Raw genomic sequence first — 129,479 nt, forward strand, 5'->3', positions numbered from 1 at the left:
AAGCGGAGCGTTACTAGAGGCTCCCAGGTGTGTTTTCTTCCCCATAAGATGCGGATTGAAGGCGAAAGAGTCTCCTGTTTTAGGACATCTCTGAAGACGTCCCAGTTCTTTATACTCTTTAAAGGCTACAGCTGACCCTTCAGATTTGTATTTCTTAAAGGCCCTCTTTTTGTCATTTATTGCCCTTTTTACACTATTTGTAAGCCATGTGGGGTTTAATTTTATTCGCTTGTACTTGTTACCTCTAGGAATGTATTTACAAATATATTTATCCAAAGTAAATTTAAAGCACTCCCATTTAGCATTAATGTCATTATGTGACACTAGTTGCTCTCATGTCCTGAAGTGTAGCACTCAACCCTTGGAAATATATATATATATACACACACACATATACAATGTATATATGGAAAATTTTGTCAGGAATAATGATACTTATCCATTACACAATACCATCAGAGAGAATTCTGATTGGCTCCAAATGTATTCTGTAGCAGAACAGGGGACTCCAAACATAATGTCAATATCATTAAGAACTATCTTCAGCGTCAAAAAGAAAAGGGAGTCCAAGAAGTGAGGAAATGGCCTCCACAAAGCTCCTGATTTCAACATCAAATCTGTCTGAGGACAGAAGGATCTGAACAAGCCTAAATCCATAGAAGATCTGCTGTTAGTTCTCCAAGGTGCTTAGAATAAACTCACCGCCAAATTCCTTAAAAAAAAAAAACGTTATTCAAGTGTACCTAGAAGAACTGATGCTGTTTTGAAGGCAGTGTGGTCACACCAAGTATTGATTGGATTTAGATTCCACTTCGTATTTTAATGAAAATAAACTATTTAAACAATTAGATTTTTTTTAATCTTATTCTGCAACATTTTTCACACACCTGCCTAATATTTTTGTACAGTATTGTGCGTGTATATAACATAAACACATATATATATATATATATATACAAAGCTGATAGATAGATACAGTCAGGTCCATAAATATTGGGACATTGACACAATTCTAACATTTTTGGCTCTATACACCACCACAATGGATTTGAAATGAAACAAACAAGATGTGCTTTAACTGCAGACTGTCAGCTTTGATTTGAGGTATTTACATCCAAATCAGTAAACGGTGTAGAAATTTCAACAGTTTGCATATGTGCCTCCCACTTGTTAAGGGGCCAAAAGTAATGGGACAATCGGCTTCTCAGCTGTTCCATGGCCAGGTGTGTGTCATTTTCTCATTATACCAATTACAATGAGTAGATAAAAGGTCTAGAGTTCATTTCAAGTGTGCTATTTGCATTTGGAATCTGTTGCTGTCAACTCTCAAGATGAGATCCAAAGAGCTGTCACTATCAGTGAAGCAAGATATCATTAGGCTGAAAAAACAAAACAAACCCATCAGAGAGATAGCAAAAACATTAGGCGTGGCCAAAACAACTGTTTGGAACATTCTTAAAAAGAAAGAATGCAGCGGTGAGCTCAGCAACACCAAAAGACCCAGAAGACCACGGAAAACAACTGTGTTGGATGACCGAATAATTATTTCCCTGGTGAAGAAAACACCCTTCACAACAGTTGGCCACATCAAGAACACTCTCCAGGAGGTAGGTGTATGTGTGTCATAGTCGACAATCAAGAGAAGACTTAACCAGAGTGAATACAGCGGGTTTTCCACAAGATGTAAACCATTGGTAAGCCTCAAAAACAGGAAGGCCAGATTAGAGTTTGCCAAACAACATCTAAAAAAGCCTTCACAGTTCTGGAACAACATCCTATGGACAGATGAGACCAAGATCAACTTGTACCAGGGTGATGGGAAGAGAAGAGTATGGAGAAGGAAAGAAACTGCTCATGATCCTAAGCACACCACCTCATCAGTGAAGCATGGTGGTGGTAGTGTCATGGCGTGGGCATGAATGGCTGCAAATGGAACTGATTCTCTTGTAGTTATTGAGGATGTGACTGCTGACAAAAGCAGCAGGATGAACTCTGAAGTGTTTCGGGCAATATTATCTGCTCATATTCAGCCAAATGCTTCAGAACTCATTGGACGGCGCTTCACAGTGCAGATGGACAATGATCCAAAGCATAAGGCAAAAGCAACCAAAGAGTTTTTTTAAGGGAAGGAAGTGAAATGTTATGCAATGGCCAAGTCAATCACCTGACCTGAATCCGATTGAGCATGCATTTCACTTGCTGAAGACAAAGCTGAAGGGAAAATGCCCCAAAAACAAGCAGGAACTGAAGACAGTTGCAGTTGAGGCCTGGCAGAGCATCACCAGGGATGAAACCCAGTGTCTGGTAATGTCTATGCGTTCCAGACTTCAGACTGTAATTGACTGCAAAGGATTTGCAACCAAGTATTAAAAAGTGAAAGTTTGATTTATGATTATTATTCTGTCCCATTACTTTTGGTCCCTTAACAAGTGGGAGGCACATATGCAAACTGTTGTAATTCCTACACCATTCACCTGATTTGGATGTAAATAGCCTCAAATTAAAGCTGACAGTCTGCAGTTAAAGCACATCTTGTTCGTTTCATTTCAAATCCATTGTGATGGTGTATAGAGCCAAAAATGTTAGAATTGTGTTGATGTCCCAATATTTATGGACCTGGCTGTATATAGATAGATACACATACATACAGAGAAGGAGAGAAAAAAAAAACAGTCGATGACATCACAATTGCTGGTGACATGTTTAGAAAAGGCACCATATTTGGTTGATGACATCACAAAGGCTGGTGACATCACAGTGGCTACCTAGGCAGCTGCACAGGTAAGAATCTTTGCATTCACTTGCTGCAGCCAGCGGAGACACTTGTGAGCGCCATCCCTTGCGGATTTTATCTTCGATACTTTTGCCTATGCCAAAAAATGAAGGCAAAAAAGAAGAGAAAACATTTAGATGAAGGAGAGAAGAAGGAGGAAGAAAAGAATGGTGGTGATGATGTCCAGGAGAGGCCAGGTAAAGCTGAGAAACCAAGAAAGAACCGGTTCTTAGCGCGCCTGCAGAAAACCTGGGCAAGGATTGCTGGGCATAGGAGGAGAAGAACTTCCATCCAAGAAAAGAGAAGTTTAGAAGAACTCCCAGGACCCAGCCAAATCATTATTGTGGACAGCACAGGTAGGAGGACATCATGTACCTTCTTATATAATACAACGGTATGGTCATTATTACAGTACCCCATGTTACTGACAAAATGATCCCAATGCTATAGATACCAATTTATAGAAATAGTGAGGGAATTATCAAAAGTGGAGAAAAGTGGAGGAGTTGCCTATAGCAACCAACCAGATTCCAGCTGTCATCTCTTACAACCATAAAATAATAATAAAAGCTATCTGACTAGTAGCTGCGAGCAACTTCTTCACTTTTCATCTGTACCACTTTCTAAAGAGCAATGGTGACATGTCATAGTGAATATAGTATGTATGATACCAATATATAAAGCAGCCTTCCAGGCTCTGATGTGACTACTTATTATCTATATATTTGTTTACAGTTGACATTCCACCAAAAGAGAAGGAAAAGATGGACCAAACGGAGGAAAATCAGATCATCATGGCTGATTACAAGGAGACAGAACTGGTGACAGACAATTTAGTGGAACAGGAAATGCTAGCAGAATACCATCAGATTCATGACCTGATCCACAACATGGAAGAACTCTACATCCAGTACTATGGTGGACAGGATAAAGAACAACAATATGAAGCTGAAATGCTAGCAGAATACCATCAGATTCATGACCTGTTCCACAGCATGGAAGAGGTCTACATCCAGTACTATGGTGGACAGGATAAAGAACAACAATATGAAGCTGAAATGCTAGCAGAATACCATCAGATTCATGACCTGATTCACAGGATGGAAGATCTGTACGTCCAGTACTATGGTGGACAGGATGGAGAAGAACTGCAAAATGAGAATGGAAATAACAAGAAAGATGGAGAGGACAGACTAGAGAATGCACAGAGAGCCAAGAAAAGCCCAAAAAGCCTGTTCTTAAACCGCCTACAGAAATCATGGGCGAGGATTGCTGGGTTTAAATGGAAGAGGACAAGTACCATCAAAGAACAAAGTCCTTGTGAAATCCCAGGACCCAGTCACATCAGAGGTAGGAAATCATGAAACATCTGGATTTGGAAATGTTCATGGGAATAGTTCAGAACCTTTAAAGGGTACACAGAGTTAGGGTGCATTCACACAATGCCTGAGGTATAATTTAGTGTATGTTCCAGGTAGCTCATGGCATATACGGGAATGAGATCCAAAGCAACTCTTCGAATAAAAAGAATTATAGCTTTTAGAGTACTTCTACGCGGCGATTTTGAGCAAGACAAGTGTTGCGTGCCGGCGTGGTGCCCAAGAATTGCAGAGAGCAGGGCAACCATGGGAATGAATGGGGTCGTAGTGTGACTCACATGTTTGCTACAACATGTGAATTTCAAAATTCGGTGCATGGTGGTCGCAACAAACGTGCAGTCGTGCTGTGACCACATTTATTCCTAGGGCAGCCCCGCTACAGTGGTATCTTTGGGCTCAAGTCGTACTCTTATTCAAGTCCTTTTAAAACCATCCTCTAATCAGTCTCCAAACATCATAAAGTGGAGTACAGCAGAAGCATTTAGTACAACATTAGTCCTTATTCATGACTAGTGTTGTCCGAAATGCGTCAAATGGGGAGAGATTTTTCCTATTTATACCGTAAATGCTTATGCTGCACCCCTTTTTATAATATTTACACACTGCACACATGTTGCTTTAGGAGATTTGGTGATAATATAATTTAATATTTTATTACAGTGTTTAGCTTATGGCATATCTTGGAGATCTTCATATAACCTGTTCAAACAATAAGGGTGAACAGACATTTTGGGGATCATGTATGACCAAATATACGCCACTTTTTTGTGTATATTTGTCACAAAGGTGATTTGCAGCAAAACTTGTGATTTCTTAACCTACCACGCAACGTACGCCAGTTCTAAGAAAAAAGGGGGGTGGCGCGGGCGTGGAACAGGGAGGCCGACAGGCCCATCTAATTTATTATTTTCTACAGCAGTTTTTGGCGTTGAAAATTATCTAAATCTACGCCAGCATATGCCGGCGCCTTAAATAGAACTTAGCCTTAGGATCAAGCGTAAGTGTAGGGTTATTAAGACTGGTGTCTAAAACGCCAGTCTTGTTAAATTACCCCATTTGTCTCTAATCATAGAAACACATAGGCCTCAGATTGGTATTTCGTTTTTATTTAGGGTTTTATCCTGTACAAAATATAATGTAGGTTTTAGGTTTCATGAATGATTATATATGAACATGTTTTGATATGGGTTTTACTTGTATAAAATTCTACATAAATAGTTTCTTTCTTTTCTGCAAACAGCCAAAGTGTCAGCTAAAGGGAAGAAAAAGGAGGACGATAAAGGGGAAAATAAAAGCATGAAGGTCAGTGATAAGAGAAAAGATGGATCTGAAAAGTCAAGCAGTAATAGCAGCTCTCTAGAACGGGAGAAACCTGAGGAGCTCAGCAGATCTACCAAAACATCTCAGAGCAGCAGTAGCCATCAACAGAAAACTGGCAACTGTCTGGAGGAACCTGACCAGTCTGGCAAGAAAACACCTGCCACAGTACCCCTTTCATTACAGTCCTTCACTTTCCATCAGCAACTGGGAGCAGGAAGCTTTGGTCAAGTCTACTTGGCAAGAGATGTCATCCGCCAGGAATGTGTTGCCATTAAAGTGGCGGATAAACAGGATTTTACGGAGCGTGGATACAGTTTGGTAGAACGCCATATCCTACAACTATCCCACCAGAGTCCTTATCTGATTCATGGCCTGGCCGCCTTCCACACCCGAAACTTTGTCTATTATGTAATGGAATTGGCCACCAGAGGGGACCTATTTGTTTTTATGAGAAAGATCTTTCCTCTTGATACTGCCACTATACGATTCATCTTGGCAGAAGTGGTCTGTGGCACAGAGTTCCTGCACAACAAAGACATTCTACACAGGGACCTAAAGCCACTAAACATCCTTCTTACAGTAGACAGCCATGTCAAAATAACAGACTTTGGCATGGCAGCAATAGGTGTGCATCAGGGTCCCTCAAAGAGGTGCATAGGTACACCAGGATTTGCAGCCCCAGAACTGGTGAACGGCCACTCACATGGACGAGGGGTAGATTATTTTGCAATAGGCGTGATTCTGTACAAACTCTACACAAGAAAGGCTCCTTTTCCTGGAAAACATCAAATAGAAATTGAGCATTCTGTCCTCAACTGTCCTCCAGTCTCCCGAGAGTCTTTGACTCCTGAAGTAGACAACCTCTTACAAGGGCTGCTGTGTAAAAATCAGTTCCAGCGGCTAGGAGTGAAGGGAGACATAAAAAAACATCCATTTCTTGCAGACATCAGTTGGGAAGATGTAGAAGCCAGAAGAATGGCACCACCAGCGACCATGATGGCGGCTCCTATTGACCTTAATATGAACCAAACTCTGGACTATGCTGAATCGCCAAACATAATAAGATCTAAACACCAGAAGATCTTCAATCAGTTTAGCTTTGTATGTCCGGAGTGGTCAAGACAATATCATCCTGTCATCATGCAGAACCAAACTTGGATGGCCAAACTATTTTCTAAGAGGCCATTCAGTAAGAAATAAAAGTAACTGGTCTGTGGATAAAGCTGGTGGATGACTAAGTCAAACCAGAAGAGCCTATGAAATCCATCAATATTCTCCATCTCTGAATTCCACAAGCTACTGTACCTGTCACCATGAAGCAGCTCCTGTAGAAGGCAGCCCTGCCAGCAATAATACCAGTAGATGCTACCATACCAGGTGAGTATGGAGTGAAGAGAAGACATTCCCCTCAAGATTTCATGTCAACTGAGAAGACAATTGTTATATCTCTCATAGATGGTCAATGGACATTAGAAACAAATTGACTCATGCTTTATTTATTTTTTTATAGGGGATTCTGCTTATTACAATGTCTTCATTACGTCCTGTGACCTCCAGCTTACCACCATCATTTCTCATTAGATCTATTTTGCTGTCCAAATAACACAGCGTAAACCACCCACCATTCCAATATGACAATGTAAGTATAACACCTTGTGAGATCCATAGTGTTATTAATGCTGTGTAACTATAGGGGGTAACTATCAAGACGCATGAAGGCTGCGCCAAAGATAAATGTGCAACTTTAGTAAGTAACTAGGGATTGTGTGATCATAGTCGTTTTGTCTTTTAGCCTAATATTTACTTCCATCCATTTAGTGGTTAAAAAGAATTAGGCCAAAGCACACGACCATATTTTTGGTCTGCATCGGATCTAAATTTTGCAGATTGGATGCAGACTCATTCATTGCAATGGGTCCGAAAAAATGTGGACAGCATCCGTATATTTATTTCACAATCCCACAAAAAATATAGAACAAGTCTTATTTTGGTCCGTTTTGTGGACAAGAATAGGCATTATTACAATGTATTTGCAAAAAAAATGATGCAACACGGATCCGTATTTTTTGAGGACCGCGAAATACATACGGTCGTAAGAATGCACACTCAGACTATTTGTATCCAACCAAGCTATAACTATCTTTGAGTGACTAGTAGTGGTGAAACTTGAGGAGCCCCACCAGGTCTACAGAATAAAGGCCCCTATTAGACCCTGCGATTATTGGTTGTAGTCTTCACAGGATAATTAACTTGTATAATCGAGCAGCCAATCAACAAGCATTTGCTTGTTCATCGGTCGATGGGCATCTTTTATCAGGATATAAGACGGTTGATTATCGGCAGCACATCTCTCTGTGTAATCAGGGTTGTGCTGCTAATAATGAATAGCCGGTAGCAGTCGTTCCTACAGCATCCTGTTTGCATTGTCCTGTGTAATCAGGACGGTGTAACCAAGCACCAATTGATATGTTCTCCTCCATCTGCGCTTGCACTGCCCGTACTAATTTCACAGGATCCAGCACAACCTTCCAAATACAACTGTCCCGATGAGGCAGTGTAATAGGACATTTAATGTGAAGATCTAACTGTCCCTGTAAAGATTACATGATGTGGAAAGTTTTTTTTCTATCAGATACTGACCCAGACATGTATATCTGTCTTCTTACAGCAAACACCGGACAAGACAACTCAACCGGACTTTCCCTTTAACCGGATTTGACAAACCTACCGAGTGTCCACCACTAAACATCCACGTAGATTGGAGCAACAACAATCCAGGGTTTTATTCCGATCGCCATATTTGGGGTCAGGGAGGAATTTTTTCCCCTTATATGAGGACAACTAATATTCCTCAGGGGTTTTTCGCCTTCCTCTGGATCATCATAGCAAGTAATTAAAGGTTGAAATTGAAGGACTTCTTTCAGCCATACTTGCTATGTAACCATCTACAATGTGGTGGCAGAGACAGAAGGAACCTGCAAAGATAGAAAGCAGATCCTTCACCTACCGGATGTGACAGAAGGAAGCTGCTATAATATAAAGCAGCTCCTTCACCTACTGGACGTGACAGAAGGAAGCTGCTATAATATAAAGCAGCTCCTTCACCTACTGGACGTGACAGAAGGAAGCTGCTAAGATATAAAGCAGCTCCTTCACTTACCAGACATGCTTGCAAGATCTTTCATGAATTAATAAATATTAAAATCTATAGAGAGTTTGTCTTTATTATATCTATACACAACTACAATAAGTATGGTTTGACTTCACATTATGATGGGCTAAGATCAAGGCCAGATTGGGACAGAAATTCAGCCCTGGCATTTGAAAGCATACAGGCCCACCACAAAATGAAGGCTTCACAGAAACACATGTTGGGGTTGTCACCATCGCAGTAGGAGAGGGCATTTATGTGAATATTTCTTAGCTATTTGTGCATTTCTGGTTATTTTTCTAGTACGTGCTGATTGCAAGTTATATTCTTATACTATTTATTTGGCATCATATCCTTCGCATGTTCACACAGAACAATGGTGGGGGACAAGTCTTTATGCTTCCAAGATGGCTAGATAGGGGATAAACAGATAGATTGGGAATAAAATTTATAAGAACAATGTAGCAATAATATACAACATTACAGTCACATATATTATGGTAGATATGATCGACACTATATTCATATGACTCAATAGTGTCGATAAATTCAATAATATATATCACACCAAAAAACTTCAAGTATATGCTGTTATTTGGGAAGAGGGGGTATTATCTTCTAGCACTCTATCCCAATTTGGAAAACTGAATGTCACTGAAAATGTTGTAGGTGTATTCACTGGGAGCGCAACATGTTCATAAAGTGTCCACAGGAATCCTGATAATGTGAAAAGTCTCTTATAGCATATCCTTTTAAAGTCGATATGAGCTTTGAATTGAAGAAAACTTTAAATCGATATTTGGCTTACCGTCTAGCGTCTGCTGTCTCCCTATTGCTTCAATGGAGCTTTAAATATTTGCCGGCTTATTCAGTCGCTCCATACAGCAAGCTGGTTTCAATTTTGCGGGAGTTCCAAAGATCGCAGGAGTTGCCACTCTGCTCCGCAATTTCCTTTGGTGCAGCTTTCGACGATAAGAATAGTTAATCCTTTACTGTAGAAATTTTCTTCTGTATGGCCATACAGTATTATCGGAGGCTTTTCAATGCAGGTACATCACTTGTTTCACCATACGCGTTACGGGTAGATTCACTCTCCCTTCCTCAGTGGTCAAGTGTCTGCCTGCTCTGCCTCCATTTTTATCCATTCCTTTAATTGCTTCCCATGATCTAACCTGTCAGATGAACATTGTAAATAATAATAAAAAAAGGTGCCAAAACAGCTATTTTTTGGCAAATTTTCCATTTTATTAAATTTTTCCCCGTAACAAAGCAAGGGTTAACAGCCAAACAAAACTCTATATTTATTGCTCTGATTCTGTCGTTTACAGAAATGCCCCATATGTGGTCGTAAACTGCTGTATGGCCACACGGCAGGGCGCAGAAGGAAAGGAACGCCATATGGTTTTTGGAAGGACTGTTTTTTTTACACCATGTCCCATTTGAAGCCCACTCTAATGCACCCCTAGAGTAGAAACTCCAAATAGTGACTCCATTTAAGAAACTACACCCCTCAAGGTATTCAAAACTGATTTTAAAAACTTTGTTAACCCTTTAAGTGTTCCACAAGAGTTAATGGCAAATGGAGATGACATTTCAGAATTTTGATTTTTTTTGTTACTTTGCCTCGCAAAAAGTGTAATATATAGCAACCAGAAATCATATGTACCCTAAAATAGTACCAACAAAAATGCCACCTTATCCTGTAGTTTCCAAAATGGGGTAACTTTTTTGGAGTTTCTACTCTAGGGGTGCATCAGGGGGCTTTAAATGGGACATGGAGTCTAAAAACCAGTACAGCAAAACCTGCCTTCCAAAAACCGTATGGCATTTCTTTCCCTCTGCGCCCTGCCGTGTGCCCGTCCATCGGTTTACGACCACATATGGGGTGTTTCTGTAAACTACAGAATCAAGGCCATAAATATAAAGTTTGCTGTTTGGCTGTTAACCCTTGCTTTGTAACCGGAAAAAAATTATTAAAATGGAAAATCTGCCAAAAAAGTGAAATTTTTGAAATTGTATCTCTATTTTCCAAAGGGTTAACAAAGTTTGTAAAATCAGTTTTGAATACCTTGAGGGGTGTAGTTTATAGAATGGGGTCATTTTTGGGTAGTTTCTATTATGTAAGCCTCGCAAAGTGACTTCAGACCTGAACTGGTCCTTAAAAATTGGGTTTTTGAAAAGATTTGCTTCTAAACTTCTAAGCCTTGTAACATCCCCAAAAAATAAAATATCATTCCCAAAATGATCCAAACATGAAGTAGATATATGGGGAATGTAAAGTAATAACTATTTTTGGAGGTATTACTGTGTATTATAGAAGTAGAGAAATTGAAACTTAGAAATTTGCAATTTTTTCAAATTTTTTCGTAAATTTGATTTTTTTTTTTTATAAAAAAGAATTTTTTTTACTTAATTTTACCAGATGAACATTGTAAATAATAATAAAGAAAGGTGCCAAAACAGCTATTTTTTGGCAAATTTTCCATTTTATTCAATTTTTCCCCGTAACAAAGCAAGGGTTAACAGCCAAACAAAACTCTATATTTTGCTTCTAAACTTCTAAGCCTTGTAACATCCCCAAAAAATAAAATATCATTCCCAAAATGATCCAAACATGAAGTAGATGTTTGGAGGTATTACTATGTATTATAGAAGTAGAGAAATTGAAACTTTTTTCCAATTTTTTCGTAAATTTTATATATTTTTTTAAATAAAAATGAATTTTTTTTACTTCATTTTACCAGTGTCATGAAGTACAATATGTGACGGAAAATAAAAATCTTAGAATGGCCTGGATAAGTCAAAGCGTTTTAAAGTTATCACCACTTAAAGTGACACTGGTCAGATATGCAAAAAAATGGCCTGGTCCTTAAAGGGATTCTGTCACTAGGTTTCACCCCCTCCAGATAAAAATATGGTTATGTTCAGGGAGCTTTAACCATTCCTAATGTGGTCTTATAAATGTAATCTGTAGGCTCATTTTGCTAAAAATACGCTATTACTAACCTGTCAGTCATAAAAATAAAGTGCCCAAGAGGATGTCAATAGCTCCAAGCCGCAGCCCTCAACTGCTGCCGTTCGTGCCCAGCTCCGCCTCATAATCTTCTGTGACGCCTCCAGCTTTCAAAGCGATGTTACAGAGGAAGAGCTGGAGGCGTCACAGAAGATTATGAGGCGGAGCTGGGCACGAACGGCAGCAGGTGAGGGCTGCGGCTTGGAGCTATTGACATCCTCTTGGGCACTTTATTTTTATGACTGACAGGTTAGTAATAGCGTATTTTTAGCAAAATGAGCCTACAGATTACATTTATAAGACCACATTAGGAATGGTTAAAGCTCCCTGAACATAACCATATTTTTATCTGGAGGGGGTAAAACCTGGTGACAGAATCCCTTTAAGGTGAAATAGGGCTGAGTCCTTAAGGGGTTAAAGGCCTAGGCCAAATATTCACCTCCTTCATCTAAATTCTCTCACATTAGTATCCAGTGCTTAACATCAGTTCCACAATGTACTGTCCGACATTGTCCTGTTGTGTATTTTCTGGAGCATTTGAAGCTCATGTACTTTTTGAAACGCTGCTGATAACCAGACATGCCCCGTCATGTTGGACAGGACATTGTTTTGATGCTGTGGATTTTGGCCTGGTGATGTGAGTGTAAGTGGCGTCCATAGTAATCCCTGCTACAAGATGTTGAAAAACATTAGCTGTGTACGTATACAGAGCTAACTCAGACTGGGACATGCGTCTGCTGTGTAGTTATTGTGGGCGGACCATGGACATCTGCGACTGGTACGTAGGCGGTGCTATGCATTGGGGTCATTATTTGATGATGGATTGATGTTGATTTCTATATATGTTATATAATTACTTTAAAAATGTTTGATGCTTCCACAGTAAAAATAAACAAAACCCGATGAAATAGTTGTCGGGATTAGTTCAGTCGGGAATTAAATGACATGGGGCGCAGTGGTGATGGAGGAGCACGAAAAAGGCCGTACCTATACACCCAGCAGTTGAGGCTCCTTCGACCAGTGATGGATTTGTGAGGCCGTACGTTTTTGCATCAAATAAAGAGAGTATTTGGCTACATTCACACGTCAGTATTTTTCTATAATCCGAATTTCGGTCCGTTTTTTGCGGATCCGTTGTTCCTGAAAATGTTTCCGTATGTCATCCGTTTTTTTGCGGATCCGCAAAAAACGGAAACATGTATACATTTCAATAATCAAATAAAGTTGTTTGGAATTTTTTGAAAAAAAAAAATAAATAAATAAAAAAAATTATATTTGCTATGTGTTTCCAGGAACGGATTCCGCAAAAAACGGAAGACATACGGAATGACATCCGAATGTCTTCCGTTTTTTGCGGAACCATTGACTTTGCATTGTACCAGGATCCGATTTTTCAGGAACATAATAGGACATGTTTTATATTTAAACGGACATGCGGAACGGAACAACGGAAACGGACAGCACACATTGTGCTGTCCGATTTTTTCCAGGACCCATTGAAAATGAATGGGTCCTGATCTGGTCCTGATCTGTTCCGCAAAAAACGGAACAGATCAGGAAAGAAAAAACGGACGTGTGAATGGACCCTTTAACTGTATGTCAGTGGGCACTAGGAGAATATTCGCAGACCTTTCTTCAGGGTTTTGTCGGCAATATCTGATGGAAGTGGCCTATCTATCAGACTCTCGAGTATTTTAAAGAGGAATCACTGTTTTGGTCTGTGCTGACTTCTACTTGATGCTTGCTAGTTGTTTTTTAACTTTTGGCTTCAAAGCCGCCTGCGCCAAAATTCAACAAATCTCAGTTTGCAAACTATGGCAAGCAATGCCATTCTCCTTCTCCCTTTTACAGACTGAAAGAATTTGAGAAGTTGGTTAGCTCCTGAATGTGTCTATATAACATGTTTTAGAGTAGGACACCTCTAAAGACCCAGCAACCCACAAAATCTTGTGTTTGTAGGTGAACAATGTTCAAAGCAACAGTCACCCTTTTCTTAGATTATATAAGGTGGCAGCAAATGTTTAGGACGAACATTCGTAAATCTTGTTTGATTGTGTGCAGGCTCACCTTATATTGTGGACATGCACTATGTTTGCCATAATTGCATTGTATTTAGAATGTCATTTTTAAATAATGTAGTAATGTCTGGATGATGCAGAGCGGGAGGAATCCCAGCTTTCTGATGTGGGAGGTGCAGAAACTCCAGCTGTGTTCTCCGCAGTGTCCACTCCCACACAGACCCCGGCTGAAGATCCCAAACAACAGCTAAGGGAAACTTCTAGGCCACAGGAACGGAGCCCTGAACCAGCATGCCGTCCACAGATGTGGCGAAGAAGGGGTGACACTCTGCCTTCCTCTGGGCTACCTACTCGTGAAATTATTCATTCACAATTCATTGACTACCTAGCCCGGAAGAGGGATGACGTGCAGGAGGAAATCATGATAGAGGGATGGCGCCATATTGCGTTGGGTACCTCCAGAGAGGCAGAGTACTTGCATGTCATCAATTGCCCAGGTATTAGAGATATATGCCTCCCTGTACCAAGGGGACATACATTCTCTAATAGATAGAGTCTGATGCCAGGTGATATTGAGCCAAAATCCAAAACCCACCATCTATCCACCTAGGCAGCCCCCAGTCTAGGTGCCATCTGTCCAGCTCCAATGGTTTTCCATGTGCCCAAACCCAAACCCCCCCTTTTGGCCATGAAAATTATCCGGCCCCTTATATATCAGGGGCCCAAGATCAAGGGAATGTTCAGCCTGGACCCTCTTATGGGCCAACCTCCTTTACAAGGGATCTGTTCGATTTGTAATGATGTATTTTTAATTGTTTTTATTTATGTATATTGTAAAATTTGAGACATTGTTTGTCTATAATTTTTTGTTTGGGGGGTTAGGCCTCTTTCACACTTGCGTTTATTCAGATCCGTTGTGTGCTCCACTTGCCCAAATTACATGCTGGATCCGGAAAAACGCAAGTGAACTGAAAGCATTTGAAGACGGATCCGTCTTCAAAATGCGTTCAGTGTTACTATGGCAGCCAGGACGCTATTAAAGTCCTGGTTGCCATAGTGGTAGTGGGGAGCGGGGGAGCGGTATACTTACAGTCTGTGCGGCTCCCGGGGCGCTCCAGAATGACGTCAGAGCGCCCCATGCGCATGGATGACGTGCCATGCGATCACGTCATCCATGCGCGTGGGGCGCCCTGACGTCACTCTGAAGTGCCCAGGGAGCCGCACGGACGGTAAGTATGCTGCTCCCCTGCTCCCCACTACACTTTACCATGGCTGCCAGGACTTTAGCATCCAGGCAGCCATGGTAACCATTCAGAAAAAGCTAAACGGCGGATCCGGCAATGCGCCGAAACGACGTTTAGCTTAAGGCCGGATCCGGATCAATGCCTTTCAATGGGCATTCATTCCGGATCCGGCCTTGCGGCAAGTGTTCAGGATTTTTGGCCGGAGCAAAAAGCGCAGCATGCTGCGGTATTTTCTCCGGCCAAAAAACGTTCCGGTCCTGAACTGAAGACATCCTGATGCATCCTGAACGGATTTCACTCCATTCAGAATGCATTAGGATAATCCTGATCAGGATTCTTCCGGCATAGAGCCCCGGCGACGGAACTCTATGCCGGAAGAAAAGAACGCAAGTGTGAAAGAGCCCTCAGGGTCAGTAAAGAACATAGTTCAAAATTGCTTGGCTTATGTTCTTGCTTGAAAGAATGAATAAAATAACAGTGGCTCACCAGCAGGTGTTATCCTGGAAAGGTGCTCTCTCCAAGGGCAACACCCCAAGCCCTATAAAGTTAGTGCTACAAAATTCTAAATCAAAAGTTGGAGGGCACTCAGGTCGCTTCCAAGGAGTGGTAACGTACATACCAGTATATTCAAGCGCTGCTATATGTGTTCCGAATTGTGAGAGTTTGCGAACCATATTTTTGTACTCAGCCATACTGAGTCTACTGTAATAACTATATACTCAGCTGTATTAAGCTTGCCACATAAGACTCTGTACTTAGCCATACTGAGTCTTTCATACCAACTCTGTACTCAGCTATACGGAAGCTGCCACATCAACCTTATATTCTAGACTGTAGCTAGACTGAATCTGCTACATTTTGTATTCAGCTACATTGTGCCCACCATATTCATCTTTGTACTCAGCTATACTGGGCCTGTTGAAAAAGACTATGGGCCAGATTTATCATTACTCTGACATATGGCTAAAGTCAGTTTTAGCCAAGTCAGATTTATGATCGGCCCTTTAAGACTGTAATAAATGTGGTTTGACGGTAGCAGTTTATCCGTCAGTAAGCAGCTTTACAAAAGTCGCACGTTTTTATGAAAAAGTCGCATGTTCTATTAAAAGGTCTCAGAAGATAAGCATGGTCCTCACTGGAGTGAAATTGCGACTTTTTTGCGACTTTTTAAATAGTTCCAATAGTAAATCTGTCTAGAGATTCATTTACATAAGAAAACACGCCCACTTTCAGAAAACTGGCGAGCATAGTGCAGAGCAGAAAAAAGTCGCAAATTTGTGCGCAGTTTTAGCGTTTGGGACTTTTTGGGGGACTTTTTCACTCCATTATTCTGACCTGAGCTAATGATAAATCTGGCCCTATCAGTCTATCACAGTTTTTGTTGTTGAACCATATGATTGACTATTTGCAGGAAGGACCACAGTGCTGCCGCTGATAGGTTCAAAGGGCTGATCTTATGAGCATTTACATATATGCTTTTATCGTTATGGCTTTTTATCAATTTTAGTGTTACTTACATTGATGTGGATTTGTGAGCCAACATTCAGTAACCTTTTTGGCATATTTAGTCAATAACAGCAGACTTACCATAGTAACCTGGGTGTTTGCTCCTGAATTCAAGATACCGTAATGATACAGTATGTATATATATGAGGCTACTTTCACATTAGCGTTTTTCTTTTCCGGCATAGAGTTCCGTCACAGGGGCTCTATACCGGAAAAAAACTGATCAGGCATATCCCCATGCATTCTGAATAGAGAGTAATCGTTCAGGATGCATCAGGATGTCTTCAGTTCAGTCATTTTGACTGATCAGGCAAAAGAGAAAACCGTAGCTACGGTTTTATCTCTGGCGAAAAAAACTGAAGACTTGCCTGAATGCCGAATCCGGCATTTTTTTCTATAGGAATGTACAGTCGTGGCCAAAAGTTTTGAGAATGACACAAATATTCGTTTTCACAAAGTTTGCTGCTAAACTGCTTTTAGATCTTTGTTTCAGTTGTTTCTGTGATGTAGTGAAATATAATTACACGCACTTCATACGTTTCAAAGGCTTTTATCGACAATTACATGACATTTATGCAAAGAGTCAGTATTTGCAGTGTTGCCCTTCTTTTTCAGGACCTCTGCAATTCGACTGGGCATGCTCTCAATCAACTTCTGGGCCAATTCCTGACTGATAGCAACCCATTCTTTCATAATCACTTCTTGGAGTTTGTCAGAATTAGTGGGTTTTTGTTTGTCCACCTGCCTCTTGAGGATTGACCACAAGTTCTCAATGGGATTAAGATCTGGGGAGTTTCCAGGCCATGAACCCAAAAATTTCAACGTTTTGGTCCCCGAGCCACTTAGTTATCACTTTTGCCTTATGGCACGGTGCTCCATCGTGCTGGAAAACGCATTGTTCTTCACCAAACTGTTGTTGGATTGTTGGAAGAAGTTGCTGTTGGAGGGTGTTTTGGTACCATTCTTTATTCATGGCTGTGTTTTTGGGCAAAATTGTGAGTGAGCCCACTCCCTTGGATGAGAAGCAACCCCACACATGAATGGTCTCAGGATGCTGACACAGGACTGATGGTAGCGCTCACCTTTTCTTCTCCGGACAAGCCTTTTTGATGATGCCCCAAACAATCGGAAAGAGGCTTCATCGGAGAATATGACTTTTCCCCAGTCCTCAGCAGTCCATTCACCATATTTTCTGCAGAAGATCAATCTGTCCCTGATGTTTTTTTTGGAGAGAAGTGGCTTCTTTGCTTCCCTTCTTGACACTAGGCCATCTTCTAAAAGTCTTCGCCTCACTGTGCGTGCAGATGCGCTCACACCTGCCTGCTGCCATTCCTGAGCAAGCTCTGCACTGGTGGCACTCCGATCCTGCAGCTGAATCCTCTTTAGGAGACGATCCTGGCCCTTGCTGCACTTTCTTGGACGCCCTGAAGCCTTCTAAACAAGAATTGAACCTCTTTCCTTGAAGTTCTTGATGATCCTATAAATTGTTGATTGAGGTGCAATCTTAGTAGCCACAATATCCTTGCCTGTGAAGCCATTTTTATGCAACGCAATGATGGCTGCACGCGTTTCTTTGCAGGTCACCATGGTTAACAATGGAAGAACAATGATTTCAAGCATCACCCTCATTTTAACAGGTCAAGTCTGCCATTTTAACCCAATCAGCCTGACATAATGATCTCCAGCCTTGTGCTCATCAACATTCTCACCTGAGTTAACAAGACGATTACTGAAATTATCTCAGCAGGTCCTTTCATGACAACAATGAAATGCAGTGGAAAGTTTTTGGGGGGATTAAGTTAATTTTCATGGCAAAGAAGGACTATGCAATTCATCTGATCACTCTTCATAACATTCTGGAGTATATGCAAATTGCCATTATAAAAACTTAAGCAGCAACTTTTCCAATTTCCAATATTTATGTAATTCTCAAAACTTTTGGCCACGACTGTATTAGTGCCGGATCCGGCATTCAAAATACCGGAATGCCGGATCCGTCCTTCCGGTCTGCGCAGACCTTTAAAAATGAGAAGAAAAAAATACGGATCCATTTCGCCTGATGACAACGGAAAAACAGATCCGGTATTGCAATGCATTTTTCAGACTGATCAGGCATTTTTCAGACTGATCAGGATCCTGATCAGTCTGAAAAATGCCTGACCAGTCAGAAAATATGACATCCGTTTGCATACAGTTTGCCTGATCAGGCAGTCAGTTCAGGCAACGGAACTGCCTGCCAGAATCAAACAACGCGAGTGTGAAAGTACCCTTAGGTAGAATATCCGGATTTACGTTAGTGAGGAATTTGCAACTGTGTATCACTGTGTTTTTAGTTTAATAAATTATGTTTTATTGATATAATTAGTGTCCTGTACACCTACAGATAGTTGAGTGTGCCCCTATTTACATTATTTATCAACCGACAACGGGTATACTGAGTAGTGTGCACTTTCTGCTACAGGAGGAGGCAGGGGGAGCCATTGTTGCTATTTTGCTTGTTGTAACCTTTTGGGAATATACACCCCCAAGTGAACTGTTTAAGTGGAATAGTTGGAACACACCATAGTGTATATCGCTGCACTGATTCCCATAAGGACTATTGAAAGGTAATTAATGTATTTTAATAGGAATATGATGCACTACATCTCCCTATAAAATCTAGAGACCTGAATGCCCTCCAACCTCTGATTTTGAATCATGTTCTTGCTTGATACCAAACTTATGTCATCAATTCTACACTTTCAACATAAAAGATAGACACACACACACACAGTGCTAATAATTGACATACTTTTCATCTTTCAATGAGGTATTAGAAGGTTTTTTGGCCCAGATAGCAAATAGATTTAATGATGTTTTCCAAATTACACTTTGAATTGCATCTTTAGGATTTTTCGTCTGATATTATTTATTGTTTTATGGCCAAAAAACCTCAGCCCACAAGCCCACGTCAAGGGTCCTCATTAGCTTGCGAGTCCCTACACTCAACTACAACATAAATTAAAGAAGCTATCTCTAAAAAATAACAAAAAATAAGAAGCCCAGAAGATATCAAACCCTGCCACGAATAGCATCCAACTGACATGGCACGGCCCCCTTTGGGCTGCTGAAGAAGTCTGCATCGAGTTCACGAACTGCAATGCCTGCAGTACCAGGTGGTCTATGCAGGGTCAGAGCCAAACCCACACCTGATGGTGTAGGAAATTGGTTCTGGTCAACATAAGAGGAAGGATTGTGCACTAAAGATGCAAGCATTTGATGTGCTTCCATATGCCCCAATATCAACCATTATAAACCGGTAGTTACTGTCAGCCAAAGCCAAAAGCACTACCGAAAAATATTGCTTATAATTGAAGTATCGGGTGCCAGAGTGAGGAGGCTTCTTAACACGAATGTGCTTGCCCTCCAGTGCCCCGATGCAGTTTGAAAACTGTGCAGAATCATTGAAGCGCTCAGCGATTCAAACCCAATCCTCCGCCTGTGGCATCACCGCCTCTCGGAGTCTATGCCAGATGACTTGACAATTGTGACGCAAAATCAAAGAAAAATGTATTATTAAATATACCAAGGGATAATTAGTGAACCACGTAGAAAATTAGTTTAAGTATCTGTAGGAAAGCGCAAGGGTCCGTCATTGACGGAAGATATGTGTCACCAAGGTTCCTGGCCTCGGTGAGGTAAGAGCCGGGAATTTTGCAAGGGGGTTCTTTTCGGAGTTGGCCAGTCAAACCCCGGAAATCTCCACTCCAAACCCAGTGGCTGGTGCCAGCCAAACCCGTCCGGGACGTACCCCCTGCAGACCCAGCCCCAATGGTCTGCTGGCGGTGTCACGAGCCTGGACACATAAGAGCCGACTGTCCCCATCGGGATGAACCCATGGGAACCAACTATGGCTACCGCCACTCATTGTATGCCAGGATGCTGTGCGCCACAGGAACCTCCAAGACCGTAGACAATATTCACCTGTGCCAGGTGGAAGTGGGGGACACTCTGGCGGTGGCACTGCTGGATTCAGGGAGCATGGTGTCCCTGGTAAGAGCTGCCCTGGTGCGGCCCGCCGAGTATACTGGCCGAAAAGTCAGCATTGTCTGCATTCATGGGGACTTAAAGGACTATCCCACCGCCCTGGTCTCTCTGTCAATGGTGGCCGGCAGGTGGACGCATGAGGTGGCCGTCGCCACAAAGTTACCATATGAGCTAATAATTGGGAGAGACTTCCCCGGTTTCCCGACACTAGTTACCAATACCCAAGAGACAGATGTAACCCTAGCAGAGTGGCCTGGCTCAGGGGGGAGACCAGAACCCTGGGAACCTGAGTCAGAAGGGCCAGCAGTAGGGGGACCGCCACTTCGGTGGAAGAGGGGGAGACAACCCCGCTAAGTGTGATGGTGGGAGACGTGGAGGACTTGCCGCCGGGTCCTGAGCTGGCAGACCTCAATGTCTCTAGGGATAATTTTGGTACAGCACCAGGACCCGACTCTGTCTCGAGCCTGGGAAAATGTGATAATAGTTGAGGGTAAGCCACAACAACCAGGAACCGAGTCTATGTTCCCCCGTTTTGTGGTTCAACAGGAGATGCTGTACTGGATAAATCAACTACGGGGTGAACATATAGAACAGCTGGTGGTGCCCAAGGTGTATCCCAAGCTCGTGTTGGAGTTAGCCCACCAACATGTTCTTGGGGGACACCTGAGCTAGCAGAAAACGCAGGGTTGGATTCTACAGCGGTTCTACTGGCCCAGTCTGTCCAGAGAGGTGGAATAGTATTGCAAGTCTTGCCCAACCTGACAGATAACCAGCCCCCAGCTCCGTAGTCCCCAGGTCCCTCTCCCGATTATTGAGGCTCCATTTGAGTGGATCGCTATGGATCTCATAGGCCCAGTACCGAAGTCCGCTAGAGGACACCAACACATCTTGGTCATCCTCGACTACGCCACTCGGTACCCGGAGGCGTGCCACTGCGTCATGCATCAGCCAAACTCATAGCTAAGGAGTTAATGGAGATGTTTTCCCGAGTGGGTCTGCCTAAAGAGGTTCTGACTGACCAAGGGACCTCTCTTATGTCCAAGTCATAAGTTGCTCCACATAAAACAGTTGCGGACGTCAGTCTATCACCCACAAACGGCCGGCCTGGTGGAGAGGTTTAATCAAACATTAAAAAATATGTTAAAAAGAGTGGTGTCTAAGGATGGGAGGGACTGGGATCTTATTCTGGGCTATCTCATGTTCGCAGTGTGAGAGGTGCCCCAGGCCTCTACTAGGTTCTCGCCCTTCAAACTGCTATACGGCAGACAACCCACACTGCACAAAAGTGTTGTTATGTCACCCAGATGCAAGGACGGATAACATAGTAACATAGTAACAGTACATAAGGCCGAAAAAATACATTTGTCCATCCAGTTCGGCCTGTCATCCAGCAGGTTGATCCAGAGGAAGGCAAAAAAAAAACTGTGAGGTAGAAACCAATTTTTCCCACTTTAGGGGAATAAAAAATTCCTTCCTGACTGCAATCAGAATAGCTCCCTGGATCAACGACCCATCTCTAGTAGCTATAGCCTGTAATATTATTACACTCCAGAAATACATCCAGGCCCCTCTTGAATTCCTTTATTGTACTCACCATCACCACATCCTCCATAGTCTCACTGCTCTTACCGTAAATAATCCTCTTCTATGTTTGTGTACAAACCTTCTTTCCTCCAGACGCAGAGGATGTCCCCTCGTCACAGTCCTGGGGATAAATAGATGATGGGATAGATCTCTGTACTGACCCCTGATATATTTATACATAGTAATTGTATAGAATACAGTGTTACCTCTGGTTAGGGAGCATATGGAGGCAGCGCAGTGAGCCCAGAGTAGGGTCTATAATTGGCAGGCTCGGGTCCGGAACTTTAACCCGGGTAATCGGGTATTTGTGCTGGTACCAACCGTAGATGATAAGTTCCTAGCTAGGTGGCAGGGGCCCTACGAGGTACTTAAAAAAATTGGAGAGGTAGATTACAAGGTACATCAGCCGGGGAGGCGAAAGCCGGAGCAGGTGTACTATGTGAATCTGATCAAACCCTAGAAAGATAGAGAAACCTGTACAGAAGACAGCCCACGTCCAGGGTTTCTAGGGGAAACGGATTCGGTCACTCTGTCTGAAGCAAGATAAGCGGCTGCCACAGTGAAAATTGCTGACAGCCTCTCCTCTAAACAGGCTCAGGAAGCCAGGGAGTTCGTTAGTCGGAACACAGATGTGTTCTCGCACCTTCCTGGACGCACTTCCAGGAAAAAGTCTGGTTAAAACCATACCAGGTACCCGAGGCTCGGCGACAAGCCATCGCAGAGAAAGTGCAGCTAATGCTACAGCTAGGTGTCATCGACGAGTCAAAAAGTGAATGGGCCAGTCCGATAGTCTTAATACCCAAGCCGGATGGGACATTGCGCTTCTATAACGACTTCCGCAAACTGAATGAGGTTTCCAAGTTTGACGTATATCCCATGCCCTGAGTAGATGAGCTTATTGAGAAGTTAGGCCAAGCCCGGTATTTTTCTGTGTTGGACCTCACCAAAGGGTACTGGCAGGTACCCTTGACAGAGGCTTCCAAGGAAAAAACTGCTTTCATCACGCCAGAGGGGCTGTATCAGTACACGGTATTACCCTTTGGTCTACATGGCGCTCCCGCCACGTTTCAAAGGCTAATGGACATTGTACTCTGTCCACATCGTCAGTAAGCTTCAGCGTACCTGGACGATATCTTTATCCACAGCACCTACTAGGAAAGTCACCTACCTAAACTACAGGCTGTAGTGGACTCCCTTAGGAAGGCTGGCTTAACCGCTAACCCAAAAAAGTGTGCAATAGGGTTAGAAGAGACCAAGTACCTGCGGTATGTAATTGGGCGCGAAATTATTAAACCTCAGGTAAACAAAATTGAGGCAATTCGGAATTGACCACGACCGGTCACTACTCGGCAAGTAAAGATATTACTGGGAATGGTGGAATACTATATGAGGTTTGTCCCCCATTTTGCTACAGTCGCTGCACCATTGACAGGCCTTTTAAAGGGACGCAAGTCAGTGACGGTCCAGTGGAATGAGCAGGCGGAAAAGCCTTTCTCCGCTCTAAAGTCGGCCCTGTGTGGGTCCCCGATGTTGGTTACGCCCGACTTCAAGAGGGAGTTTGTGGTACAGACAGATGCCTATGAAGTAGGCCTCGGAGCTGTACTCTATCAGGACATCAATGGAGAGGAACATCCTGTTGTTTTCCTGAGCTGCAAACTTACCCCAGCCGAGACTAGGTACAGTATAGTGGAGAGAGAGTGCCTGGCCATCAAGTGGGCATTCGAGTCTCTCCGCTATTATATGTTGGGGAGAAAGTTCCGTCTGGTAACGACCACTCAAGTGGATGAGCCAAGCCAAAGAGAGAAATGCTCGGGTCACCAGGTGGTTTTTGTCTCTACAGAACTTTAAGTTTTCCGTGGAACATAGGGCAGGCAGGTTACAGGGAAATGCGGATGCCCTGTCCCGGTACACTGTCTGGCGGGTGTTCACCCCCTCAGGGTTGAACAAAGGGTGGAGGTATGTAGGAAAGTGCAAGGGGCCATCATTGATGGAAGATATGTGTCACGAGGTTCCTGGCCTTGGTGAGGTAAGAGATAGTAATTTTAAGTGTCAGCGGCAGCTAGTGCTAACTGACACTACTGGTTATTTAGTGTGGCTGTAAAGCCAATCCTGGCCGGCTCTTACTGAGAGCAGCCAAAGTGCAGGGTGGGTGGCTGTTCCCTACGTTCCAGGACAGGTTTTGGTTAGGGATATAAAACCCAGCCAGCAGTCTCAGCTGGGTGTGGATTATCCTCTATCTGACAGTGGAGCTTTACCAGTCTCTGTGTTGGGGCTTGAGAGTTTGGGCCGGGATTAAGGCCTGCTATCTGGTTTGGATGAAAGCACGTGGACTTCTGTTTCACCCAAGGACTTATGTGTTGCAGCCTGGTGTGAACAAACACCCGACTCAAGGTGACAGTTTTTTCCTTGAAACTAACTTTTTGTTGTCACTTTCCTTATGTGTGAATACACTGAACTGTTTAAGTTAAAGATGTTGTTGTTTCCTCTATACTGCGTCCACAAGCCTGTCTACCAGAGCATATCTACCCCACATATCTCAGAGTAAGCGTGGTAATTAAAAGCTACCTTATTATAATTCATAAATGAGCAAAAATTGCCCCAGTGATAAGAAATATCAGGGGAGACTCCCACCAAAACGAAAAAAGAAGTAAACATAGGAAGATAAAAATGGTATAGAAATCAGGCGAGGAGAATAAGGGGAAACTATCCATGTCACACCCTAAATGGTCCTATGCCCAGGGACACCCCCTGATGGTAGAGGTCCCTGTCCTTGTACCTAAACCTGATCCTTACCCTGGTTTTTATTATATAAGCCTCACAAAGTGACTTCAGACCTGAACTGGTCCCTAAAAATTGGGTTTTTGAAAAGTTCAGAACAATTTCAAGATTTGCTTCCAAACTTCTAAGCCTTGTAACATCCCCAAAATATAAAATATAATTCCCAAAATGATGCAAACATGAAGTAGACATATGGGGAATGTAAAGTAATAACTATATTTGGAGGTATTACTATGTATTATAGAAGTAAAGAAATTGAAAGTTGGAAATTTGCAATTTTTTACAAATTTTTGGTAAATTTGGTATTTTTTTATAAAGAGAAATTTATTTTTTTAACTTCATTTTACCAGTGTCATGAAGTACAATATGTGCCGAAAAAAACAATCCCAGAATGGCCTGGATAAGTCAAAGCGTTTTAAAGTTATCACCACATAAAGTGACACTGGCCAGATTTGCAAAAAATGGCCTGGTCCTTAAGGTGAAAATGAGCTCGGTCCTTAAGGTGTTAAGACGAAACATGACACATCCTCAACATGAGCGTCACCCACAGTCAAACGGATATTGTGAACTATGCCCTTTAATGATCTTTGAGAAAGTGGAGCGGAATCGATAGCAAAAACGGGTATATCCTTTTACAAAGTGCATATGTGGAAACCATGCGTTATTGCAAATTGATTATCAATAAGATTGACAGCTGCTCCACTATCTACAAAAATCTCACAAACAATGTTCTTACTGTCTAGCTCCACCCTGGCAGGTAGGAGAAAACGGGAACTACAAGTAAACGGCAAACCTTCAATTTCCGCATCAACCTTGCCAATAGTAGCAAATGGAAAGTTTTTAGAGGGTTTTTTTATTTTTGTTTTTCTTTTATTACCCTCAGAAAACTCCATGAATCTCCTAGAGGGGCAAACATTAGCCAAATGATTTATACCCCCACAACAGAAACAAACCCTCCTCTGAGAGCTGAATCCTCTACTATCAGAGGCAAGCAAACCCAGCTGCATGGCCTCCTCCTCAGAGAGGATTGAGAGAGACTGAGACCCCTGCGCACTGAATGAGACAGCCCCACTGTCCTTGGACTGAATATGACAAGAAGTAGTAGTCTCCTCTCTCTCTCTAAGATGCCTGTCAATACGAAAAGCTACAGACATGGCAGATTGTAACGAGGCTGGTCTCTCATGAAAAGCAAATGCATCCTTCAATCTTTCCGAAAGACCGTGGTGAGCCCTATAAAACCCCTAGAGCTCACCTTATGCCCATGCAAAGGTCTTTATGGTAGATGATTGCATGCCCACGTACCTAATACTGTGTGACACCTGAAAACCCTATAATAGCGAGGGGACATGACCACCGGCTCCCTGCACTTAATACGAACGGAGTCAGGGTCACCTAGAATCAAGCCAGCAAGGAAACACAAATAAAGGAAAAAGACTTATCTGAGGAATTAGCAGTAGCAGCCTCCAGCAGTGAACAACTCATCCAGGAAGAAGTATAAACCGCAAAGTGAGGCAGTATGGGAGGGAATATAAAGGGAAACAATTAGTGTAAATAGGTGACAGCTGGGAGAAGGAAAGGAGATGACAAAGTGAAACCAAAACAAAGAACGTCATGCAAGAGGTAGAGAGGAACGTCTAACAGACCTTCTAACAGAACTGGCGGTGACTTAGGGCCTCTACAGGGAAAGTGCTCCCTGCTCGCTGTTCCATATTCACACTTTTAACCCTGTCCCTTTCTTTTTATGAAATTTTGTCATTACACTTGTCATCATTTGGATACATACTATTTGTACTAAAATTTTTTGCCCTGAATAATTACCTATATCTCTGTGGGTTTACAAGGGGATTTTAACTTAATCCTAATAAAGTTGACGTTTTAAGGGTCCTTTTTTAACTTAATCCTAATAAAGTTGACGTTTTAAGGGTCCTTTTTTGCAAATTAAATTCTATTATGAAAGAGCACTGATCGAACAGTTCAAGGCTACCACCAAAAACGTAGTGAAAAAATATTAGGAGAAAATTGATGTATAAGGGACAACAACATATGTATAAAAATATATATACTATAGAAGAGCAAATCTGTTTCAGGTCCGATTTGTTAAACTATTTGAAAAGTTCAATTCAGACCTAAAGCAATTCTGGACTAATCCAATATGCTCCAATTAGCCTAAAAATTTGTATATAACACCTTATAGTCTTCTAATACTCATATTTTTTCTAACAAACACATGCTTGAAGGGGTTGTCCGGGCTACAGATACTTATGACCTATCCTTAAGATGGGTCATCAATTTCAGATTGGTAGTGGCCCGACAAGTGGCTCCAACACCAAAGAGATGTTTCTGGGAGCCCAGCAGCAGAACCTACACATTGTATGATGCAAAAACAGAAGGAGCCATACACTGTTTAATTTCCAGCGCCCTCAGCTGCATGAAAAAACTGAATGATGGGGTCAGTTCGCCATAAGGTCATCAATTCAGCATGACAGTCATACATGCATGGCGGAAGTGCGAGGTTTAAAAATGGTGCTCACTCAAGATCGCAGCAGGTGCCATAGCAGCTGAGTTTCTGCTGTTTTAAACTGCAGATACCCAGGGCTAATATCTGTGGTCAGCCATAATGCCAATCAGGCATTAAACCCCTCAGATGCCATGGTGAATTGTGACAATGGCATTTAGGGTGGCCCCAATGGCTTCCCTGAACTGAGACCTTTGCCCATAATAAAAATAAATATAAGCAATAAAATAGAGATCAATTGCGGAACACCGGAACTATTAAAATCCATTTTTTTCCCAAAGTTTTTATTTTTGTTAAAGCATTACAACACAAAGAAATACAAATGTGGCATCACTGTAATCGTACTGAGCCTTAGAATGAAGGTTACAGGTCAGTTTTACTGCATAGGGAACATTTTTTTTTTTCCCTTTTTTTTCCAATTCCAATTGTTGTATGCAATATTAAATGGTGCCATTAGAAAATACAACCTGTCCCACAAAAATCAAGCCCTCATACGGCTATGAGAATAGAAAATTAAAAATGTTATAGCTACTGGAAGACCGGGAATGAAAATTGCAAAAATGACGAGTCCTGAAAGGGGTAAAGGGGTTGTCCCATTTGGGACATTCATGGCATATCGATAGGATACGCCATAAATGTCCAAGAGACATGGATGACATAGCGCTCAGCTTTTGGAAGTCCCATCTTTGTGATTTTTTGGAATATTGAAAGGATATGCCATATAAGTCTGGTGGCGTTGCATGCACAGCCTGTTTTCCATTCATTTTGACTATCTGTTCTTAACAGATAAGCGGGTATTGGACATTTATGGTATTCTAGCAATATGCTGCTATAAAATGTCTCAGTTGAATGGTGGTCTGGCCATACACCCTACAGAGAAATGTCCTGGTGGCAGCCCAGCGAAGCGGACCAAGTAATCAATGTCGTAGTTTTATTTCGGCCGCCTCTCGGCATGTTTGCTGTGCTGCGGCCGGACCTCCGGCAGCACGGTGCACTAGCGGTAGCACGGATCCGGCAGGCTGTTCCCCCAGCGGAACAGCCTGCCGGAGAAGCTTGCCGCTAGTGTTAAACTAGCCTTAAACAGTTGAACTATCATATGAGATCTCAAATCTGGAAGTGTCAGGGACGAAACTGGCAAGAAAACAGTAATTAGTAAGTGATATAATACTCCTACAGACATGGTGAGCAGTAGTGAGGAAAGAAAGGACTATTCCCTGTAACAAACAGTCCAGAAATCTCAGTCACCAGTTATAAACAGAAACATCTTGTCGGCAGAATATGGAAGTGTTTGACAATGGTGAACCTACCACTCTGGTATATTAGGGGGCTGCATACACTACAATTACCTAATATACTTCTAATTGCTCCTTTTGATAATAAGATCCAACAACAGAGTTGAGTGGAACAAGTCTAATATGTGACAACTGCCCTATAAATAAATTGCAAATGGCAGCCTGGATTCTGCTCATGGCGCAGCAACCAACATAGGCTATGTGTTGTCAGGCTGCAGGTAGTATATTAGAAAATGACACACTAAAGGTGAACTAGATGTCTAATAAAATCTTGTTTTTCCAACCAAGCAGTTAGGCAGTCACACTAAGAAAAGACATAGGAGGCACTGCACACCAAACAGGGGTTCTCTTCCAGAGATCTATCACCCCTACTGATATCTCTCTTTTTGTAAAGACTTGGTCTCTCCATGAAAAAATAATATTCTGGAGCACCTTGTCTTAGTTTCTATTAGAAGCCTTCATTGTTAAAGATGTAAAAAACTGTGCTCATTTTCTCTAGTAAAATTACAGAAAAGGGAAACCTGATGGACCCACATGGACCCTAAGCGCCGCTGTTGTCTGCAATTATTTCTGTTTTTCTGTTCCCACAACCGAACAGAAAAACTGAAATAATAATGCATATGTGTACCAACCCTTAGAATTCTGTTCCTCTACTATTCTTCCTGGAAATGTATGTCTATATATACCATTCTTCTACTCAATAGGGTATTTCTGACACTGTCCAATCAGCGCTGATATATTTGTCTACACTAAGTCATATGCCTTTGATACATTTTATAGACCATGAATGGGTCTGCTCTAGCATGCCTTTGGAAGTAATTGGGAATAGTATTTTAGGAAATTGACTCCTTAACAGCTTTAAAAATGATTATATGATCTTTTTGGAAACTTCAAAAAGTAATGGGCTTTTTACAAGTATACATTGGCCCAGATTTACTAACGTGACTGCGCCAGAAGTCTGTCAAATAAAGTGGCACAAATTGGCTCATCTAAGGTTTCTACACATTATTCCAAGATGTTGAACAGTGAAGGGGCTTAGTGGAAAGGAGTGGAGCTAAATGGAAAGTGGAGGGGCCTAAGATGCCCTATTTTGTGCCAATATTGCGTCGCAATTGTGGTGTACAAATCAGTCTGAAAGTAAACCAACCAATAGTTTGTATAGAATCAGAGAAAAGTGTGTAACCCTCTACGACATGTATCATCCGGCCTGAGCCCCTGTGATAAATCTGATGCAGGAATAGACAGCCGGTCTAAGCTTACACCCTATTTAGGATTAGTAAATCTAGGCCCATGTTTGCATGATGTCCACAATGAAGGTCCCATTTGTCACAGTCATCTGGTTATTGCAGTGAACTGTGCTAAAGTATGTGACACCATTTAAGATGAGGGACTGGAATCAGCCCAACGTACTACAATCAGTAAGAAATAACATAGCTATTAAATCCATAAACTTGGCTGATGTGGAAATCGCATGAGTGTAAAGGCCCCCTTAGCGCTGAATTAGAATGGAAGGGGGCCTTTACACTCATGCGATTTCCACATCAGCCAAGTTTATGGATTTAATAGCTGAGATTTATCCAGATAGCGAAGGATGGCACTTACTGTGTAATGTGCAACTGTTACATATGTATAACCTATACATATAGCATCCAAAGTAACGATTTAAAGGCTATGTACACCTTTGGGTGATTATTATTGCATTGTACTTATTTTGAGCTAAAAATCATCTTTTCACTTGGTCTTTATTAAAAATATAGAATCCTTTTTTCTGTACATAGCTGACATGCTGTAGTAGAAGCCTGTGGTCTTTTCCGTCATTTGGAGAGCAGACGACTCCTTATATCTGCTATCTGACCTCATAAACACTGATAAGAATGTGGCTTAAATACGTGTTTATGAAGACCAATTGAAAATGTTTTTAGCCAAAAATGAGTAAAATGCATAACCAAAAATTGCATCCGAAGCCTTTGAGGTTTTTACTTATTAGTTTTATTTAATTTTGGACACTAAGGTCAATTAGTGTTGCGTCAGGTTTTAAACTTATCTACAAGATTGAGGATAAGTGTCAGAACTACAGGGAGTCTGACTTCTGTACCCCCAGGGATCACAATGATGGGAGTCCTGTGTCTTCCCATATGAATGGAGTAGCAGGTGGAGAATGCGTGATGCCACTAAATTCATTCTCTATGGGACTGCTGAAGAAAGCTTAGTACAGTGCTTGGTTATATCCAACAGCCCCATAGAGATGCATGGAGCGGCAGTGCGCTCCACTTATAAGGGGAAGACATAGGCGGTCATTTACAATCAGAAATACGCCTAGGTTAGGGGTATTTCTGGTGCAGATTGCAGCGCAAAGGTAATTAGCGCCACACTTTGCGCGACTTTTCTCGGCTCAGGCCAGGTCTAAAAACGTGGGCGACGTGTGGGTAGGGAAGGGAACGGGCGGCTGGCGTAGAAAATGGTCTAAATATAAGCCAGCAAGGAAGCACCTCTACAGAACGCCAGCCTTAATAAATAATCCCCCACTTCCTAGTGATAGTACAGGATCACACTTGTCCCCTGTCCATTTCAAAGGAACAAAGTTAGTGAATCAGACATCAGAGTACGGTAATTATATAGAAGTAGTGCCCCTGTCATGGGAAATATTATACAGCACCAGTCAAGTGAATGGGGCTGTGCTGCAATTCCAATACAGTGGTAAAAAGGGAGTGACACAGTTTTGGGAAAAATTGAGAAAATTACCGCAAGGACTATTTGACAGGGCACTGATAGTCTATCTACTCTCTATACCACCAATGCATATTGAGAGAGCATGTCTTTAACTGTTCACTGGTAAACCATACGTGTAGGAACCTACTGATGTCAATGAATAAGTGTATGAGAAGTCACTTTAGATTTCCTGACTAGTAAGAGGCCTCTCCGCATCACCTTTCAAGTTCATATAATTCCCAGGTAACTTTTAATATCTGTAAAATGCACAGCAAATCATTGTTAGCTCATATAAACCCTTTCCTTAGATTCAGAGTCCTTATGCCACATTACGCACCGGCGGCACAGACATACCTGCTTTCTTTCTATGGAGTTACTAATGGTGACAGCTGGGATGCTGAATGTCACTATCAGGAGGTTCAGAAGATGTAGGAAGCTACTACAGCTAATTCTTTTATCATAATTGCTAGTCTACACTATTCCTCCATAATTCTGTGCAAACAGTGCCAGTATAAGTCATCAGGTAGCGCCCGTAATCAAGAGCCAGAGCGGTGGCAGTTATAATGAAGGCGAGTTCACATTTATGAAGATGAGCGCGGTTACAGTAACGGGTTACTCTGTTGATTTTTCACCCTGCTTTTTCTCAGGGGACTTCTTCTCCTCTGTCTTTTTAGGGGAGCTCTTCTCCGTGGCCGCGTCAATGGCTGCATGCTCTTTCTTTATCATTTCTTCCAACTCAGCCTAAAAGAGAAGAAGCACAGTGGGTCAATGTCTGAAGAAGGGATGCACTATCACCTTCACTTTATATACAAGCCAGCAGTAGTGACAATAAATGCTCTTTTTAACACCCGTAGTGACTGAAATTCAGAAAATACCGCAATGAATAAAGTTGATCTTATATACACACATAAGAACTGACATGATTTATTCATTCCAAGAACTGTATAGGACCAGGGGACTTTCCTTACATGTGGAGGAATGAGGATTTAGACATCTATACAGGAAAGGGTTCCTTACAGTTGGAGTGGATCATGGAATTCCATACCCCCCAGAAATTCTAATGATTTATGCTATATCGGCATCTAAAAATGGTGAGTTACTTATCTAATGACAAATGGCTCGAGGGTTATAAATAATGTGACATTGCTTAAAGGGCTTTTCGAGGATATAACGTCTGATGACCTATCTTGAGAATAGGTGTTCAATCTTAAATCGGCAGGGTGCCTGGAGTCAGATCCCAGCTGATCTGATATTGATGACCTATCTTAAGGACAGATTATTAATAGGCTTGAGCGAATCGAACTTCGGATCATAGACCCGAAGTCAATTCATTTAAACACTTTGGTTTTAATGCTGTCTGAAGACCTGTCTCCATACAGCATTAAAATGTATTGCCTCTGTGTAGGTAAAAAAAAATTCACCTCAAGTCGCGCGAGTCTTCAGTGAATGAATTTGGCATTAATTTCTGTATCTTTAAAAACATTAAAATTTATGAATCCGAAGTCGAGTGTTGTACAGGTACCGAGGTACCAGCTGGTACCAAACCCAACTTCTGATATATAACTTTAAATGTTTTTAAAAATGCAGAAATCAATACCGAATTCATTCACCGAAGTCTCGCGCGGCTTCTAATTTTGCCTCCACTGAGCCAATACATTTTAATGCTGTACGGAGACGGCATTAAAAATCTATGATCTATGATCAGAAGCTCGATTTGCTCAACACTTATTAAATGTTATGGGAAAACCCCTTTAAATTAACTGTATAATTATTATTCAATAAACATTAAAGGGGTTGTCTCACTTCAGTGAGTGGCATTTATCATGTAGAGAAAGTTAATACAAGTCACTTACTAATGTATTATTACCCATATTGCTTCCTTTGCTGGCTGGAATCATTTTTCCATCACATTGTACACTGCTTGTTTCCATGGTTACAGACCACCCAGCAATCCATCAGTGGTGGCCATACTTGCAAACTATAGGAGAAAGCGTCATCCTCTGGTGGCCGGGACCATGGGAGCGCACACAGGCTAGTGCTTTTTCCTATATTGTGCAAGCACGACCACCACTGATTGCTAACAGAGTGGTTGTAACCATGGAAACGAGCAGTGTATAATGTGATGGAAAAATGAATCCAGCCAGCAAAGGAAGCAATATGGACAATCACAATACGTAAGTAAGTGGCTTGTATTAACTTCCTCTACATGACAAATGCCACTTACTGAAGTGAGACATCCCCTTTAATGGTCTAGAGGAGGTGGATTTATCTTAGCAATACAGTAAAGTGTGGATTATCTGCTATCATGGGCCTGCTGAAGTAATAGATTATCAGATCTTCAAAACAATCAGGGACCTCTAAACCTGTCCAGATAGGACGGATCAGCCCAGAGAACTTTTATAGGCACCCTCACTTTGTCCAATTAGATCAATGCTATTTGCTAAATCTTAGCAGAAACCATTCTGCGATTGTCCCTGCTTTCTACATTCACCCTAAGGAGAATCAGAATCCAAATCTAAAGCAGAGATCAGGAGCCTGTTCACAAAGGTGTAGCGTTATATCTTATGCATCACTCACAATAAACCGCACATACCTTCCATCCTAAGAAGTCGGCTAAAGCAAGGCAACCATCGTCACAATGTCCAAGCCAGGCCACGTCCCTTCAGACAAACACAGGTAACAATTAGCGCTGCAGAGTGTTGCCTATGACTTCTAATGGATCGTGAAATTTAGATTTTTCTGTATTGCACCACCCTACCCATGCCGAGTGGAGCCACTTTACAACCCTTGATAGAAACTGGATTCACTTTCCACCTGTTATGGAGTTTAGGAAGTTTTGACCTGCAGTTTTCATGTCAGGCAGAAGAAACCTTCCGTCATCAGCTGTTTGTCAGCGGCAGTGGTGGAGCCAGATTATGGGGTTACATGGTAAGAAGGAGTTATCTTGGAGTGGAAGCTGCTATCTGCGGCGGGCCTCCAGTCTGGCTCACATAGCAGGGTCCTAAGTGACAGAACTCTCCTCAATGATGGCCATAAGTCCAGGGTGTACAACCTTTTCTGGTTCCTGGGTCACATAGTCCCATGGACTTAAATAGGTATTGCCCACCTCGGATATTTATGGCATATCAAGCGTATATGAGCATAGCGGTACTGCACACCCTATAAAAGGTGCTCCCTGAAGGACTCTCCAGTCCAGATGTAATGCAAAAAATAGCGGCACACTAAAAGGTAAATGCTAATGTGAGAATTTTATTGTAGAACACAATTCAAAAGTGCGCAGAAGACAAAACAGTCTGTTCCTTCTCTGCAAAGAAAGGGGAGATAAAAGGTAACTTCATTGGTAATCCATAAAAATGTATTTGAAGTTGGTGTATCCCTTTTCAGCAAGCGTAGTTAGCTGTGATGTCATCCTCTTGGTCTTCTGCGTCGGTGCCGCCATACACGGATCATCAATTACAGATTCAGCTCAATCGAATCTGATACCACATCTATCCACACTTGCTGAAAAGGGATACACCAACTTTGAATCCATATTATGGATTATACTCTTTACATCTACCATCAGAGTGACCCTTTATCTCCCTTTTTTTGCTGGGAAGGAACAGACTGTTTTGTCTTCTGTGCACCTTTGAATTGTGTTCTACAATAAAGTTCTCACTGGCGTGTGCCACGATTTTTTGCACATAAAAGGTATATGCTACATATGTCTAATAGGTTCAAGACCCACTCCCAGAACACCCACCTACTGGTCCCCTTCTCCTTCATTCAGCACTGGATGGATGTGGCTCTTTCCACCATAGTTTATGGTCGTTGTGGCATAAGCCCTGCATTTCACAGCTCCCATAAAGTACAAAGGAGAGAAAAGCATGCAGAGAAGGCCACCTCTAGATCATACACTGCCAAATAAGGGTCGGATGACCTCCATTCTCCTGAGATGTGGGGGATCTAGAGATGGCTACAAAGTGCATCCTTAGTACTTGCTCCTGGGCGGTGTCACCCCTCTCTGATATGGAAACTATATGCGAGCAGCCATCAGATACAGACAAGCATTTCTGCGTCCATATAGTTGGAGGCCCGCACAGAATGGCCCTATGTAGCGCACCCTTGGTCTAAATTAACTTTTTAAGTCTCCTTTCTTGGGAAGTAAATTAAAAGCTTCAAGGTCATATGAAAATGTTGTATTACCTGTAAGCTTTCTCTGAGTCAAAGTCCATGCCACCTCCCAAGCCAAGGAGTCCAAAAAATGAGTCCCCCTGAGGTGTCAAATGAAAGAAAGTGAAACAATTAAAATGCATGAAAACACATCAGGAACAATTTCCTATTTCTACCTACCTCTCCTGTCTTTTCTTTGTTGATCAGCAGACGCGGTGTTTTACTAGGAGCCCTGAAAGCAGAAGACATTGGTTACTTCTGCCTTCTGGACGTTTCCTCTAGAAATACAATGGCGTGCATTGCTAAGGTCAGTGGCACAAAGTGAGACAAAATGTGGTGCGACAAAAGGGGTGTGGCCTAATACGCAACATTTTGTGCCAAAACTGTGCAATTTTGCTAATTGTGCTGCAAAGTAAGGCTACTTTCACACTTGCGGCAGAGGATTCCGGCAAGCAGTTCCGTCGCAATGCAGGATCCGTCTCTCCGGTGTTATCCGGAAAAATGGATCCGGTATAAATGTTTTTTGCATTTTTTTTCGCGCAGACCGGAAAGCCGGATCCGTTTTGCCAGAACAGTTAATGACGGATCCGGCACTAATACATTCCAATGTAAATTAATGCCAGATCTGGCATTCTGGCAAGTGTTCGGTCTTTTTGGCCGGAGAGAAAACCGCAGCATGCTGCGGTATTATCTCTGTCCTGAAATGGCAAAATGACTGAACTGAAGACATCCTGATGCATCCTGAACGGTTTGCTCTCCATTCAGAATACATTGGGATAAAACTGATCAGTTATTTTCCGGTATTGAGCCCCTAGGACGGAACTCAATACTGGAAAAGAATAACGCTAGTGTGAAAGTACCCTAAGACAACCAATAGAGTTAGACAATGTTATCTAGCCAAGCACCAACCTTATCATCTGGGCTAAGCCGCTGATACATCTGGTGCAGGTCTAGACAACCTGTCTTAAGGTTCGCCATCTATAGATGGGTAAATCTGTGCCAGTGTCTATTTCTAATGAACATACAATTAAAGTTGTCATTGTCCTCAGTCACAAATATTTTATTGATTGTCCGCTTATCCACAGAGCACATATTATACAAGGTAGATTCAATGTTCACTGAAATCGTAATTTTTACATTACAAATGTGTCCAAAAGCATTCTTACTTATTAACTGTCCCAAATCTCCGTATGCGCTGCTCTCCCCTTCGGCGTCCTAGTAAACGAACGCTCGCTTCCTTCACAAGGAAGGTTTTCACAGGGTTTTTTTTTTTATGTACAAAGTAAGATTTTGTTGAACATCTGAGTTATTGAACCTGCATTGTTCATACAAGCTCCGAGAAAAAGCGGGCAACTGAGAATTTATAGGCTATTTGTGGTGGGAAAGTGCCCACCTGGTGTGAGCTCCGCTAGACTTGTAATATACAAATGTTTTATTACATGCAGTGATCCGTTGTATGTATTGCGCCCTGTTGTATAGCTGTAGCCACTGTTATTGTGACTGGCATAATGTGTTAATGCAACAAAAACACATTACAGTATTACAACAAATCGCACCCTGGCAAGGCTGGTATGAAAACAACGCTGGCTACACAGACTGCGGTTTGGTGTGGCATGCACACTGCTATGTCATGCTGGCCATTGATTACTTACTTTTCCTACTACTGTGGGCCAGTCCTAGTAAAGCTAAATTAAAGGGGTTGTGTCACAAAACATATTCTACAGTTTTCATACCAGCACCTGGATCTGAATACTTTTGTAATTGCATGTAATTAGAAATTCTGTATAGCCTCTGAGCTAATCAATAAAATGTATCTGTATATCGCCACCTGCTGTTTGTTCTTTTCCTTATTTTTTGTCCATATAAATGAACTGGTTGAAAATGCACATGGTTTAAGGCCTCACACACACGACCGTTGTTTCATTCCGAGTCCGTTGTTTCGTTTTTCGTGATTTTCTGCGGACCCATTGACTTTCAATGGGTCCATTGAAAACTCGGCTAATGCACCGTTGGTCATCCGCGTCCATGATCCGTGGTTCCAGTCCCTAAAAAAAATATAACCGGACCCATTCAAGTCAATGGGTCCCTGAAAAAACGCTGAGGCACACAAGATTGTCGTCCGCGTCCGTTTTTTTCCTATCATTTGCATGAACGGAAACGGATCACGGAACAACGGAACCCCATTTTGCGGAACGGAACACAACAGAGGTCGTGTGCATGAGGCCTAAATCTTCAACTGCCACCTAGCCATATGTTCTGTTAGAAGTTGTGGCAGTTGATAACTATGGTGGGAGATCTGCCAGAGGAGTTAAGAGACAAGTTTATCATGGAAAGTAAAGGGGCAAAGACCTTATCTTCAACGTGCTGACACAGGCTACCTATACAAGTGTTATAGTACCCCTCTCATCACTGGGAGGTGGGGGCGGTTTATTTTATTTTGTGTTACATCTGAAAGGATATATTTCTGTTTCTTTTGCTTTTACTATTGAAATATGGATGTCAATTATGGAAAAAGTCCTGACAGTTTTCTGAATGCCAAATTTTATTGTCTATACCCTTTTTTTTCTTAATCTTGGATACTTGTTTAATAAAAAATATCTGATTAAAAAAATAAATAAAGAAGTTGTGGCAGTTACAGGGAGAGAGCTGCAGCAGAAAGGACACAACCCCTGAGCTGCCAGGTCAGTACTTACTTGCCAACAAGAGAGGCAAATGGCTGCACCTGAAGAGATGTTCCCATCACAATAAGCAGATCAACATTTTTGAAATCCTGATGAGACAAAGAATGAGAGAAATCTTGAAGCTGTTAGAGTACGACCACATGACGGGGCTGCGCAGTTTTTGCGTTGCGGCAGAGTACTGCGTGGCTGTACGAGCTATAGCAGCCTCAAATTAAGTAATCAGGACTGCATTGCTTATTGGAGCTTCAATTTTAATGGCCGCACAGATGTCCTAACAATGGATATATTTTAGTTATATAAAGTGAATGAAAAGTTAGGATAGTAGCTGGAATGGTGTAAGATATTTTCCTTTGTATCATCCTAAGGCTCCATTCAGACGTCTGCAAATGGGTCTGCATCAGTTCCGCAATATCGGGAACGGGTGCGGACCCATTCATTCTTAATGGGGCAGAACGGGATGCGGAGAGCACACTATGCGCGGCCCCGAATTTCCGGGCTCCGCAAACAATTGTTTGCAGACAAGAATAGGCAATTCTATGTGGGGTGCCGGCCGGGTGTATTGCAGATCCTGAAAGGATCCATTCAGAATGCATCAGTTTGGCTCCGTACTGCCTCCATTCGCTCTGGAGGCGGACACCAAAACGCTGCTTGATGCGTCCGCCAGGCGGATCCGCCCTGACTTACAATGTAAGTCAATGGTGACGGATCCGTTTACATTGACACAATATTGGTGCAATTGTAAACGGATCCGTCCCCCATCGACTTTCAATGTAAGTCAGGACGGATCCGTTTGACTTACACTTGGACTTTTTTTGACAGAGACGGATACCAACGTTTGCATTATAGGTGCGGATCCGTCTGTGCAGATACCAGACGGATCCGCACCTAAACGCAGGTGTGAAAGTAGCCTAAGGTATGCCCTTATTGTCTGATAGGTGCATGTCCCACCTACAAGGAGAACGGATGGAGTTTCCCGGGGTCCGTCCACCACCAAGCGCTGCTCCCATACAAGTGAATGGGAGCGCACCGCGCACGTGCGGCCCCGGCTCCCATTCATTTCTATGGGGCAGACGGAAATAGCTGAGCCAGCGTTTGGCTATTTTCGGCGGCCCCATTGAAATTAATGGAAGGCGGCTGCGCATGCGCAGAGCGCCCTCCATTAATTTTCCTGCTCCGTTCTCGTTGTAGGTGCGGGTCCCAGAGGTGGGACCCACACCTATGAGACAATGATGGCATATCCTAGGGATATTCCCCTATTGTATTTGATGGCAAAACCCCTTTAAGAATTCCCCCATAAGGTGGGTGTACTGAGAAGGAATCAAAAGAACACCAGGAGGCGTCATAACAAGTATGTAACACAAATATCTACACACAGGAACACGGATTCCAATATAAGAGGTGAGACATTTACACTACTATAGGCAATGCTGGTTATGTGAATGTTTCTCAACTTACAGACTTCAAGGCAGAGAAGAATCGGGGGGGCAAGCTTTCTCCAAAAAACACAATATCTGAAATGAAGCATATATCACCATCACACAGTGAGCTCCACAGTGAAGTCCACATTTTCTTCATGTGTTTACCAATGGGAAACATCTCAGAGTCTTATCGAGCCAAATCTACAGAAACATGAAATCCTGGGTGGTCAAATGTGAAGACCAGCCAAGGAGGGCTCTACTGGATTTCAACCTTAGGCCATACGTGTGTATTAAGTGCTGAAACGATGGACTGATATGGTTTTGTTTTTTTAAAAGAGCTTTACTTGTGTGACATTGCTTTACAATTCACTATTATAATGTGGAGCCATTACATAAATAGAAAAGGTCGATAAGATGTACTTCTAGATAGCGTTCCATTGTGACATAATGGGGCGGATTTACTAATACTGCCTAATTTTGAGCCTGATTTATCAAAGTGGCTCATGACAGATGATAAATATGAAGCACTTGTCTATAGTCTAATTCTACACCACCTATTGGCTTACTTTACACCAGAATGTTGCAGCATTTTGTGCTGCACATTGTTCCGCAAAATTATTTTTCCTTTATAAATGTTGCCATGTACATCCGCATATTCAGTTATCATATCGTGCAGGATGTTTTTCATTTTCTGTGATGTTTGGCACACTGTCACGCCCTTTGTCAGACAAACATGTCTAAAACACTTAATAAATATAAAACAAGGCATATATGACAGTTTTTTGAGTCAAATTGCACCAGAATTTTGGCACATTTTACTAGTAAGGCTACTTTCACACTCACGTTTGGTGCAGATCCGTCATGGATCTGCACCGATAATACAACCGCATGCATCTGTTTGTATTATCTTTAACATTGCCAAAACGGATCCGTCTTGAACACCATTGAAAGTCAATGGGGGGAGGATACGTTTTGCATTGTGTCAGTGAAAACGGATCTGTCCCTATTGACTTACATTGTGTGTCAGAACGGAGGCAAACTGATGTATTCTAAGCGGATCCTTTACCATTAAGAATGCATTAGGGCAAAACTGATCCGTTTTGGACCGCTTGTGAGAGCCCTGAACGGATCTCACAAACGGAAACCAAAACGCCAGTGAAAGTAGCCTAAATCTCCTCCTGGGTCTTACATTGTCACTGAACCTGCTGCAGAGAAAGGGGCTTAAAAAGCAATGCAAACACAAAAAGCCAAAGCATAAACCAGTCCTGCTCTTCAAGATTTATTATTCCTCTCAATAAAACACAAAACTATTAAACAGATCGGACTAGGGCTGCAGCTATCGATTATTTTAGTAATCAAGTATTCTACCGATTAATCCAACAATTAATCGAGTACTCTAATAAGAAAAACTAATTAAAAGAATGTTTTCTCTAAACACTCATCAGCCTCGCCCTACCATCAGTCTCCCTCCCATGCCATCAGCTTCCCCCCAGTGCCATCAGGTCCCCCCCATGCCATCAGCTACCACATGCCATCAGTTGCTTCCCCCCAGTGCCATCAGTTCCCCTCCAATGCCACCAGCTCCTCCCCCAGTGCCATCAGTTGCTCCCCCCCAAGTGCCATCAGCTTCCCCCACTGCTATGAACTCCCCCATGTCATCAGTTCCCCCACTCCTAACCATCAGTGCCCCACCATAGCGCCTGTGAACGAAAATACTTACCTTTCCTGTAGGGGCGCTGCCGACACTCCAGAGATCTTCCACCCTCTTCTTCACATGCTGGGACCTGACATCACACAGCATTAGGTCACAGTGCGCGCTTACATGCAAGATGTCCTGACTATGTGTGTACGTCAGGATCCAGTGCACCGCGGGCCGGCGGGAGACGACGGAGCAGTGAGTGATAGCAAGCGCTTCACTCACACTCTGTGGTCACATGGGACAAACACATTTTTTTTATTTGAGCAATCGTTTCAGCCCCATAGACTACGTCAACTGTATTCACATACAATGGTTTTGTGAGGGGCTCGTCACAGTTTTGCAAACCTGCCATTTTTTATGTGTACCTGGCAAATATGAATACCCCATTTCTAGAAAATAATGATGTCAATAACTTGAAGTGTCTTACCTGGTTTAACTAAGCTATTACACTTATCACATTTTGGAATCAGATCAGAGAAGATCTTTTCTGAAAACAAGCATGAAAATCATTATGATGTCTTACTGACAAGTGTACATATGTAAATGATATGCAAAAACAAGAAATTTCTACAAATATACCTAAATCGAAAAATGATATATATCAATATGCCTAGTAATGCTACTGTATATGACATTTTTGGTTACCTAATAGTTAGTAGACAGAAAGTTCCATAGAAATAATCAGGTATGGGGGGGGGGGGGGGGGGGGACTTATCACTGTCCTTGCACCAGAAAATTGGTGTGCATAAATGTCACACACTTTGGAGCAAGCCTCGTTTGTTTAAAATTTTGAAACTTTCAAAAAAGTGGGTATGGCTTAGCATGAGGGGTGTGACAGATTTACTATATTTTACATCATAAACTGGCGTGAATCACAAATCTACACCAACTTGTGACATAGAATTGATTCTCTGGTGCACACACAGGTAAAAGAGGCAACAAATTTATAAAAAGCCCTGTGCCTCCTTACACCGATGCAGCTTGGACTAAGACCGGCACGTCATATGCCAGTCTTAGTAAATTCCCACAAAGCAGTTACAGCATAAATCATCTAAATTATTTATATATTCTTTAACTGCGTTGTAAATGCATGTTAGTTGATGCAGTAGCTCCTCCACGACTGCTTTATGTGACTGCACCCTGCCACTCCATTCTGCTAAGCGCAGACATGTGAACTGGAACTTACACTGAATCTTTTCCAACAAATATATATATTAATCTGCTCATCAATTCCAGCTCGATAACGTGCTGCCTGCAGTTTAGACCTCAGGTTCCCCATCATATTTTCTAATATGTCCTTCTATAGATTGGAGGTCTGTTCTACTGAGACAGAGCCTCAGCTCCCCTGCACTGGCATATGTATAAAAGATTACATGCTGTTCACCTTCAGTCACCACTAGACAGAACTTATGCGCTTTCCTTACACACATTTACACACTGAACTCAATAATATTGCAGTAGGCTGCTGAGCTCCCTCTAGTGGTGGCTGCAGGTGGCCAGCAGGTGATCTTGGAAACTTATGCCTCCACAGAGGATATTAAACTGAATCAAAAAATGAAGCTTCAGCTATTAGAAAGATATAATAAGCAATGATTAAACACAGGATTTTGTACCAAAAAATTGCATGTAAAAGGTGGAGACTCAGCTTTGTGGAACAAACTTTTTTTTAATGCCTATAAAAGGCACATTTAAAGGGACTCTTTCACCAGAGACCTTCCTACCCAGCTGCATAGACACATAGCTGTGGTTCACCTGATTAAAACACTGTTTTCCTTTTGTTGATCTGAGGTTTTCGTCCTGAGTTATGATACGTTTTCTTAATATGCAAATTAGGCATTTGGCGCAATCAGGGCGTCACCACTTGCTGCTCCCAAGCTCTGCTCCTTTCTGTCGTCAGCCCCTCCCTCACTGCTTTGATTGACAGGGCCAGGCAGTGGCAAAGCAGCGAGGGAAGGGCTGGCCACAGAAAGGAGCAGAGCTTGGGTGCCACACGAGCAATGGTGATGCCCTCATTGTGCTAATGAGGGCACATTATACTCAATGGGCTTCAGCGGTAAAAGGTAGTTTCTAGCTAGTTTTGGGGCCTAACTTACATATTAACAAAATGTTGGATCAACGAAAGAAAAACAGCGTTTTAATCAGATGAACCACAGTTATGTAGCTATGCAGACAGTTGGATTGGGAGGCTGCTGGTGACAGATTCTCTGAACTCCATCACAGGAGGATGAGGATCACTGGCAACTCAGCCTCTAAAACGACCACTCTGTATGTGTGCAGGATGAACAGTAGGTCGTGTGTGCTGTAGCATGAATCATGCTTGCTTTCTCAAGATGGTACTGTAGGTATACGAACAGAGTGATGATCAATATAATACCTTTCATCCAGGGAAGAGGATATTCAGCTCCACAGAACGTCCCAATACAGTGAGAAGTGTGGAAAGTCCCGTGAGCCTCAACTAAGTCATCGGAAGACAGACCGGCCACTCTCTCCAAAGTGTCAATGTTCTGCGTGAAGAGGAATATCTTATCAGCTCAATGAGGTTATATATTGGGAATGAACAGAGCAACGCAGCAGTGGCTGTAGTACCTGAGTGTAGCAGCGTAGAAGCATACCCTTCTCTTTCATTAGCCGCATGAAGTAATGGCAAATAGTTGGCTAAAAGAGAAGAACACACTTTAGTGAAAAATCATAAGGGAAATTAAGATACAAATCTACAAGAAGACATAGGAAAATAAAGGGGTTGTCCAGGATTTTTACATGCCCTCCTCCCCCTGAGGGACACATGAAGACAGCTCTACTTACCGGTTCCAGCTGCTACATTTGGACCCGGTGGCTCCTGGGAAGCCTTCACCAGACTTCTGGTCGCAGCAGGTAAACATTCTGCACAGATGGGTTCAGATGACTAGCCTCAGCTGTGGTGTGTCCCCATGTGGCACGTGACCCAGCAGTGACATGCCACTTGGGGACCCATCACTGCTGACGCCCGTAAATAGCTGCAGGAAGTTTGTTTCGTGCAGGAGGACAGCCTATGACACCACGTAGCCCAAAAGTAGCAGCGAGGAGCAGGTAAGTATAGCTCTCTTCATAGGTCCCGACACATTTTCATTTTTTTTAGTACATGCATCTTTGAAAGCCATCATTTTTTTTATGTTCGGTTATGTAAATAATTTTTGCACCTTTTTTGGTGATACATGAGGCTTTATTTGTATGTCATTTTTATTTTAGTTACTCTGTTTTTATTTTTTTTATTCATGAAAATGTAAATAAAAAGTGGTAAAATACTTTTTAAAAATAATATCACTTTCCGTATTGTCGTTTTGATATAGGGGATTGTGGTTGATGGTGATGAGGCTAGAAGCTGTGGTGTGTGGTAGGATTTTTTACAAAAATTAGTTTTTTATTTTCATCAGTTTTTATTTTATTTTATACTTTGTGCCCCCCATAAGGTCATGCAAGACCTTTGGGTGGCATTTAAACATTACATTCTTTTTATTGCCGATTTCTCCGGTAACTGGGGCTGACATAATAAACCCAGCTATCAGAGGAAAACAGCCCCTAGAGGCTTCACAATGCTGTGAAGCCTCATTGCAGCTGACCCCATCGTGACAATTTTTGGGGTATATCTGTCGCAGATTCAGTTGCAAAGATGATTTGTAGACGAATCTGCGACGACTTCTCCATCCACGCCACATACGCCAGTTCTAAAAAAAAAAAAAAAGGGTGGCGTGAAAGTGGGCCCGTCTCATTTATCATTTTCTACACCTGCTTCAGGCGTAGAAAATGATCAGAATCTACGCCAGCGAGGGAGCTGACATAGATTTAGGCCAGCGGTGGATGTGCTAGAGTTATGTAGAGGCACAGAGGCTGGTATCTCTACATAAGTTAGGGGCATCAAGCACCAGTACAAGGTTATTAAGACTGGCGTCTTAAACACCGCTCTTAATAAATGGCTCCAAATGTTTTTGACTGCGTCGAAGAGGCATGTCTATCAGTCAAAAATCTTTCCCCAAGAGGTACACTACCCAAAAGTAGCCTCTGAAAGTCTTTTTATAGGGTAGTGGGGGAAGCACTTTTACACCTTCTTGTACCAAATGTCACAGTTGTAATCATTTACATATCTGCCTGATACATAACTGCATACTAAGTTTTGCAGCAATCCAATATTTTTATTTGGGTGCTTTTTTTATTTATTTATTTTTTGGCAAGGAGTGTATTCGTCCTATACAAATTATTGAAATCCTATTAGATGCTGCAAACAGTAGCAAAAGCAGCATCTGAAAGGTCCATCTGTCCTCCCCCACCCCCTGCAGGATTCCTTGAGAAGGCTCCCAGGCCTCCCATAGCAAACTGCCTTTTAACAGGAAGCGAGTAAAGATCCCATAGATTGCTAAGGTATACTATTGCATGCATGCGGAGTAAAAAGTAAAGTAAAAAAAATGTAAATGTTTTTAAAAATATAAAGAATAAACAATCAAAAATATTACAAATTGAAATCACCCTTTATTCTCAAATTTTACATATAAACGGTGACAAAAAACATAACTGGTATCGCCGCATCTGAAAATTTAACAAGCACCATGATAGTTGCAACAGCAAAAAATTTAAAATGGCAGATTTTTCATTATTTTGGTCACCTTGCAATAAAAAGTCCAAAGTATCCAAAAAGGTACCAATAAAACCTACAGTTTGCCTGCAAAAACAGCCCTCAGAGCTCTGTAGACTGATAGATAAAAAAATGATAGATGTCAGATAATGGCAATGCAGAGAAAGTTTTTTAGAGTGTCCATGCATAAATAGCGACCTCTTAAACCCCGTCCATGATAAGAAAAACATGGCTTTCTTCCAAAAACAGCACCACACCTGTCTACAGGTTGCGTGTAGTATTGCAACTGAGCTATATTCTCTTGAATGGAGAACGGCTGCATTACTACACACAACCTATAGACAGGTGTGGTGCTGTTTTTGGAAGAATATTTTCCTTACTCTGGACAACCCCGTTACTGCTTTGTATGCCTATGCATTATTTATTTCAATTACTACAAATTCCATACTCCGCCTTGACTAAACATTTTCCTCCAAAATTCTAAATAGTAGTATTCTTACCCCAGAGAAAAATGCATTGCAAACGCTGTGCGATACCCAGTATGACAGCAGTGGCAGCAGGGCATACTATAGGGAGCGGCAGTCACCTTGTCATTCACTGACAAGTTCCGAAATGCTAACATGGACTAACCTTGAATTGTCCTGGGTACAGCTCTCTGGCCAGAGCAAAGAATGGTTCTGGGTTTTGCTACAAGAAAGATTAAAATATAAATTAATCATTAGTATAAAGGGCCCTTCACACGGGCCTAGAATTGAACATATCATCGCTAACGAGCGTTCATAATAACGCTCATTAGGGACGATCTGGCAGTGTAAATGTACCGCCGATTACCCGATAAACTAGCGAAACACACGTGTATCGGGCAATTGGATCGTTTGTGCAGCATAAAAATCCTTGATTCCTGACAGCAGATCGTGCTGTGTAAACACGATTTGCTGCTGGGAAACAACAAGTCGTTATAGGGAAGAATGATGGCATAAGCGATCGCTCCTCCGCGTACTCTAGAGCTGGAGGAGATCGCTGCATGCACCGATCTCCTCCGCTAGCAATCAGCAGGTTGTCGGGCAGGAACGCTTCCTTACCGGCAATCTGCTTGTACATTGTTCCGTGTAAAGGGTCCTTTAGGAATTTATACAGATAATATGTTTTAACACTGACTTTACACCAACCCCCGCAGCTGCCCCATTACTTAATGTGTGACCCACAGGTATAACAAACAAGCAAAGGGGTTTCAACTGCTGGACCCCCAGAGACTTAGAGGCTGTCCTTGTTGGATGACACCGCTAACCCCCTATCTCTGTAAAGAGTACTGTTTCACTACAGAAAATTGTAATGAAAATGGATCTGTGAGTTATATATAAGTCTCTAGGCTTTCTATGGTTGCGACCAGTGTGTAAGACTTACCAAAAACAGTAAATGATCCCATATTTAGGTCATAAAAGGGAACAAATTACTAACATTTACCCATCATTCTCTGTGACAGTAAGCAATTGTGTGTTACCATTACCTTGAAGAATCCGATTTCAAATATGGCCTCTGGATATGGCAAGTTGTATTTTTGTAGATTAGAATACAATCCACTACCAGGAGAACGAAAATCAGGAATTCCTGCAGCTACAGAAAGAGAACAAGGACTGATTAATGCACAAGACACAGGTCTCGTATTAGATATTATTAGAGATCAATCATATGGCATACTGACGTCACTGGAATGCTGTCCTGCTCAGGACCCCCGCAGATCTACGACAATGGCTCTTGTTCAGGTGGACTCTAGCATTACAAGGGAATCTGAATAGCCGCCATTTCCCTGGCAAAGTCATCTAACTGTAAGGGATGCCAGCGGCTACAACCCAAAAGGGAATGACTCTGATGAAATAATCTGGATGGATCTGCATCTGCTCTCTCCATCCCCTCTGTTAGAGATAGCAGCAGGGAAGGGGAGGAGAATATACAGAGCAGATCAGAGGGAGAAGAGGGGGGAAAGCAACTAATTTATCAGGGTCAGCAGATCACACATAAGACATTTTACGTAAGAAAGGAATAACATTGGCTGTGTACAAGTGTAGAGTGAAAGCAGAGTCACCCAGGCAAACTCTTCATGGGTGGCGCTAATCACACACTCCTCAACACCAGTGAGTACCAGAGCTTAGAGAAGAGAAAGAAGACAAGAAGAAACACTCCTCTATCATCTAGAAAAAAGACTAATTCACTAGTGCAAGGAAGTAGCAGTCACCAGCTAAGGTTATACTGAAATAGGTACAACACTACTAAAAATGAGGACAGTTAGGGTCCATTCACATGTCCGTTGTTTCTTTCCTGATTTGTTCCGTTTTTTGCGAACAGATCTGGACCAGTTCTGTACCCATTCATTTTCAATTGGTCCTGAAAAAAATCGGACAGCACAGTGTCAGATTTTTTTTCAGGACCCATTGAAAATGAATGGGTACAGAACTGGTCCAGATCTGTTCTGCAAAAAACGGAACAGATCAGGAAAGAAACAACGGACGTGTGAATGGACCCTAAGGCCTCTTTCACACGAACGAGTTTTCAGCGTGGGTGCAATGCGTGAGGTGAACGCATTGCACCCACCCTGAATCCGGACCCATTCATTTTTATGGTGCTGTGCACATGACCGGTGATTTTCACGCATCACTTGTGCGTTGCATGAAAATCGCAACATGCCCTATATTGTGCATTTTTCACGCAACGCAGGCCCCATAGAAGTGAATGGGGCTGCGTGAAAATCGCAAGCATGTGCAGATGCGGTGCAATTTTCACGCATGGTTGCTAGGAGATGATCGGGATGGGGACCCGATCATTATTATTTTCCCTTATAACATGGTTATAAGGGAAAATAATAGCATTCTTAATACAGAATGCTTAGTAAAATAGGGATGGAGGGGTTAAAAAATAAAAAATAAAAATAATAATTAAACTCCCCTCATCCACTTGTTCACGCTGCCCGGCTTCTCTTCTGTCTTCTTCTTTGATGACCTGGGAGGAAAAGGACCTTTGGTAACGTAACTGCACTCATCACACGGTCCATCACATGATCCATCCCCCATGGTGCTGGATATTGATGGACCATGTGATGAGCGCAGTGACGTCCCCTAAGGTCCTTTTCCTCCCAGGTCATCAAAAATGAAGACCGAAGACGAGCCGGGCAGCGCGAAAAAGTGGATGAGGGGAGTTAAAAAAAAAATTAACCCCTCCATTCCTATTTTACTAAGCATTCTGTATTAAGAATGCTATTATTTTCCCTTATGACCATGTTATAAGGGAAAATAATAAAATCTACACAACACCTAACCCAAACCCGAACTTCTGTGAAGAAGTCCAGGTTCTGGTCTGGGTACCAAAAATGCTGATTTTTCTCACGCATGTGCAAAACGCATTAAAACGCTTTGCACTCGCGGGGAAAAATTGTGCATTTTCCCGCAACGCACCCGCATCTTTTCTAGTCAAATCTGTTTTTATTGTTTTCAGGAAACATAGCTTACACATAGTATATGCATATCGCCTACATCATGTATAAACAACACAGAGCAGATGACAGATTACAAATAGCCACATAATCATATTCTAGACATTTGGCTTCCAGGGAATGAACCCGACAATACAGGTAAGTGGTCCATTGAAATCTCGCACGACAAATCAGCTGTTCCTTAGGTGCATATGTAAGTACTGAAAAAACACACATAAACAACAACAACAAATGTGGGTCCTGTCTACCCCGACCTCCCCCGAATCCCCTCTTTTTTCAACACCCTAAGGTGTGTTCAAGACAGCTAGTTCACTCAGGGTTTTTTAGGTACATCCAAGTTATCTCCATCCCTCTTCCTCACATATTTCAACCATGGATCTCAAACCCGTAGATATCTTTCCCTAGTATGATATGTCCAACCCACTAATTCTTCCATTCTACATATATCTGTCATTTTGTCATGCCACATCTCTAAGGACGGTGGCTCTTCATCTCTCCATTTTACAGGCACCAATAATTTGGCTGCCGTTATCATGCATGTCGGTAAACACGCCTTGCCCGGCCTGAAGTCCTCCGTGGGTAGCCATAGTAAGACCAGTTTCGGTGAGAGCCTCAGGTTGATACAACAAACCTGATTAATCACTTTTTCGATACCCTCCCAAAATTTCTTCAGCTTCGGGCAAAACCACCAAATATGTGATAGCGTTCCTCTGCCTTCCCCCCACCTCCAACACAGATCATCTTGTCTCAATCCTACTTGAAATAACCACTCAGGTGTTCTGTACCATCTAGTGAGTATTTTAAGTGAATTCTCCTGGATTAAAATGCACTTAGAGAAACCATGTGAGTGTGCCAGGAGATATCTCTTTTCCGAGTCCTCTAGCACACAACCCAGTTCTTTCTCCCAAGCTTCCACATAAGAAGGAGAGCTATCACACCTTTCCCTCATTAGCTGTTTATAGATAAGTGAAATGCACTTCGGGGGAAATTTGGGAAGCAACGTGTACGTTTCTAGCCAGGTAGGTTCCTCCAGAGGTACAAACTTAGATTTTTTAAATTTGGCACAAGTGTTCTCAAAGTCCTGTCCCTGAAGGAAATCCCACTTTAAACTATTATTTTCACTAAGGGAGGCATAATATCCATGCTGGGCAGTATATTTCACTAAATCTCCTACTACTACTCCCGGCAACGATTTCCAAATGGGGCTGATCTCAACATGAGATGAGCTCAATATCTGAGGCAACATTCTAAGTGGTGTTAGAGGAGATAGCTTTCCCTTCCCCATATTAAGTGCTTTTGTCTTATTACAGGCTATAACAGTCCCCTGTGTGAGGACACTAAGTATTTCGTTTTTATCTGGCTTTTTAAAGGGGAACCACAGCATATAATCTGCTGAATAATCTAAGAGAGTGAGTTCCATGTCTATATGCATAGACAAGGGCCCAGGTCTCGCCAGTGCTACCCACCTCTCCAAGTGAATTGCCTGAATATACTGTTCTATCCCTGGGAGTGAGATACCACCTTGTTTCTTCCTTCTAGTTAGCAGTTCGAAGGGGAGTCTAGCCTTTTTGTTTGCCCAGATGTATCTCCCAATCGCCAATCTAAGCTTGGCGATATAATTGGCAGGTAAGTGCAGAGGCAGAGATCTAAGGGTATATAATAGTTGGGGAAGTACATATGCCGTAACTACATTCTTCCTACCTAACCAGGACAAATATGGCAATGAGTTTTTGGATAAGAAGGCTTCAATCTTTTTCAGCAGAGGAGGGAAGTTTAATCTGAACAGTAGTCTCGGATCCTTAGATACATGGACGCACCCGCATCTTTTCCCGCATGTCACCCGCAACGCCCGTGTGAAAGAGGCCTAAGACCTACAAATTGCTTCTACTGCTACTTGCACAGGTAAATATTCCATATCATGGGGGTTCAGCTTGAATTTGAATGGACACTTATGTGTCATGACCCATTATCTAATTTCTCGGTCTTTTTATGTATTGAAAAGGGGTTATCCCATGATTAATGTGAAAAAAATCTATATTCAGACATGATACAGTATAAGATCTCCCTATTCACTGCTCCAATTGCTCTGCTACATTTATTTCAAGCTGGCAGAATGAAACTTAGTGCAATTTGTAAACTCAAAGTCACCACTAAAATATGTAAAAATCAAAAGGTGTCTATTGCTTTGAAGACACAGAGTGGACAAATGACCGGAGTACCTGCTGGGGGTGATTATGCATACAAGTATTAATCTTCTCAACCCTGTAATATACAATCAGATATTTTTGAAAGCTAAGGATAGTAGGATACCCAGAGCTAAACTTTATGATCTCAGCTATATCCCTAATATTCTCACCCCACCAAACATTTAGGGGGCAGATTTATCATCTCCCTGCTCCAGAAAAGTGGTGGGGAAAAAAGTGCAAAAAGAGGAGTGGCTAGTGTGGAGAGTAGGAGGGGCCAGCAGGTTTTCAGAGCGGCAGTAGATTTCTCTGTGGCGTCCAGACTGCCGGAGTCACGCATTATTTATGACGAGGCCTGAGCCTCATCGTAAATTGGTTGCATCCTCTGGCAGCGCAGGAGATTTTTGATAAATTTCCCCCTTATGGTCATGACATAATACATACAGCCTTAGCAGTGAAAAGACTGAAACAACAGGCACTGTGTTCTCCTTTTTACTCAACTATACTGACAACTGTGTGACCAGAGGAGCTTTTGCATTTTTTCTTTGGTGGGGAGTTAATCTCTATTATGTTAGCAAGCACAATGGGAAGTACACAGAATAAAACATACTCACATGTTGAGATCCCAGCTCCAACCATAAATACCACATTCTTACCTGCAACACATATAACACAGAGATTAGAAAACAAAAAGCAAAGAGTTAACAGGGTTTTCTGATACTTTGATATCTATGACCCATCCTCAAGAAGGGTCATCAGGATCAAACTGGTGGGGGTCCAGGTAGCGTTGCATCCCCTTTTTTAACAGGCACAGCTCCACACATTTGGTAGTGAAAGAGACAAACATATGGAGCTGTGGATGATTAATAATGAAAGGAACTCCTGAAGTGCCAGGAGCCAAACCCCAACCAATACAGTAAGGCCTCGAGGACATGACCGTTGTTCGGGTCCGCATCCGAGCCTCAATGGGGCCACAAAAGATGCGGACAGCACCCCGTGTGCTGTCCGCATCCGTTGCACCGTTCCGTGGCCCCACCAAAACAATATAGCATGTTCTATTCTTATCCGTTTTGCAGGACAAGAATAGGCATTTCTACAATGGGCTGCCCGTTCCGTTTTGCGGAAGGCACACGGGCGGATTCCATTTTGTGCGGATCCGCGGTTTTCGGACCGCAAAAAAAACGGAACGGTCGTGTGCAGGACGCCTTAGGATAAGCAATCAATATCCAAGTCCAGGAATAAGGTATTAAAGGAAGACTCTGGGCAATACCAATGCAAAGAATACCAAACAGAATCTCTGTGTCACACACCCCACCCCATAGGGTCCTGCACAAGGCATAACATTGTGTATCAGACGTGCCTGGGGTGTTCCTTTAAGATTACATTTTTTCCATACTAAACACTGCAATAACTGATGTAATAATGTGAGAGATGTTGGGGTAGTCTAGTACTCCTCTTCAGTATATAACAGTATCCAAAGCACAATTAGGGTCCATTCATACGTCCGTAGTGTGTTTCTCGGATCCGCAAATCCGCAAAACACGGACACTGGCAATGTGCGTTCCGCATTTTGCGGACCGCACATAGCCGGCAGTTATAGAATATGCCTATTCTTGTCCGCAATTGTGGACAAGAATAGGACATGTTCTATTTTTTTCGGGAACGTAAATGAATGGGTCCGCAATTCCGTTCCGCAAAATGCGGAACGAATGTGCGGACGTGTGAATGGAGCCTTACGGGTGGCACTTCTGTATGTGAGCCATATAATCTGTCTATAACTTTTAAAATATTTTAAATTTTTAAATGCAATAAAGTTGTATATGTGACTTGACTTACATTTACCACTGAGCAGGAACCTGCCTACACCTTCCAGGCTGAGTTCATCAAGGACTTTTTCTGGGGTCCCTAAGCCCAGTGTCCGGGAGAAAAGATCACGTAGAAAATCCACTGGAAAACAATATATAAAAAGGTAAATATGGAACAAACTAAGACAGTGCGGAATATTTACTATTGAAAATCTGGCAGTTTTTTATGCGCAATTTGAGCCAAAAAACTGTCATACATGCTTTGCCCTGCATTTATCAAGTGTTTTAGACACTTTTTTAACCTTTTTTTACACCTCGTCCGACAAAGTTTTGAGGGAAAGGGGCATGGCTTAAAGGGGTTGTCCAGGTTCAGAGCTGAACCTGGACAGCCCTCCATTTTCACCCCGGCAGCCCCCCTGACATGAGCATCGGAGCAGTTCATGCTCCGATGCTCTCCTTTGCCCTGCGCTAAATCGCGCAGGGCAAAGGCATTTTTCAGAGTTCCGGTGACATACCGGGCTCTCCATGGGGCTGACAGGAACCCCGGTGACGTCATCGGCACTGATGGGCGGGATTTGGCTCTGCCCTAGCCAGTAAAACGGCTAGGGCAGAGCTAAAGCCCGTCCCTCAGAGCCGGTGACGTCACCGAACACACTGCTGGGCGGAAGTTACCGCCCGGCAGTGCGTTATTAAAAACAAAAGAGCCTGTGCCCTGCGCGATCTAGCGCAGGGCAAGGGAGCGCATCGGAGCATGAGATGCTCCGATGCTAGGCTCAGGGGGGCTGCCGGGGTGAAAATAAGGGTATGTCCGGGTTCAGCTCTGAACCCGAACAACCCCTTTAATGTGCCTCCATGCTTAAAAAATCTTGGTGTGTTTTTGGAGTACAACAAAGCCAACATATAAGTGAAGAAAACTTAGACTAGACAAGACTAAGGCCTCTTTCACACGAGCGTTACAGATTTGCTCTGGATGCGCCGCGTGTGCATTGCGGGAAACCCGCGCGAGAAGGCACGCAATTGCAGTCAGTTAGGTTCTATTCATTTTATTATTTTCCCCTTTAACATGGTTATAAGGGAAAATAATAGCATTCTTAATACAGAATGCTTACTAAAATGTGGATTGAGGGGTTAAAAAATTAACTCACCTCATCCAATTGATCGCGCAGCTGGTATCGTCTTCTTGCTCCTTCTTTCAGGACCTGCCAAAGGACCTTTGATGAAATCTTCCATCTTCATTCAGCAGGACCTGCGCTGACGTCACCACGCTCACCACGTGGTGAGCACGATTACGTCATCAAAGGTCCTTTTGCAGGTCCTGAAAGAAGAAGCAAGAAGACGATGACGGCTGCGCGATCAATGGGATGAGGGGAGTTAATTTTATTTATTTTTTAACCCCTCAATCCACATTTTTGTAAGAATTCGGTATTAAGAATACTATTATTTTCCATTATAACCATGTTATAAGGGAAAATAATACAGTCAAAACACTTTAATGGGGTCCGGGTTGGCTTCCATCCCTATCATCTCCTAGCAACCATGCGTGAAAATCGCACCGCATCCACACTTGCTTGCGGATGCTTGCGATTTTCACGCAGACCCATTCATTTCTATGGGGCCTGCGTTGCGTGAAAAACGCAGAATATAGAACATGCTGCGATTTTCACACAACGCACAAGTGATGCGTGAAAATCACCGCTCATCTGAACAGCCCCATTGAAGTGAATGGGTCCGGATTCAGTGCAGGTGCAATGCGTTCACCTCACGCATTGCACCCGCACGGAATTCTCACCTGTGTGAAAGGCACCTAAAGATGCGACACATTGATCATCCAGCATCAGCCACTGTGAAAAATCTGGCCCAGTTTAAGACTGCCTACATTTACACTGTCTTACTTTAAGATGGTATTAGTAAATTTGAGAGTTGTCATAAGCGGGGAAAAAGTGGAGAAGTTGATCATAGCTAATAAGATTACAGGAAAACCAAGAGAAAATGAAAAGAGCAATCTGATGCTATGGCCAGGACCTCACTATGTCCAACTGTCTTTTGGTAAGATGGACATCTATGAAGAAGATATGGGATCAATACAGACACCATTAGAACATGCTGTGCATTCGAAATACTGATGTAAAATGAGCCTCGGTGTGAAGCTGCACAGATAACATTGGCTTTGTAATTAGCTTCAGTAGTGCGTCCGGATAAATAGAATACAAACCAAGGGAAGGCTGAGGTCTCACACCTCATCTCGCAACATTTGTGATGGCACATCCTCATGCTTGAAACTTCAGCTGGTGCGGTCAGCTGAACAGCAGTCAGTTACACATAATACTTTCCATGTAAAAAGACCACATAAATATAAAAAAAAACATGTAATGCAATTCCCTAAATAGTAAAAGACTGAGGAGAAGATTTAACAAAACTGGTGTAAAGGAAACCTGGCTTAGTTGCCCATAGCAACCAATCAGATTCCACCTTTCATTTCCCAAAGGAGCTCTGAAAAATGAAAGGTGGAATCTGACTGGTTGTGGGCAACTAAGCCAGTTGTACTTTACACCGGTTTGATAAATTCCCACCTGAGTCTCCAGAATACCAATGAAGCATAAAACAAATAACAAAGACATCAGTGTGACACTGCAAGAATAACGTAAAAATGTAGGCATATCAAAGTGGCAAACACAGCGCATGGCAATACTTTGCCCGTCCCCCCATGCCACTTTGCCTTACCAGTGATAATTTGCCTACATTTTACCCCCCACACTAGGGTCAATACACATTTTTTAATTTTTTGCACTATATCCTTGCGGTGTGTCATGATGATGTCTTTGTGACTTGTTTAACTACTCGCCTTGCGGAAGGGGAGAAGTAGAAGAGGCTGAAACGGTTCAGTAGAGAACTAGTGCAAGTGGTGACAACAAGGACAGTAGGACCACCGTACCAGGTGAGGGAAGCAGCGCAGACAAACCAAACTGGATAAGTGCATACCCAAACTTCCACACTGAGGACAAGGGTACTCAAGTGCCTTTTGTAAAGGTCCGCATACCTGGGTCTGCCTTGAGTGCCCCCCTCAGAAAGTGATGCCCGAAGAGGGTTCTCCGGTAATAATGACATTTTACCATGTGCCAGCAGCCTGCCCTACTAAGCTAAGCATTCATACTTACCATCTCCGCTCCACTTAGGTTCTCCATGCCACCTCCAGTGTCTCTATCTTCCGGTCCCCACACTGTTTTCTTCCTATGCTACATGGGCACGATCACATGCTCCGCTGCAGCCAATGACTGGCTTCAGAGGAGACGTGCTGCTGGTAGCTAACTGGTGAAGATCAGCTTTTCTGCAGTAGCACCGTGTAGTAGATGGAGCTGGAAACTGCAGTGCTGCTCCCACTGAAGTGAATGAGAGCCGTGGCGCAGTTACAAGCTCTTCCCACTACACAGTGAGTGGAACTGTGTGGTTCCTGCGCCGACTCCCAGTGCCAGAGCTACAAAGAAACAGGTGAACAGTAGGGGTGTCTGTGCCAATCAGATATTGATGGTCTATCCTGGGAATAGGCCGTCAACAGTAAAATCCTAGAATACCACTTTAAGTTGGAAAATAATTTGATTATTTAAGTTAAATCGCCCAGCTCTACGGCCAACCCTTATTTCCACCAAAATTTGCAGTCGAAGAGTAGAGATGCCCACATACACATTAAACGATCAGCTAGTCTCCCCCAAACTGGCCAGATTTGCCAAACATTTATCTAATGTGCATGGCCACCGTAAGTACCATAGAATATTAGGGTGTGAAGAGTTAATAGGTCATAATAAAGGGGTGTTCATTTTTGTATTTGTCACACCAATCTCTTACTTTCTGAAGCACTGCTGTTTTCTTCACTGGAGTCCGATTCCTAGAAAAGAAATAGAATTAATCACATTTTCATCAGAACAGCAAAATACATAATAGCTATAGGTTATTTGGGCTGAAATGTCATCTTTAGCCAAAACAAGGGGTTCCAAGTACAGGAAGAATAGATGTAATCAATGTATAAACTGGTCAATGGAGAAGGATGAGTGATGCCATAGAGAAACTATTTACCTCTGAATCTTCCAACGTGGTGGGAGGCTCCTTGGCTTCTTTAGCTTCTAAGCCCAGAAATAATAATGTTAGTAAATTGTTTATGAGCATGAAGAAGCTCCAGCCTCTTAAATGCACTTTTTGATACAAGAGCTTGTATGAGATTACAAAAAATGTCCTGTTGCTCCCCAGTAACAGCACAACTTTCCATTTAAAGGGGTTTTCTCATCTCAGACAATGGGGGCATATCGCTAGGATATGCCCCTATTGTCTTATAGAAGCGGGTCCCACCGCTGGGACCCGCACCTATATCGAGAACGGAGCCCCGAAAGTGAAGGAGAGCGCACTGCCCATGCGCAGACGCCTTCCATTAATTTCAATGGGGCCGCCGAAAATATCTCAGCTATTGCCGTCTGCCCCATAGAAATGAATGGGAGCATGGGCACACACTCCCATTCACTTCTATGGGAGAGGCGGGGATTAGCGCTTGGCGATGGACGGACCCCGGGAAATCTGGGTTCCTCCAGCCACAGCACTCCCCGCTCCGTTATCGATATAACGGTGGGACCCGCACCTATCAGACAATGGGGGCATATCCTAGCGATATGCCCCCATTGTCTAAGATGGGAATACCCCTTTAACCTCATAAAACACATTAGTAAATGAGTGCGGCATAAAAATTTCTAAAGGCTGGTCATGTTGAGCGCCAATCAAAGTGTAAACTCTGAAGTTAAAGGGACTGTCCAGGATTAATGGAGTTCCCAGAGTGTACCTACAATGGGTCTTTGAGCTAACCTGTGAAGAAAATGCATTTTGAGCAATACTTATACTTCTGTCGTTCCACAGATTCCACAATCCCGACTGGGGGTCATGCGACCACCTGACTGGCTACGGGCTCTTCCTCAGATGTCCCAACTGCTCCTCTTTCTTCCTGTGCTGAAAGTGTATTCTCTCCACAGGTCAGCTCAAAGACCCATTTTCTCTTTTATCAGAAGTGGCCTGGTAAGGGTGCTGCCACACCTTTAGGGCTTATTCAGACGGCCGTATGCATTTTTGCGGATTAGATGCAGCCATATTCACTTCTATGGGGCCCTTTTCTTCCATTCTATGGCTCCGCAAAACAAAGAAAACGTGTCCTATACCTGTCAGTGAAAATCAGGACAGCATACGACCGTCTGAATGAGCCCTTAGGTTGTTGAGATTCAAAAAAGAGGGGAAGTCGTATCTGTCCTGAAAACTTTTTCTCCTTTTATTAGCCACTGCTGATTTTGGCTTCAAAAACTGCATAAAAAAACCTGACCCTGTGGCAGAGTATGTGGTGACACCAAACGTGTCTGACCAAGTTTACCTGCTAAAGCCTATGGACAATATCTTCTTGTGGTATCTGATGTCGATTCACAATTCTGAGATAAAAGCAGTAGAAGCAGATACTCCTTCTCGTGACGCACTGGTATGAGGCCACACGCAGCCGAGAACTGAGCAGATATGCTTGGTGCGGTTTCGATTTGCCATAAAATCTTCCGCTAAACTGTCCGTTAAAGATTGTTGATGGCTGCAAGATTTTGCCGGTGAAACATGTTTTTCAGAAAAATACAACCAATCTCAAAAACGCACCAAAGGTATCACGCCATGATTTAAGGCTGCCCCAATGCCCTACCAGGGGCCATATCTTGAGGAACTGCATAACCTGGTCCCCATTATCACAATCACTCCCTGCTCTGGCGGGACTTACCTGTTAACAATGCAATGGGCAAGGCTACGCGATTTGCATGTGGAAAATCCACAGCCAGCAGCAGCAAAGTAGATGAGATTTTATTTTATTTTTTTATTCATTTACACGGTGTGAAAGATTTTGGAATTCGGAACAGAATCCGCACATAACATGACCTGCGCAGTCCTTCAATGTATGCTGTTTCCACCAAGGATATCCTCATCTGCACTGCAAATCCATGTCAAAATCCACATGTAACTGATGTGCACTTCGCAGTGGATTAGTTGCACCATAATACGCACTGTGTGCGGAAAATCCTCCGCTTTTTAGAGCAGCAAAACTCATCCACACCCTATGTAAAAAATTCCATAGCAGAATTGGCATGCAAATTTTAATTTATGCAGTGAATTTTCCATGCAAATTTTCACCCTTTGCAATGCATAGCATGAAAGCCGTGGAAAATGTGCAGCGGAATTGCTGATAATTTGTGATGAAATCCACGCGGCTGTACCCTTATTTTGTGTCTACAGTGTAAATACGTAGCAGAAACCCCTGTGCAGACAAGGTGTTGGCGTAGAATCATTGCCTTAGCAACCTACCCGCCCGGCACTGTTTCCCAATGTCAGTTCTACAATTATGGCTGGGGTTCTAAGTCATGAAAGATACACTGTAAAGGGGTTTTCCAGGAGTAGAATCCTGATGACTTATCATCAGGATAGGACAGGGATGGGCAAACTGTGGCTCTCCAGATGTTGTAAAACTACAAATCCCATCATGCCCTGCTGTAGGCAGACTGGGCATACTGGGAGTTGAAGTTTTACAACAGCTGGAGGGCCGAGTTTGCCAATTACTGGGATAGAACATCAATATCTGATCGGCGGGGGTCAGACATTCAGCAATGCCACTGATCAGCAGCGCTACAGCCTCCTCACAGCACCAAACATTGTATAGCGGCTGTGCTTGGTATCACACTCAGCCCCATTCACATCTATGGGACTGAGCTGTGTCTAGGCCGTGTGACAAAGGAACGTGACGTCCCTGGCCTAGGAAGAGGCCGCAGCACTCACCACAGCACCACAACCTCTTCAAACAGGTGACTGGCAGAGGTGTCGGGAGTCAGACCCCCACGAATCAGATCATGATTACCTACCTAGAGGAGAAGTCATCCATATTCTAATCCCCCAAAAAACCTTTAACTTGATTATTCTCACTTGTACTGGTCAATTAACATTGTTCCGTGCCAACCAGAAAATTGGCCCTTACGATCAGTCTGTCATAGTTTCTGCTCGTCTTGAAACATTTGGGGTCATTTATCAAACTGGTGTAAAGTACAACTGGCTTAGTAGCCCATAGCAACCAATCAGATTCCACCATCCATTTTCCAAAGGAGCTGTGAAAAGTGAAAAATGGAATCTGATTGGTTACTATGGGCAACTAAGCCAGTTCTACTTTACACCAGTTTGATAACTTGACCCCAATTATTTATTTGACTAGGAGGGGGAATATTTGATATATTTCATGTATTTTTATGATAAGTCACTTTTAGACATGCCAGAACATATATTATGGTAACTAGCATTGCACACATGGTTTTACCACACGTTGCCGCAGTTATTGACCATGCACATGTATGACCAGTAAAAACAATGCAGCCGGCAAGCACATCACAAAATCGGACAATCTGTGGTAAAACCGCACGTGGTCTCCAGTTTTCAAATGCAGTTTTTTTTTGTTCTGATGGTGGAAGAGAAAACTAGAAAAGCGGACGTGAATCCAGCTTTACCTGCACAGATACACGGCAGCAAACTATCAGGACAGTAACGTGCTATACTGATAAATCACTCCCATTACATGTAAACTACAATGTCAATGACAGCAAACAGAGATCCTGAAAAAAGTAAAGAACTGAGAAACAAATGGGAACATTGCCATTCCACTAGCCCCAGCCACTGTATGTACATGGACGTCTGGGAATTATCAGATCAGTGGGGTTCCTACCACTGTGACCCACACCAATCACAAAAACGGGGGCCCCCTACCCCATGAAGCTCCCCGATATGGACGAAGTGGCTGGTCGGAGCGCTGGAGATAGCTGAGCAGGGTTTTCTGCTACCTCCAGGGACCCATAGAAATGAATAAAGCAATGGCGCGTTTTTCCAACCAGCCGCTCCGTCCATATCAGAGGAGCTCCATGGGATATGGGGGCCCAGTGGTAGGACCCACACCGATCCAATAGTTATCGTCTATGCTGTGGATACTGGATAGATTTCTATAACTGGAATACCCCATTAATGGATGGAAAGAAGTGGGAATTCAAGTGATGTTCCTCCAAACAGAAAAGTTGCATATGATGGACCACCAGACTGCAGGTAAGTAGTACACTGACTGCAGTAAGGCCTCATGCGGTTAAGGAACGGACCCATTCATTTTAATGGGGATGGAAAAAATGCGGACTTCAAATGGACTAAATCCATGCGGCATTTCCACAAATGATAGAACATGTCCTATTGTCAGTTTAGCAGATAAGAGTAGGCATTTCTATAATAGGGACCTAGGAAAGTGCAGGACGCACACGGCCGGTATCTATATGTTGTGGATCCCTTAATACATACGGTCGTGTGCATGACGCGCAATCTTGTGGAAAATGTCTGCAGTAAGGATGAACGAACTTGTGTTTCAAGTTTGGCATACAAGGTTCAGGTTATCTAAGCATTCCGTTATGGATTCTGCTACCACGGACCATAAGTAATGCTCCGTGGTAGCGGAATCCATGACGGAATACTTAGATAACCCAAACCTTGTACGCCAAACTTGAAACACAAGTTCGTTCATCCCTAGTCTGCAGTAATTCCACAATTCACTGGGAAACGGAAGCAGCAAATCATGAGGATCTGGTGCAGATTTGCTAGCGGCTTTCACCTACAGAAAGAGAGATTTATCAAGCCCTCTGCGCCAGAAAAGTGTCACTAATATAAAAAAATTAAAAAAAACACAAATTTTAGTGCAAGCTGACATTATGAAAAATGTTGCGACTTTTTGGAGATTTAGGTCCCTTCCGCACGGAATCCGGACCAATTCATTTCAATTGGTTTTAACGCATCGCTCTTGCGTTGCGTGAAAATCGCAGCATGTTCTATATTCTGCGATTTTCACTTAACACTGGCCCCTTGGAAGTGAATGGAGCTGCGTAAAAATCGCATTGCGTTTTTCACGCATGGTTGCTAAGAGATGATGTTTGTATACATTCCGTTTTTTATCACGCGTGTGCAAAACGCATTAAATCGCATTGCACACGCACAAAAAAAAACTGAATGTGATCGTAAACAAAACTTAATGGACTTGCTTGCGAAATCGCGCAGTTTTCACTGAACGTATCCGGACCTAATCCAGACACGCTCGTCTGCAAGGTGCCTTATTCACCACTCACCACTTTTCAAAGTAGTAGGCGGTCCGTGACGTGCTATAATGTACGCTCGGTCTGTATTATAGTGAACATGTAGATCAGCTCCCTCGCTGGTGAAGATCTCCACTTTGTCACACGGACCTGCAAAGATGCACAACATGCGCCCTTAATCACTGCGGTGCATGTACAGCAAGTAAGGGTGTAAAATGCTCACCTCCCCGGGGCTCCCATACCCGTCTCTGTAGAATCTGTCCTCTGCAAACGTTGTCTCGTCCTCTGTGATTGGCTGCAGAGGTCCCATGTGACAAGATATTATAGGAGGCCCGCTTATAGAGAGACGGGTATGGGAGCCACAGAAGCACCAGGGCTGGAAAGTATAGTGTTTTATTTTTTTATTTATTTAGAACTTGTGCATTTCGCTGCAGGCAATCTACAGCAAAATCTGTAACAATTGGGATTTACTGCAGATTTTTAATTCCCTGTTGAACTCAATGTGGAAAATCCGCAAAGAAGAACGCAACAATTCCACGTTCCAAAGTGACGTGCTGCGGATATCAAAATCTTAGGTTCAGATTATTTTTTGCAACAAGTAGATGAGATTTTAAAAGCGTCATCTGCTTAGCTGCTACCGTATGGAGCGGTGTACTTACTGTGCGCACAATCTGCACAGGTAGGTCCACAGGTGGGTGAGTTTGATGTAAATCCACATGTGCACCGCTCCACATTACACAAGGCATTAGAAAGGCTGCAAGGATTGATGTATATAATATTACAGGGACAGATATCCTGTACTGTATTACAGCTGTCAGATGGAACACAGACATGACAGGCAGTGCCTGCAGCCTCCTCATGTGACCCCCTCAGATGACTACAGGACACCAGAGCCCCCCATACACTGTGCTGTACCTGCAGCCATGAAGACTCCTGCGGCTTCCGACTCTGGATTCTGGAAGAGAACTATGGATCAGCTGACCAAAGGAAGCCCCGCCCCGCCAGAACCACAGAGGCTGATAGGCTGCTAATCCTGATTGGCTGAGAAGTGTGATTGGCAGGCCGCTCGTGTAATGGCAGCGCACGTCATATGCTGTAGCTACTGTTGTCTTGACAACGCGTGGTTGTCCCTTCACCGGTGTTTACTTCTGCGCTGCAGATATATGAGGGTGAACTAGGATGTAAGGAAGTGAAGTAGACTGGAGGCAGCTCATATACAGCAGATTTCACAGTCCCTCTTTATGACCCAAATCCCTCTTTGATCCTTAAATGTCCCTCTTTTTGATCTGGGAAATTAATGCATAATTGTGCATTAATAAATTTACTAAATCGCTCCTCACTTAACTATCTGTATGGTTTCTTCTTGTATATAAGACCAGACCTTAAAATATCTATAATCTGATTTATGAGCTAATATTTAAACGGATATTGAAGCGCCAAAAAAATATTGTCCCAGGGGCTCGACATGTTGTAAAAAAATAAATAAAGGAAATTATACTCACCTAACTGATCGCCGGCTGCTGCAATTGTGATGAAAGTCAGTAATTATGCTTTGGGTGGACTTAGAGGCGTGGCCCAGTATGAAAAAAACTACTGTGATGCGTGCTGCATATATTGTCCCGCTTTGCGATTTTCAAAAGTTGGGAGGTATGATGTAACCTAACCTGATAGATATAGATAGAACCTAACCTCATATAGCTAGAACCTGATAGAGACATAGATAGAACCTAACCAGGGGCGTAACTATAAGGGAAGCGGCTGCTTTGGGGCCCTGACCCGGAAGGGGCACATTCAGGAGGAGAAGGACTAAAAGATTTTGTCAGGGCCCCCTCAACAGTATTACACTATGAAATGATATACAGTGACAGTATAGAGTAGACAGTGTAGAAAACGGATGGAACAGCTGCCGGGCCTGGTCTGAGAGAGCGATCTTTACTAGCCACAGGAATGGGGGCGGCATGAATGGAAGGGGTTGCGAAAAAAATTACTGGGGGAGGGGGTCCCCATTCAAAAATTTTCTGTGGGGCCCAGTCATTTCTAGCTACGCCACTGAACCTAACCTCATATAGCTAGAACCTGATAGAGACATAGATAGAACTTGATAGAGATATAGTTAGAACCAGATATGTGTCCTCACAGTATTTATGACCAAATATGTTCCCCCTCACAGTAATTATGGCCAGATATGTGCCCCCTCACAGTAATTACGGCCAGATATGTGCCCCTCACAGTAATTATGGCCAAATATGTGCCCCTCACAGTAATTATGGCCAGATATGTGCCCCTCGCAGTAATTACAGCCAGATATGTGCCCCTCACAGTAATTATGGCCAAATATGTGCCCCTCACAGTAATTATGGCCAGATATGTGCCCCTCGCAGTAATTACAGCCAGATATGTGCCCCTCACAGTAATTATGGCCAGATATGTGCCCCTCATAGTAATTATGGCCAGATATGTGCCCCTCACAGTAATTACAGCCAGATATGTGCCCCTCACAGTAATTACGGCCAGATATGTGCCCCTCACAGTAATTATGGCCAGATATGTGCCCCTCACAGTAATTACAGCCAGATATGTGCCCCTCACAGTAATTATGGCCAGATATGTGCCTCCTTCATAGTAATTATGGCCAGATATGTGCCCCTCACAGTAATTACGGCCAGTTATGTGCCCCTTACAGTAATTACGGCCAGATATGTGCCCCTCACAGTAATTATGGCCAGATATGTGCCCCTCACAGCAATTACGGCCAGATATGTGCCCCTCACAGTAATTATGGCCAGATATGTGCCCCTCACAGTAATTATGGCCAGATATGTGCCCCTCACAGTAATTACGGCCAGATATGTGCCCCTCACAGTAATTATGGCCAGATATGTGCCCCTCACAGTAATTACGGCCAGATATGTTCCCTAAAAGAAATCACAGAAAAAAAGATAATAGTGCACTAACAAAATAGATGCAAGCATTATATATGGACTAAGCCCTCACTCTGATGTAACCCTTAGGCCCCTTTAACACGGGCGAGAATTCCGTGCGGGTGCAATGCGTGAGGTGAACGCATTGCACCTGCACTGAATCCGGACCCATTCAGTTCAATGGGGCTGTTCAGATGAGCAGTGATTTTCACGCATCACTTGTGCGTTGCATGAAAATCGCAGCATGTTCTATATTCTGTGTTTTTCACGCAACGCAGGCCCCATAGAAATAAATGGGTCTGCATGAAAATTGCAAGCAAGTGCGGATGCGGTGCGATTTTCACGCATGGATGATAGGGATGAGCTACCCCATTAAAGTCAATTTACTGTATTATTTTCCCGTGTAACATGGTTATAATGGAAAATAATAGCATTCTTAATACAGAATGTTTACTAAATCGTGGCATCAGGGGTTAAAAAAAGAATAATAATTAACTCACCTCATCCAATTGATCGCGCACCCGGCACCGTCTTCTTTCTTCTTCTTTCAGGACCTGCAAAAGGACCTTTGATGACGTAATCGCGCTCACCACGTGTTGAGTGTGGTGATGTCAGCGCAGGTCCTGCTGAATGAAGACAGAAGATTTCATCAAAGGTCCTTTGGCAGGTCCTGAAAGAAGATGATGCCGGCTGCACGAACAAGAGGATGAGGTGAGTTAATTTGTTTTGTTTTTTAACCCCTCATGCCACATTTTAGTAAGCATTCTGTATTAAGAATGCTATTATTTTCCCTTATAACCATGTTATAAAGGAAAATAATAAAATCTACTGAATACCTAACCCAAACCCAAACTTCAGTGAAGAAGTCCGGGTTCCGGTCTGGGTACCACAATCATTTTTTTCTCACGCGCGTGCAAAACGCATTGCACTCGCGCAGAGAAAACTTAGCAACGCAATGCAATCACAGTCAAAACTGACTGAAATTGCGTACGCAATAGCACGATTTTCCCTGATCGCAGACGCAACGCATCCGGACCTAATCGGGTCACACTCGTCTGCAAGGGGCCTTAGCCAATATATTTTGATCAAAATACATCTGTGCCCACCTACCCAGCGCCAAGGTGGTCTCAGGTCAGGTGGGTCCTACGCTAAATCTACCTAAGGGCTCTTTCACACTTGCGTTCTTTTCTTCCGGCATAGAGTTCCGTCGTCGGGGCTCTATGCCGGAAGAATCCTGATCAGTTTTATCCTAATGCATTCTGAATGGAGAGAAATCTGTTCAGGATGCATCAGGATGTCTTCAGTTCCGGACCGGAACGTTTTTTGGCCGGAGAAAATACCGCAGCATGCTGCGCTTTTTGCTCTGGCCAAAAATCCTGAAGACTTGCCGCAAGGCCTGATCCGGAATTAATGCCCATTGAAAGGCATTAATCCGGATCCGGCCTTAAGCTAAACGTTGTTTCGGCGCATTGCCTGATCCGACGTTTAGCTTTTTCTGAATGGTTACCATGGCTGCCAGGACGCTAAAGTCCTGGCAGCCATGGTAAAGTGTAGTGGGGAGCGGGGGAGCAGTATACTTACCGTCCGTGCGGCTCCCGGGGCGCTCCAGAGTGACGTCAGGGCGCCCCAAGCGCATGGATGACGTGATCACATGGCACGTCATCCATGCGCATGGGGCGCTCTGACATAATTCTGGAGCGCCCCGGGAGCCACACGGACGGTAAGTATACTGCTCCCCACTACTACTATGGCAACCAGGACTTTAATAGCGTCCTGGCTGCCATAGTAACACTGAACGCATTTTGAAGACGGATCTTCAAATGCTTTCAGTTCACTTGCGTTTTTCCGGATCTGGCGTGTAATTTTGGCAAGTGGAGTACACGCCGGATCCGGACAACGCAAGTGTGAAAGAGCCCTTAGCCGTTGGGCTTCTATGTTCAGGAGCGCAGACTCTGCACATATGGTGTGCTGCTCCTAGTCACCTCTATGTGCATCCAGCAGCCAATAAGAGGAGGAGATATATTCCCCCTCACAGTAATTTTGGCCAGATATGTTCCCCCTCACAGTAAATATGGTCTGATATGTTCCCCTTCACAGTAATTATGACCAGATATATGCCTCCTTCATAGTAATTATGACCAGATATGTTCCCCCTCACAGTAATAATGGCCAGATATGTGCCCCCTTACAGTAGTTATGAACAGATATGTGCCTCCTTCATAGTAGTTATGACCAGATATGTTCCCCCTTACAGTAATAATGGCCAGATATGTTCCCCCTCACAGTAATAATGGCCAGATATGTGCCCCCTTACAGTAGTTATGACCAGATATGTGCCTCCTTCATAGTAGTTATGACCAGATATGTTCCCCCTTACAGTAATAATGGCCAGATATGTGCCCCCTTACAGTAATAATGGCCAGATATGTGCCCCCTTACAGTAGTTATGACCAGATATGTGCCTCCTTTATAGTAGTTATGACCAGATATGTTCCCCCTCACAGTAATTACGGACAGATATGTTTTCCCTCACAGTAATTATGGCCTGATATGTTCCCCCTCACAGTAATTATGGCCTGATATGTTCCCCCTCACAGCAATAATGGGCAGATATGTGGCCCCTTACAGTAGTTATGACCAGATATGTGCCTCCTTTATAGTAGTTATGACCAGATATGTTCCCCCTCACAGTAATTATGACCAGATATATGCCTCCTTCATAGTAATTATGACTAGATATGTTCCCCCTCACAGTAATTATGGCCAGATATGTGCCCCTCACAGTAATTACGGACAGATATGTGCCCCTCACAGTAGTTATGACCAGATATGTGCCCCTCACAGTAGTTATGACCAGATATGTGCCTCCTTCATAGTAGTTATGACCAGATATGTTCCCCCTCACAGTAATTACGGCCAGATATGTGCCCTCACAGTAATTATGGCCAGATATGTGCCCTCACAGTATTTATGCCCAAATATGTTCCCCCTCACAGTAATTATGGCCAGATATGTTCCCCCTCACAGTAATTATGGCCAGATATGTGCCCCCTCACAGTAATTATGGCCAGATATGTGCTTCCTTCACAGTAGTTATGACCAGATATATTCCCCCTCACATAATTACGTCCAGATATGTGCCCCTCGCAGTAATTATGGCCAGATATATTCCCCCTCACAGTAATTACGGCCATATATGTGCCCCCCCTCTTAGTAATTATGACCAGATATGTGCCTCCTTCACAGTAGTTATTGCAACGTGCCAGTCTGCAGGGAAGAACGCGTGAGGTTCACGGTGGGCCGAAAGTTACAACAGTTTATCGGGTACTCATGGTTAGCAGATGCCTCCCTGGGCCAGCAGTGCAGTGAAGGGGAGAACAGCACCAAATTCTCCGGGGCACAATCTATTATAGGGGACACCGGCCAAGTGGTGATCGAGGTGCCCTTGATGGTGATTGGATTTTTTGGGTGCTTGTGCGGCTGGGCCCCTGACTTATGTAATGTTGTGACGCCAGCACCTTGATGGTGCAAAATGTTGAGAGTGGTTGTAGTATGGAGATAGAAGAATGAGGCAGGGTTTGAATCCAACTAAGAACTTTACTGTAACCAGGATCTTGACAACAGTTTACATCCAGTTATAAAACAGTCTCTTCTGAACAAACAGGTTGGATGTGATGAATCCTAGTAACAGGCTGTAGATGTAGTTATGTCTCAGGCTATAGTAGGTAGTTGTGTACTCACTGATATTCAGCTCCTTGCCTTGCTTCAGTTAGTTCAAGTCTTTATCTTCTACACACAAGTGATGCAACAGAAATCTTATCTGTCCTTAAAATAATGGTGAGGCTGCCGGAAGCTAATAAATCCTTCCTTTGTCTTTCCACAATAGCAAAATCCACTTGATACTCGGGAAGAGTAGACGGTAGAATATAGACTTTACCTCTGCCTATTTTCCTGGCTTGATACTGAGATGTAAATTGGCTCCTCTGGGCCGTGGAGCCCAAAAGAGCTAAGAGGGGTCCTCTCCTTCCCCCATGCTCCTCACTCCATCTCCTTCTTCCTCCAAAACCTAACTCCAACTCTCTAACTATGTCTGTGAAGGTTCTCATTTATCCAGTTGCCTTGATTTATTCTTTACAGATATAACTCTCTAACTAGGCCTGAACTGTGCTATATATACTGTGGTGCTACCCCCATCTAGTGGTGGAATGTGTGTAGTGCAGTCCACACCCTTCCACTACATGTATTGTCTATTGCCGGAGGTGATTGCAGGTGAGGCCTGTTGCTGTAATCAAGGAGGGATAAAACAACCCTCTGTGTATGACTTGGAGGGAGAAAGGCTGAGGAAGCCTGAGAGGCTCTGTGTGGTCTAAGCCAAGAGGGCTAAAGGGCCATGAGGCTTTGTAAAGCCTGAAGTTTGGGGGGGTCCAGCGATGCCTATTGAAAGAGGGTCAGAGTCAGCAGGACTTCTGGACCATCTTCCCCCAAGTTTGCTGGTGTGGTCACAGCCTGGAGGCTGCTGGACCGTATATGGCTGAGGAAGCCGGATCTAATCCTGTGTGTGAATGGCGCTCTATAGGTGAGATAGAGACGACACGTGTATTAGTTAGAGCCCAGACAGGCAGATGTTAATTTTTGATGTTTATGTGTGTGATGGTGCTGAAGTGCCGAAATAAAGCACCTTTTGGACTTGAACCCCGTTGTCAGAGGATAAGTTTGTGATTGCGACACCCTGAGAGAGAGATCCCTTACAATAGATAGATAGATAGATACTGTTTCTTACAAAAGTGAGTACACCCCTCACATTTTTGGAAATATTTTATTATATCTTTTCATGGTACAACACTGAAGATATGACACTTTGATACAATGTAAAGTAGTCAGTGTACAGCTTGTATGACAGTGTAAATTTGGTGTACCCTCAAAATAACTCAACACACAGTCATAAATGTTTTCTCGTCACATATTGTACTCCATGACAGTGGCAAAATTTAGTCAAAATTTTTCATTTTTATTTATGAAAAAATACCACATTTACAAAAAATTTGGAAAAATTAGCACATTTCCAAATGTCAATTTCTCTACTTTTAAAATAGATAGTAATACCTCCAAAAATAGTTATCACTTTACATTCCCCAAATGTCTACTTCATGTATGGATCATTTTGTGAATGCAATTTAATTTTTTGGGGACGTTACAAGGCTTAGAAGTTTAGAAGCAAATCTTGACATTTTTCAGAAAATTTCCAAAACCCACTTTTTAAGGACCAGTTCAGGTCTGAAGTCAGTTTGTAAGGCTTACATAATAGAAACCACCCAAAAATTACTCCATTTTGAAAACTACACCCCTCAAGGTATTCAAAACTGATTTTACAAACTTTTCAACCCTTTAGGTGTTCCACAAGAATTAATGAAAAATGGAGATGAAATTTCAGAATTTAACTTTTTGGGCAGATTTTTACATTTTAATCCATTTATTTTCCTGTAACAAAGCAAGGGCTAACACCAAAGCAAAACTCAATATTTGTTGCCCTGATTCTGTTGTTTACATAAACATCCCATATGTGGTCGTAAACTGCTGTATGGGCACTTTGCAGGGCGCAGAAGGAAAGAAACGCTATAGGGTTTTTGGAAGGCAGGTTTTGCTGGACTGTTTTTTTTGACACCATGTCCCATTTGAAACCCCCCTGATGCACCCCTAGAGTAGAAACTCCCAAAAAGTGACCCCATTTTAGAAACTACACCCCTCAAGGTTTTTAAAACTGATTTTAAAAACTTTGTTAACTCTTTAGGTGTTCCAAAAGAATTAATGGAAAATGGAGATGAAATTTCAGAATTTCACTTTTGGCAGATTTTCCATTTTAATCAATTTTTTTCCTCTAACAAAGGAAGGGATAACAGCCAAACAAAACACAATATTTATTGCCCTGATTCTGTAGTTTGCAGAAACACCCTATATGTAATCGTAAACTGCTGTATGGGCACACGGCAGGGCGCAGAAGGAAAAGAACGCCATATGGTTTTTGGACGGCAAGTTTTGCTGGACTGGTTTTTTGACACCATGTCCCATTTGAAGCACCCCTAGAGTAGAAACTCCAAAAAAGTGACCCCATTTTGGAAACTACGGGATAAGATAGCATTTTTTTTTGGTACTATTTTAGGGTACATATGATTTTTGGTTGCTCTATATTACACTTTTTGTGAGGCAAGGTAACAAAAAAAAAGCTGTTTTGGCACCGTTTTTATTTTTTGTTATTTACAACATTCATTTGACAGGTTAGATAATGTGCTATTTTTATAGAGCAGGTTGTTACGGACGTGACAATACCAAATATGACAACTTTTTGGGGTTGTTTGTTTCAGTTTTACATAATAAAGCAATGATTTTTCTTTAGTGTCTCCAAATTCTGAAAGTCGTATTTTATTTTAATTTTTTATTTTTTTGGTCGACTGTCTTACGTAGGGGCTCATTTTCTTCGGTATGAGATGACGGTTTGATTGGTACTATTTTAGGGTACATTGAAATCCAAACGAAAAAAGCTAAATCCAGCTCGGTCTCGCAGAGGTAAAATCGATACTTTACCTCTGAGGAGATGACGGTTTGATTGGCACTATTTTCGGGTGCATATGACTTTTTGATCACTTGCTATTACACTTTTTGTGATGTAAGGTGACAAAAAATGGCTTTTTTGACACACTTTTTATTTTTAACGGTGTTTACCTGAGGGGTTAGGTCATGTGAAATTTTTATAAAGTAGGTTCTTACAGACGCGGCGATACTTAATATGTCTACTTTTTTTTATTTATTTAAATTTTACACAATAATATCATTTTTGAAACAAAAAGAAAATCATTTTAGTGTCTCCATAGACTGAGAGCCATATATTTTTTTTTTTTGAGATGATGGTTTGATTGGCACTATTTTGGGGGGCATACGCCTTTTTGATCGCTTGGTGTTGCACTTTTAGTTATGTAAGGTGACCAAAAAAAAATATTTTTTTGCACAGTTTTTTTAAAAAAATTTTTAAAGGTGTTCATCTGAGGGGTTAGATCATCTGATATTTTTATAGAGCCGGTCATGCAGCAATACCTAATATGTCTACTTTTTTTATTTAAGTTTTACACAATAATATCATTTTTTAAATGTTTTAGTGTCTCTATATTCCGGCATCCCCGGGCAAGTGCCGGGGCCCAATGCTCCTGGGGGGGCCCACTGAGCTGCTATGAGCACTTCCATCAATACAGATGGGAGCTCTCACTGCTGTCACTTCACTTACGCAGTACCCCTTTGGTGGGGCCCTCTGAGCTGCAGAGACTCAGACACGCCCCCTGAGCGCAGAGACTCAGACACGCCCCCTCTACACAGGACACACTGCCTGAGGAGAGAGACCGAGGGCTGGAGCTGGAGCTGAAGACAGTCTGTGAGTGAGTCTGCAGTCTGCACTGTGAATGTCTCTTGGGACAGAAGGGGGGGTCTCTTCGATCGGCTGCTGCTTCATTCTATTTAGTTGTGTTACTGTTTCATTAAGCAGTTTGCCTCCATGACACCTGCCCCCCCCCCCCCATATCCTGTCCTATCTCATCCTCATGGGGCCCCTGCTGTCTCCTTTCCTCCCTCATGTATCCAGAGCTCCTGTTTCACCCTCCTATCTCCTTTTGCTGCCCTGCACAGACCTCCTGCCACTACTTGTATGAATCCCCCTCAGAGCCCCTTCCCCCTACTTGCTGTGTCCACCCCTCCTGTCCATCCAGGGCCCCTGTCTCACTCCTCTGCCTCTCATTATGGTGGCATCTGAACAGCATTCACCATAAGGACCTTCTAACGTCACAGGGTCATGTGACTGTGCCCCCCACCCCGTACTGTGCCCACTTATACCCTGCATTGTGCCCTCTTACCACACCCTGTGCAGTGCCCATAGTCATTCCCTGTACTGTGCCCTCTTATACCCTTTTATCCGGTCACTGTATGGTGGTTTTATCATTGTATGGCGGTGTTATCACTATATGGCGGTGGTATCCAATAACTGCATGGCCATAACTGTATCCCTTTCCCTGCCCACGCCATCCTTTTTTAGACCTGGCATGAGCGGGAAAAGATACAGATTGCGGTGCTAAGGACCTTTATGCCACAATCTGTGTCAGAAATACGCCTAAGTCTAGTTTCACACTAGCGTTCGGCTGTCCGCTCGTGAGCTCCGTTTGAAGGGGCTCACGAGCGGACCCGAACGGATCCGTCCAGCCCTGATGCAGTCTGAATGGATGCGGATCCGCTCAGACTGCATCAGTCTGGCGGCGTTCAGCCTCCGCTCCGCTCAGCAGGCGGACACCTGAACGCTGCTTGCAGCGTTCGGGTGTCCGCCTGGCCGTGCGGAGGCATGCGGATCCGTCCAGACTTACAATGTAAGTCAATAGGGACGGATCCGTTTGAAGATGCCACAATATGGCTCAATCTTCAAGCGGATCCGTCCCCCATTGACTTTCAATGTAAAAGTCTGGACGGATCTGCTCAGGCTAATTTCACACTTAGCTTTTTTTTTGCCAATTTAATGCAGACGGATCCGTTCTGAACGGAGCCACCCTCTGCATTAATATGAGCGGATCCGATCGAACGCTAGTGTGAAAGTAGCCTAAGGCTACTTTCACACCTGCGTTTAGGTGCGGATTCGTCTGGTATCTGCACAGACGGATCCGCACCTATAATGCAAACGCTTACATCCGTTCAGAACGTATACGTTTGCATGATAATGCAAACGGATCCGTTTAGACTTTACATTGAAAGTCAATGGGGGACGGATCCGTTTGAAAATTGAGCCATATTGTGTCAACTTCAAACGGATCCGTCCCCATTGGATTACATTGTAAGTCTGGATGGATCCGCGCGCCTCCGCGTGGCCAGGCGGACACCCGAACGCTGCAAGCAGCGTTCAGGTGGCCGCCTGCTGAGCGGAGCGGAGGACAGACTGTGCCAGACTGATGCATTCTGAGCGGATCCGCGTCCACTCAGAATGCATTAGGGCTGGACGAATCCGTTCGGGGCCGCTTGTGAGAGCCTTCAAACGGAACTCACAAGCGGAGCCCCGAACGCAAGTGTGAAAGTAGCCTAACAGACGTATTTCTATGTAATAAATGACCCCCTAATTGTATTATTATTTGGGGGTAGGGCTAATATCTTTATAGTATATAGATTCTAGTGTATTATATTGTGCACTGTATTTCCCAGTAGAAAATGATCCTTGGGAAGCACAGTCCTCATCCCTGACCACCAAGATCAGGTAGCGCTCTGTCAGTACATGGCGGCCTCCGCTCTCCGCCACGCTGCTCTGCTGTGTACTGGGGCTTATTCTGACACTAGGGCTGGGTTCACATCCCATTTGTGCCATCCATTTAATGTATACCAAAAATGTATGCGTTACCAGATGCCTCAGACTGATGCCGTACAGTGGCGTCCGGTCACCATACAGTTCCATTGTAAAAAACCATATACGTTAACGTATGCATTTTTTACTTGACTATGCAGGATACAAAAACGTGGAGCGCTGCACATTTGTATACATCAAACCGATAGGAAAAACGTGATGTGAACACACATTGGGGAGGAGGGGGGCGTACTCAAATTTGCTGTGGGGCCCAGTCAGTTCCAGCTACATCACTGCACATCTCCTTCTCTGCTCCAGGCCTGGCTCACTGCTGCAGTGGGCCGGAGGAGAGAAAGAGCGCAGGGAGCTGCGGTTAGTGATGGACAGGACTGCCAGCTCCCCTGCAATGATAGGTATGTGAGGGGGCCACTGGGGGGTCATTCATCATACTGTGAGGGCCCCTTACACAGTATAATGACTCCCAGTGCCCCCCATTTAGTATAACGATCCCCATTGACCCTCCATTTAGCATAATGACCACCAGAGCCCCCATTAAATATAATAACCCCTCGTGCCCCCTCCATACAGTATAACCCCCAGTGTGGTGGCGACTGGGGGTCATTATTCTGCATGGAGTGTCGCTGTGGGGTCATTATACTGTGAGGGCCCTTTACATAGTATAATGACCCTCAGTGTCCCCCATTTAGTATAATGACCCCCAGAGCCCCCTCCATACAGTATTCCCCCAGTGTGGGGGCTACTGGGGGTCATTATTCTGAATGGGGGTGACTGGGGGTTATTATTCTGAATGCAGGGCCACAGGTGGTCATAATACAGGGGGGGGGGGAATTGGGGGTTCATTATACTGTGTGAAGGGCCACTAGTAGTCATTATACTGTGTGAAGGGCCACTAGTAGTCATTATACTGTGTGAAGGGCCACTAGTAGTCATTATACTGTGTGAAGGGCCACTAGTAGTCATTATACTGTGTGAAGGGCCACTAGTAGTCATTATACTGTATAGGGGTCACTGGGGGTCATTATACCGTGTGGGAGCCACAGGGGGACATGTCAATGTAAAAAAATGCCTCACGGGGGCCCACTGGGATTTATCGCCCAAGGGCCCACATGAACCTGGAGCCGGCCCTGTCTATATTCTCATATTCTTTCCATATTCTGAGAGCCCAAGTTTTTTTTTATGTTTTGGTAGATTGTCTTAGGTAGGATATCCTTTTTTGTGGGATGAGATGACTGTTAGATTTGCACTATTTTGGGGTGCATATGACTTTTTAATTGCTTGCTATTACACTTTTTGTGATGGTGTTCACTTGAGGGGTTAGCTCATGTGGTATTTTTATAGAGTTGTTACGGACACGGCGATACCTAATATGTATACTTTTTTTTTTATTTACTTATGTTTTACACAATAACAGCATTTTTTAAACCCCAAAAAAAGATGTTTTAGTGTTTCCATATTCTGAGAGCCATATATTATTTTTTTTTGGACGATTGTCTTAGTTAGGGGCTCATTTTTTGCAGGATGAGGTGACGGTTATATTGGTGCTATTTTGGGGCGCATACGCCTTTTTGATCGCTTGGTGTTGCACTTTTAGTAATGTAAGGTGACAAAAATAAAACAAAATTTGCAGTTTTTTATTTTTTTTCAAAGTTTTTTTTTCAAACAGACTGTAATACACTTAGGGAGCATTCACACGAATGTGTTTTTTTTTTTTCGTGTCCGTTCCGCGATTTTGGCGGACAATGCACGGACCCATTAATTTCTATAGGTCCGGGAAAATTGCAGTATGCCTTTTATTCTCATCCGTGTGCTGTCCGTTCCGTGTGCCCGTTCCTTTTTTTTTAGAACATGTCCTATACTTGGCCGCAAATCGCGGTCCGTGGCCCCATAGAAAGTCATTGGGTCCGTGAAAAACTGATAGCACACGGAAATGCATCCGTTTGTCATCCGTTTTTAACGGACCCCTGGACTGAAAACATTCTAGGAAACCCCATTTCAGTCACATGTGGCTGCACCTAGGACCAGGAAGTAGAGAAAGGAGGCTGCAAGAGAATCATGGCCATCATCAATGTGGAGAAGCTCATCATTCTTGTCCAAGAACGGCCCCTATTATGGGACACCAGGTCAGAGCTATACCATGACCGTGTCAGAAAAGATGCGGCATGGGAGGAACTCACAAAGGAGCTGCATCCTGAGGAGTGGGAGAAAGCAAGCAAGGTCCAGCGAAAGAACATGGGTATGTGTAGACCTGTCATTTTACCATGTGCACCCCAAAGTACGTGCCCCCCCAAAGTATGATATGCCCCCCAATGTACCGCAAAGTATGTGACGCCCCCCCAGTGCACCGCAAAGTATATGACAACATCAAATGCACCCCAAAGTATGTGACAACACCAAGTGCACCCCAAAGTACGTGCCCCCCCAAAGTATGATACGCCCCCCAATGTACCGCAAAGTATGTGACGCCCCCCAGTGCACCGCAAAGTATATGACAACATCAAATGCACCCCAAAGTATGTGACAACACCAAGTGCACCCCAAAGTACGTGCCCCCCCAAAGTATGATACGCCCCCCAATGTACCGCAAAGTATGTGACGCCCCCCACTGCACCGCAAAGTATATGACAACATCAAATGCACCCCAAAGTATCGTGCATCGACCCCTGAATTTATTGTGTGACTGCATTGTGAGAAGCTTGGAAATTCAATATACCTTTCACTGGACGGACTCCTATGCATTGGGCAGCGCGACCACCATTACATATTCGATATCACACCAGTTGCAATTAGTTGTTCCAGTAGCGTTTATCCCTCTGTATAGCTGCGGTATCTCAGCAGAACCGCACACAAATGCTGCACAATACAAATGCACTATATAGAAATGATATAATTGGTATATAACACCCCTCCTTCAATCAGTTTTTGGGGGGGCAACTGGTATATCACACCAGTTGCAACTAGTTATTCCAATAGCGTTTGTCCCTCTGTATAGCTGCGGTAACTCAGCAGAAATGCACACAACTGCTGCGCTATACAAAGTATATTATAAGTATATCACACCTATCGATAGCACACCTATACCAGTCCTTAAAAGGACTTTTGTGGCCCTATTAGCTAGCGTTTGGTGTATCTATACTTTCTAACAGTCTGTCCCTGCTCCACAAAGCAACCTCTCCCTACACTGGGAAAAGACTAAATGTAAATGGCAGCCAGATCGGGTTCTGTTATAGGGTTGGGGGGGGGGGGGGGGTGTCCATGTGCTGAAACGTCTCAATTGTCTGTCCTGTCCCACCTAAGTCATGGGTCAAAGTTCGGCACAATGCAAAAGAATATGGCGCTGGCGGACATCACCATATGTTCGCCAAACCGCGAACTAGCAAAGTTTGCCGTGGAACGACCGCCGGGGCGAACCACAAGGCCATCTCTATTGAAGATGGCTATGCTGTACACTTTACACAGGCGAGACCACAGGCTGTAAACACTCTCCACACTCTACCTAGCACAGTATGCCACTCTCTACACAGGCATTTCCCTTATGTGCAAAACTGATGTTCTGTTCCTCCAGGCCTTGCCACAGATCCTTTGTACTTTTGCAGGTGCAAAGGCTAGGAATGGTCGGCTGCCCTGCCAAGTGCTCCTCTCTGCTGTAGGTATCACTGCTCCCACTTCTACCTAGGGCGATGTGCCAATATGCAAGTGTTACCCACCACCACTTGCTAGCTAACCACCAGTTGCTGCAGCGTTCTCAGTGGACTCTCTCACGCTTCTGATCATCTGATCATAAGGTCTGTTCATGCACAGCATCTTATACACTACAGGAACATGCTACACAGCTTGGGGACATCCTAGGTGTAACCCCCCCCCCACACACACACACACACACACACACTGACCCCGACTAAACCAAGCATTGCAGATTGCATGGCTGTTAACCCCTTATTAACAGGCATATACAAACCATACATTACTCACAGTGAGGTTTACATAAATTAGGCCTCTTTCACACTTGCGTTGTTAGGATCCAGCGTGCACTTCCGTTGCCGGAAGTGCCCGCCGGATCCGTAGCACCGCAAGTGAATTGAAATCATTTGAAGACGGATCCATCTTCAAAATGCGTTCAGTGTTACTATGGCAGCCAGGACGCTATTAAAGTCCTGGTTGCCATAGTAGTAGTGGGGAGCAGTATACTTACCGCCCGTGCGGCTCCCGGGGCGCTCCAGAATGACGTCAGAGCGCCCCATGCGATCACGTCATCCATGCGCGTGGAGCGCCCTGACGTCACTCTGAAGCGCCCCGGGAGCTATACCCCCAGGAGCTATACTGCTCCCCCGCTCCCCACTACACTTTACCATGGCTGCCAGGACTTTAGCGTCCCGGCAGCCATGGTAACCATTCAGAAAAAGATAAACATCGGATCCAGTAATGCGCCGGAACGACGTTTAGCTTAAGGCCGGATCCGGATTAATGCCTTTCAATGGGCACTAATTCCGGATCCGGCCTTGCGGCAAGTGTTCAGGATTTTTGGCCGGAGCAAAAAGCGCAGCATGCTGCGGTATTTTCTCCGGACAAAAAACGTTCCGGTCCGGAACTGAAGACATCCTGATGCATCCTGAACGGATTTCTCTCCATTCAGAATGCATTAGGATAAAACTGATCAGGATTCTTCCGGCATAGAGCCCCGACGAGGGAACTCTATGCCGGAAAAGAAATACGGAAGTGTGAAAGAGCCCTTACAGTGTGGTTTCACACATACAATACATATGTGTAGCCCCCATCAACGCCCTGTCTGAGGGTGTAAGGCTCACATGAGCGTTATCCCTGCTTCACAGGTCACCTGGGATGTCACCACTTACAATATACATATTACACATCATAAGTATCATGGCATTTAACTCGCATACATAGCATCATGTTGGCATCTCACAGCGGGATAGCATGTCACATACATGAGATAAATGGGTATATAGCCGTCTCTTACCTGTTTACATCCCTGCCATGTACATGGTGTTTAGGGAAGCATTACATCTCAGTGCAGTAATCCCTGTCTTCTTACATGTAATCTGATTACATCTGTCAATCTGCATGGTATAAACCATATAGGTCTGGGTAATGGACTGAGCTGGAATAGTCAGGTGTATACTAGAAATAGCCCCCAACTCCTACCTCTGGTGCTTTATTTCACAGTATGTGGTCACATTCCATTCTAAGATTATGAGTAGTGATGAGCGGCAGGGGCAATATTCGAATTTGTGATATTTCGCGAATATTTGGACGAACATTCGCCATATATCCGCGAATTTGAGAATTCGTTATCTCTAGTCATTATTTTATTATTTGCGGAAATCGGCAATTTCGCACTCCGAAAATTCGCATTACGAAAATTTGTAATCAACACTACTCCTAAAGTCAAAGATATTGCAGCCTTCTCATTGGCCCACAAGCTAGAATCAGGGAGGTATCATGTGTACTGATTTAAAAAAAATCTCGAATATTCGAAATTACGAATATATATCACTATATTCTAAATATTCGCAAATTCTCGAAGTGTCGATATTCGCGATAAAAAAATCGCAATTCGAATATTTGTGATCAACACTAATTATGAGCAGTGCTACCCATCGCTCTGACATCAGGAGGTCCAATCTGCTCACCACTCTCATCAGGACCTCAGAGCTTCAGTGGTTCTGCAGTTGAATACAAAGAAAAAAGGAGTGGAAGCAGTTCTGTATGACATGTACAGTACATAAAGGGGCACGCCCATCTCGGACATTGATGGCATATTGCTAGGATGAACCATCAATGTCAGAGAGGTGTAGGTCCCACCACTGGAACCCACTCCAATCTCCAGAACGGGGAGAGCAAAATAAAGGAGAGTGCATCGCGCATGCGTGGCGTGTTCTCCATTCACTGCTGTGGGAGTCCTGAAAATAGCGCACTCAGCTTTTTTCGCGCAAGTCACATAGCGGTGAATATAAAGGGCACTGCAAGTGCAAGGTCACCACTCCATTCACAACCAGTGCTCTCCATAGCAGTGAACGAAGGGTGGCTGCGCATGCGCAGCTGCTCTCTGTTCACGTTGGGGGTCCCAGTCTGGAGATAGGAACAGGTCCTACTGTATCTGACATTGAGGGTATGCCATCAGTGTCTGTGATGCTAATATTCTTTAACAATCCAAGTGGATTATTACAGCTGGAGGCTAGGAGCAGCTGTGTACTGGTGTGTGAGCTATTGTGTGTAATGCTGGTTTTACTGACATCCAGGTTTAGGCCTCATGCACACGTCCATATGTGTTTTCCGGTCTGCCAGCCGTGGATCCACCGGCCATGTGCATGCCAACATTTTTTTTTTCACCTCCCATAGGAATGTCCTATTTATGTTCCCAAAGCAACATGTTCTATCTTTTTTGCAGGGCTGTGGACAGCACAGTCGGACCCCCACCAGTCTGACATTGATGACCTATCTTGAGGATAGATAATTAATACAGAAAACCAAACAAGCCCTTTAAGGCCTCATGCACACGACCGTTGTGTGCATCCGTGGCCGTTGTGCCGTTTTCCGTTTTTTTTCACGGACCCATTGACTTTCAATGGGTCCGTTGAAAAATCGGAAAATGCACCGTTTGGCAGCCGCATCCGTGATCCGTGTTTCCTGGCTGTGAAAAAAATATGACCTGTCCTATTTTTTTCACGGCCAACGGTTCAAGTCAATGGGTCCATGAAAAATCACGGATGCACACAAGATTGTCATCCGTGTCCGTTTTTTCCTATCATTTCAATGGCAAACTTGACTTAGATTTTTTTTTCATTTTTCATGTCCGTGGATCCTCCAAAAAACAAGGAAGACCCACGGACGAAAAAACGGTCACGGATCACGGACCTACGGACCCCGTTTTTGCGGACCTTAAAAAAAAACGGTCGTGTGCATGAGGCCTTTGCCAGACACAATGCCATGTAGGGCTAGCTCTGCTAAATGTAATGATAACTTTCACTTAGCGATCTGTTCCTTTATTCTGGAGAAAAAGTACTTTTAATCCATATGCAAATGAGCCGTTAAGTGCACTGAGGGCGGACCCAAGTCATTCTGTGTTTCCCCTGCTTCCTCTTCCAGCCCCTCCCACTCCTTGACTGACAGTGCTAGGCGAGGCGACTATGCAGGAACCTATTATTGGGGCACTGTACGGCACTGGTATTTGCAAACTTTCTGTCATTATATGGGGGCTCTGTGGCACTGATATTTGAAGGGAATGTGTCATCAGAAAATGGCCAATTGTCTAAATCTCTTTTTAAGTTTAACACATTTTTTAAGAATTTTTTGTTATTTATAATTTTCCAACAAAAAACATAAAATTCTTCAGTTTTCGCACTGGCCACTAAGCTTAAAGGGGTTATGCACCTTCATTTAACTGATGATCTATCCTCGGCGGGGGTCCGACACCCGGGACGTGACTGACGTCACGACTAGTATCAACTAGAGTGGGCGCGGCTAAGCTCTGTTCACTTGAATGGAGCTTAGCCGCGCCCACTCTAGTTGATACAAGTCGTGACGTCAGTGGGCGGGCGGCCCGGCGGTAAACAGTGAGAAGGCCGCGGCGCTGCTGGAGCGCCGCTGCCTTCTCAAACAGCTGATCGGCGGGGGTCCCGAGTGTCGGACCCCCGCCGATCAGAAGCTGATGATCTATCCAGAGGATAGATTATCAGTTAAATGAAGGTGCAGAACCCCTTTAATAATAGGTGCCACTTCTTGGTCTGTACAGATAACTTTACTGCAGTTATCTGCTTATCTGTCATAAAAATCCTGCCTGTAATATCACCTCTGTGTATAGAGAAGATAGGATCCACCATTCACAATAGGTGATTATCAAAGCTTATTTATTCTTTCCTTGTACAATGACCTCTGCACAGGTCACAGATCATGCCTAAAAGACTCTCCCATAGAAGTCACTGAGGTCCCCTCCTGACCATTGTGTCTATGGAGCATGGGACTGCCGTAAAGCAATTTTCTTAATGTTTTCTAAATGCTGATAAGAACAGCTCGGGCAAGATGGGAGCCCCCGTAATCATGTTCAGGTAACAGAATTAAAAAAATCTGTAATCAGAAAATAAAAATGGATTAGAAAAAAAGGAGATGTGTTACTATCTGATTTTAACTGGCAGAAAAAAATGTTGGTGCCACATTTCCTTAAAGGGCATCTGTCAGCATTTGTACCTATGACACTGGCTGACCTGTTACATGTGTACTTGGCAGCTGAAGACATCTGTGTTGGTCCCATGTTCATATGTGCCCACATTGCTGAGAAAAAGGAAGTTTTGATATATGCAAATGAGCCTCTAGGGGCAACGGGGGCGTTACTGTTACACCTAGATGCTCTGCTCTCTCTGCAACTGCCGCACCTTCTGCACTTTGATTGACAGGGGCCAGGTAGTTAAAACATCATAATGCCTGGCCTGTCAATCAAAGTGGAAAGGGCGGGACAGTACAACCTACTGCTTTGTTCATTTCGGGTGGCTCCGAGATACAGGTACCTGTTTTTGAGATCTGTGAGGATCCTAGCTGTAGGACCTTCACCAGCTGTGGATAGGGGATAACTTTTAACAAAACTGGAATACTCCTTTAAGGACCGCACTCTGTCTTTTGACGGCAGTGACGTCTTATGCTGTTGTAGCAGTTGAAGGGGGTTATCGGCCTTGGTTCTTCACAGCTGGGGTTGGTGGGAGCTTTGATCCCAGCTGCGAACTCCCTGACTGGTTTTCCAGTGACCTAACTGGAGAATGGGATAGCTACGTGCAGGACCTAACAGCAGCCTGTGTAATAGTGACACAAAGCATAATGTTTTACCATACAAGAGTATGCAAATACAATACAGGTTTCAAATAAAAGCCCATAGTAGGATTCAAAAACTGTTATGTATAATGTAGTAAAAAAAAAAAAAAATTGCAAAAAAGAAAAAGAAAATCTATCCTTTTGTGTACAGTACATTATATTATGGGCACATTAAAAATTAAATAAAATTGAAAAACAAGCAAAAATCACTTTCTGTATTCCTGCAGCAAAACATTTATTTTTAAAATAAATTACATTGTAATTTATAATTATCTTTCCTCCAAAAATACCAAAAAATAGTAACATTTCTCCAGCACAAAACAACAAGGCCTCTACAGCTACAACAAGGAAATATTTTTAAAAAGTTATGGCTGCTGGAATTCAGACAAATTAAACAATTGTACGGGTGATTGAAGAGTTAAGGGGTCATTAGGAGTTGTATGCTCATTATATCACCGCACAATTTGTCACATCAAAGAATAGATCCTAAAATCACGTAAATTCAATTATTTGTAGACGTTCATAAACGCAAACTGTGTGCTACGTCATAATATGCGCGCCAACTGAAGGCGAGGCGCATATTGACTTTGAAACGCAATCTTGCGTTCCACGTACCGGAAGCTACTCCCGACCCGGCCTGTAGTTCCGGGGTCTTGCAGGAGCGCTCTTTGGGAACATGCTGTGTGTGAGATAGTTACAGCCGAGGGAAAGAAGGTATGTAAGTATGTTTCTGTACTTCAGCCGTGCGGGGCTGTGAACGTGCCAGTGAGTAAGGTCGGATATGAGAGCAATGCTATCTCAATGCAACAATGGGATACCATATGGGCTCGTAAACACGGCCATTCCTGATAATAGCACTGAACAGGCATTCTCATATCTACCTGCAAATGCTTGAATAGCAAATCCCTAAAATCATGCCATCTGAAGTATACTACACGCAGGGCAGAAAGAATCCCAAATTCCCTGTAATTGTGCGGTCAGTGCATCCATGGGGTGTGGGCGCCGTTTACGTCCTATTTTAGAACGTTATAACCGCCTTCTCCACACAGATCCCCTGGCAAGTTCAAAAACCAGAACGACGCCAAGTGTCACCAAACTCTACGGCTGGAAGGCACATCCGGTGTGTGCGCTAACACGGTTCAGTCATTTGGAAACCGTCACTTACTGTACTTTAGTAGTGTTGAGCGAACTTGTGTTTTAAGTTCGGCGTCTAAAGTTCGGGTTTGGGTTATCGAAGTATCCCGTTATGGATTCCGCTACCACGGACCATAACGGAATTTAGAATCCATAACGGGATACTTCGATAACCTGAACTCGAACTTTAGACGCCGAACTTAAAACACAAGTTCGCTCAACACTATATTTTAGACCTAAATATCAGGCTTTATGCACAGGACTGTTTCATCCGCAGTTAGCGCACCGACCCATTGCTCTCTATGGTGCCACGCCCACATCCGTATTTGTTTCCATGTAATAGAACATTTGTATTGTGGGCGAGAATAGTCCTATGTATTGATGGGAGTGAGAAATATGGAATACAGAAGGTATCCGTATTGTAGACAGTGTGTGGATAAAGCCTTATGCCCATTTACTGTCCAGGTGACCAGTACGTTCTGTTGTTCCTTGTTATCAGCTGTAGAGTGAGAGCCCTGGGACCAATCCTTTATTTAGCATAGTTCTGTGAAGCTCCAGTAGACAGGAACATATGCGGTCCGCAGTATACGGACACCGGCAGCGCGCGCTCCGTATCACAGATGCAGACCTTACTTGAATGGGTCCGCAATCCACAAGATACGGAGCAAATGCCCACAGAAGCACCACGGAGCGCTTTAGTGGGATTTTGTGCCCCCACACTGCAAAGACATTTTTGTGGGGCGCACTGAATCTTGCCGATCGAGGACCCATTCAAGTGAATGGGTTCACATCTGCAAACAGCGAGCACACGTTCATGTGCATGAGCCCTAAATGATATTAAAGGGGTTGTGCAGTGACTTGATAACTGATGATCTGTCCTCAGGATAGGCCTTCACTATTGGATACGGATGCAAGCGCTGCTTCCTCTTCAGAGTTACCTGCGTGTCGTCTCCTTTGCAGAGGCTATGCAGTGGAATTACTGCTGCTCATCCCAGTCAGGCTGTGTTCACACTTCAGTTATGTGATCAGTTATTTCCATCAGTTATTGTGAGCCAAAACCAGGTGTGGATCAAAAACGCAGAACAGGTGCAGATCAAATAATTACACCTGATCTCTGTGAAGGCTTCACTACTGGTTTTGGCTCACAATAACTGAAGTGTGAACGCAGCCTCACTTGAATAGGAATAGCAGTTGTAATTACACTCTGCCTATTCTGTAGAGTGTAGACCACATGCAGATAAGGCTACATGCACACAACCGTATGTGTTTTGTGGACCGCTAATCGCCGATCTGCAAAAAAAATTTGCAGACCCATTGAAATGAATGAGTCCGCATCCTATCCGCAAAAAAAAAAAAACTTTCGTGTGCATGTAGCCTAAAATTAAAGAGGAAGCAGCAGTCGCATGAGCACCGCTGCCCCTACAACTGATCGATGGGGATGCTGGGAGTTGGAGTCCCGCCAAACTGTATAGGTCATCAGTATTAAGCCACTACACATCCCCTTTAAGGAGTCTTGTTGCATACTCTCCACTAAATCTGACATTGGGTGTAAAGATATGTAACTGTCCGCTGGGTGGTCGTGTTGCCTAGGCCAGTGTTTCCCAACCAGTGTGCCTCCAGCTGTTGCAAAACTACAACTCCCAGCATGCCCGGACAGTCTTTGGATGTGCTGGCATGCTGGGAGTTGTAGTTTTGCAACAGCTGGAGGCACACTGGTTGGGAAACACTGGCCTAGGCAACTGCCTGAAGCCCAAGTAGTATCATGCACGGGATGTAGTTTAAGTAAGTGGACACTCGCCCGCCCAGCGTACTTTTGAGTTTGTCCATGCCTATTGTCAGATCGGGCAGAACAGTGTGCCTGGACAGCCCCTTTAACAGTCTTTGGTCTTATTGGCTGGTTGTGTCTATGTAAAATATGAAGAAATAGACTTCTAGTTAGTATTTTTGGCAGTTGCCTGATGGACCTTTATGGCAGCACTACTATTATGGTTCAGTACAAAAAAGAACTGAAATCTGTCTGTGTGCTTCAGCTATTTAGGCCAGGCTCACGTGTTTGTTCTACGGACACATTATGGGGAGATTTATAAAAACTGGTTTAAAGTGAAACTGGCACAGTTGCCTATAGCAACCAATCAGATTCTATCTTTTTCATTTTTCAGCGCTCCTTTGGAAAATGAATGGTGAAATCTGATTGGTTGCCAGAGGTCTCACTATTCCAATTTTACCAGAAGAGTAAAAATGCTCCTCTTACCATTTTTGGATAGTATTTTTAGCCGAGGAGAAAAACGAAGGTTGCTGTAATTCATATAATATGTAGGCCTGAATAATGTTAAGGGCTTTTTCACATCTGCGTTGGACACTCTGTTTAGGGCCTCCGTCACAGATTCTTTCAAAAAGACTGGGGAAAAAAGGCTTGCACATCCAGTAAAAAGGATCCTAAACGGAAACTAAATGGACTCCATGATAGTCAATGGAGGCTGGTCGGCTCCTTTCCTGTGGCCGATCCTGCACTTCTGTTATTTTTGTTGTTCTGCTCATCTAACGGAGCAGAACAACTGAAATAAATAGTGTTGGTGTGAACATGCCCTCAGAGGTTGCTATTTATGCAGAGGCACCATAACTAGTCTAAATAACATATCTCCCCTCCCGTCAGCTTCTCCAACATACAGTCCCATGTAAATAACATTACTGCCCCTCCTCCAGTTCCTCCAACATACAGTCCCATGTAAATAACATCCCTGCCCTTCCTCCAGTTCCTCCAACATACAGTCCCGAGACACTAAATATGGCCTTATAGACTTTCTGTTGAGACCGTCTTCAGTACTGCGCTCAGCAGCGAGGAGAAGCATTGCTTGGCTAGGCGCTTCTGACTCCTCGTTCTAGAGATAAGCGGGGGTCTTAGTGCTGGGACCCCTGCACATCAACACTTTTGATATGGCCCACTGCCCACTAAGGCTGCTTACTCCACCAGACGCCACCCCATGAAGATCGCGTGCCGCTGCAAGAGCCTCCCCCCCCGAATGGGCCGGCAGCCCGCCCAAACCGACCAATAACAAAACTCCTTGTTGCGCGGAGCTTTGTTATTGGATATTACAGGCTCCAGCAGCATCGCTGCTCTGCTTTTGCCGCTCAGAGTGCCTCCAGCGCTCACGAATGTCAGGGAAAAGTCTAGCATGCATTGATATGTGCCAAACATTTTTTTTATTGAGTAAAATGGCCTGAACAGGCATTTTTGTGGTGTGTGTGTGTGTGTGTGTGGGTTTGCTTTGGGCAACTAGTCAAGTTTTCCTTTACACCAGTTTGATAAATCTCCCCCTGTGTGTCCGTGTCCATGATGCACTGATGTGGGCCTGGTTTAAAGAGACAGTTACGTCTCTCCAGACGCCAGCTTGACGTATTTAGTGGCCAGCAAGAACTCTCATAGAAAAGTCCTTGCTCCTGCATCAGTGCTTGGGGGCAGCGGCTGTCAGGCTCAGACCTCTGTACATTTGTTAATAGGATTTCTACTGTGCTTTTGAGGTAATGTTTGGTAGGATTCAGTCAGACCTTTGTGTGTCTAGGGGTTGAGTAGAAATCACTATAAATTTTTGGACAAAGCTCTGTATTTCTATGTTCGGAGACATCCCAGGGTTAATCCATAAGGCATTGGCTGTAAATACAATTGGGGGAATTTTCTAGCATTCGGACAAAAGGTTATATGGAGTCTGTTCTGATCCTGCAAAACTGCTGACGGCTCTAGATAAGAGACCTATGGAGAGAGATGTTTGTCATGTCATTAATTTTTTATTTTTTTCCCTTCAGGTTCCCAGCATGATTCAGATAGGATTTCATTGTGATTGACAATGAGCATCAACTCTTCTGGAGAAAATGTTGTGGAAACGGAGTCTCGCACAGAAAATGGAGCTACCATTGTAGCGGAGTCTATTGCCATAATTATTATTGACATTCTCATCTGCCTTGGTAACCTCGTCATTGTCATCACCCTATACAAGAAGTCCTACTTACTGTCTCTCAGCAATAAGTTTGTGTTGAGCCTGACCCTTTCCAATCTCCTGCTGTCTATGCTGGTCCTTCCATTTGTGGTTGTCAGCTCTATTCTGAGAGAATGGATCTTCGGGGTGGTGTGGTGCAATTTTTCTGCGCTCCTCTACATGCTGATAAGCTCTGCCAGTATGCTGACATTGGGAATTATAGCAATTGACAGGTCAGTATTGTTCTGCTCATGTGCGGTCACCTGTAAATCTCTGCATGTGGCGACCAGTCCCATCAGTCGTGCTCCCCACTGGCGTTTACTGTTTTACTTCTCTACTGGTTTCACATGTATGTGATGTGTGTCTAGTACCAATGTACATGCTAAACTTGTTCATAGGGTTACATCATCTAGGCATAGGCCAAAAGAGTGTCTATCTTAACCCTTTAAGGACCCATGACGTAGCTGTACGTCATGGTTCCGATCCCTAAACATGGCGCCCGCTCGCACGTGCAGCGGGCGCCTTAGCCGCAGGGTTTCTGCTATTTGAAATAGCATAGACCCACGGCACATGGCTGATCGCATACATCTTACCCTTCAATGCCGTGGTCAAATGTGACCACGGCATCTGCGCAGACCGGAACCTGAAGTCGCCCGCTTCTGTTCCGGTAACAGCTTCCCCCGGCTGAGATCGGGGAATCTGTTACCTTGCGCTAATTGACCGAGCCTCAAGCCGGCTTCAGAGTCAATTAGATGTATATATCAATACAGGCCAAATGAAGTCTTCAATGATGGCTATTTAGCCATCACTGAATACTATGGGCTTTCGAATGATTGCCAGTTATTGTCACCCAAGGTGACTTAAAAAAAAGTTTTTTTACAAATCTAAAAAAATAAATAAATATACAAATCGCCCCCCTTTTCTTAAAATAAAAATACTTAAGCAATAAAAAAAATAAACATCATTGGCATCACCGTGTGCGAAAATGCCCATACAATTAAAATATAACAATATTAATGGCAAATGGCGTAGCCGGAAAAATAATAAAAACAGCCAATTTGCCATTTTTTGTCACTTTAACTGCCCAATAATTTTTAATGAAAAGTGATAAAAAATTTGCACACACTTAAAATTGGTATCACTAGAAAGAACAGATTTTCCCACAAAAAATTCGCCTTCCCACAGCCCCGTACACAAAACTACAAAAAAGTTATAGGGGTCTGACTATGGCTATGAAAACAAAAAAAAAAAAATTCCTCAGGTTTAAATATATATTTTTTTCCAGTATTAAAACGCAAGAAAAATTATAAAAGTGTGGTATCGTTGGAACCGTACTGACCTGGAGACTGAAGATTTTACCGCATAGTGTACAGTGTTAAAAAATAAAAACCTTGATCAGAATTGCGTGTTTTCCCAATTCTACCCTATTTGGAATTTTTTTTCCTGCTCCCTACTACATGGTATGCAACCGTAAATGGTGCCATTAGAAAGTACGACTTGTCCTGCAAAAAATAAGCTCTTATAAGGCTATGTGAATGAGTGAATGGAAAAATAAAAAAAAAGTTAGGGGTGGACTATGGGAAGGCGGGAAGTAAAAAATGAAAACGCAAAAATGGAAAATCTCAGGGTCCTTAAGGGGTTAAATGCTAAGATTGGATGAGTTGAAATCCATCTTGTCCATTCCTTTTCCACTCATGGACCAGTGGTCTACAGTCTGTGACTCTGCCTGCTATGGACTGCAGTTTACACAAAGCCTGGAGAACCACAGGTTGGAGAGTAACGCTTTAGATATGTAGTTGTCAGCTGATCTCCTTCATTCCAACACATATACTGGAAAAGGGGTGCCCGTGAAGGTATCAACGGGGTTGTCTCACTAAGGGCTCATGCAAGCGGCTTTTGCGTTTTTTGCGGTCTGCAAAACATGGATACAGGCCGTGTGTTTTCCTTCATTTTGCAGAATGGAACGTCCTGCCTTCTGTAGAACTATCCTATCGTTGTCTATAAAATGGGCAAGAATAAGACATGTTCTTTTTTTCTTCTGGGGCCGCTTCTTTAATGGGGCACATCTTTTGCGGCAAAAAATACGTATTTGATGCTGACCATAAACACGTTTGTGTGCATAAGCCCTTAAGCAGGTGTCATTTATCATGTAGACAATGCTAATACAAGCCACTTACTAATGTATTGTTATTATCCATATTGCCTCCTTTTCTGGCTGGATTAATTTTTCCGTCACATTATACACTTCTTCTTGTTTCCATGGTTACAATCACCCTGCAATTCAGCAGCGGTGGCCGTGCTTGCACACTATAGGAAAAGTGCTGACCTCTCTGGTGCCCATCCTGACCACCTCGTATCTGTGCTAAATGTAGCTGTAAACCCTGGATACTAGCAGTATTTACCATGGGTGTAGAAACCCCCAAAAATCTGGGGGACAGCATTTTTGCTCGCCGGGTATATTCTTATTCAGTAAACTGTGAGTTGTTTATATCGTAAAATTTTAAGTGTGTGTGTGAAAAATCTCACAACAAAAAAAAATATGCAAAATGAACAGTTCTTTGTTTATCAGGTCACAGAAATTAACCAAACGTTTGGCATATATTTCAGTTATTCCGGGTACTTTCTCTGGCACCCTGGCTGGCTTGGCCTCAGGGGTGCTGGCTGTCTTGGCCGGGCAGAAGGAGAGTGGGAGACTGTGAGGCCTTTTTCTCCAAGCTGCTCCGGATCAGTGCTCTGGGCAGCTGGGCTCCGGGCTGGAAGTGGGCACAATCAGAAAAAAATATTTTTCATTACACCTCAGGTCAGACCATCAATCAGACCCCCTATGTTAATCAGACCTCAGCTAACAGCCCCAATAAGATCCCCAATGTTAATAAGACCTCAGATCACACCTCAGCCCCCCCCCCCCCCCATTATGTGACAGTAAAACTAAGTATTGTATATACACTCGCCTAAAGAATGGCAGTTGCTTCAATGCATGTAGGCTTGTGGTCCTGGTCAAGACAATCTCCTGAACTCCAGAATGTCAGAATGGGAAAGAAAGGTGATTTAAGCAATTTTGAGCGTGGCATGGTTGTTGGTGCCAGACGGGCCGGTCTGAGTATTTCACAATCTGTTCAGTTACTAGAATTTTCACGCACAACCATTTCTAGGGTTTACAAAGAATGGTGTGAAAAGGGAAAAACATCCAGTATGCGGCAGTCCTGTGGGCAAAAATGTCTTGTTGATGCTAGAGGTCAGAGGAAAATGGGCCAACTGATTCAAGCTGATAGAAGAGCAACGTTCACTGAAATAACCACTCGTTACAACCGAGGTATGCAGCAAAGCATTTGTGAAGCCACAACACGCACAACCTTGAGGCGGATGGGCTACAACAGCAGAAGACCCCACCGGGTACCACTCATCTCCACTACAAATAGGAAAAAGAGGCTACAATTTGCACAAGCTCACCAAAATTGGACTGTTGAAGGCTGGAAAAATGGTTTCTTGAACATGACAATGAGTTCACTGTACTAAAATGGCCCCCACAGTCACCAGATCTCAACCCAATAGAGCATCTTTGGGATGTGGTGGAACGGGAGCTTCGTGCCCTGGATGTGCATCCCTCAAATCTCCATCAACTGCAAGATGCTATCCTATCAATATGGGCCAACATTTCTAAAGAATGCTATCAGCACCTTGTTGAATCAATGCCACGTAGAATTAGGGCAGTTCTGAAGGCAAAAGGGGGTCCAACACCATATTAGTATGGTGTTCCTAATAATTCTTTAGGTGAGTGTATTTTAAAAAAAAAAACACTTATACTTACCTCTTTGGAGCGATGCGATCCAGGCCTCTTCCGGCCTGTGTCCCGAGTCCAGCGCTGTACAGCTCAGGCGGCGCGATTACGTCATCGCGCCGCCTACGCCCGCCTCTGATAAGCTGCCGGCACTACTAGGCCCTGCTCCTCCGCACAGCCTTCTGTTTGTATCGCTGTCCTGAGGACGGCGATACAAACAGATCACTATGGAGATGAGCGCTTCGCTTCCACAATGTAAGCGCTCATCTCAGTGCCTGCCCCGCCGCCTCACACATTGTGCCGCTGGGGGGAATTTGACCAGCCCCCCGCTTCCTACACCCATGGTATTTACACCCTCACGCGGCCCTTTTAAGATCAATGGTAGTGTATGGGGTTATTTACACAGCTCTTTATTTTAATTTTTATTTTTTACAGTGAATAATGGATGTCTAAAAATAGGACATCCTATTTTGTCCATTTTTACAGACCGACAGACCCATACAATCTGTTCTTCAGAAAGACAACAGTTAAGAAAAAAATAAATTAAAAAAGCTGTTAAAAAATAGACTGTTTGGCCTATTTTAATGGGTGTTATTTTTCTGCTGTCATGTGAATGTAGCCCTTGGAGATGTTCTCACGGCAGATTTTAAAAATGTGCTGAAAAAATAGTTTATTTCATGTGTTTTTTTTTTTTTACGTGTTTTGTGGATGCGTCTTTATTTAATTTTTTCTACCAAATGGGTGTTCACTTCAGTACAAAGCTGCATTTTCAGCTCGAGGTTTTTGGTGCAGATCAGCACCAAAAAACGCATGGACTTGCATGAAGCTGTTTTTGTATTCTTCCCATTCATTTCAGTGTTAGATTCAGCGCAGATTCCGGCCCAAGATAGGGCTTGCTGCTTCTTTTATCCACGTGGAAAAGTAATTACTGGGAGGCTATTTTTTTTTGGGGAACAGATTTTGAGGCGGAAACGCTTCAAAATCAGCACCAAAATACTCATTGCGAACTGGCCCTTAATGTGTCTAGCAGCATGGCTTAGTGCTCATGGACTGTGACTGAAGATGTGGCTATGTTGAGTTTAATTGCTGGGTAAGTGGCAGGGTGGATTTGATTTAAATCACTAGTCAGTAAGGCTTGATTCAAATCATAGTTTTCTACATAAAGACTACTTATTGCTGGTATAACTTATAATATGCAAGTAGATGAAGATTTTTAGAATAACAACTTTTCATATTAGTTTGATTAGGTTGATCCTGTATTCATAGGTTTGTAGAAGTTAGGATTAAGGTCTTTTTCTCAACTCTGTTCATGTTATAACATTTTTCCTGTGAAGACGAGGCATGTGATCTCTGCTGAGTCAAATTCAGTTTTGAGAACTGCAAAAGTAAACCAAGCATCTGTGATATATCTTGTAGGCAGAGAAACTGCCCAATAATCTTACAAAAACCTCTGGAAGAGCATGACACTGCAGGGCTCCAGATGGCGACCAAAACGGTCGCCAATGCGCCTTAAAATTTGCAGATGGTGACAAGATCCTGCGCAGCCTATGTTCTCTTCAGTAGCACAGCACAGTCAGTGGAGAAGGAAGGAGTCCCTCCCTCTCCACTGTGACGCGGCCGCCACTACCACCAATGGGCAGGGAGGAGGGGAGGAGCTGTCGCCACTGCGCCACCGATGAATGTAAAACATAAGTATAGGCAGCGGTATCACAGACCCGGCACCCGGCCTCAATAACAGGGCATGCGATCTGCGGTAATTAACCCCTCAGGTGCCACAGATCGCATGCCCTGTTATTGAGGCCGGGTCTGTTATACCGCTGCCGACAGAAGTTAGAGTACCTTTCATGGGTACAAAGAATATTAACTTATTAGTAGTAGGCTACATAGAGCGGCGCCCAGGGGTCTAAGTGCACTTACTATTAGTTCTGGGCGCCGCTCAGTTCACCCGCTGTGGCCCCCGGTAATTTCAACATTCAGAGCAAGGAGGAAGAGACACCAGTGTCTGTCCTTCCCCCTGACAGCAGCGCTGACCAATCACAGCGCAGAGAGAGGGAGTTGTTTTTTTTCTCCCTCTCTCTGCGCGGTGATTGGTCAGCGCTGCTGTCAGGGGGAAGGACAGACACTGGCGTCTCCTCCTCCTTGCTCTGAATGTTGAAATTACCGGGGGCCACAGCAGGTGAACTGAGCGACACCCAGGACTAATAGTAAGTGCACTTAGATCCCTGGGCGCCGCTCTATGCAGCATACTACTAATAAGTTAATATTCTTTGGACCCACGAAAGGTCCTCTTTAATTACATTCATTGGTGATGCAGTGCGCCCCCCCCCCCCCCCAAAGCCTCATCTTCCCCCCCCCCCCCCCCCCATTATCACTGGCCACAAGTCCCCCACCCCCATTGTTATATGGTGACCACAGGGTCCCATCCCCTCCATTGGTGGCAGTGGCAGATTACACTGCTGGGGCTCAGATCGTTACCATGGCAGCCAGGACGCTACTGGAGCCCTGGCTGCCATGTTCAGCTCCCTGCTGCTGTGTGCACAGAGCACAGGGCAGCAGGGAGATGTGTAAGATCCTATTCACCCTGATAGAGATCTATCAGGGTGAATAGCACAAGGGATGAAAAGATCCAGGTTCTAGTCCTAAGGGAAGAAATGGTTAGTAAATAAAAAGTTAAACAAAAAAAAACACCAAAATACTAAGTTTAAATGGCCCCCTTCCCAGTTTTACATATAAAATTTATAAACAATAAAGAATTAACATATTACATATCGCCACGTCCCAAAAAGTGTGAGCTATTAAAATATAAAAAAATATTTCCGCTCGGTGAAGGCCGTAACAGAAAAAAAACCTCTAAACCACGCAATTCGCCATTTTTAGTCACCTTGTCCCCCAGAAGATGTCCCTGGATGTGAGAGGTATGTGGTGCTGTTTTCTCCTATATGTAGTGCTGGCTCACTACTGTGACCTGCGTCTCATCTTCTCAAAGTCCTTTTTTTTTTATTATATGCATTTTAAATTTGGCGACAAAAAAATGTAATTTGGCTCCTAAATTTTTTAGTTTAGGAGCCAATGGCTCTTGGTCATTTTTTTTTGTCTGGAGCACTGCACTGTGAATGGACAAAGGGGGCAACTAACTCTCCTTAGGGAGAGAGCACCTTAATCAGTGTGAGGAGACTTTTAGGCCATACATGCTCCTCTGGAATTCTGGGAGGGAAGAAATGCAAATGAGCTCTTAACAAGCTTTGCCTCTAATGCCACCAGATATAAGTCAATATTCAGCTCTTAAAATAAGCCTTGAGACATGACTTGGATATTAAATAAGCCAGCACCTCATGTGCAGATAGCTGTTTCGGACACAGGCCTCCTACCCAGTTGCTCTGCACTGATGAGGGGCAATCACCCCGAAACAGCTGTCTGCAGATGAGGTGCTGGCTTAGTTAATATCCAAGTCATGTCTCAAGGCTTATTTTAAGAGCTGAATATTAACTTATAGGATAGCTGCCTTACATCTAGTGGCATTAGAGGCAAAGCTTGTTAAAGGATAACTGTCGCACTTAGACCCTAATTTCAATTTTCATATATGTACTTACTAATAACATGATATTCCAGAATCAGTTACTATTAGACTGACTTACCCCATATTTAATTAGATTCAGCCCTTAGCAACCAGTCTGCATAAAACTGCAATTTCACTATTCAGTTAAGATAGCCACCACTGCCCTCACCCTGAGGCTAATGCCGCCTGCCCTCACTAGCCAGTAACAATAGCCCCCCAAAAGTGTCAGTAACCAGAGCCCTCCCCCCCTAAAGGGTTAATCTCCTGAAGCACAAAGGGGTCCTCTTACCACATGTTGCTTTCATTTATACACTGAGCAGATGGCAGATCTCTCTTCCCTGGTCTGCGCTGCTTCGAATCTGCATTGTCCCAGTCTGCTGAGTGAGGGAGCGTCTGCCAAGCGCAGGGACAAGGAGAAGTGCACACAGCCCAGGCACTGTTATCAGCTGCTGGGGAGGATCTGGCTTTAATCATTTACTTACAGTCCCTGGCTGTCTGTAATCTGACCTTGCACGCTGCGTGCTTCTGCGTCCTCGTCCTTCAACACATAGACGGACCATGCCTAGCAACCTGATTTTAAGCACAGGTAAAAATAGGCAGTACAGGGAACAAAACTGGAATTAAGGAGTAATTGAGTACACAGTGAATAGTTGGAATTGGGCCTCCAAAGGCCTCATTGATTTTTATCCACCCTGGTAAGTTACTCTCGTGCGAGCTATGCTTTGCTTTGATCCATGTGTGAAGCCGGTTCGTGCTTTATTATTAAAGAGAAGTATACTCTATAGAGGCTTTATTAGCTGCAGTCCCATAGATTTCATCCCCTCGGTTCCTGGAAATATTTAAAGAGCCGTTCATACACACACATGGCCATTTCTACCCGCTTGCTCTAGGACCAGGAGATTTATGTGGTATAGGCCGGTGTCCCCAGCTGTTGTAGCTCAGCCTTTGACACTTGCTCTCATTTTGGTATGTGCCTTTTTAAAAGGGAAAGTTTTATTTTTTTAAGAGAAGGAGTTCAGCTGTTGAGAAGTTTTGGCCCAGGCTGATGACCAGACGTGTTTATTGGCTTTGAGCACTTAAAACGTGGCTCACAGCCCAGAAATGTAAAGTACATTCTTGCAGGGAACAAATGTTTCTTTTCCAATATCACCAGGATGATGATATGGAGAGATTGACCCCTGACCTCTGTAGGGGCAGGAAAACAGAGAGGTTAAATTGCCCTGCCCCGCACCCTCTTCAGTGTTTTCCTGACCCTATAGTGGAAAGGACAGAAAAAAGGCCTCTCTGGTCGTCGGGGAGGTAAAGCCTGATTTTTATCTACCTGAGCAGTGTGGACTCACCGGGGGCCGGGGTCTCCCTTGACCCAGGAATCGCTGTGAAGAACTCCTGCTCGCTGGTGTACGGGGACTAAAGCTGGGCAGGGGAGAGAATGCGGACTTCGCATCAGTGGCGGATCCAGAGCCTGCTCTCAGGAGGGGCACTTTCAGATTTTTTTTCTGTCAGCCGCCACAAAACAATGGTGCTTATAGAACAGACTACACAGTGTAGCGGTATACTGTATATTGTGGGGCACAGTGTACGCTATATGTGTATAACAAACATATTTCACATGAAAACTTGGCTTGGCCCTTGGGGATCTCGGACACCACTACAACACTTTGGCCGGGGGCTCGGCGGAGCTGATGTGTTTTATCCTAATGAGAAAGATTTCATAATAAGGATTTGGAGAATGGGCAGAGGGACAGCAGAGCAGGGAGAGGCTGGTGCTGCTACTAGGGGGTCATACCATGGGGGAGTAATAAAGCCCACCATAATGCCCCCCCAGTAGAAATAATTCTCCTTATAATGTGACAGTGCAAAAAATACCCCCTTGTAATGCCCTTAGTTGAGCTAATGTCCCCATAGTGCCCCCATAATGTGCCAGTATAAAATACCCCTATATAGTGCCCCTAGTAAATGCCCCCATAGTGCTCCACACCCTCTTTCCTTCTAGTGCCCCCCATAATGTACCAGTATAAAATGCTCCAGTAGACGCCCCCAGTGTCCCCCATAATTTGCAAGTATAACATACCCCTTCTTAGTGCCCCCCGTAAATGACCCCATAGTACTCCTCTCCCCCCTTCCCCATAGTACCCAAGTATTAACAGCCCCCCCATGTGGCAAGTGTTAACGCCCCCCCCCCCCATGTGGCAAGTGTAACGGGCCCCCCCCCCATGTGGCAAGTGTTAACGGGCCCCCCCCCCCATGTGGCAAGTGTTAACGGGCCCCCCCCCCATGTGGCAAGTGTTAACGGCCCCCCCCCATGTGGCAAGTGTTGGAAGAACAAGATCACAACAACTAATGAAGCTGTCGGTGAAAACCTAAAATCTATATTGGCAGTACATCTTAAAGGCTCCCAGAATCAGGTGGCGAATTTTTTGAGCCGAAAAACCCTAGACCAGGGAGAATTTCTCTGGATTCAGCGACCATTCAGCCTCATAGTAGAGAGATGAGGCTCTCCAGTCATAAACCTATTTGACTCAGGGTTAAACACAAAAGTAAAGAAATTCAAAACCCAAGAGACAAACCGTGGGCAGTAGATGCTTTCTCCCTTTCTCCCTTTCCACTCTTAAAGCCACTAGAAAAAAGGTAACTTTTACGTTTTATCAAAAAATATGGAAGAGATTCTGCTCCTGGTGGGGACAAGGCAATCGGCTTCAAATATACAGAATATTTCAGATTTTCTGCAACAGGGGTTAGATTTAGGCCTGCGTCCTTCGACCCTGAAGGTGCAGGTTTCAGGCCTAAGTGCCTTCTTTGACTCAGATCTAGCTAAGTACAGGTGGATTAGGAGATTTTTCAGGGCCGCTTAAGACCTTTTGTTAGACCTAGAATCCCAACTTGGGATCTAAACATTAGTACTAAAGGGTCTAACAAAAAGTCCCTTTGAGCCGTTAGAGGATGTGTCAGTTAAGATGCTCACGTTCAAGACAGTCCTCCAAGCCATAGCCCCCCCCCCCTTAATTAGGTAATCTGGTAGGTCTCCTATCTTGCCGTCATGGTGGTGAAATGGGAAAAACTGAATTAGACTTACCGGTAATTCCTTTTCTATGAATCCACCATGATGGCACAAAATTCCCACCGCAAAAAAATATATAACATGCTTAATTATGTACAAAAAAAAAAGGACAGACAGATTATATGTTGGTCTCTCTTATGGTTATACTTAAAGTAAATTTTGTTTAAGGGTATACTAAAAGAAAAGAAAGGGTGGGTATATAGCTAAGGTGAAGGGATACGGGGAGGGGAGGGGGGGGGGCCTGACTGCTGCTATTCCCCTCAGTCAACTGTTGGAAAGAGCCACAGCGCTTTTTCGAGCGATGCACCCTCTTCCTCAGCTTGTGACATCGCATCCATCAGTCATGTGGCTTTTCTGCAGCTGAATCTGAATCAAGTCAATGGGATTGAGCTGCAGTACCAAGCACAGCCATTAGACAGTGGGTGGCGCTGTACTTGGTATAGAATGAAGAGGTCACAGTGCCTGGACTAAGCTACTACACTCATGATGAGATTAAGCATTCCTACATTTGTCATGATAAAGGTCAATAAATTATTTTGCCTTGTGTAATCTTATGTTTGATCTCTTACAGGATATGTATTTAACCATTTAGCTGCCAGGACAGTTTTTACAAACCAAATTTGAATTACAAAATGAAAAGATCATTATATACCCCCATGGAATTTCTGGATGTGGACAACTGGCACATTGTGAGATTTCCACCCAGCACTTTACACTCATGGGCGCCAGCGTGCAGTTTAGAATTGTATCAGAAATGCAGTAAAAAAAATATCAGGTTTCTGGCCCAAGCAGAACCTGAAACACACAACACCTAGAACTAAAAGATCAAGATGTGTAGAACTCGGTCATATCCCTTATGTATATGTCTACATGCACGTCTAAATATGTCCTTGCATCACTGAGCTTTTAACAAATTGCACTAATCAGTGGTTCAGTGGGTATTCGTGAGGAATAACATAAAATATTTGTAGCCGGCAGTTTTTAGCAGTTTTCAGCCTCTTTCACAATACAGTATGTCGATTTCAGTGTTTTGCGGTCCGTTTTTCACTGATCCGTTCAGTTTTTTTGCTTCCGTTGTGTTTCCGTTTCCGTTCCGTTTTTCCGTATGGCATATACAGTATACAGTAATTACATAGAAAAAATTGGGCTGGGCATAACATTTTCAATAGATGGTTCAGAAAAAACAGAACGGAAACGGAAGACATACGGATGCATTTTCCGTATGTGTTACGTTTTTTTTGCGGACCCATTGACTTGAATGGAGCCACGGACCGTGATTTGCGGGCAATAATAGGACATGTTCTATCTTTCAACGGAAATACGGAAACGGAATGCATACAGAACACATTCCGTTGTTTTTTTTGCAGAACTATTGAAATGAATGTTTCCGTATACGGAACGCAAAAAACGGACCGCAAAACGGAAAAAAGGTAGTGTGAAAGGGGCCTTCCTCTGTGCTTGCTGAATATCTAGTTTGCAGTTAGTTCTCTTAGACATGGTGGGTGGAGACTATATGCATCTCTTGCACACACAGAAAGTAGAGGAGAATCTCCTCCCTATCATTCTCTTACTCGCTCAGAAGCAGCTCCAGGATATTGGAGAACATTACAGAGAAGTACTGCCCTGTATGGTTTTGAATGAAGCACTTGTACTAAGCTATAACCTATGTTGCTATGCAGTCTTTCTTTGTCTGTGCTTGTTTCCTGAGTCCCTGCTCATTCCTCCTCCTCCCCTCTCCATAGACTTACATTGACATATTTAGTATGGTTCTCCTGCAAAGATGACCGATCTTAGATGGGAAAAGCAATAAGCAGGGGGGCCTGGCAGACAGCTGATAACAGGAGAGCTAGACATTTCTCACTGATAAAACATACTACAGAGTTTCTTGGGGTCGCTTGTTTTCTTGATTTATGCACAGTTGTGTGAAATATTAGTGACCGTTTCTGTGATTTTTTTTTTTTTAAACGGTTTCATTGCTAATGTCAGCCAGCTACATAACGATTTTTCTGATGACCGAAACTCTTTAAAGTAGGAATCCCACACGTTTTTTTTTTATTCTCTGACCTGTTAGAGTACATGATGTAAACTGTAGCTAATTTAATTGTCTTACCAGTGACTGTATTTGTGAGTTATAACCTCCCTTGTGGTCCTCTGATGTCTCGTGTGACCAACACTCTGACTTTCCAAAAAACACAGCAGCTTATGTGTGGACAGGAAGCCATTTTCTCTATGTATTTCTATGGGAACCTCAATGTCAGTCTCATAGGAATGAATGTAGAAGTAACTGACTTTCTGTCCTCTGTCAGACCAGCACATGACACAGCTGAGGCCCAGAAGGGAGGTTATAACTCACAAATACAGTCACTGGTGAGAAGATTACCTTCCCTACAATTTACATCATGTACCTTTCTAATGGTCCAGAGAATAAACATTTTTGAGAGTGCTTCTTTATTTTATATATTAACGAAGAAATGAGCAATAATTTTCTTCCTGTGTTTTAATAGGTATTATGCAGTTCTTTATCCAATGGTATATCCTATGAAGATAACTGGAAACCGGGCAGTATTGGCTATAGCGTATGTGTGGCTGCATTCCCTCATTGGATGCCTTCCACCTCTTTTTGGTTGGTCGTCGCTAGAGTTTGATCACTTTAAATGGATGTGCGTAGCCGCATGGCACAAGGAAGCTGGGTACACCGCCTTCTGGCAGATATGGTGTGCTTTGCTACCCTTTATCACTATGATGATTTGCTATGGGTTCATCTTTCGAGTGGCTCGCATAAAAGCACGAAAGATACACTGTGGAACTGTTATCGTTGTACAGGATACTTCCCAAAAGAACGGGAGGAAGAATTCCAGTACTTCGACATCGTCTTCGGGAAGCAGGAGGAATGGATTTTCCAGTGTTGTCTATTCTGCTAACCAATGCAAAGCCTTCATAACTATACTGGTTGTTATTGGGGCCTTTGTGCTTACCTGGGGGCCTTACATGATTGTTATTAGCACTGAGGCCTTATGGGGGAAAAACAGTGTTTCTCCTGTGATAGAGACTATGGCTACATGGCTATCCTTCACAAGTGCAATTTGCCACCCTCTTATTTATGGACTTTGGAACAAAACGGTACGTAAGGAGCTTCTCAGCATGTGTTTTGGCAACCGGTACAGAGATCCCTTCCATCAGCAGCACAGAACATCACGGATGTTCAGCATTTCTAATAGGATAACAGGTAATAGCAGGAGTACAAATGGGTGCAAAATCCAGCCCATAGTAATATGTATGACAGCAGTATTCATCTGTATCCTTATGTCATTTACTAGATCTTGGATTATCCCCACATCTGACTGCCCTGATAGCAAGTGGGAAGGATTCAGAGAACCAAAGCACTACAACAAACACTGGTTTCAGCTACTCCAACGATTCAGGCAAGTTGTTTCTATGCGGTCTTGTATGTATTTTAGTGATCTTCATTAGATTGGATGGTGTGTCGGCTGAGTTCCCTCTAAAAGTGCATCCAATTACCGGCTATAAAACCAGGGCTGTGGAATCCATAAGCCAGTCTTCCAACATGGACTCCGACTCCTCTATTTCTCCACACTTCAGTTCCAACCACTGAAAACTGACTGCAGCTACACAGCCCTGCTACTTATCCTTCTTCTTTGATGAATTAAAGGGCCCTTAATTCATTCCTTTAAAATTCCTTTAAAGAGCATCTGTCAGCAAATTTGTACCTATGACACTGGCTGACATGTTACATGTGCACTTGGCAGCTCAAGACATCTGTGTTGGTCCCATGTTCATATGTGCCCACATTGCTGAGAAAAAGTTTATTATATGCAAATGAGCCTCTAGGAGCAACGGGGATGGTGTTGTTGCACCTACTCTGCAACTGCCGCGCCCCCTACACTTTGATAGGCCCAGGCATGATGATGATTCCACTGCCTGGCCCTGTCAATTACAGTGACAGAGAGAGCTGAGAGTCTAGGAGTAGCGGCAACGCCCTCATTGTGTCTAGGGGCTCAATTGCAGATATTAATATATCATTTTTCTAAGCGATGTGGACACATCTGAACATGGGACCAACACAGATGCTGCCAAGCGAAGTGTCATAGGTACAAATCTGGTGACAGATGCCCTTTCAAGGGGACATCTGAATTCAGCAAGTGGTATTTATCATGTTAATACAAGGCACTTACTAATGTATTGTAATTGTCCATTTTACCTCCTTTGCTGGCTGAATTCATTTTTCCATCGCATTATACACTACTCGTTTCCATGGTTATGACCACCCTGCAATCCAGCAGTGGTGGCTGTTTTTGCACACTATAGGAAAAAGTGGTGGCCTGTATGCACTCATGTGGTCCCGGCCACCAGAGAGGCCAGCACCTTTTTCTATACTGTGGAATGTAGGAGTGCACATAGGAAAGTGCTTTTTCCTATAGTGTGCAAGCAGACTGCAAAGCCAAGGGCTTGGAACTGCTGATGTGCAGGGAAAAGTAAAAAGAAAAAGTCCTAAACCGTTGGAAGGAAGGCAGAAGACAGACCGTTACAGGGGTTGTGCACCTTTGGAGGGGGCTTTGGAAGACATGCGAAGGGGAGCATACATACCTGCTGCTTCCCATCCCTGGCTCCTTCTCTTTCCTTGGCTTCTCCACTCAGCTCCCAGGATGTACATTTCTGTTTTGACACCACCGCCGCAGCCAATCGCTGGGCACAATAGTGACCTGCTCTCTTTGCGTCACCTCAAATGGTCACATGACACAGTGGGGCAGGTCACCTCTGCAGTGGCATCAAAATGGAAGTTTACATCCTGGGAGCTGAGCCTGAGATTGATAGAACATAATCTATATTGGTATCTAAACTTTCTAAAAGCTCTTAGGAAAGCAAATATGCAGCACGCTATCCATAACCAAATTAATTCTACAATAATATATGTCCAGCTCCAGCTTGCATGTGTTCTCTGGGACACAGGAAATATATTTCTTGTTAGAGTATGAGTATGTGATGCAGGACTGGCCCTGACTCCATTATACATACAGCATCCTAGCCAGGTCTTCCGGTGCCACAATTGTCAGTAACGTACGGGAGCTGGAAGTCCTCTGTCAGGCGTTTCCATGTTTACTGGACTTTGACGGGTAAATGCTTTACTTCAGGAAATCTTATTTGAAGGGCATGTCATCTGGACGGCGTAAATCCGGTGTTCTGTTTAATGTCAGGTTTGAGGCTTTATTCTGCTTACGGCTTTATCCGACAATATTCCAGTATTAATATTTAAGCATTGATGGACTGTTTCAGGATCAGGGGAGGGAAGCTCGGCAGCTCCACAGATAGAACGTGCCTCAGATAGCTCCTTAAAGGTGTCTTCCCATCCTAGAAAGTGGTGGCTTATGTTTAGTATATGACCAATTAGGTTCTGACTCCTGGTATCCGCATCCAACTTCAGAAAGAAGGGACTGGATCATTGGTTTAGAGCTGCAGCCCCTGTTTTTCTCATCACAGCAGTGCCCCTCTCCCCAAATGAATGGAGAACACTGCAAAGCCCAGGGGCTTGGAACTGCAGGGAAAACTAAAAAAGTGGTAAACCATCTCTGAGCCAGGGAGGGAGGGCAGAAGACAGACCCTTACAGGGGTTGTGCACCTTTTGTAGGGGGCTTTGGCAAACCCTCCTCTTTGTTATGCATGCTAAGGGGAGCATACATACCTGCTTCTCAGCCCTGGCTCCTGGCTCTCTCCTTTTGGCTTATCCACTCAGCTCCCGGGATGTAAATTTCTGTTTTGACGCCACCGCAGCCAATCGCTAGTCACAATGGTGACCTGCTCTCTTTGCGTCATGTCAAATGGTCATGTGACACAATGGGGCAGGTCACCACTGCAGCTGCATCAAAACAGAAGTTTACATCCTAGGAGTTGAGCGGAGAAGCGAAGGAGCCAGCACCATGAAGCAGGTAAGTATGTAGGTCTGCCAAAGAGGGCGGTTTGCCAAACCCCCCTTCGAAAGGTGCAAAACCCCCTTAGTGATTTAACATCTTACTGAGGATCCCTCACTTTATAGGATGAGAATAACACTTTAAAGGTGACCAGATTTTATCACTAGGACTCCTACCGATTTATAAGTACATGGTTCTTGAATCCCGTATTCCTCTTAACCGGCATGGCCACAGTGAGAAGGCGTTTTGTGGTAAAATTACTTTTTTCCTCCTCCTTTTGGATAGGTACTGATGTCATGCTACTTGACGACGGCAGCTCTGACAGTGCCCAGCACACTCGCATCCTCTATTCTAGACGGAAAAGTTCTGTTACTTTTGAAGATGAAGTAGAACAAAAAAATGGTAAGATATTTTTTTTGTTCCACAATGTGGAAGTTGGAGGCTGATATTAGGCATTTCTCCTTATCCCAGTACTGATGAACCTACACTGTTCCAGCTTATGTACATGGACAGTGCCTTTATCCCATATCAAACAAGGAAGGGGTGCCTGAACCTACGTTCAGTCCTATAAAATGAATAGAATGAAAGGAATCTAGTATGTGGCATGTGCCTTATTTATTATGTGTTTTAGATCCTTTTTACTCCCATATCACCACAAAAGGGAAATGGCTAATAGGATTATTCACGGAGTAGTATGCCACATTCCTTGACTTAGAAATTCAGGCAACCTACAGCAATATGGATAAATCTTCTCCAAGGGTAGTTGAACACTGCTTACTACTGGATGTGAATCGGGAAGGGTTCATAGAGGCGTGTTCTCCGCTCAGGGCCTCCCCTCTATGAGCCAGAGTGCAAAAGTGCTGTGGTAGACCTGTGTGGCATAATGCTTCTTTCCTAACCCCTTAACACAAAAGCATGTACGTAATCAGTGTTAAGGGGCTATATGGAGCTAGCTCACTCGCTGAGCTCTCTCCATACCTGGTTGGTTCCGGCTGTGTAGTACAGCCGGCACCCAACCACAATGACCAGGATCAGTGATGGCTGAGATCCCAGTCATTTAACCCCTCAGATTAAGCAGCCTTCCGATCAGCTCCCCCCACAGCGAAAAACTTGGAGTTCCTATCGTTGCCATGAACGTCAGGGGCTCTGTGGAGGTTCCCAGGCCTGCCATGACTAACTGCCTGAAAAGCAGTGATTGAGGCACTGCTCGGAAGGCAATCTCTCAGAATCCCATAGACTGCAATAGTATTCTCTTGCAGTCTATGGAACAAGCGATCATAAGATCACCTGTTCAAGTCCCCCATGGGGGGCTAAAAGCTACTGTGTAAAAAGTAAAATAAAAATAAAAATCCCAATCTTTATATACATTATCTCACAAAAGGGAGTACACCCCTCAAATTTTTGTAAATATTTTATTATATCTTTTAATTAGACATCACTGAAGATATTACTCTTTGATACAATGTAAAGTAGTCAGTGTACAGCTTGTATAACAGTGTAAATTTGATGTGCCCTCAAAATAACTCAACACACAGCCTTTAGTGTCTAAACCGCTGGCAACAAAAGTGAGCACACCCCTAAGTGAAAATGGCTAAATTGTGCCCAATTAGCCATTTTCCCTCCCCGATGTCATGTGACTCGTTAGTATTACAAGGTCTCAGGTGTGAATGGAGAGCAGCTGTGTTACATTTGGTGTTATTGCTCTCACACTCTCTCATACTGGTCACTGGAAGTTCAAATTTAACTTGCCAGAACTGACCCATTCACACATGTTGTGACACTTTTACTATGTTGATTTCTAAAAGGTCCAGGGGACCGCTGGTTGTCTCTTAGATACATGTGCTACTAGTTTTGTCAACTTAAAATATAACGTTTATTTTCTCGTCATAAAATCATTCCTCTAATTTTAGTATAGTTTAATTTAAAACGGTCAGCTGCGCTACCCTAGAGACTGCTGAATAGACAAATAGACACCCGCTAAGTGATCTGTGGCGGTACGGATCAGTACTGTCAGTACCCTTTGGACTAGAATCTTCTAGATGGTACAACTATTCTAATGCAGCCAGATCCAGGGTGCGCATACTGTTTCAAAACTTTTAACATGCTGCCCCCCGACATGTTTCACCAACTCATTGGCGTCTTCGGGGGTTGCGGGCAGTCTGCTAGTGAGGGAGGGGGCAGGAACCAGATTTTAAAACCTCCCCTGTTGTGATGTCTGTCGCTTTTAGCTACTAATAAACTACGGTACTTTGTTGCGATGTTGAGACTGTTATGCAATCGTAAGGACGGTTACATCTACAGCTGTTCGTCTCAGCCACTCCTTTCTTTCTGCTCCAATCATCCATGCTTACCCTCTGCTCATGCGCCGCAACTTAAAGCTGCGTCCGTGCTTCTATCTTTTCTGCGCATGACTTTGGACTTGTAGGATTTCTGAAATGGAATATACCTACTGCGCCTGCGCTACAACTCTGAGATGCACGAACTCCTCAGGCTCCTTCTGTGCAGGTATACGGACTTGTCTTCCATACCGCTCCGACCTATGTCTGCGCATGCGTCAGGACTTGTACCTCTTTGCTCGTAAGTAGCCTCTGATGCGCACGTTCACGGACTTAGCTGAATATATAAGAATTACCTGTATGCAGTGCGCTTGCCCGCATACTTATACTTTCATTTCATTTGGGTCTTGATTCTGCCCATGCGTCAGAACTTAGGGCCGAGAGCATCTCTATCATCTATACTGCGCATGTCTTTACACTTCAGCTTTATTAGAGAGGTAGTCTTTTTTTTTTTTATGCGCTTGTCCTCATACGCTGCCACTAATGCGCACGCTCATAGACTTAGATGAATATATACGAATTTCCTGTGTGCAGTGCGCATGCCTGTATACTTATATTTTTATTTAATTTATGTCTTGTCATTTAGTTTAGATCTTGATGTATTCTGCCCATGCGTCTGAACTTGGTACTGAGAACGTCTGTACTGCGCATGTCCTTGCACTTCAGTTTTTTCAGAGGTAGAATCTTTGTGCGCATGAGATCGAACTTATATTGGCGCTAGAGTAGATTTTGCTGTTACAATTGCGCTTGCGCTGACACTTTGAGAGTAGGGGAATTCTTATCCATCATTGCGCAGGTCCTTGGACTTAGCCAACATGGAATTGCTACTTCTTATTACGCATGCGCTCAAACTTCTGCTACAACATTAGTAAAGTGTTGGGCTGCGCATGTTTTCGAACTTGGTCTGAATCTAATAAGTGTCTTCTGTGATATCCATATGTCAGTATTATAAAACTAGTATTTACCCTTTCTCTCCTGTCTGCACTTAATGTCTTCTGCCTATGCATATACTTAGGCTTCAGCACAGGTCAAATATTCCATCTATGCTTTGCATATTTTAGAGCCTTTATCAATACGGATTAGGATAGCCTATTTGACATGCCTTTATACTCTAGAAATTATGTTGTTATATATATTTAGTTTTATTATTTTTTCCAAAATAGATTTGTTCTTATCTACATATTTTACTACACTAGGTAGGGCTGGATTCCAGCACAGGCAATGACACTGACGACAGTGAACCTCGATCCGTCATCCCAGGAATGCGACATTCTACCGCAGGGTTCATAGGCAAGTCTCCTTTTTATCTTTTATGTTCCATACTATTATAACTTTTAATAGGTTCTTCATTACCCTCCCATATTTTTTACTGTGATTATTAATTTGAAAACTAGTTATTGTATTCAATAATTCAACAGTGTAAATAATAATCTCTATATTTTATCCTCAATTATCAGAGAAAGGATGCATCTGTAAAGCCTTCGTTTAGTCCATATGGGGCTAAACTTTTAAGACGGTAAATCCATCTTGCTTCTTGTTGCTGCAGTTTTCTATCCAAGTTGCCTGTTCTCGGACCTAATGTCATTTTTTGGATCCCCCAGAATTTAAGTATGTGGCTATTGCCAAGCCTCACGTCCTATCTTAAAGACATTAAGGATACACTAACCAAGCTCCAGGAAATACCGGTCAATAAGAACACCATGATCGCCAGCTTAGATGAAGAGGCCCTGTATACTAGTATCAGACATGATTTAGGACTACAAGCAGTAAAACACTTCTTAAGTACAAAGGGTACACACTATTTAGAGCACAATCAATTTATTCTGTCACTTCTTGAGTTTCTATTAACACACAATGATTTTAATTTTGAGGGGAAAAAAAAATATTTACAGATCACTGGGACAGCGATGGGGACGGTTTGTGCACCAAGTTTCTCAAATTTATTTTTAGGATGGTGGGAGGTAAGGATGGTATTCGCAGAAGAACAATTTGAATTCACCAAACACATCACATATTGGGGTCGATACATCGATGATGTACCGTATTTTTCGCCCCATAAGACGCACTTTTTCTTCCCCCAAAATGGGGGAGAAATGCCCCTGCGTCTTATGGGGCGAATGCTTGCAGTTTTACATCGCAAGCTGCGATGTACGAGCGAGCGGGGATTCGGGGAGGGACTGGGAGGAGGATCTGGGGGCTGGCAATAGCAGCGGGGCGGTTCAGTCAGTGTAGTATCCCCGGCCCTCCGCTCCGGTATACTAAAATAAGATGTCATATCCAAGTAATACTTATTAAACATGCCCCCTCAGTCCTATTACTACCTTACATCCTAATCGCTGCTGTAGAATTCCACAGATCCCCCCCCTGTAACAGTGCCGTCCACAGATCCCCCCCTGTAACAGTGCCGTCCACAGATCCCCCCCTGTAACAGTGCCGTCCACAGATCCCCCCCTGTAACAGTGCCGTCCACAGATCCCCCCCCTGTAACAGTGCCGTCCACAGATCCCCCCCCCCCTGTAACAGTGCCGTCCACAGATCCCCCCCCCCCCTGTAACAGTGCCGTCCACAGATCCCCCCCCCCCTGTAACAGTGCCGTCCACAGATCCCCCCCCCCCCTGTAACAGTGCCGTCCACAGATCCCCCCCCCCCCGTAACAGTGCCGTCCACAGATCCCCCCCCTGTAACAGTGCCGTCCACAGATCCCCCCCCCCGTAACAGTGCCATCCACAGATCCCCCTGTAACAGTGCAAGCCACAGATCCCCCCCATAACAGTGTCTGTCATCCACAGATCCCCCCCATAACAGTGTCTGTCATCCACAGATCCCCCCCATAACAGTGTCTGTCATCCACAGATCCCCCCCCATAACAGTGTCTGTCATCCACAGATCCCCCCCCATAACAGTGTCTGTCATCCACAGATCCCCCCCCATAACAGTGTCTGTCATCCACAGACCCCCCCCCATAACAGTGTCTGTCATCCACAGATCCCCCCCCCCCATAACAGTGTCTGTCATCCACAGATCCCCCCCCCCCATAACAGTGTCTGTCATCCACAGATCCCCCCCCCCCCATAACAGTGTCTGTCATCCACAGATCCCCCCCCCCATAACAGTGTCTGTCATCCACAGATCCCCCCCCCCCATAACAGTGTCTGTCATCCACAGATCCCCCCCCCATAACAGTGTCCGTCATCCACAGATCCCCCCCCCATAACAGTGTCCGTCATCCACAGATCCCCCCCCCATAACAGTGTCCGTCATCCACAGATTCCCCCCCCCCCCCATAACAGTGTCCGTCATCCACAGATCCCCCCCCATAACAGTGTCCGTCATCCACAGATCCCCCCCCCCATAACAGTGTCCGTCATCCACAGATCCCCAGTAGTAGTGCCATCCACAGACCACCATTAGTTCCAAACCCACCAAACACACAGCACACCTTTTGGTTAAAAATATTTTTTTTCTTATTTTCCTCCCCAAAAACCTAGGTGCGTCTTATGGGCCAGTGCGTCTTATAGGGCGAAAAATACGGTACTTGGCTTATGGGAGAGCACAGAAAAACACTTTTATGATTTTGTGGCAAAACTCAATAACAATACATTCACGGTGGAGATAAATAAAAGCACGTTTAATTTCCTTGACCTTACAATCAACCTGGGCAGCAATGGCAGTGTAGAAACTAGAGTATACAGGAAACCCACATCAACAAATTTCCTGCATTGGGAAAGCAACCATCCATCTACACTAAAGAAAGGCATCCCAATAGGACAATATTTATTTACGAGCAAAACAAAATTGCTCGACAACTGAAAGTTTGGAGCAAGACTGTAAACTGCTATACAGCAGATTTAGGTCTAGAGGTTATCCTAAAAAAGTACTGCTTTATGCATATAACAGAGCGAAGAATATGAGCAGGGTCCATCTACTTAAAAATGAAAAGCACATGATCACTAGTAACAACAACCTAATACGATGCATAGGTACGTTTTGACATCCAACATGTCAAAATTAGGAATATTTTAAGACGACCTTGGCACATTCTGCTATCAGATGAAGAGCTGAGCGAAGTAATTCCCACTAATCCGGCTATCACCTATAGAAGGGGTCAGAATATAAAAGAAAAACTAGTACATAGTCATTTCACACGACAACGAAAAGACACTGAGTACTTGGTTAACCACCCAGGGATCGTATCCGTGTGGCGACTGCATCTTCTGTCAGAAGATGATACCAGGAAAAGAATTTCTGAATCCGGTTGACAACAAAAAATATAAAATAAAGGCATATATAAATTGTAAATCGACAGGGGTGATCTACGCCATCCAATGCAGATGCCCGAAACGATATATAGGGAGAACCACACAAGAGCTCAGAAGGCGTATATCCAAACATCTTAGCTGTATTAATACAGATTCTGACACAACCCTTTCAAGACATGTACAAAGTCAACACAATGGTAATGGCCACATCCTTAAATTCTGGGGGATCCAAAAAATGACATTAGGTCCGAGAACAGGCAACTTGGATAGAAAACTGCAGCAACAAGAAGCAAGATGGATTTACCGTCTTAAAAGTTTAGCCCCATATGGACTAAACGAAGGCTTTACAGATGCATCCTTTCTCTGACAATTGAGGATAAAATATAGAGATTATTTACACTGTCGAATTAAATACAATAACTCTAGTTTTAAATATCACAATAAAAGATATGGGAGGGTAATGAAGAACCTATTAAAATTATAAATAGTATGGAACATAAAAGATTAAAAAAGAGACTTGCCTATGAACCCTGCGGTAGAATGTCGCTTTCCTAAGATGACGGATCGAGGTTCGCTGTCGTCAGTGTCATTGCCTGTGCTGGAATCCAGCCCTACCTAGTGCAGTAAAATATGTAGATATGAACGATTATTTTGGAAAAAATAATAAAACTAAATATATATAACAACATAATTTAGTATGAAGGCATGTCAAATAGGCTATCCTAATCCGTATTGATAAAGGCTCTAAGATATGCAAAGCATAGATGGACTATTTGACCTGTGTTAAAGCCTATGTATATGCATAGGCAGAAGACATTAAGTACATACAGGAGAGAAAGGGTAAATAACTAGCATTATAATACTGACATATGGATATCACAGAAGACACTTATTAGATTCAGACCAAGTTCGAAAACATGCGCAGCCCAACACTTTACTAATGTGGTAGCATAAGTTTGAGCGCATGCGTAATAAGAAGTAGCAATTCCATGTTGGCTAAGTCCAAGGACCTGCGCAATGATGGATAAGAATTCCCCTACTCTCAAAGTGTCAGCACAAGCGCAATTGTGACAGCAAAATCTACTCTAGCGCTAATATAAGTTCAATCTCATGCGCACAAAGATTCTACCTCTGAAAAAACTGAAGTGCCAAGACATGCGCAGTACAGACGATAGAGACGTTCTCAGTACCAAGTTCGGACACATGGGCAGAATACATCAAGATCTAAACTAAATGACAACAAGACCTAAATAAAATGAAAATATAAGTATATACAGTCAGGTCCATAAATATTGGGACATCGACACAATTGTAACATTTTTGGCTTTATACACCACCACAATGGATTTGAAATGAAACAAACTAGATGCGCTTTAACTGCAGGCTGTCGGCTTTAATTTGAGGGTATTTACATCCAAATCAGGTGAACGGTGTAGGAATTACAACAGTTTGCATATGTGCCTCCCACTTGTTAGGGACCAAAAGTAATGGGACAATTGGCTTCTCACCTGTTCCATGGCCGGGTATGTGTTATTCCCTCCATTATCCCAATTACAATGACCAGATAAAAGGTCCAGAGTTCATTTCAAGTGTGCCATTTGCATTTGGAATCTGTTGCTGTCAACTTTCAAGATGAGATACAAAGAGCTGTCACTATCAGTGAAGCAAGCCATCATTAGGCTGAAACACAACAAACCCATCAGAGAGATAACAAAAACATTAGGAATGGCCAAAACAACTGTTTGGAACATTCTTAAAAAGCAGGAATGCATCGGTGAGCTCAGCAACACCAAAAGACCCGGAAGACCACGGAAAACAACTGTGGTGGATGACCGAATAATTATTTTCCTGGTGAAGAAAACACCCTTCACAACAGTTGGCCAGATCAAGAACACTCTCCAGAGAAGACTTCTGCAGAGTGAATACCACAAGATGTAAACCATTGGTGAGCCTCAAAAACAGGAAGGCCAGATTAGAGTTTGCCAAACTACATCTAAAAAAGCCAACATCCTATGGACAGATGAGACCAAGATCAACTTGAGTGATGGGAAGAGAATAGTATGGAGAAAGGAACTGCTCGTGATCCTAAGCAAACCACCTCATCAGTGAAGCATGGTGGTGGCAGTGTCATGGCGTGGGCATGTATGGCTGCCAATGGAACTGGTTCTCTTGTATATATTGATGATGTGACTGCTCCCACTTGGTCCCTTAACAAGTGGGAGGCACATATGCAAACTGTTGTAATTCCTACACCGTTCACCTGATTTGGATGTAAATAGCCTCAAATTAAAGCTGACAGTCTGCAGTTAAAGCACATCTTGTTTGTTTCATTTCAAATCCATTGTGGTGGTGTATAGAGCCAAAAATGTTACAATTGTGGTGATGTCCCAATATTTATGGACCTGACTGTAGGCATGCGCACTGCACACAGGAAATTCGCATGTATTCATCTAAGTCTATGAGCGTGCGCATTAGTGGCAGCGTATGAGGACAAGCGCATAAGATTCCACCTCTGTAAAAGTTGAAGTGTAAAGACATGCACAGTATAGATGATAGAGATGCTCTCTGCCCTGAGTTCTGACGCATGGGCAGAGTCGAGACCCAAATGAAATGAAAGTATAAGTATGCGGGCATGCGCACTGCATACAGGTAATTCTTATATATTCAGCTAAGTCTGTAGTCTGTGAGCGTGCGCATCAGAGGCTACTTATGAGCAAAGAGGTACAAGTCCTGACGCATGCGCAGACATAGGTCGGAGCGGTATGGAAGACAAGTCTGTATACCTGCGCAGAAGGAGCATGAGGAGTTTGTGCATCTGAGTTGTAGCGCAGGCGCAGTAGGTATATTCCATTTCAGAAATCCTACAAGTCCAAAGTCAAGCGCAGAAAAGATAGAAGCACGGACGCAGCTTCAAGTTGCGGCGCATGAGCAGGGGGTAAGCATGGATGATTGGAGCAGAAAGAGAAAGGAGTGGCTGAAACGAACAGCTGTAGATGTAACCGTCCTTACGATTGGATAACATCGCAACAAAGTAGTTTATTAGTAGCTAAAAGCGACAGTGACATCGCAACAGGGGAGGTTTTAAAATCTGGTTCCCGCCTCCTCCCTCACTAGCAGACTGCCTCCAACTCCTGAAGACGCCAATGAGTTGGCGAAACATGTCGGGGGGCAGCATGTGAAAAGTTTTTAAACGGTATGAGCACCCTGGATGTGGCTGCATTAGAATAGTTGTACCATCTAGAAGATTCTTGTCCAAAGGGTACTGATCCATACCGCCACAGATCACTTAGCGGGTGTCTATTTGTCTATCAGCAGTCTCCAGGGTAGCGCAGCTGACAGTTTTAAATTAAACTATACTAAAATTAGAGGATCGATTTTTATGACGAGGAAATAAACGTTATATTTTAAGTTGACAAACTAGTAGCACATATAGCTAAGAGACAACCAGCGGTCCCCTGGACCTTTTGTAAATAAACAATGGAAGTTCAAATTGGAACCTTTATGGAAAAGAACTCTGAGGATCTGAAAAGAAGAATGGTTGCTCTACATAAAGATGGCCTAGGCTAGAAGAAGATTGCCAACACCCTGAAACGGAGCTGCAGCACAGTGGCCAAGGCTATACAGCGGTTTAGCAAGACAGGTTCCACTCAGAACAGGCCTCGCCATGGTCGACCAAAGAAGTTGAGTGCACGTGCTCAGCGTCCTATCCAGAGGTTGTATGAGTGCTGCTAGCATTGCTGCAGAGGTTACAGGGGTGGGGGGTCAGCCTGTCAGTGCTCAGACCATATGCCGCACACTGCATCAAATTGGTCTGTATGGCTATTGTCCCAGAAGGAAGCCTCTTCTAAAGATGATGCACAAGTAAACCCGCAAACAGTTTGTTGGAGACAAGTAGACTAAGGACATGGATTACTGGAACCATGTCCTGTGGTCCGATGAGAGCAAGATAAACTTATTTGGTTCAGATGGTGTCAAGAGTGTGTGGCGGCAACCAGGTTAGGAGTACAAAGACAAGTGTGTCTTGCCTGCAGTCAATCATGGTGGTGGGAGTGTCATGGTATAGGGCTGCATGATTGCTGCCGGCTGTGGGGAGTTAGTTTTTGAGGGAACCATGAATGCCAACATGTTCTGTGACATACTGAAGCAGAGCATGATCCCCCTTTCTTCGAATACTGGGCTGCAGGGCAGTATACCGACATGATAATGACCCCAAACACACCTCCAGGACGACCACTGCCTTGCTAAAGAAACTGAAGTTAAAGGGAACCTGTCACCAGTTTTATGGTGTCCTAACTAAGGGCAACATAAATAAGTGACTGATTCGCTTAGCAAAATGCTGGGTCACTTTCTTTAATTGACCCAGTCAATCTGCCAACATCTTGTATTGAAAAGCTCCAGCTGATAATGATGAGTCTTGAATATTCATGAGCTCCTGACTCTCCCCGCCCACCTGCTGCTGAATGACAGTTATTTTCCATATGAATCAGCAGCAGGTGGGCAGGGGAGTGGCTATAGCTCTGAATTAAATATACGCTGGACTCAATGACATCACGCTGGACTCGAATCGGCTCATTGGCATGCGGCATCTTTGTGTGTATATTATGAGGTAACCATCTGTCACACCAGTAAGTGAATACATCTAAGGCACTTTTTAGTAGTTAATGATTGTATATAATTAGTTAGATTATAATCTAATGTCCACATAACAGGTTCCCTTTAAAGTTGCTGGACTGGCCAAGCATGTCTCCAGACCTAAACCCTATTGAGCATCTGTGGGGCATCCTCAAACTGAAGGTGAAGGAGCACAAGGTCTCTATCCATCAGCTCTGTGATGTTGTCATGGAGGAGTGAAAGAGGATTCTATTGGCAACCTGTGAAGCTCCATGCCCAAGAGATTTAAGGCAGTGCTGGAAAATAATGGTGGCCACACAAAATATTGACACTTTGGGCACAATTTAGCCATTTTCACTTAGGGGTGTACTCACTTTTGTTGCCAGCAGTTTAGATATTAATAGCTGTGTGTTGAGTTATTTTGAGGGCACATCAAATTTACACTGTTATACAAGCTGCACACTGACTATACATTGTATAAACGTGTCATATCTACAGTGTTGTCCAATGAAAATATATAATAAAATGTTTACAAAAAATATGAACTTTTGTGAGATACCTGTATAAAATGAATTTCTGTTGTCTGTCTGTTCTTTATAAATGATCAATCTGCACCAAATTTGGCACGTAGGTAAATCAGATGTTAGAAAGGTTTCAGCTCTCTAGCACCTACTGTTCTTGATATATTCACAAAAAAGCAAATATGACATCATCACATGACCCGTATTAGCCAATAGAAGCTCACAGGTCCTTCATGCTTTGACTGACATTCACACAGTCGCTAGTGTTGAGATCCGAAGCCGCTTTGGTCGAAATTTTGTTTGAATGCTGTACGGAGATCAGATGGGATCCGCAGAGGTGAAATAAGAGAGACTTCAGTGAATAACATCAGACTTTGGTTTTTCAACTTCAAAACAGTTTTAAAACTGGGATCCAAAGTCGACTTTGGTACCTAAATTGTTTTCAAGTTGAATAATTGTTGTCCGACGTTATTCAACAAAGTCTTGTGTGACTTTTGGAGATAACAAATTTTACCTCGCTGGAGCCCATATATTTGAATGCTCTAAGGAGACAGGTCTCCTTACAGCATTCAAAGTTTTTACTGTAGCGACTTCGGATCTGTGATCCGAAGCTCGCTTTGCTCAACGCTAACAAGTTGGTCAACAGAATCTTGCAGGTCCTTCACTCTTAGCCTCACCAGGTTTACAACAACCCAGCCATTTTTCGTCACCGTTTTTGGCGCTCTGTGGATATCGCCATTGTAGGGCACTGTGCATGTCACTGTTATGGATGCCATTTTACTGCCTGAAAAAAGTCTGACCCATATCAATATGTATCAGACTTTTCCCTGCCATTCATGAGCGCAGCACGCGCTGTGAACTGTACAGGCAGTGCAGCGATGCTGCTGGAGCCTGTAATAACCCAATGCTCCTGATATTGATGACTTATCCTTCGGATAGGTCATCAATATTAAAATCCTGGAAAACCCCTTTAATTGGTAATGACATTGATACTGTGTTTTATTTTTTTTATAATGTATGTTGAAATACACTTGTGTCCGCAGATGCTAAAAAGGCCCCAGCTGAGGAAACCCCATCTACAGTATCCTTAGAATCCTTTGCCTGCAGTTTGGCCAAAACAATTGAGATGGATGCAAAAATCTGCTTGTTTGGAGAAGATGTGTTGCATACCCTCTCCAATGTACAGCCCCTGCCTGGGAATTCTGGGATGAACCGAGGCAGCAGAAGTCATGCCATCCAGAAGCAAAGGCTTGTACTGCAAAGTATCGAGGAAGGAACCACATGACCTACTCAATAATACATGCGCAGTGATCATAAGGAGGCCTTGACCGAGAAAGTATTCATAAAGCATGTATTTTAGGCAAAGGGAAATCCATTACTGGTGCCATCTCCTTTTCTCCGCCACTTTCATATATTAGAGAGCAGAATGACCTCTCTAGCGCTGTATAGTAAAATTTGCTCTTTGCCTACACTAAGTGTTAAAGAGGCTTTGTCAGCATGATCAACCCTATTAAACCAGACATAGTGCCTGGTAGGGCTCATCATGCTGATTAAAACAATACCCTTCTTTTGTCTGTATGCTAAACAGCTGCAGAAATGTCTGCGTTTGTATTCATATGCAAATGAGCACATTTGAGCATCAGGGGGCGGGGCTGAACCCTTGGAGCAGTAATATGTATGTTAGCTTTCTGAGCAGATTTCAATGTGATAATGCAATGGTATGTAATTTATATATGTACATGCTAGGAGCCAGATCTAGGACACAGTTCTGCCCTCAGCATGCTCATGTCTAGTCCTGTCAATCAGAGGGGAGTGTGCAGAGCTCAGGGTGTGGAACAAAGCAGTGCTCCAAGGGTACAGCCCTGCCCCCTGGTGCTCAAACTTGCTTATTTGCATATGAATACAAATGCAGATATCTCTGCATCTATGTAGCATACAGACAAAAGAGAGGTATAGTTTTAATCCGTATCATAAGTCCTACCAGGCAATATGCCTAGTTTAATTGGGCTCATCATGCTGACAGAGCCTCATTAAGCTTTTTTTCACACTTGAGCTAAAATCTTTTGGCAGGCCGTTCCGGCAGAGGAGCAGCCTGCCAGAGTTCTTCGTAGCCAGCATAGCCAGATACTACCTTCCCCCGTCAGAGCACATTCACCATAATGGGATCCCACCTGTTTCAGTCAGTAGGGCCAGGAGTCCCGGCACTAATGCTGGAAACAGGCCGGATCCCATTGTAGTCAATGGGCTCTGGCAAGGAAAGGTAGTATCCGACTATGCCGGATACAGTGAACTCCACCAGGCTGTTTCTCTGTCAGAACAGCATGCTGGAAGATTCTATCGCTAATGTGAAGGTAGCCTTATATACCAGTAGTATTGTATTGGAGACGATAATCCATTTTGTTACTTTTGTATGGGATTTTTACATTTTTGGTACTGGGTTTTGCTTTGTTATATATAAACTTGTTTTAGTTTTCAATGAGCACAACACACTTTTTTTGTACTTTTTTTTTCTAGTTTATACAAATACCGTGTTTTCTTTTTTTTTTATAACACTAGAGCTTTTTGTTTACATCTATTTATATTTTTTTATACCTACTTAATTATTATTTTTTTAAATATATTTTCTGCCTTGAAAGTACTATATATTTTTTTTTTTTTAGCAAGGAAAATTATTCTGAGTTTTCACTACTTTTCAAGTGCTTGCTCATGCTTCCATGGTGCTGTCAGTGACCTATAGATTTAGAAAGTCTAAAAGTCATTTGAGTTCGTCATCTGTATCTCTGTATCGAACTGAAGATTTTATTGTATTGGGCCAGAAGAACAGCTGGCAATTTGTCTTGAAATGGGGTACTTCATGAGCATTTCATGGCCAACAAAGTAAAAGTTGGGTTTAATACTAAAGCTGCTAGTATGTGTGAGAATATAAATATATATATATATATATATATATTATATTCCCGTCCATAATGTGCCAAATTTGGATTTAGATCCTATTCACAACTGCCCAATTCATCTGAATGGAGCTGGCGTGAATCCAGGTGCTTGCTGCCCAAACCCTAGGGTAAATCTGATTAGACATTTGGGTGCCAGTCATTAAACCTTTGATCATCTTTATTATTGGACCTACATCTGTGTCCTAAATGGCTCTGCTTTTGAAGGATCATATAGGTATGGGTTCTACTTGGTATAATTGTAAGAGGTTAAAACCTTTGAAGGGTGAATTTAAGGACCCCTGGTCTTAAAGTATGAAGGTGTGGATTTTTCACAAATCTGTATTTCCATTTAGTGATGAAGTAAATGTGGAATTTCTACTTTAGCTGAGCTGTCAGTAATTATACGTTTTACACATTCAGTAGCTGTCGGCTGAAAAATCATTTAGCGCTCAGCAATCTCTTCAGACTCCCCAGTAGACGTACATCTTTGATTTAGCCAAGTGTGCATGTGTTGTCAGTGGAGAGACTTCTGGCAGTGGCTTATCTCCTGGGAGAACAAAAGGTTCAGGTGAAAATATTCACTTCGCCCGATCCTTCTTTCCTCCGACATCATCCGTCGTACACATACACATTAGACTGTTTTCCGAACCCACCATTCGGCCAACGATACACTAATGTGAATGGGGACATTTATATTATTGCCGGATAACTATAGCATTCCTAAGAACATTCCAGGTATTACTGAACCAGGAAAGATATAGCTTGTGTATGCGCAATGTTTGTGCGTATGCTTTAGTGTCTTATAAAACCCGCCAGGACTGCTGACTGTCAGGCGGTGCCCCCTAGCTGTCAAATCTGTGTGGTAAAATTTCTAATTTAATCAGTGTTAATTCAGCTAGAAATATTGGGTGATACATTTCAAATTTATGTTTTTATGCTCTGTTTCCAAGATAGCGGACAGAGAGTTACTGCACTTACCATCCGGGTGCTGTCCAAATACATCGCCCAGACTGAACACTGGCCCATTCAATTGCACACATGTTCTATATTTGTATAACATATGGCTCTATTCACATCAGTCTAGTTTTACGATTGGTGCGTGCGCTGGCCCGTGATGCCCTGACTTATACCTCTGAATACCATACATTGGTATTGTTGGCCAAAGGGTCACAAAAAATATACAGTAACACGTGGTATGCATTTCTTTGCTTAATCCCTCTGCACAGAAAATGCATTTATTCCAGCTGAAAATTAAAGTATGCTGGTGTGCATCAGATAAGTGGGGCCCAGTGTGAGCATAGCCTTAAATGGGTATTTCTAATATAGCGTATTGCAAGGGTATGCCATTAATTTATGATCCGTGGGAATCGCACTGATCCTGATAACAAAGGGTCCCCATCGTTGCTGTATAGCTGCGGCCTTTGTAAGTTATTCGTGCAGAGAGACACTCCTCTTCGCTGTGCATGGAACTGCAGCATTTACTTGACTGGAATTGTGCTGCTAGGATGCCGCTGTGTAGGGAAGATCAGATTACACCACTTAATTTGCAGGATTGATGGGGATTCCAAAGGGCCGGTTCCCCTACACATCATAAAGTGATGGCATATCCTAGTAATATCCCACTACTTTACAAGTTGAGAATAAAATATATTAGATACAGCAGTGTGTAATGAGGAATGGGGTGACATCACTTCTGCTAAACTGCTCCTTCAGTTTTCTTCTTGCGCAGTGCTAATACAGATATGCAGTCACTTTATGATTGGTGGGAGTTGGACTTTTAGGACCCCTACCAATCCGGAGAATCGGACCACAACATTGGTCTAGTGCTCCGTCCCCTTCTGAGTTTGCCCTTAGTAAGTACTCACTAAAATGGAGCTGCGCTGTAGTTCCCTGTACGTCACATGGCAGGGGTAGCACTGTGTAGGGAAAAGCAGTGAAGGAGCTGCTGCATAAAATTAGCTGGGTTCCCTTAAAGGGGTTTTCAGTTTATAATTATTTTTAAGCAAGTGCCTGCAGCCTGCCTGCTGAAACAGAAGCTCCATACTTATCTGCTCCCCACCGCGCTACCTCCGCAGACTCCATCTACTGATCCTCGCACTGTCTACATCTGGTTTTGCATGGTCAAATGCATCGCTCCAGCCAATGACTGGCTTCAGCGATGATGTGGCCGCAGCAGCATGTTATCGTTGAAGCCAGTCGTTGGCTGGAGCCGTGCGTGTGACCATGTCCATGCACCACTGGATATAAACAGGGTGGGGATCGGAGGAGCAGGTAAGTATGAATCTTCTGTTTCAGCAGGCAGGCTGCTTGCACTTACCTAAAAATCATTATAACCGCAAGTTGTTTTTTTCATCTATCGCTTATCCACAGGGCAGGTAATATATGATTACTCAGGGTTCGAAGGCTGGGACCCCCACTGATGATGAGAACAGGGTTCTCCAGGTCTCCTGTGTGACTGGAGCTGTTGCGCACATGATGATTTTATTTTGCCCTTTCAATTTGTGGAAGAAAAAAAATAAGACATGCACAGCCACGTTATGCTTCTCAGCATAGTTAATAAACTTCTCTTTTGAGGCACTTAGTATACATTTTGATCAAAATGCATAGGCCCACTCACCATGTCAAGGAGGCCTCTTCTGAATTGAGGCAGCACCACATGGCATCTGCAGGTGGTGAGACCCAGCAGCCCAAGATCACCCCTGCTTGACCAAGCCCCTGTGGCACCTGGCCCCACAAGCACAGTATTGCAACAACAGCCACCATGCACCATCATGGTATTTCATTTTACCATACCTATAGTGTATTATAAAATATGTATTTCAGAAGAACATAAGATCCCTCTATAGAGACAGACATTTTCTGGGCTGCAATGTTGTGGTGATAAGCAATTGTTTGCTCTCTGGTTGGCATATTTTTGTTCTGGCACCATCCACTGTGCATCAAGGCAGAGTTCCTCACTGCATTACCAGTTATTTCTATGCTAAGAAATGACTACATTGTTTAAAGTATTACAAATGTAGATTGCAATATATCGCTTCCTTTACACTGCCTACTTGTTGGGCAGATAATTGAGAATAAATGTTTGTATGCTCGTTCCCAATAATCTGTCCATGTAATGGTGCCAATGATCACCCAATGAATAAGAAAAACGCTCTTTCATCAGGTGAAATAATTGTTTGTGCGGACATATCAATCATCGTTTCTGTGTACCAGATCTTTCCATGTAAACAGAAACAATGAATTTGTGTGAGGAGGAATGATAGCAGTGGCCATCTATTGTCCTCACACACTGGAGGTGACCATTGCCTCCACTGACGAGCAGGCAATTGTCAGCAAGGAAAACTTCCTTCCCAATAATTGCCTGCCGGTCGGCAGCCTTTAAATGCTTCATCCCTCTTTACTTGACTTCTGCAGAGTACAGAACCAGTGCCCGAGTGCAAGGTTAGGTTTTCATGGTACAGTTTTATGGACTGGAGAAGGCTTTGAACATTCATTATTCAATCAGTAAAGATGGCCATAAGTACAGAGATATGGCCGTTGTTAGCAGGATGTCTAGAAGTTCTTCACTTTCAGTCATTGTAATCATAAAGTGTCAGTTCCTCCACTGAGCTCATGAAAAAAAATACATTTTCTTGCATGTAGAAAGTATTCTTCGGCAGGGTAGGTGACTGAAGATCCAGCGGAAAAATCATGTGGTTTTTTTTTGTGCTGTATTTCCACACCAAAAACCGCATGTGGTTTTTGCAGCTGAAAAGCCATCAGATTTCACCCTCTCCATTGAAAAGGGAGAAATCCGCTGTATAAATTGACATGCTGCGTTTTATTTTACGCAGCATGTGGATGAAAAGTCTGAAATTCTCATCCACCTTGCTGGTAGCTGTCGATTTGCCAATGGCAAATCTGCAGCTAATCAATCAAGTGTGACCCCAGCCTTAAAGTGTTGCAGAGCAGGGGTGAACAAAATGCTGTCGATTTTAAAGGTACACTACTCCAGAGCACTTTCTCTTTTCAGTGGACCAGTAATAGACGTCAATAGAAGACAACCCAACTTGGTAGAAGATTTCTAGTCATGTTGGCTATTTGATTCCTGAGTTTAGTTTAGCAATATGAGTAGGCATGAGCGAACTTGTGTTTTCATGTTCAATGTACAAGGTCCGGGTTATCTAAGAATTCCGTTATGGATTCTGCTACCACAGACCATAACTTATGATCCGTGGTAGCGGAATCCATAACAGAATTCCTAGAGAACCCAAACCTTGTACGCCAAACCTGAAAACACAAGTTCTCTCCTCACTAAATATAAGACTTTGGCTCCAGTGCCTGTGTGTACGGTACCTTCTCCCGCTTACTAACTGTTGCATTTTATGGCAGACTGTAAGTTAACTGCAGTCGCCAAAGTAAATATGGTAAAGTCTGTAGTGGGCTTCTCATAATTCTGCAACATCTGTAATTTAGCTCCTGGTCCTAAAACTAAACTTAATCTATCACCGATTTTCAACCTCTGCTCCTGCATCTAAATTCATTTTCAAGCTCTGTACATGCTGCTTATACAAATGTGAAGATCTTCAGCCCTGTATACATGCCCTTACATAAAGGGAACCGGCCACCATGACAGTGCACTGCATTCTGCAGGCAGCGTGTCATATAGCAGGATAATGATACACAGGTTGATAAATCACTTTGTGAGAGAAGATTCAGTATAGCTCGCAATTTAATCGGTTAAATCTCTGCTCATTCTGGACTTTGAAGTCAAGGAGGTGGTCCTATCAGTGATTGCTAGTTATCTCTGTATACAGTCATAAAGGGAACACCGTCAATCAGCCTTGTTGACTTCAAAGCCCAGAATGAGCAGTAATATACATGAATAAATTACAAATAATACTAAATCTTTTCAGAAAAGACTATGGGGGATACCGTATTTATCAAGACCACTTCACTTTAGCACTTGAGAGTTTTCCTGTTAGGCTGCTCAGCCATGATGGCATATCATAGGCAGGATACCATCTATTCTAGAGCAGTGTAGTGAGGCCCCGCCCCCTCAACCCACTAGGCAGCTCTGCAAGTGAAGTTGACCAGTCCTGCGCACATTCTCGGACAGATGGCTATTTTGCCGGAGAACCCCTTTAAGGTGACTACAAGAACACATCACAACCACATACCTGCAGTGATACACTGTCCATGCTCTGGATATAGTTATTTTTCTCATTCCGAATGGCCTACAGCTGTGGGAAGATGTCACAGTCAGCCATGTTAATAAAGGTATACAAGGCAGAGTTGGTGGCTGTTGCTACCAGGATCTTTCATCTTCTGTCAAAGGCTAATTCACATGACATTGTAGGTCTTTAAATAAGTTTTTTGCAGGTTGACAGAATTCAATGAGGGGACTCCAAACAGGAACTAGATCTAAAGTGGTTTGGTATTAATGGATTGTTACATAAGTATGTTATTGTTGCCTTATATTTTATAAGTACATTTGAATTATGTATTTTTGGCTGCCAAGTTTGAACGGTGTGTTTTGTATTACATTTGTTTGCATGTAGTTTTGGTTTTTACGTACTGTACCTGTAAATATGTGCACATTTCATAGCATTCCAAATGCATCATTTTATTTCTTAATAAAACATGTTTTGTACTTTACAAATGTTCGGCTTTTTATTGTAAACCAGTAGTATTGTAAAGAGCAGTATGAAAAAAATGAAATTTCATGGAGAATCTCAAGGCACTCTTCTGTGCTCTAAGATGTTTTCTAGAATTTTGATATTGACGACCTATCTTTAGTCTAGACCAGGGGTGGCCAACCTTACAGACACAAAGAGCCAACAAAAAAAAGTGTATGACTACCAGGAGCCACAAGCTATACATTTACACACGAGTCACTGTATTTTTCGCCCTACAAGATGCACCTAGGTTTTAACAAAGAAAAATGAGTTAAAAAAAAAATATTTTTCATCTGATCTGAGCTCTTATAAAAAAAAAAATTCTTATTTTTCATTAGCAGAGAAAAAAAAAAGAAAAAATATATTTTTCATAAGACCTCATATCAGACTCCTAAATCAAATCCCCGATCCTCATCTGACCTACAATAAGATCCCCAAACCTCATCAGGCCTCCAAATCAGACCCCCAATGCTCGGATCGGACAACACAAATCAGACCCTCAGTGCTCAGATCTCCCCCTTCTCAGATTTGACCCCCCCCCATGCTCAGACCTGACCTACCCATGATCAAACAAGCCCCCCATGCTCAAATCTGAACCCTCATGCTCAGATCAGACCCCCATTGCTCAGATCAGGATTCCACCCGATGCTCAGATCAGACCCCCAGTGCCCAGATCAGGACCCCCCATGCTCAGATCAGAACCTCCCATGCTAAGATCAGACCCCCATGCTCAGCTCTATCATTTAAAAAAAACTCTTCCCTCTCCTGATCAGGCACTGGGCTCCTTCTCGGTCACCTGCTACTTTGCAGGTCTGACATGTTCTCCACTGTGACCTGATGAGCACAACGTCAGGTCATAGTCCATGTCTCCACGTACTACATTCTCACACTGTGTGAATCAGGACGTAGTGGACAGTGAGCTGGAGCTGCAAAGTATCAACAGTGCCCAATCGGGAAAAGAGATCTGAGCATGGGGTGGAGCGTGAGCCGCCTTACTGCTTCCTGGCTCCACAGCTAGAGCCTTACTTGAAGAAGCAAAGAGCCGCATGTGGCTCAAGAGCCACAGGTTGGCCACTCCTGGTCTAGACCGTCAGTATGAGGCTGGCTAAGGTTTGACTACCGCATCCCTGAAGATAAGCTATTCGAGAGCAGCTCCTGTGCTGGACGTAGGCAGAAAACTGCACAAATCTGTCTATTGTGCAGTGGAGGGAGCTGGTTTCTGCAGTGCTGGTCTGGTTCGAGTGAATAGGAGAAGCAGTGCAGTATTCAGTTCCATCCACTACACAGTGGACAGAGCTGTGCAGTTCTGGAGCCCATGCTACTCACAACCAGCTGATTGGCGGCAATTTGAGGCTAAGACCCCCACCTATGTGATATTGATGGTCTATCCTGAGGATAGGCCATTGATATCAAAATTCTAGAATAACCCCTTGAATCATTGTCTGAGATCATAAAAATAATTGGTCAAAGGCGTGCAATGTGACAGAAAAACCTCTTTAAAAGTATAACTAAGGGCTCTTTCACACTTGCGTTGTTCTTTTCCAGCATAGAGTTCCGTCGTCGGGGCTCTATGCCGGAAGAATCCTAATCAGGATTATCCCTATGCATTCTGAATGGAGAGAAATCCGTTCAGGATGCATCAGGATGTCTTCAGTTCCGGACCGGAACGTTTTTTGGCCGGAGAAAATACCGCAGCATGCTGCGCTTTTTGCTCCGGCCAAAAATCCTGAACACTTGCCGCAAGGCCGGATCCGGAATTAATGCCCATTGAAAGGCATTAATCCGGATCCGGCCTTAAGCTAAACGTCGTTTCGGCGCATTACCGGATCCGACGTTTAGCTTTTTCTGAATTGTTACCATGGCTGCCAGGACGCTAAAGTCCTGGCAGCCATGGTAAATTGTAGTGGGGAGCGGGGGAGCAGTATACTTACCGTCCGTGCGGCTCCCGGGGCGCTCCAGAGTGACGTCAGGGCGCCCCACGCGCATGGATGACGTGATCGCATGGACACGTCATCCATGCGCATGGGGCGCTCTGACATCATTCTGGAGCGCCCCGGGAGCCGCACGGACGGTAAGTATACTGCTCCTCCGCTCCCCACTACTACTATGGCAACCAGGACTTTAGCGTCCTGGCTGCCATAGTAACGCTGAACGCATTTTGAAGACTGATCCGTCTTCAAATGCTTTCAGTTCACTTGCGTTTTTCCGGATCCGGCGTGTAATTCCGGCAAATGGAGTACACGACGGATCCGGACAACGCAAGTGTGAAAGAGGCCTAAGCCTCACCTCCCCTCCCCAGTCTCTGGAGCAGTAGCTCACTTCACTAAGGGCTCATGCACACACTATTATTTTTTTCACTCTTTAAAGATGACCACATGCTGACCCATTCAATTCAATGGGACGATGCATACATCCGCAAAACTAGGATTCAGGTACTAAAATGCAGTGTAATATGGTGCCAGCAAGGTGCATATGTGTATATTGAATACATTTTCAGATTATTATTTTTTTTTCTGTGCAGAAATTGACCTGCCGTGTGGATTTCCAAATCTGCATCATGTCAATTATGTTTGCGGTTTTAGCAGCGGATTTCCCCCTTTTCCAATGAAGAGTGAGATCTGCAGCAAAACCACATCTAATCCGCACCAATTTGGCTGCGGCTATGTTGCAGAAATGCACATAAGTCCGCACAGAAATTTGTCCGGATCTTATGTGCATTTACCCGCACTTGTGCGCAGGCAGCCTGGACCTGAGCAATAAGGTCCATTTGGTTCCAGTGTTTTGATGTGCAGCTAAACCTTCAGTCACTTATGGCTTGTTGTCCTGACCTCATTGTCTTGTCTGCTGCCTGTCCTGACCTCCATCTGATCTCTGCTTAAGGGCTCATCCACATTTTTTGCGGCTCAGATGCGGACCTATTCACTTCAATGGGGCTGCAAAAAGATGCAGACAGCACTCCGTGTGCTGTTTGCCTCCATTGCTCCGTTCTGTGGCCCCACAAAAAAAATAGAACATATCCTATTCTTGTCTGTTTTTTGGACAAGAATAGGCATTTCTATCATGGGCCACCCATTCTGTTCCTCAAATTGCGGAATGCACACAGCCAGCATCTGTGTTTTGCAGATCCGCAATCTGTAGACCGCAAAAACACGGTGCGGTCGTATGCATGAGCCCTTAGGGTATGGGCACTAGTGTGGGTTTCAGTGCTGAAAACCTGCAGATTTGCCCTTGGCAAAATCTGGAATCGATAACAAAAACTGATACACTTCAGATTTTGTTGCTGGAAATGTCTGCAGTGCTTGAATGAGATTTGTTAAAACCGAATCCCCTTTCCTGCTTCCAGGATTTTTTTGCAATATTCCGATGTAAAAAATCTGCAGCGTTAAAGGGAACCTGTCACGTTGAATCGGGTGTCTGAGCTGCAGGCAGCATGTTATAGAGCACAAGGAGCTGAGCAGATAGATATTTAGTTTTATGGGGAAAGATTCAGTAAAACTTATTTTTTTTTCATTTAATTTCCTGCTTATTTTGGGCTTTGAAGTCAAGGAGGCGGTCCTATCAGAGATTGACAGTCATAGAGGACAGGCTGTCAGTCACTGATAGGACCACCTCCTTGACCAGAATGAACAGGAATTTAAATGAAAAAATTACACATTTTACTGAATCTTTCCCCATAAAACTATATATCAATCTGCTCAGCTCCTCCTGCTCTATAACATGCTGCCTATAGATTAATTAGCATTTTCATGTTATTCTTGGAGTCGGGAAGGAATTTTTTATTCCCCTAAAGTTGGGAAAATTGGCTTCTACCTCAGTTTTTTTTTTTTTGCCTTCCTCTGGAACGACTTGCAGGATGACAGGCTGAACGGGATGGACAGATGTCTTTTTTCGGCCTTATGTACTATGTTACTATGTTGACAGGTTCCCTTTAGGGCTGTGACCATCCGGCAACAAGTGTCTAATTATTGTCAATGGAGTTGCAGTGCATCATATGATTTGCTGTGACTGACAATCTCAAAAATCCAACAGAGATTGTTGGTTCCAGGTCACTAGTTGCACGAGCCTTTGCTGTCATATACCACCATCTGTGTGACTGCGACTGGAGACTGTGACAGCCAAATCACAGCCCTATAATAGTCATCAGC

At 43.5% G+C, this 129,479-nt stretch overlaps 2 protein-coding genes across 6 annotated transcripts; one reads left to right on the forward strand and one right to left on the reverse strand.

The window, feature by feature from the left end:
* Positions 1–27,570: 27,570 nt before the first annotated feature.
* On the reverse strand, positions 27,571–63,471 carry SIRT2 (sirtuin 2). Of its 2 annotated transcripts, none has more exons than XM_044283557.1 (16): positions 63,401–63,471; positions 57,402–57,448; positions 57,174–57,213; positions 53,365–53,475; positions 52,143–52,184; positions 47,369–47,475; positions 46,492–46,548; positions 43,845–43,913; positions 43,633–43,762; positions 41,686–41,745; positions 39,597–39,652; positions 38,154–38,230; positions 35,641–35,692; positions 35,494–35,561; positions 33,902–33,968; positions 27,571–32,049 (listed from the first exon to the last, which is right to left on the reverse strand). In XM_044283557.1, the coding sequence occupies exons 1-16, from the start codon at positions 63,408–63,410 to the stop codon at positions 31,921–31,923; spliced, it is 1,122 nt and encodes a 373-aa protein (XP_044139492.1). In that variant the 5' UTR covers positions 63,411–63,471; the 3' UTR covers positions 27,571–31,920. The 2 variants fall into 2 exon arrangements, with proteins under 2 accessions (XP_044139492.1, XP_044139490.1); XM_044283555.1 differs by lacking the exon at positions 63,401–63,471 and adding an exon at positions 62,519–62,635.
* Positions 63,472–72,809: 9,338 nt separating this feature from the next.
* GPR161 (G protein-coupled receptor 161) lies at positions 72,810–118,341 on the forward strand. Of its 4 annotated transcripts, none has more exons than XM_044283560.1 (6): positions 72,810–72,823; positions 88,532–88,934; positions 101,598–102,319; positions 102,411–102,515; positions 105,303–105,419; positions 117,788–118,341. In XM_044283560.1, exons 2-6 carry the CDS (start codon positions 88,573–88,575, stop codon positions 118,027–118,029), a joined length of 1,548 nt encoding a protein of 515 aa, XP_044139495.1. In that variant the 5' UTR covers positions 72,810–72,823; positions 88,532–88,572; the 3' UTR covers positions 118,030–118,341. The 4 variants fall into 4 exon arrangements, with proteins under 4 accessions (XP_044139495.1, XP_044139493.1, XP_044139496.1 ...); XM_044283558.1 differs by lacking the exon at positions 72,810–72,823 and adding an exon at positions 84,229–84,310; XM_044283561.1 differs by lacking the exons at positions 72,810–72,823; positions 117,788–118,341 and adding exons at positions 84,229–84,310; positions 116,322–116,531.
* Positions 118,342–129,479: the final 11,138 nt, after the last annotated feature.

This window comes from Bufo gargarizans, chromosome 3 (assembly GCF_014858855.1).
Source record: "Bufo gargarizans isolate SCDJY-AF-19 chromosome 3, ASM1485885v1, whole genome shotgun sequence".
NCBI classification, from domain to species: domain Eukaryota; kingdom Metazoa; phylum Chordata; class Amphibia; order Anura; family Bufonidae; genus Bufo; species Bufo gargarizans.

Coding starts and splice junctions, on each gene's coding strand:
- SIRT2 (XM_044283557.1), bottom strand. Junction 52,185..53,364: donor GTTCCTGCTCAGTGGTAAAT/GTAAGTCAAGTC, acceptor TATGTGTTGCAG/GTAAGAATGTGGTATTTATG. Junction 43,914..46,491: donor TGTACCCAGGACAATTCAAG/GTTAGTCCATGT, acceptor CTTCTCTTTTAG/CCAACTATTTGCCATTACTT.
- GPR161 (XM_044283560.1), top strand. CDS start 88,573: ATGAGCATCAACTCTTCTGGAGAAAATGTTGTGGAAACGGAGTCTCGC. Junction 88,935..101,597: donor GGAATTATAGCAATTGACAG/GTCAGTATTGTT, acceptor GTGTTTTAATAG/GTATTATGCAGTTCTTTATC. Junction 102,320..102,410: donor CATTTCTAATAGGATAACAG/GTAATAGCAGGA, acceptor GTCATTTACTAG/ATCTTGGATTATCCCCACAT.